Raw genomic sequence first — 121,896 nt, forward strand, 5'->3', positions numbered from 1 at the left:
AACCCATCCAGAAAAATATTTTGATTGCATGTCTTGTACCCCTCTTAAGCCCTTCAAATGCTCTTTTAAAAAAGTCTGTTCTTAACATAGGGCACACCCGCAGGGGTGGGCAAGCGCCAGTGTGTGTACAGTACAGATAAGGCATACAGAGTTAAAACTTCCTTTCCCTTCTCAGGGAAAGATGTCTCGCATGAAAAATCTTTATTCATGTTGCCTGAAAGGTAGAAAGAAAGAAGGACAATGCAACAAATTTGCCCTTTTCAAGGGAAGAGGAGTGTAATTTGTAGGATTTACAGAGTTGTTCTGTTGCTAAAACAGAGTCCTCTTTTTTTTTTTTTTTTTTTTTTTTTTTTTTTTTTTTTTTTCCAGTGCATAGCAAGGGCTGGCTAGAGGTATCCCATTGAACACTCTGGTGGGTGGAGCTTTGCTTCAAAGATGCACATGCAATATAAACACAATTATTGATCCACGTAAGACAGTGCAAGATTCCCAGCTGTCTCCTCCCAAATGCCTCTAACTCTGCCTTGAAGATGAAAAACAGGCAGGCTTAGTTTTTCTTCCATAACGCTGCAATGGCACCATAAAAGGAGATGAAAGATTTATTCCATTTATGCTGCCAGGGACGTGTAGAAAGAGTCTGCACTTTACTGATCACTAGTCTCGGAGTGTCTGTATGTCCACTCTTCCAGTAGTATAAATTTGACATGAATCAAGCTAGGAATACAGTAATGTTTCTGCTGAATTAACAAGGGCATTTGACAAAGTGTTTATGTCAGATTTGTCAGTGCTAGGCTGAAGACAAACAATCCCCTATCTACTGTGATCCAGCATGAAACTTGCTGTTACAAAGTTAACCTTTTTTTTTGAACAAGTGGGGACTGAAGGATGCATTTATCTTGGACTGTTGGCACCCAGCAACGGTTTTCACCTCCCTGATCCTGCAGCGGACACCTAAACTCAAATGTTACATGGTCAAGCCACTGTCAGAGAAGAATCAAAACTTTAGAGACTAAGAAGCCAATCCCAAACATTTGAGAGTAGAGAAGTTTCAAGGGGAATTAAAGTACTTTTTTTTTTTTTTTTTTTTTTCCAGCAAGGCAAGGTCACTGTTGCTCAAAGCTTTTAAAAATAAGATTGAGCTCTTCTGTTCTAACAAAAAGGACAGGGTGGCCTGGGTTATCCAGGTGAATACAAATCTGTCTTTAAGAGGAATACCAGCCATGCAATGTCCCTCAGTTTCTATTTCCCTCTCACTGATCCCCAGAGGCTTTATTCTGTGAGCAGTTTGAAAGGATATGGAGTTCACTTAGGCACATCTCAGGCAAAAGCATCGGAATTATCTGGATTAGCATACATCAGTCCTAGCAGAGGAGACAGACAGTAGTTTGTTGCTGCTAGTCTCCTTCCTTTTTGGTATTACACAAGCTCTTTTAATTCCTTCACACACCATCAGTTCTCATTTTGCTCAGGCTGAGGCTAAATATGACAGAAAGAAGAACTGAAGTTTAGGAGGGATTTTTGCTTATTTTTAGTCATCATACAGTATCCTAACAAAATCTTTCAGCTTTTGCCATGCCCCACTTTGCCTTCATATTGGCATTTCTTTAACTCCCTTTCCAGCAGGGACTGGAAAAAACTTTTTAGTAGTAGTATGTGCTTCTTTAATACCAAACATACACAAGCAAAAGAAAAGGAAACTTCAGCCACCTAGAAAACTAAAGAAACTCCCCAGCAGCAACAAAAATACCCGTCTTTTGCTTACTGCAAAATTGTAGTACAAGCAGTCTGAAGAAACAAAGTCGAGGCAAGGCCTCAAATAAATCTGATGCTTCAATAGAAACTTTATTGCTTGTTGGAGCTGTTATAGGTCTTGTTACCCCAGCCTAGAGTCTCTGCCTGCCAGCACACCCCCACAGCATACGTACACATTTGCTTCACACTGCTGGAATGAGAGTTCTGAAGAACAGCAAGAACAACCTCACTACAAATCTTCCAGCCCCTGCCATCCTCCCGCACAGAGGCAGGTTACAGTGGTCCGGCAGGTGACATTTAATGGCAGAGAGCAGTGCATGGTGGATGTCCACAAAGCCATCTTCCAGGATCTGATATGCAATGATTTGGGATTTTAAAGAATCACAGTTGCACTCTGCATATACTCTTCCGCATTTTGTCCCATAAAATCTAAAGCATGTGCTAATAAGTGCAGTACTGAAGACAGTAGGCAATACTCAATCAAAGGAGATCTGTAAGCGTGATTAGAAGCAGGATAATTTGACAACACGGTGCAGGCTGAAGAGGGAGAAGTTTTCCCTTCATCACTCCAGTCCAAACTCCAGGCTGGAGCACCCATCAGTATAACTAACTCCTTCCAACAAAAGTCTTCAAGGAAGAAGAGGATCAGTTAAGATACAATGTCTTGCCTCATAGATAAATGGTCACATTCTCCATGTTTACAGCGCTTTGAAAAAGGCAGGTCAGACACTGCAAAGCCAACAACACCCTAGGATTTGTTTTTAAATCCCATAGGATTACGTGAAATTCAGTCAGTAAATCTGAATCTTGCATTCTGTGCAGCTCTGCTCCCTCCTGCTGGGCGTGTGTGCTTATCCTTTTGCCTTAGAACCAGTGGAAACCAAACTGCAGAAGATCCTAATATTCATTTAAACAAACAGTGCTTCATCAGTGCTGTTTGCATATTCACTTGCTCAAAGTTAAATGCATGTTTCTAGATAATTGTTGTTACTTTGGACTTAATTATTTCAAAATTCATGAACTTTAATTTCTTCAGGGGGTTAATTACTGCTGTCTAAAAGTTAAATGCATGTTTCTAGATAATTGTTGTTACTTTGGACTTAATTATTTCAAAATTCATGAACTTTAATTTCTTCAGGGGGTTAATTACTGCTGTCTAAATATCTGATCAAATTGGATGGACTTGTGAGTCACAGGGGACTGAGAATCCAGGCACCTATGCTGTGGTTTGAACTCGGTCATTAGAGCATTCAGAGTTTTGAGCTCAGGTTCTTAGAAAATACTTTTAACAGAGTGATTTCATTTAAGAAGAGAGGTCAAAGTCAGCCACCCAATTTTCAGAAATGCTGAAAACTGGAAACCTCCAATGATTTCCTCAACATTTGTTCCAAACTCCAGATCAGTGGGAACCAGGCTGATCACCTTTGTCTAAATTCAATTAGAGAGAAAAATACCACTAATGATAGATGCCCCTTTGAGTAAACTGGGCTGCATTTTTTCTGGCTGTAAGTGAATGTAAAAGACACACCTGCAGAGGTGCTGCAAGGATGCTCTAGTGTTGGCAGAGTGCTTGGAAATGGTTAAAGGCAAACAAAAGCAATATAGATGTGATGCTGAGCAGAGGAGGGAAGGTTGCCAGGATGTGCATAGCCTTATTACACAGCCCTGTTTTCCTACGGCACTAACCAAAGGGGACAACAGCTCATCTGGCTGCGCCCCTGCTCCTAGGCAGCTTTAGGCTTTAATTTAGAAATTAAAAAGCAGGCAAATGCATGGCCTTCTTTAGATTGTGGTAGAAATATTCCCTATACCATATTTTCTCCTATTTTATTTAATACATTACAAGCATTATATTTTCATCTGTATACTTAGCTTAGTATTCCTCTTCAGGAAGAGGTTACATACCTATAGCAGCCCTTGTTAAAAAAAACACCAGTGGAATGAACTGTAATGACCAGAAAAATGACGCAATACTGCCTTACATGTTGCAGGAGACACAAATAAAATCAAAGCAAGGCAAAACCACATAAAAGCAAGAGACAAGGGTGTTATTGATCTCTTGAAAAAATAGAGCAAGCCAGGGAAGAAAAAAGCCTCCTTGGCCACTGGGTGTCAGCCGGGAGTTACACGTTGTACAGCTGAAATGTAAAGGCAGACAACTCATACCGAGACATCTGTTCTATACCACATAAAACAGTGTAGCTCTGCTAATACTAGCAGGGCTGTGCTGAATTACACCATTTGAAGATAAAGACATGTCCTTAAACTCACTGGCTACACTGACGACATGGAAGGAGCTCCTGTGCAGTGATAATATATTTGTGATAATAACATTGGTCAGTGTAGGCAATTTGTGACATCTTGATTATCCATCCAGTGCTGCAACAGCTTCCTGCACTGCCATGAAAGCCAGCGAACACGATTTTGAGATCTTGACAGAAGCCATTATCCACCATCCAGACCAGACCTTTGCGAGCCAAAGGGAACCACCCCCAGACTCCCAAGTGAGCGCTCACAGACCCACCCTGTGCTATGCCTCGCCTACCAGCAGCACCTCTGCTACCACAGACTGACAGAACCAGCTTCTTCCAAGCTGTGAGTTCCAAAAAAAGTTGCGTAAAGGACTAGATGATAAAACAAGGAAACCTACTGATACCACTTCCCCCATCATTTACATATACAAATTCCAGTCACACACCAAGGGCATCAGTTGGTGCTTAATTAACCATTGAAGTGCTGTATGCAATTTAACCAGCATTTTTTATTGTATGTATGCATGTATATATAATGTATTATGCATGTATATATAATGTATGCTGTATGCAATTAAAACTTTACTTCTTATCTCTTTTGCACAAAGAATACAGCACACCCAGTCTCTCCAAGAGTCGTTAGGTCTTTCACACAAAACCCTATAGTATTCATAATATTTTTATTTCTAACATTTTTAGTGAGGGAGGAACAGACAGACATTTCAGTGCCTGTGGACAATTCCAGTCCTGTGTCTCACATGAGCTTCCTTTTATGGAGCTGCTTTTCTCAGAGTGTTGATGCTGCTATTACCACCAGATCATGAACAGACACATTTGTGAGACAGACACACGAAGAGGACTAGCCCTGAAGAAAGTCAGTGTTACAGCATGGTGTTTCACTTTGTCAGCAGCAACCTCCATCTCAGAGCGCTCTAAGCTTCATCTGATGCCTCATTCCTTGGCTTTTTCCCAAGCTTTCCTGGGCCTTCTGTCAGCCTGAATCCACAGCTACATAGAATCTGATCTCTTCCTCCATTCCCCCTCCTTTCCCTCTGCTAGCTTCAGGCCAAAGATACTTTCCTGAGGTACAGCCTTTTTCTTTTCTAACCTCTACATATTTGTTTATCTCAGGGCCAGTCAGAGACAAATGGAAGAAATCAATCTGCTTTTCATCTTTAGGCAGACACAGGTCAAAAGCTAGTGACAAGTGACGAGATACTTCATCTGGCTGTGGCAGGAGTCCTAGCCATACCTCAGGTCTAAGGCTGGCCCTAAGTACTTTTCCAAAATTTCTCAAAAACAGCATATCAGTCCCCAGAAAGGAAGCTTTTCTTCTACCCTTCCTATTTTTACATCCTCCCACTCACTTTAACATACCAAAGAAGAATCCACACACTAGTCTCATCCCCTTCCTTAGGGCAGTACAGCAATCAAATACTGACCTATTGCATAACCCCAGGGTTTGGGCAATTCAAGCTTCATAACTATAAACATTTTTGCTTCAGAGCATCCATATAACACTTCAAAATCACCAGACCCTACTTGTTCACCTAGCACAACCCTGCACTTAGACACCAACTCACAGTACTGAAGGGCCAGATCACCCAGATATGTAGACCAGGAGGTGGCAGCTCCTCCCATTTTCACAGTGACCCCAAAAGCAGCACCTGTCCTCACATCCTGCCCACCCAGGGCTGGTGCACGTGCCAGCCCTCAGTTTGGGAAGCATCACAACAACCTCAGCAAAGCCTCTCATACACCTCTCTGACATTGTGCTTTATTTTTGTTCATGGTAGGAAGCCTGATTCCCTGACATGGATCTTCTGCCTATGCAGTAAGGAGCTGTATTACTACTCTCCTTTCAGACTAAGAGGTAACTGAAAGACTCACACCTGCACTCCCAACTTCTCTTGAGTTTAGGTGTGGAAGCCCAAAATATCCATTTACTAAACAACTGATCATGCTCCTGTCTAGCCCTAGGGAAGCTTTAACTTCCAAGGGATCTCCACTTGAGGTTTGATCAGGATTTGACATCAGGACCAAGGAGGTACCATTTGTCCATGTCTCTCTCTGTATTACTCACATTAGAGGAGATGGAGCTGGTGTACTTGCTGAGCATAGCCAGGTGTGGGAGGGAGAACACTCCCAAAATTTTAATCATCAACGCAGCAAAGTGCCCGACTAATTTGTAATGCCAATGTTTCCACTTCTGTCAAAAGTCTATCGTCATGCTGTTTGTCATTTTCTCTTGAAACTTACCCTGCTGGTCTTCCTGATCTTTCCTCAGATTGATTGTTTTTGCTAAGAATATTTTAAAGACAAAATTAACTCTTTAGGCAATGAAGAACAGCTTGAAAGCCTGACTAAAGTGCACTTGCATCCCACGTCAGAAAGCTGACCTGGTCCCTCTGCACTTGATGCAACACCTGAAGCTGTTCTGCTAAGCAGCAGTTACACTCAGAGAACAGGTGTGTTACAACCTGAGGGGATTTGAGAGGGAAGGCCAGAAGCCTCTGCTTCTGGGATCTCTACTTTAGCTCCTGTTGGTATGGGGGTGGTGGTGCTTTGACTGGACAATGCTTTTGAGCTGTCCTGTTCAGGTTTTAGAGCTTCTGGTGCTGTTTGTAGAAGGAGACAAAAAATACAAATGTAGTTGAAGTTAAATTTGCCAGCAAGTTTTCTTGGAAGGAGGAGGGTTTAGGCTCTAGTGGCTGAAATGAGTTTGCTAAGGATGGTAAAAGGGGGAAGCCCGTTTCATAGGCACAGACACTGCTTCATGTTTCTTGTGACTGAAAAAATACGAGGGATGAAACCTGGTGTGGCTTGTCACTTTAACATTTGTGAAGCTACTGCAGGTTTTTTAAAGTCTTCAAACTCAGATGTTGCCTACGTAGGAAACAAAGATATCTCGGCGTGGTGCTGTGTGACTGCTGTAAGCAAAACGACTTCTACGATCATACCTAAAGCTGCTGTGGTATGTTTAGTACAGTCGGTGCACGAATGATGTGCTTAAAATCAGACTCCCGTCAGCTTGAGTTTTCGCCACAAGGTGGCATTCTCTGAGCTTTTTTTTGCTAAGGGAAAAGTAAAACTTCCCATCCTTAATAATAACAATAATAATTAAGGAATGAAAAAAACCCTCAAACCCTCCCTGTATTTTCTGGAGTCTGTGACAAAGCAAGATTTGTTAGAAGGCTGCTCCTGCTCTTGCAAAACAATGGTGCTGCTTTCAGAGAGCTGCAAGTAAGACTGAGGGTCAAGTCCCTTTAAAAAAAAAAAAAGTGAAATACAGTATTGTGCATCTTGAAATCTGAAACCAAGAAACAGAAGTGCAAGGGAAACAAGGGGGAAAGTCTTGCAATTCCTGAGGACAACTGTTACAAGTGGAGTTTTAAGGAATAAAATATACACATATACATTTAAAGGTCATTGAATGGCTTTTGTGGAGAAACCTGTGAAATAAAGGAGCCTTGGAAGAAGAGATTTCTTTTTCTCCTCCTCTGTGGATATAATGGCCATTGCAAAGCAAAGCATCTTGAGATTTGGCTTCAAATGTCTCTTCCTAGCAACTTTTATGCTAGCCTGTGATGGACAAGGTGGAAAGAGAGAGAATGGTGGTCCTGCCTGTTACGGAGGATTTGATTTGTATTTCATTCTAGACAAGTAAGTCAGATCTACTCTGTTCTTTCTCGAAGAAATCTTTCTCTAGGTATGAACCGGAATAGCATATACTGATACCAAGGAGGTTTTCTTTGGATTTTGGTTTTGTAGAAGTCCCTGTGTCCCAAGGGACCTGCAAAACTCCTTACTACTCTGGGTTTGTTTTCGTTGTGGTAACTTTTTTGGTAGGTCTAGTATATAATCCCATTGTGCTGTGTAAATCGAATTGTTGTAAGTTTTGCTGTGGCTGATATAGAAGCTTTATTGTGTACTTGACCCTGCAATTTCTTAAAAGAGTGGTTGGGAGAAGGGCAGCACCCTGATCACCTCTGATTTCCCTGTGAACCATGAAGGTTGAGGCACTCATGAAAGCAGGGGTTGGAGAGTTATTATTAAAGGCATTAATTCTGTAGCTGAAAACGTGGAGGAAATGCTCGCCTGCCTGGAGGTCTGCTTCTGTTACCGCTTGCTCCTTAGCTCTGTATGTTCCAGAGCAAAAACTTGCAGGTAAAGACCCAGCTCTGAGAGGTGGCTACTCCGTTTGAAAGGGTCTGATTTTAGCCCTTGTGATGGAAAAGGACTAGAGTGCTCATTTAAGGAGAGCTTTGTTTTCTCTACACTGAGTCACACTTTCTTTGTTTCCTGTTAATCAAATGCATATTTTGACTGTTTATACTGAAGATGACTACCTATCTCACTTTTTTCATCACTAATTGTGATAGTGTCATCTTCTTGGCACTGGTAAGTTTGCTTCTTTGCAGGCCTTCAGGTTGTAGATGGAGCAATGTGAAACAGATATGTGCTGAGCTTTGGAAAGTTTCATATTGAAGCAATACAACAATTTACGCAAAAGTATTAAAAAGTACTAGCTAAAATGATTCTCCCAATTTTCTTGATTAAAAACAGTTATTTTGAACCAAAGGTTTGGAAATACTGGAGAATATGCATGCCAGAGCCATGGTACTGACATTATTAACCATAAATTTCAGAGACAGGAAAGTATTTGCAAGTTGCCAAAAGTGCTCACACATGAAGATTTCTGACTGATCCTCTTGAGTGTTTTGCAGTAGCTCCTACATTCCGCTAGTATAAATTACTTGGAATTACATAACACTTTATTACAAAATACTGGGTAAAATGTAAGACTGAGACATTGGCTCCTTTAGTGTGCCAGTTGTCCTAACACTCCAAGGGAAAGGTATTTTTTTTTCTTTTACTTTATTCAGTGGAAAAATATACCTGTCTAGGGCATTTTGTTGCTTTGGCTGTTCAGTTATTAGTTGGAATACTTCTATTGCTACATGTAAAAGAAGAAAACCCACCCAAAACCAATGGAGCATGATTTGTACTGCAGACAGCTTTTACAAACTGTATTTCTCTGAAAGCTGAAGCAGGATTGAAGGTTTTCTCAAATCTGACGGTTGTGTGTGTTATACCTCTGAGCTAACATGATTTTAACAGCCACTTATTTCAAGTTCTGTGCTGTCCTGTTAGTCAGAAGCATGACTTTCTAGCCTTGCTCAAGAGATTATGAATTTAGGTGGAAATGAGGCTTGGCACAAACTTTCAAGTAGGCAGGCTTACCTTGGTGTATGTATCAAGGTATTCAACAAAAAGTCCTGCTTTGACAGTTGCAGGATTCCTATTTCAGGGATTTTTCTAGTGCAGAAAAGAACTGGATCTGATGTAAAAATTTCCTTGCTCACCAGTGGAATTTGGAGGAGAGTTATGGTGTTTAAGCTACTAGTGTGTACAGTATACTGTGGACCTGATTGTTTAGCCTTACTTTGATGAAAGGCTTACTGTGGTCGAGTAGGTTATCCCATATCCTTTGGCTTTAAAACTTTCTTTTATTCCTTAGAGGCTAAGATGAAGGTCTAAAAAAACGTGTGTCTTATTTAGCCTGGGTTTTCTACCTTCTAATTGTCCAGAGAATGTTTTCAAAAATGCTGCTTGCAGTCCTGAATGTGGAGAGAGGCCTCCAGGCAAACTATGGAACAGATATGGAATAGATTCAGGTTTGCAATAGCTCTAAAAATGATCAAAATTATTAAAAGTGATAAAGAAAACTGAAGGAGAAGACATGTAGATTCTTAAAAATGAAATATTAATTTCAGTGGTGGAAGAAAGCCATTAAAATATTAAGCAACCTACTTTCTGGTATCAAAGGAGTAATATAAAAAACAATAAACACGGCCCTGGCAGTCACTAGTGCTAGAGCCCTCTACTGACCCTTTTGCCTCAGTGCCTGGTTGGATTCAGTGACTTTGTCCATTTAGCGCCCTGGATGCGTGCATCTTGTCGGACGTGTTCCAACTGCTGCACTGTGCTCTGTCCTGTCACAGACCTGGTTCCTGAAGCGCGCTCTGCCCACAGGAAACCCCTTCAACATGAACACGTAGCCCACTGAGGAAGGGGCACGTGTTAGAGGCTGTTCTCCTGGAGTGATGCTTTAGCTCCCTGCAACATTCTCCTTTAGAAGACTCCTGCAAACTTGCTGTGTGAACTGTTGAAGGGAAACCAGGCTTCCGCCAGCTGTCTGCAGACAACTGGAGATGTGACGCCCTGCAGATGGCATGCTGAGAGGACCTCAAGCAAATCTCCCATTTCTGCAGGTCAAGAAAGAAAAGAAAAGCCAGTATTCAGCCATTAAGAAATAATCCTGTTATGCTACGCAGCTTTGATGTGCATGTAACAAACAGAACAAAAGCTTGAATGGTACCAGATATGTTTGCTAGGGTGTGATAGCATCTTTAATCTCTGTGCGTGCACTTGCGTGTCTTTTATCACTTCCAAGAGTTCTCACCAGCTTAGGTAGCACTAGAGAAGGCCTTTCATGCTGTGACCATTGGACCTCGGGCAAGAAGAGTAATGCTCCCAAAGTGATGCAAAGACATCCCAGAGGACTGCGGTTTGAGTTGGGCAAACTCCTTGCCAAGTAAAACTGAAGTTGTCTCGCTGTTGTTGTTGCAGTGCCCCAACTTTGGAGGAAACAATGGTTTGTCAGCTCTCTGGAGAATCATTGTTTGACATGCAGCAAACTTAAAAGGATAAAAATAGTACCACACACAGAAAACACCTAACTTGAAATTCTGAGCTGCCTGACAACAGGTTCACTGAAGGAATTGTATTCATGTGAATTAAGACTGGATTAATCCACTTTTCTTGTGCTTTGATAGCAAAACAAAACAAATCAAAAAAAGGTGGAGAGGGCTAAAACTCAAGCTGTATGTTATTTAGAGTATAGTAGTATGCTATTTGCGTTTAGGTTATATGCAGAATCTAGTCATACAGGATGCTGAGCATCTCAAAGTGGAGGTCATACCAAGATGAGCCTAGTGTTGTGGAAGCGAAGGCCAGTTTGTCTTGGGAGAATTGCTGAGAGAGCTGGTCCTAGATGGCCTGTCCTTCTGTGTTACTGTGGTGCTGAGGGGTTTCATGGGCTGAGGCTTCCATAGACTGAATGGTACCAAAACATGGCAGAAGATGGTGCCACAGAATTTACAGCCTGAGTATAAGATTCAGGGCCTTCATTAAGAAGGCAGAATGAGGAAGCGGTGAGATGTTGATAAAAAAAGCCAACATTTGCTTTTGCTGACACTGTCCAGTTATTCTAAATATGTCATCCAGGTGACAAATTAATGAAGACTATGACCCAGCCCCTACCTGACATGGTATCTACTGCTGTAGTATGTAAATACCTCCCATGAGCACAGCTGGAATATTTAAAGGCAGCTCACAGATTAATTTATTTGCAGGTAGGGAGAAAGGAATAACGATGAGTAAGTCTTCTCAGTAATCTTTTGTTACATCCTCTGTAGGTTAAAGGTGTTATTTCCTATGCTGTTGCCTGTTGTGTGCAAATAGTAGGCATTTTATACCCATGTGCAGAAAACACACAAGGAACCATACATGCGTGAAAGAAAACTTGGCTTTAAAAGATCCTTGGCAAAATGAAGCAAGTAATCCAAGCTGTTTCCTGTGATCCCTTCGTTATTCAGCGAGACAGCTGATCTATTTTTAACCAGATGTCTTGAAGTGAAGCTCCTGCTCTAGAGAGGCTAATAGTTGCTTCTCTGAATCTAGCTTTAGTAGCTGTAGTTACCATGACTTAAACAGGACTAAGTCCAGATCTACACTCAGAGTGTAGAAGAATATAGGGGGCAGAGTGGGATGGAAAGCAGGCAGACACTGCATTGCCAGGCAGGGAGACTGACCTACGTGAACCGCTTCTTCCTTGGGAAATGTGAGCCCTAACCACAGGACCCTTACAGAGCTGAGTAATAATCTAGCTGCTCCAATCTGAGGAAATACAAGCCTTTAGTAGGCAATGTAAAATAGAGTGCCTGCAGAAATAGGTTCAAAACAATCTCTGATCTTCATTGGCTTAGTCAGTGATTCCTTGATTGTTTTTCTGGAATCACAGGCCTGAATCCAGATCCAGAGAAACGTATGCATTTGGTTTGGATGGCAGGGAGCTGCAAGTATACGGAGGCGTAGTTTTTATTTTGGCATGAGGGTTGAGGGATGCTAGCAAGGTAGGGTGGAGAAATTTGTGCATTCTTGTATCTTTTTACTTGTTGCCTGAAGGAATGTAATTAACTCCTAAGTCCACTGTAGGCATGTAGGCATGCAATTGCAATGAGCTAAGTTAGCATGTGAAATCCTTACCTGTCCAGACCTGTGTACATGGGTTTTTTTAGCCAGTGGTGAATCTAAGGTTAACTATTCCTTGGTAAAAGGGATGGGTGGGAGCTGTCTTACATCCAGGATTAAGTGTGTGCCTGCAGCATTCTGCGCTTCATCTACTGCTCAATGTAAATTCAGACCATGGTTACTTGTTTATTCATTGGTTTTATAAATATCCTCTGCCAATCAGGGAGAGAAGAATGTTCTTGGACTAAGATTGGACTTAGAATCTCTGAACTGGACTTCTGTAGACCCTGTAACCTCAAACATTTGACAGTATCTCTGGGGAACTCTCTTATGTGAAGTGTGGTAAAAGATAGTAACATTTCCTCAAAGAATTGCATCATCTCTGTAACATCTTTGTGTTATGTAGTATTTTCAGAATTCCTCCTGAAGTATTTGCAAAGACAAAGGATACTTTTTGGCTCATTTGTGTTATTTTTTAAAGAGCTCAATAAAAAGATGCTGCAAAACTTTTTGGGTCAATGCCACGTCTGGCAGCTATGAGACTTCTTGACATTAGTCCAAAACTGTGGAAGTTTAAGGATAATTTGGATTGACATCAGTCGTTGAATCAGGTGTCTACTTCTGTCAGCTGCAGTGCATGTAACTGATGTGAAGTCTTTGTATAAGAGTTTGTGGGCTTGATTCTGTTTTCTTCCAGTTTGTGAACTAAATAAAATCACGGGTGTTTTGGGAAGGTGCAGTGACAGAAATGGAAATAAGGAGTCTAAAAAGTGCAGGACAGACAAACTGTAAGAAGGTTTGAGTTGCTGCAGCTTTGGGTTATGGTGCATCTTGTCACAGTGAGCAGGAGAAAAGTACTTGCGGGAGGGTGGGTTTAGCCAGAGTGCGGCTCTCTGTGGCTGGAGAACTGTGTGGAGTGTCTCTTACCCTTACATTTAGTTTAGATGTAGAAAATATCATCACATTTGACCACAGAATGTATCATTCCCTTGTTAAAGGCATGATGTTTACTTAATCTTAATTTCCATTTATTAGACTTTTCTCCAGCAAGAGAATTTGGCATCCTCACGATGAGCTTTTTCTTAAACTGCAAGTTTGTAGCATCAACCAACCATTCAGCTGCAAAGTGGTGGCTCGCTGATCATCTTGTTTGTCTTTGGGAATGTGAAGAGATAAGGATTTTAAATTTGGCTTTTATTGCCTTACAGTTAGGCTTTAGAAATGCTTGTCCTGCTCAGAGTATTGGCCTGCTTTATGAGATGCTTTACAAGTGACAAGTGGCTTTTACTGCAGGGCTTCCAAGTAACACAGCTGAAAGCTGTGGAGTTGAAAACTGTAAGCTAATGCTGGTTTTTCAAACCTTCCATTGACTGCAAAAGGTTAGTTTTATTGGTTTTGTCCATTTTATGCCAAGTGAAGACTGTAGGAAATCTGAAGTGTGCTTCAGAAGATGTATTTTATGTATTGGAGGAGTACTTTTTTCTAAATGCAGACCCTGGGCATTTATAGCCACTGGCAGCTGGGCTTGAGTAGATGGAGACTTTAGCTGCAAGTAGGCTGCAAGTTGTCTAGCTGCAGAGGAAAGCTTGCTGCGCTAGAAGGAACAATGTATGGTCAGCAAAAGTGTGAGCCTTCATTTTGGGACCCTTTTATAGCTTGCTTTGGTAGAGATGAGAATAAATGGATTGTAGAGTATTCCAATTGCCCTACTTCAGTGAAAGCAGAAAGCATCCTTTTGTGGGATAGAAAGGGTTTGTTTTTATGATTGTAGCAATGGTAAGAAGTCTCCTTAAAATAGGTGTTTAACATTAACAAGCTCTTGAACTTCAGGTTGTTCCTTTTGTACATTCATAGATGTGTAGGAAGGTTTCACAGAAAAAAAGCTGTAACTTCAGATGCTTGGAGGCTTGTTCCAGAGGGCATAAAGATGGGACTGTTGGCGGGAGAACAGAGTGAGAATGATGAAGGGGAGGTGGTGCAGCAGGAGCTGAAGTCATGCTTTGTGAAGAATTAAACGGCACTGCATACCTGAAAAAACTGCCCAAACAATTTAAAACTGGTGGAACAGCAGTTGCAAAGGCAAACACTTATGCAGGATGTGCTATTGACTTATTGACTAGCACATCATTGAATTGAGCTATTGGTTTTTCAGCTTTATTCTGGCAAATGCTGTTTTCAAAAAATGCATGACTTCTCAGAGCCATGGAAAATGACAGGAGTTTTATATGACGACCTACATACCTTATGTGCTCTGTGGCTGGATCTCATTCCCAGCTGCCTTGCTGCAATAGTAATTTTAAGTGACGATCAACTTTTCTTCAGAGGAGAAGAAATAACCATACTTTTGAAAGCTACCGTAGCTTCTAGGGCAGTGTCCTGTTGCAGGTGGGGGTTAGTTAGGGCTTTGTACTGGCAGAGGCTGAGCGCTAAGTTTTCCCTTAACATAAAGTGTAGTACGGTTGTGTTGTCTGATGGCCTGGAGGAGGTTGGTTAGGGTATATGTGTGAAGGGGTCCTGGCTTCACATGTCTGCTACTGGATGGTTGACGAGAAGTGAAACTTTAACGAGGTGTACTTTTTTTGAGAGGTGGATATATGGTCTGTAGCAACATACATTTCACTGAAGGAGGCAGTAATTTTTTTATGGTTAACAAAGCCTTGGCTTCATGTGTCTTATAGAGACTGATGCAATCATTGCTATAAAGTCAAGTGTTTCTTTTACAGCTCACCGTAAAAGGCAATAAATACTTATTTTCCAGGCCAGTTATTGGAAATTATTTGGGCTGTTTGGCATTGATGGGAGTGGAGTGCCTGTCATATTCAGGGTCTCAGAGTTATTCCATACATCTCAGAGGAATTTGCACCTGGGGCTGAGCTTGGCATGTCTACGTTCTATCAGTTTGCGGTTTGCATGCAGCGGGAGTTGTTTCTTGTTTGAAAGCAAGTACTGATGTACCTTGCCCTTCATCGGTTCTAAGACAGCGATTTTCCCACTGTCTGTGTGGTTTAATCAGTTTGTCAAGACCCTTGCTACTAGTGTTTCTTTGGCCCTCTCCAATACCTATTTGCATGAAGAACAAGTCATGATTTCAAGTCCTTGTCTGATGAAAGGAAAGAGAGCCCTGAAGCACAATTAACATTTGCTTATGATCAAGTCTCCACTGCAATCTGACCTTTAGAATCATGGACAAAACTGGGGAGCCCTTAAGGTTGTCTTTAAAGTGCATTTGGTATCAACTCCTTTGTGCAACAAGAGCTGGAGAATTCACTGTTTTTCCAGACGGTCTATATGCTTTTGTACCTGTGCAAGGGTCCTCATTGCATGTCATCTAAGGTTGTCTTTGGATATATTGGGGTCATACAGAGAAAGAATGTCTTAAGGTATCACGAAGCAAGTGGGTAAGGCCAAAGTTTTTACTGAATGGCTGCAAATAAAAACCAGGTGTGGGGAGAATTGAAGGAAACGTGTATGACCTGCACAATGTGTTTAGCATGCTTGCTGTGCTTATAGGAAGTGAAGTAATGCTCTTTGCAGCCAGGCTGGGGTTGGCGGTACCAGGTGTGCAGTGCCTGGGTGAATCTATTCATGGCTGTTCATTGGCATTCTCACGTCTAAGGTAGAACAGAGTCAGGTCTGATGCTTTTTCTTTCTGTGAAGCGAAAAAACCCCACTCTTCTCAAATGCTCATCTTTTCTTCCTCAGGCTGCAGATCACTAAAGCTTCTATTAAAACTAAAATGGTTATTTCCTTTATAAATATTTTAATTGTATTCAATGGATTAAATAAGTGATGACATATTTATTTTCTGATTCTAGGAAGGAATTTTTTCCAATATTAATATTTCAGTGTTCATAGAAGTTTTCATGCTAGGAGGGGCATTTAATGCTGAAAGATGCTGATTAACCTAATTTTTTCCTGGTTCTTAAAGCATAAAGAAGAATAATCCAGTCCTATTATAGTCCATGGTTTATTCTTCTGCAATGCAAAATTAAATTGTTTTGCTTTTAACTGGGGTGTGAATGAATTAGCCAGGACAGTTGGCATGTGGACCTAAGGGGTTTTACTTTTCATAGAATGTAGCACAGTGGTAGAGAAGTTTAATAATCTGTTCCTCCAACTGCATTTTATTCTCAAAATACACTTGAGCTAAAAGCTCTGCGTAATGGTATGGCAAGTGAGTTGGTGGATTTAATCTAAAATACTGTGCAGAGAGATGGGTTTTCACTCATACAGGATTTATTTGTTTAAGGCTGTGCTGAAGGTCTAGCATAACTGCCATATGTTATTGCCAAGTGTAGCCTCAGACACTTGCATGGAGTGTAAATTATTCCTGCTTTTCGAAGTTAAGTAGGAAATGCCATTTACAATTTAATATCTTTTTAAAGGAACAGTGTGGACAGTGAGTGTTAAACAAAAGAAAAAGGAATGACTAGCTGAGCAACGTGTAACAAAACATTAGGCTGGGAAAACTACAATAGCAGCAATTAAACTAATATCGCCTGTAATAATTGTTTCCCTAGATCAGGAAGTGTCCTGCACCATTGGAATGAAATATATCATTTTGTGGAACATTTGGCCCGCAAGTTCATAAGGTAAGAAGCGCTGCTTTGCAGATGAGCGAACGAGGAGGGGTGTGTGTGCCAGCAGCTAGGAGACACACTCTCAGTCACAGTCAAGTAGCACATGCTGCTTCCCACCAGGGGACTTGGGGGGGAGAGACTTCTTAATGCTTTTCTCAGATTATCCCATTGACTGCTTTTCCCCAGATTTCTGTCATGTAGGAGCAGATAAGCTAATAGTTTTCCTTTTTTCCTGCCTGACTTCCATGGATCAAATTGTATTTTTGTGGGGAAGGAATCCACTTGTTTCTGAGACGGCTGGCTACTGCCTGTAGTACAGGAGTTTGGGTCTGCAGGGAGAGGCCTTAGGCTGTAGCTTTCAGGCACTGAGTGACTTGAGACTGGGTGAAAAATCCCCCAGGCCCATGGGTGGAATGTGTTATGATAAACAAAATTGGCCTTCTTTCGTCTCCATGGGGGTACCAGGATGCACTTAAGCCTTTCTTGCTTTAGCAGTCCTAAGGTCATGATGCATGTGCTATTTACATATCAGAAGGAATCCTCATGGTTTGCCTTGACTGGGAAGGCCAAAGGCAAAGCGCCTTTTGCTGCTTAGTCTTGTCTTTCATCCTGTGGAGTTGTAACCGCTAGAAATGTTCAAGGCCAGGCTGGGTGGGGATTTGAGCAACCTGGTCCAGTGGAAGGTGTCCATGTCCATGGCAGGGGTTGGATCTAGATGATCTTTAAGGTCCCTTCTGACCCAGACGTCCTTTGATTCTGTGGTAATATAGATAGCAATCTCTGTGTTCGGTGTTAAGCATACGGTAAGCTCTGGTCTGGACCACCAGAATAATTTACTTTTTTTCCTCTCCTTCTCCAGCCCTCAGCTGAGGATGTCCTTCATTGTTTTTTCAACTAGAGGGACAATTCTAATGAGGTTAACAGAAGACAGGTAAGAAGAGGTTTAAAGGTGCACAGCAGCTTTTGTGTCCTTGTAGCTTTTCACCTTCCTTGCTCAATGATTTCCAGTCCACTGTGAGCAGTGTTGTGACACCTTTGTGCTTCTGAATTTGTTTGAATTGCCTGCCCATTTTCACATGTGACACTTGTTCTGCTAGAATGCGTTAAGGTCTCTTAAGGCAGAGGTTGCCTTCTTAATTTTAACTTCTAAATGTGTTTCTGCCAGCAATTAGGGTTTTGACTCAAACTGCTTTCGTTGAGGGAGTCTGCCTTCCACAGATTTTCAGGCTTTTGCTAGACAAGAGCCTTACTGCCTTTGAAACATCCTTAGGGAGTTTCTTCTGCAAACAAATAGGTGAAAGTCCCTTCCCGTAAAAATAAACTTGAAAGATGTAGGTGATATCCATACCCTTGAGGTAGAGGCGAACATGATTTCTTTGGAGGTTGGAAGGTATGTTATAGACAGACAGTGTTTAGGGTGGATTGCAAGCATGTATATTTTCTGGAAGTGCTGGTTTGATTGCCATGTTTCTGAAGCATGTTCCTGTCATATCGTCATATCCCTGTAGATCCCTAAGTTAATCCCAGTAAAATCTACGGGATGGATTTTATTTTTTTTTTACTCTGACTTCAAGGAGAGCTGGATGAGATTCTTTAATCACTCTTGCTTCCTCTGTTAACTTCATTGCCACGTGGAGCAAAAATATATGTAACACATGTGAAGACTGTATAAGTCAGCATGTGTTTTACATATTGGATGTCTATGAAATTGCATACCAGAACATACTATAGAGGAATGAATAGGAAATTGGCCGCTTTCCTAAAGAGCAATCCACATACATACCGGCCATGAAAAATGTCATTAAACCCAGCCAGCCTAAGCATCTCTTGCCACTTACTGCAGCAATAAGTATAAAGAGAATGAACCATATCTAACTTGAGGCCAGAAGAGAACCTGTTCCCTGGCTCTTTCTGTCTCCCACCCTGTGAGCACACCCCATTGCAAAGATCTCTAGTCTGTTAAGGCTCTAAGCTATGAGACTTCAGTGTTTCCCATGTGGAAATGTATTTCGTATTTATCCAGCTGTCCTAGAAATGTTGACTGGGAACAGGATATTGATATGGTACTAGTCTAAAAGCCAGCTGACTGGAGAGCTGCTGTTTTTTACTGGAGGACTGACAAACAAGGTGTAGGCTTTAGTTAACACTGGCCTTTCTTAATTGGGAAGCTGGAGCAGTGGCAAAACCTCTTCTACCTTGCCCCTGTCTCCATGTGGTGTATCAGCATCTGAATGTGAAGGTTATGGGTGCTTAATATCCCTTTTGGAAAACCTGTGCTTCTAATGGGATTGGATTGACATATTTTAAAGACTTTTATTTTATATTTCAAAATTTCAGTGCTCATGTTTGAAAAAATAGTTCTGATCACAGGAAATGGTCTTTATTTTATATTCAGCTTCAGCTTGGTATGTGCATGGGTAGCTGAATGGAGGAAATGTCTGTCCCTAGCCCACGTATGATATACAAGCTCCATGTCTCACTAGTTTGGGTTGTCAGAGGTACAGAATGAGTTCTTGAAAGTTTGATAATTCAACCTACTGGAAAAGCAGATACTCTTTTTTTTTTTTTTTTTTTTTTTTTTCCCCTGTGGGAGTTACCTCTCTGTAGACTGGATAATGTTGATGCCCTGCTGCAGTCAGCCTCACAAACATGAGATAGAGTTGTGATCACACAAACTGGATTTTCTGAGGTAGTTAAAAAATGCAGGGACAAAACTGCTTTCTGGCGTTCAGTCTTACAATGTCAGCATGGTCCTGAATTGCAGTGACTTAATCGGTTTCCCATGGAGTTTTTATAGTTTGCTCAGAGATACACCCCACACATTGCAGGGTGTTATCTTGGTATTAAAGACTCCTGACCTGTACTTGGCTTCCAGAGTTTGGTGCCTGCAGCTCAATGGAACAGCAAAGGGGCGTCCATCCCGTTTAGCCTGCAGATGATCTGTCACTGTGCCTGGGATTTCTGAAAAGATTGAAACAGATACCCTGAATTGTAGTAAACTATTGGGAAAGGCTTTAATCTTAAAGTCAGTTTGAACAGGAACTGAAGGTGTAATGTCCAAACAAACAGGAGTTGCCAGGATGGTTTGAGATTGGTTCATTTTTTGTGTGTGTTTGATTACATTTGTATGTCAAGAGAGCCTAAGTGAGGAGTGAGCCAGGTGCAAGTGGGCTGCTCTGCATCAAATGTTTGACCAGGGTTACACAGGGAATATGTATTGAGAAAGAAATGTATGGATATTGACCTGGGAGATGCTGCTGTTGTGATGCTTTCCCCAGGCTGTGGGAACACCGGCAGCCCAAGTGTTCTGTTTTCCACATCCTTAGAAAGGCATCTACCCAGACATTACTTTAGCCTATATAAACACTGGCTAAAGTCTTCCCCCCCTCTCTGTATCTAGTTCTACCATGCATCTCTTCACCTGGATATCAGCTCCTGGTAAATTTGATCTTGGATCTAACAGTGCATCTGCATTCATTTCAGGGAACAGATACGTCAGGGTCTAGAAGAGCTGCAGAAGGTCCTTCCAGGAGGTGACACATACATGCATGAAGGATTTGAAAGGGTAACTAGTTGCATGCTATAGTGCCTTTAAACTGTGTCTGGGTGCTCCTCGGGAAATGTTAAACAAATGAATCTGGTTAATAATTGTCTAGTACGAAACTGGGGCTATTTCCCTTTTATGCAATAGACACACTGAAGTGTACACAGTGTTGGATCCGGTAAAAGGGAGCTGTAAACCCTGCTACTTTTCTTTTGCCTTCAGCTTTTATGGGGGGAGCAGCTTTTGCAGCTTAGGACAAGGCAGAAGTCTCTGACATTGCATTCCCACATGGAACCATGTTCACAAAGAGTGGAAAGCTGCCCAGAGTCCTACATGGGTGCTGTAGTAGGCTTGTTAGAGTTGGGTGGGAGCTGAGACCATGGCTCTAACATGTTCTCCCTGGTAGACAAATAATGCTGCCCAAAGGTTATTGCTTGCTCTGGCCATCTCCTGTTTGTTTTACAAGCTAAGGATTTTCTCTAAACCTGAACTCCTGAACCCCTCCCACTTCTGTACTACACATGCATTTGCGAGGATTGTGGAACTGCCTGCCTATTGAAAATGCATGTGAACACACAACAAAAATTCGGGTGACCTGACAGAGATGCTGGCTCTTAACTAGGAGTCCAAAACCAAGTCCCAGAGTGTGGTGACTTCAGAAACTCTGCAGAAGTCCAAAAAACCCAAATTTAAATTCAGAACAGAAATGAAATGAGTAAGTCAAGTGTGGCCAGGGTGGCCTACTTCTTAATTTTAAATTGATGCACACTGAAGCCTTTGCCTTTCTACCCTGCAGAATATGCTTGAGCATAGATCAAATGGGAGACAGAAGCATAAGAATATCTCCCTGCAGTTTTTTTTATTTGCTATTGGAGTAGCTGATCTAGAGGTGCTGGGGAGTATTTATCAATGGACGTAGAATGTTTCTCAAGGCAGAAGGTGAGTGTGATTTTCAGATAGCATAATAGTGGGAGACTACGTTATTCTTGGCCAGTGACCTTGGGGTTGGTCTGACTGAGTTATGCTTTAGATAAGACACTGAAGAACCATAGGCAATCAGAACTGTAGGCAAGAAACTTGTTCCACGAAGCAGATATCTCTGAAAGCCAAGGTTATGTGTGGACTACAAACATGACATCCTCACTGCCATCTTCTCTTTCTTTCTGGTGCATGTGTAGATGCCCACAAAGTATTATTATTCATTTATTGCTAATAATATTTTGATTTAATTTCAGGCAAGTGAACAGATTTACTATGAAAATGTTCATGGTGAGACACTTTCTTCATCCATTGATTTTTTTTTTTTTCTCTTTCTTTTTGACTTACAACTTTCATAGATTTGAAATGCAGCTTCACTGTGGGAAAGGTGGGAGGTGGCTCCTATTCTTACAGGAATGCAATGCTCTTTGGGCTAGTTGTCCCTGAAAAGGAAAAAGAACAGGTGGAGCTTTAAGGATCCAGAGCTAGAATGAATGAGTTTCAGGCTAGAAATGAGAAGCCAGGCTGACTGAAGGTGCCTACTCTTTTATCAAAACTCTCAAGTACCTTATTTTGTTCTTTTTGCTTGAAGACTCAGGTAACCATTTCTTCTTCCTTCTGAAACGTGGGTATGTGGAGGTGCTGGTAGGTAAAAGTTTTTTCAGTGAGCAGTTACTAAATCTAGTAGTAAGTGCAGAGAATTGCAAAAATGTTTGTCCTTTCCTTCCTTGCAATTAATATAAAAGATTTCTGCATTGTAAAGCCTGAAGTAGAAATATAAACAATCTTCTTGGAAGCCAAAAAAACAGGCAACCAGATGTTTCAGTACAAAGCCAGTCCTAATGGTTTTGCAGGGCCACTTGTGAATAAAATGAAGTAGTGACCACGTCCACACAGTTTTGGGGCTCACCTGTAAAATATGACTGCAGCAGAATGGAATAGATAGCTAAAACCATTCGATTTGGGATTGATAATGCTTTTTACATGCTAGTATATGTACTACATGTAAACAGGTTGCTGTCATATGCAAGAAGCAGTGGCCAGCTGGGTCCTCAAGTCTGAATGTTGGCCTGTGTTTGTCCTTGGTCTAGTCACTAAAGAGTGCTTCTACAACCTACAGTAGATCCAAAGGCTCCTGCAGTAGCCAGTGGAGGGAGAAAGGCATCTCTGAGGTCATTTGGGCTCCTACGTTTGTACAAGAAGTGCTCACTTTTCTCCATTTCCTACAGGAAGCACCTAGGCACTTGAGTTAGGCATCTGCAACAGGAATGGCCCTGAGTGTTGTTTACTGTTTCTCAGGCACTCGACTTCCTTGTTGCATCATTACCACGTTACTTAAAATTGGGGATTTCTAAGTAGCACCAAGAAAATTAGGTGTCGGTTCTCTATTCTGTAGTAATTAAAGAAGTTACTTGTTTGGATTTTTATCTCTTTGGCAGAAACTTGTTAAAGGCACAGCTACTGGTAATGGCAGGAAAATGCCCTAGATGGCTATATAAATTTAAAGGTTGATAATTTACATGCCTTGAGATATTTAGATTTTATCTTTCTGTAACAGTGTGCAAGATGTACCTACAGAACTCCTTCAGATCTATAGCAATTCTCTTGTCAGAAATATGAGTTAATTCTATTTGGTCACTCCTGAAAAGTAGTACAAACTTGTAAACCCCAAGCTATAATCAATGCAAGGGGAAGATTGGAAGGTTTAACTATGTTGCTGAAATATGTTACATATTTTAGGCCATTTTCCTACCATATCCCAGCTGTGCTTTTTATCACAAGCTGAAAAAAAATCTCTGAATTTCTTGAATTGACAGCATTAATAAAATCGGGAAATAACTAGGAACACCTTGTTTTCTTGATGGCTGTGGTCTAATCTACTGGTCTGAAATACTGAAATAGAAGGGGCTGCCAGTTAAAAATCACTGGCACATCAGGAGAGTGGTATAAAACTGGTATTGAAGGCAGGTGTCCAAGTGTAAAAAAGTATGCAGAAATTCAAGTCTTCTGAAAAGTGGTTGGCTGGAGGGAGGTTAGGGCTTGAAGCCCATTGTTTCTGACCCTTTCAGTGTGCTGACAGGTTGCTAGTGGGTTGTTACCTAGGCTAGTTTAACAAATACAACTCAAACAAGAGACTAAAGAAGTTTGTGTATTTAGGTTACAGAACTGCAAGTGTCATCATTGCGTTGACAGATGGAGAACTCCATGAAGACCTATTTTTCTACTCTGAGAGGGAGGTAAGTGTCTTACACTTTTTTAGCCAGGGAGAAAGTGAAATGTCTGGGCTTGCTGCTTTGAAGGCAAAAGATAGGGAAAACATCTTTCCCTAGTGACAGAACTTCACTTTGGTGTTCTTAAGACATGATTCTTAAGGATAAACATTAACGGTAGCAATGCTTCTGACTCATCAAAACTAAGGCTGTTCATGGGAAAGGAGAGGGTTTTAAACTTCCAGTTAAAAAAATAGAAAAATGTGGAGGAAGGAATAGTTTACAGCTGAAAAGTTTCAGTATTTGCTGAATTGTTCTGGGAAATACCTGGATCTCACTTTGACTTTTCTTCTTTCACAAAAAGTGAAGACTGCAAAAAGAGGGTGACTGTTGTTCCTGTAATCTTCTGTCACATCAGAAAGCCTTTCAGAGGATCAAATCCAAAGTTTCCACAAATATTTCCAAGATTCAAGCATGTGTTTTCAGCACCCTTGTTAAATTAGCATATTATGCAAAATATTAGCTAAACACTAGGTTGAGCACTTGCAAGCTTTGCTGTATAGTGTTCTTGCTGACGTCCTTTTGGTAGTCACCTCTGAAGAGCTGAACCAGTTTTCACTTGTCAGTCAAACAAATTTAAGATGACCTGAGCTTGGAAGATGGTATTGTTACATGAATTTGCTGTTGACAGATTTCTTTTTTCCTCTCAATCTGTCCAAAGTGCAGCTTTAAATCCAATAACAACAAAAAGAATGGTTTTGCAGAATAAAACCAGTATTGCTACAGCACAAACAAATGTCATGAATCAAGAGTTCCGGTCCTCACTGTTCATCTTTTCTTCTGAAACAAAAAATCCACAAGAAAAACAAGTTTGTTTTTAGAGGTGAAAGAACAAGTTGAGAGGTCAGGAGTGTTATATTTGTGTTGGTTTGGGGAGAAACAGCTAGTGAGCTAGTAGAACGGAGGTCCTGAACTCAGCTTTTATGCTGTGAGTTGCTTCGGTTGTTTGGGTTTAAGTTTCTCGGTATAGAACTGGAATGATGCTTTTCTTGTAAAGCACTTTGCTATTGAACAATTTGAACTGCTACAGTCTTCTGATATAGTCTGACTTGCTACCATCTTTTCTGGGCATAGGTTTTTGGTCAAGTCTTCCTGTTGTAATGAAATATGATTAAATGACTTCATTCTTACAGAGGCAACAGAATTTAATACAGTTGCTTTTTGAATAGTCAGTGCAACTACATCTGCATGTCAATGAAATAGCCTGGAAAAATCAAACCTGTGGATGTTCCCCTTTTATTAGTTGAGATGCTGTGTAAATAGTCGGAGCAGTACAGTTCTGTAGGAGATGGAATAAAATGTCTCTTCACCTATAGGTATCATGAGTCCAGGCACACGTCTGAAACAGAAAACAGAAAAATGTTTTAGGTTACTGTTATACTGGGATATGTCCTAAATGATGAAAAGAAAATGGATTTAGTCTGTCTTACATCTGTTGGACAGACAAATGTTAGGAAGATAGAGTAGCTGGGAAGGTGAGCTAATTAGGTTTAAAAAACCCACTAAATAATGGGATTTGCTTTACTAAACAAATAGCTACCCTAGTAGCAGATAAAACCTGTTTTTGCAGAATCAGTGAGGAAAGCTTTTAAAGCTTTTTTGCGGTAAGTCCCCCCATTGCTCGTTTTACAGAGAAAGACTAAATTTATGATTAAGACTTTTCAGAAACCTGCATTCCATCACATTTGCATTCACGTCACTCTACCTTTCCTTGTTCCAGGCTAATCGGTCACGTGACCTGGGAGCAACAGTATATTGTGTTGGTGTGAAAGACTTCAATGAGACCCAGGTAAATGAGGCACTCGAGTTTACTGAGGTACTTGGCAAAGGCACACGTTGAACACAAGCACGTGCTCCTGAATCACTTTCTCAAGACTTCTCAAGTGGTCTTCCTCTCCTTGTGTTGACTGTCTAAAGTGACTGCCTGAGGTGTCTTGGTCTGGCTATTGGGTTTCAGCCCCTTTCTGTCTAAATATCCATATGTGGAGAACTGTTCCTCTGTCTGCATGCCACAGTGACTCTTGCTAATGGTGGACAAAAGCAGAGAAAAAGACACAGGAAGAGTAGCAAATCAGTCTGGCTTAAGCTGTAGGCAGAAGGAGGTTGTGGGAATTTATTTTTTTTTTGCCATAAAATTCAAGTCTTGCCATATAATGTTTCAGTTTGCGTACAGCTTTTCTTTCACGGGAAAACTATGCCATAAAAAGCAACAGCTTTATTAGTGACAGTAATATTTTACAGTGTTTTCCCATTTGATAGTCTGACTTCTAAATTTATCACATGAATGTTAATATGTCCATGAATTAGATTTCACACCAAGTGTGACAGTTGACATTATATTTTTCTAACATGAGTGAAACACTTATACGGCCCCTAAGTGGAGTGCTGAAATAGTTATTGAGTAGAACTTTTTCAGGTTTTCAGCTTTCTAACAAAGCTTCAAACACTGATTCAAAAAGGAGTCAAAACAAACTTGGTTTAAGCAATCTGCTTGGAATCAAAACCAGAGACTAGTGTAATCCAGGGTAAGTTATAGAGAAAGCAAAGAGGGAACAAAAATGGCAAAGAGACTAGATCTGGAGTAGCAAACCTCAAAGACAGCTGCTACTTGAAGCCATTTAGATGCTGAAGAAATTAACTGGAATTGGATGACTGTGTCTGAATGCCAGAATGCACTGGGAGAAGGACTATGGGGAATGGGTTGAGGAAACTGTAAACATCCTGGTTTACAGAAGCTGCTGTACCTTGGCCAACAAGCAGTAAGTTGCTTTACTACCCTTCTTGGAGCAGGCAGGGGAAAGTTGCCTGGAGTATTTCTCTGGACACAAACCAGGAGGTTGGCAGTTTGGTGTTTTGCTTGAGAAGTGGGAGTTCTGAGTGACATGAGCTGGAAAGGTGGAGCCACTGGGGTTTAGGGAGGAATGTGTGGCTAGTCTGCTGCCTCCAATTTGCAGTGCTACAGGAAACGCCAAAGAGGCCTGCTGGGTTGATGTTACCTCTGCCATGGGAGAGAATTGCTATAACAAATGTTGGCCTTGCAGCAGTAAAACTTGATTCTGCTCCAGCAGATGCATGGAGAGCTCATTACTTCTGAATTGGGCCTATATTTTTGCCTTAACCCTTAGCATGCCATAGACAAGTGAACTTGCATGTAACTCTTTGCAGATGATTTCCTGGTTCCCCTTCTCTTACTACCACCTCATGAATGGCCCTTTTCCTTGTCATGTAGACTTCCAAATGCTCTTCTGCTACCTTTTTCCTTCCAGGCAGAAAATATCTCGTGTTAGCTCCCTGTTTCTTCTTCTTGGCTCTCTAATGCCTGAGACTAGGAAAAATAGTCAAACCTCTGTCCTGACAGGAAAGGTGAATCAGACCTATATCTCCAGATGGGGTATGACTTGCATTAATCTTCTCTATATGTGAAAATATGGAATAATTTTCCTTAGTTCCCTGGTTTAAATGATGTATGTGCTGAAATGTTTTGCTGCATTAGTGGTCTGTCATGATGCTGTGGCCTATTTTGGTTGGGGAGTTGCAGTGCTGGGTGATTTACAGTCATGTGGGAGACAGTTTTTGCAATAAAGATCATTAGGCTCTGGGCATCAGTGAAAGTCATGTTCTGTCCTGTCTTCAGAGTTAAGGGAAGCCTTTTCTGATTCCTGATATAGAGCTTTCTAAAATCAGTCAGGGTAAAGAGATAAATTTTTCAGTACTTGACAAATGATAATGCACTAGCAATCCATATGGAGTACCTGGAGTATTTGTTGTTTGGTTTTTGGGTTTTTTTTACTTGCAAGTGGATGAATCTGGAGAAGTCTTAATTTTCTGCCTTCTGGCTAATTTATCTCATTCTTCGCATTTCTGTTTTATTTACTTTTACCACTCTGTCAGCTGGCTAGAATTGCCGACAGCAAAGATCATGTCTTTCCAGTGAATGACGGTTTTGAAGCCCTTCAGGGGATCATAGACTCTGTAAGTATTTTTAATCATGTGTTTGTATGTGTGCATGTTAGTCTGTGTTAACCTGTACAGTTGAAGGTTAGTTTTCCTGTGCTCCTAAATCACTTAAACATTTGGTCCAAAGAAACTGACCTTTGTACTGATATTGCTAGTTCAAGGTGGAGTTTATCAATAGGTCGCAATACAGGAAACTTTGAGCCCAAATATTATCTTTGTCTATCTTTATATATTCCCTCCTTGATGGAAAGTAACTGACTGAATGAACTAGGGACATGATGACATTTTATTAAATGGCTGCGACAGACAGGGACAGCAGAGATGTGTTGTGCACATTCTATATTAAGGATGAGGGCACTCTTTGATCCCTATCTTTCTGTTTGATTATCTTCCTTTCTGTCCTGATGGATGTGCTGCACTGCTCACCTGTTTAGACTGGGGGAAAGGATCCTACTATGTACGCCAAAATCTGCTTTCTTGCATTCGGCCTCCTGACAAATGGCCTACTGTTTTCCTCTGCAGATCTAGGTTTCCTGATTTAGATTGATCAATTCCTGGCATTTTCTCTAGGGGTTGGGTGCAACATGTAAAAGCTGGCCTGTTCCTGGGGAGCTGGGATAAGAGCTAGTAGTTCAGCTGACAGAGGGAGTGACACGGATTGATGCCTGTCCTGTGCCTTTCATACAAGTCATGTAAATGGCTCCATGATCTTTACTGGCAAATAAGGGTGCCTCATGAGGCATCTCTATTTCTAGCTCTAAAACTTGGAGCAGCCTAGTACACTGTCACCTAGGATCAACACTTCCCTTGACTGAGCAGGAAAGGCAATATATGAGAGGATGTGTGTCCCGTTTTCATTTCAGTTGTAAAATGTGCAAGTATTTGCTAAGAAACAGTATGTTTTCAGGTAGTTTTAGTTATTCTTCTGTTCTTTCTGCTTAGTTATATCTCGTAACTGTTCTAATTAGATTGCTTCCCATGGCTACAAAGAAGGATGGGAAATCCTTTTAAAAGCACATGTTTTGTTCATTTTGAATAGGCTTTTTAGTTGATAAAACACAGGAGAAATATACAACTTGAAGCTGGGGAGGGTAGGATCACCAAGGCAGGGGGTCTCAGATTTCTCTGTTTAACAGTGGTTGCACACCATTCCAACCATGTAGTATGGAGCAAAACTGTTCCCTCAGCACAGGCTCTATTTTCCCTGGTGCTCTCACATGTAGATAGAGTACAATTCCTTGCTTATTGGTTTTCCTGGCACTGCCCAAGCGTGGGGCTACGGCCTCAATTCTCTTGGACAATCAGGTGTTGCACGTCATTTAAGAAAGCAACAAAACAAAACCCCCTAGTTTGCTTCCCAGCCCTGCATTCCCTTTGCAGCTGTTTTTAATGAATTCCAGCAGCAGTTCTGACTCCCTTTCCAGTTACGCTGAACACAGTGGGACGACTTCACCCTCCAGGAACCTAGTCAAGAACTGCTTCAGCTGACTGGTGGAAGGTTGACCAGCCCTAGAAGGAGGGTCACAAGCAAGTATAATTGTACAGCAATGAATCTGTGATCTGATCACCTGCGTTTGAGTGGGTTGATTGCAATAGGCTGGGTAGAAAGGAGGTGTGTAAAAGGAATGGCAAGAAGGACATCAATCACTCCATAGAATAACAAAGAATCTGTAGGTTTGTGTTCTAGCCAGAAAATAAGCTCCCTCATTCCTTCTTTTCTTAGCCTTGCAAAGCATCTCTGTGTTCCTCGAGCAAACAGAGCAGTTGTGTTCACAGGAAAGCATTTTAATGTTGAAAGGTCCATGAGATTTGGAAGCTTCTTTCAGTTCCTATGTAGGAATAAGTACAGCAAGGATGCTCAGCCATGTGTCGAGGCGATTGGTTAGGCTACTAGCTGATGGTTGGTATGTGATATAACAGGGGAAGAAAGGATAAAATGATGAGCCTAGGGGAGATTAGTGCTTGAAATCACTCTAGAGATGTGAAGACATGGGTTTATTCTGGTCTGCAGTGATTTGGTGTGAACTGCCCTGTATTCCTGTTGAGGCAGCCTGAGCCTTCCCTCCTCCCCTTGTCCTGAGGAGTAGCTCTCTTTCACCCCTCTGTGTGTACAGAGGCAGTAGACTTAGAAGTCCCTCTGGAATGAGGAAGAGCGTGGGAGCTGGGAGTGGCTGAGCTTGAATCTGGCCTCTAGGTCTGCTGAGCAAAGACTGTCAGGATGATTGGTCTGCAGATGTTTCAGTACACCTGCCTTTCCTTTTGTGTGGGAGCCAGCAAGTTTTGACTTAGCAGCTGCAGGGAGATCTGCTCAGTGCTTTCTGAGGAGGACTCTCTTCCCCTGAACACCACCAAGCTATTCAGGCTATGCCCTGGAGGCTGTACTGAAATGAGCTGAAAATATAGTCCCATGCTGAAGTCATGCTTAAAAACACGATTCTTAAAGTGGGAGCTAAGGGTATACTGTGAACTGTAGGTTTTGGTCCTTTTGCTCCTGAGAGTTCCAATGTGACTTTTTTTAAAGCAAATCAATTCCTTTGCCTCCCTCATCGTGAAAAAGCCAATGCTAAAACTTCAGCTTCCTCCATGCTTAGTGGGGATTTTGAGTTTGTAATGAGGGAAGAATCTGGTAGAGAAACAGACATCTGATTGCTCTAAGCTGGGAAACAAATCGAGGGAACTGAATTAATTTATTAAACATGTCTTTGCTGTGAAAAAATTTCTGCAGATCATAACCTGTCAATTTAAAGCAAATGGAACAAGTCTTAGAAGGAAAACCTGAAACTCAACTTCATCTGCAGCTCGAGATGTCTTTGGTAGGAGTGCTGGAGGCAAAGAAACATGAAGCAACATGAAAATCAGGATGGGAGCCTGTCATTTCTTTGCTTTGAGTCTTTAAGAGAAACTGTCTGAAAGAGCAGTCGCTTGTAACAAGAATACTCCTTGATCCTTGCTGTGTGTTAAGCAGTGGCACGGTAGCTTGGAGCTTATCTCAAATGGAGATGTAATCATGGGTCCCTTAGAAAGGATTCTCGACTGAGCTGCAGGAAGCCTCATGAAGCAGTTGTGATGTATAAGAAATGAAGTAGTAGGAACTAGTTTGTCTCCTATCTGTATAAATTGTGCAAATGATTCATCCTTTTAAAAAGTTTAATTTCCTGCATACTCCTTTTGGGCCACCTTGCAATGGTGTCCATCTACGCTCAATATTTTTCAGGTCTTGCCTCAGCTTTTAGAACTGATGTGACAGTTTAGTGTACTCCTTCACCCCAAGAAATTCTAGCTTGGAAATACACTGTCACTGAACATTTCTGTTACACAAATGTTTTCTGGGACGAACTGCAGTGCTGGATACGTGTAGCATGGTTACTTTTGTAAGAACATGAAGTGAGCATCTAATAGACAAAGAATGAGAAATGTGGTGACGCTTTTACGTACTCGTTCTGAGCTAGCTGTTCAAACTTTGCTTGCAAATAGGTAAACTGTATATTCCCTGTTGCAGGGAGAGGGGCTGAGACCCTGTGAATGGGAGAGACATGAGAGAAAGTTACTTCTTTTCCAAGACACGTCCTGTATGTGCAAAATCTGTAATGTACACAAAACGTCTAAGTCAGCTGTCTGTCTGAGTGTAAACCTCTAGTCTGAGCTGTACGCGTACACCGCCCAGGGTTAGCAAGCCGGGCTCTGTCAGCTTCTGCGGCCAGTAAGGACGGGTGGGAATCTCCAGTGGGCAATTCAGAGCTGGAGCTTCACACAGATATTCTGAATCTGTCTTCTGTCAGAGCCACGCTTTCTGTGTAGGCCAAAGAAAGTCAACAACTCCAGTCTCTATAGTCTTGTGTAGCTACCTTACTCATCTAAAGTAGAGGATGTGAACCCCCAGCCTCAATTGTATAAAAAGTAATGAGAAAAACAAAGTGTTTCTCATTACTTTTAGTGATATATGATCAGGCTTTCTCCTTTCTTCTCCCAAATGCATCTTTAAAAATGACTTAAATGTATTTATTTTACTTAGCTCATGCAGATATTATTGGACAGGAAGCACTTCATAAATAAATTACTGTTTTGTAATTGGCAACAGACTTAGCTATTTAGTAATTCAGCAGAGTCTGATAATGAGTATCTAGCCTCAGACTGTAGGTCATTCACACTAACACAGATTAGGCAGTAACCTTCTATTAAACTTCAGCATCCTGTTTGCTAATTAGCATTCCCAAATTTGTTGGAAAAAAAAAATTATAACAAATATGCAGCTGCTGTGGTGAAGTAATCTGTCTGCATGCTTGTGGACCAGAATACCAAATGGAAGCTTCCAGCAGCTGCAGATTTTTTCTCCGCTTCTTCCCTTTGTTTCTGAAAGGGCCCGGGTGACCCGCAGGGCCTCTCCTGGCTCTTGGCCTTGAATGTGATGCCTGGCAGAAAGCTAAATTAGTCACAGGTAGTGCTAAATTCAGTACTGTCCTGACAGAGATAACTGTGACAAATGAAGCCATGGGTTGCATTTTTTATTTGGCATGTCAACAAATATTAACAAGAGATCCTCGCAGGAGCTTGCGTGAAGCTGGAGCATAATTGGAGCCCTGTAGAGTACAACAGAAGACTGATTTGGAAATCTGAGCTTGGTCATTAAGCGTGTGCTGCTAAAGACAATGGGATGCTTCCTCACCAAGGGTGAGCACTTGCTTCAAATGCTTTTCTGCGTGGATGCCAAGGCAAGCTGCCTCGAAGCCTGCAGCTAGTTACCAAGTAAACCAGCACTGTTGTAGTCCTCCTTATGAAAATGAGGATGTGGGGTCAGCTCTCCATGTATGCTGGTGGAGCGGTTTATAGGCGCTCAGCTGGGAGATTGCATCACCACTCCTGCATGTTATTTTGCTTTCCTGGGGAGCCAGACAGCAGTGAATGAAGTGCACCTACAGCCCACACAAGGCTGTGCGGTCCTCAGGAAATAAGAGAACAGATTTGATGAAATCTTCTACAATGAACATGTTGAAATTCATTTTGAATGTATTTTTATAACGAAGAATAGACATAAATGAATTCTTTTGCAATAGTTACTGCTGCCTGATTTTCACTTTAAGTTGGGGGTGGGTGCTTGGAGCATTGGAAACTTCTTATTCTAAAGCAAAATAAATGTTGCGGTTGGCACTGTAAAAAGCCATTAAGGCCAGCTTTTTATAGTCACATAAATGGATTGGATTGGACTGGAAGGGAGGGAAGGGAGCTCTGCATCATCTAATTGAGACACCTGCTATTCCACCCTCCATCTGAGCTGGCTTACAGCGTGAATGTTTGCAAATGACTGAATAGAAGTCATGAATTTCAAACTTAATCATGTGAGATTTTACTTGTTTGTTTTTTTTTTAATGAAAGTATTGTATTTTTCATGTATTTGTTCTCAGTCTTGTTTGCCTGCTTCTCTTTCACTTTATTGCTGAAAGGCAATAATAAGAAGAAATATATATTAAGATGTTTGGGGATGCTGAGGGAGCGGGGAACAGAATCTAAGGGGGTATTTGGAAAAATGTGGAAAGATTCCATTTTTCAGTGGAGAGGAAAAATACTTGGCAAAAAAAAATATCAACTCTTACTTGTGCTCATTAGCTCCAGCAGTCAATTTAAGAGGAAAAATACTGTATTTTTCAGAGAAGCAGAACCTGGAATGAGTAAGGGGGCAGGTACTAGAGGACTGACAGGAGATGGATGGATAGCTACAGATGGATACATTGGAAGAGTGTTTCTTACAGTCCTCTCTATTTTTTGTGTGTCTTCTTTCTTCTGCCTTTCAAATTCTTCTAGTGCTTTTCAGTTCTGTTCTCAGCTGTTGACTTTCTCTTTTTTCTTTTTTTTTTTTCTTTGACTTTACAGTTCCTGTATGACCTTATTCCTGCAAATCTTTCTCCTCACTTGTCAGGCTGCCAGCAGCTCAGACAGTCCTGGTTCCTTCACTCCCTTGGTGCTCTTTCAGGCTCTACCAGCCCTGCTTCTAAGTAACTTGAACTTTTGTTTTAAAGTTTTTAAGAAAGAAATTGTGGCTGTGTCTGTACCTTTTGTGATTAGGTATTTGAGGCAGAGGACCCTGATTGTGGAGAAAAAACAGATTATCTTTTTCTTACAGAATTTATTGTATTGGTTGCTGTTCTTTCCTTACAGATGTTTCAATTTAAAGTTGGGAAAATAATTTTCATGTTGGATTTGAGTCATGATGCTTGGCTGACATTTACTTGCCTCTTGGAGCTGACCTAAATTTTGATCAGTATTAGCTCGTCTAGGGGCTGCTCAGCCCAGTGCTGAACACCCACAGCTCTCGGTTGCTGCCGCTGTTCTCACAGGGGCTTACGGATACTGTCACAAGTTTGCTGACTGTGTGCAGTGAAGAATTAGAGTTGGTCTTCAGGGCAGTTGAAAGGCTGCTGCATGCAAACAACAGCTTGAGCAATTTTAACACCATATGGGAATAAACAATGTCCAGCTCTAGCATGGTCCTCGTGCCTTGCAAGCAGGCTGCCGAGCCTGATGCTGAAGCATTTGTGTAAGTCGCTGTCTACACATAAAGCGGTTAAAGGCAGTGTCAACCCTTATGAAGACATTCTGCTTAATTTAATTTGGGTTTAAGTAAAGAACAATTATCTATACATCTTGATTTGAAATCACAGTGCAACTTAGAGGATGCACTCAGGTGTGCTCTCATAGATCAGATGAAAAAGTAAGGAGTTTGAACCCCTATGCTAAGACTTGAGAAGTGATTATGTCGATTTTCCTAGGATGTTTTAATGTGGAGGTAAACAGCTTGGCTTAAACTTGTGCTGTTTTGTTTTGAGTTTTAGGCTCCAGAATAATTTTGGAGAAGGAGGTGAGGCTGCAAAGGGAGGGCAATGGCATTGCCTCACTAACCCTTCAGAGTGCGCCTTAGTGGTTACAGATCCTAATCTACACCCTAACTTGTACCATGGACAAAGCAAGCTTGTACTGACATAGCAGAGAGGTGGCTTCCATCGCCTCCCTCTGCAGAAATAGCTTGCTGTGGAAGAGCAGTGACACCTGGTTAAGATGGCGTAATTGTGACGTGAATGCAAAGTGCAATGTTAAGCGTTTACGTGAGAATAAATGCATTCTCTCTTATACTTTCAGATTTGTGTTTCTATAGGAACAAGTCTGAGATACTTCATGACATTTGGTCTGTCTTTTAGATTTTGAAGAAATCCTGTATAGAAATTTTGGCGGCAGAGCCTTCCAGTATATGTGCAGGGGGTAAGTATAAATGTAGGCTCTAGTTGTTCGTGTTGCCTAAAATACATCTTTCTGTCCATCTCTAATTGCTGGAGAGTGCAAAGGGAACCAATTAACTGGAGCTAAATCCTTTGCTTTTTTTGGTGAATTTCTTTTTCATCTCACAGTAGCTTGCACGTTTCCCACTTCTGCCTAATGATGTCAAATGGGATTTTCTTACAGAAAAAGCTTGAGTTTGACAGTTCTGCTTAACTGTTGCACTCAAACCAGTCTGTCTTTCTTGGACTGTGCCAAAATTGAAGTAGATATGCTGCAAGAATACAAACCAAATCAGGAAATAAGACTTTGTGACTAGATTTAGAGTTTTGCAAATTCATCACCTCTGAAGACTGCTGAAGGAAGTACTTCTTAAGAAACGAGCAAGGAAGTCAAAAGAGCACACTTTGATCTAAAGGCTTCTAAGAGCCTTTGAACATTTCTTAGGCATTTAGTATTGACACAGTGACTGGGACTAGAATTTAAACCTCATTCAGCTGACCTGTGTAAACTGTAGTGCGCCCCCTCTTTGTGTGCTTGTTCTAATATGATTGTGTCACCTACACTGTGGCTTTAAAGTCCTGGCAAGCATTTCTGCATTCAGCAGAACTCAGTCTTTGTTGAAGAAAACTTCAAAAAGTCTTTTTTGAAGAAAACCATTTTAGCCTCTTCCATCTGCTTCCTGTGAATTCTTCACATTTTATGAAGTGTATCCTAACTGTTAGTTGCATGTGTAACAACTCATAAAGTAGAGAGGTTGGGAGCAAAGCTGAGGTTTGTAGAGAAGGATGAGTCCGTGACAAGTCCTGCATCTTCCTTTTTCTTAAATTGGTAGTCCAAATAGGAAAACTAATTATCATTACTTCTTTGTTTTCACTTCTAAAGCAGCTGCTTTAATCATCCTTCCTGCATCTCCTGTTCCTGGAGCAACTGCCTGTATGCCTAAACATATATAGGCAGTCACCCTTTCCGAGCAGCAGGAAGACACCAGGCCAAATGCCCAATAAGAACCAGGCCTCAGTTTTGCATTCCATGCATGCCACTTACAGTAGTTCTGTTTTCTGAAGCCAGGATGGTATCATTGACATGAATTATAGTACTTAGTGATCTGTTTTTCATTTTTGCTGGCCAATTAAACAGTTCCTCTCTTTAAAAAGGCTCCAAAACAGGGCTCTTTCTACCTTAGCATGGTGGATGGTTGTTGTCATGGGTCTCTGATATAGTGAGCGATGTTCCGTGAATGTTTGGGAAAGGAAATGAAATTTTATGAAGATCCAGAGCCACTTTACAAACTTAAAGATTTTTAAAAAATGTATTTACATAGTTATACAAGTGATAAACAATGATATTTATATAATGTTGTAAGCCAGAAGATGACTTATAACCATCATTCATAACTATCTTTAACACTTTCTAATATGCTTGGCAGTTGCTTATTCATCTTATCACTCCCATTCATTGTGTCTTAATGAGAATGTGGGAGTAACGTACAGCTGTATCCAGCAGAGCCAGCTGAAAGAAATGCAGAGGGGTTTTATATAAACTGTTCATACTGGAATTTGGCCAGTACTTCACAGGAGGAGGAGAAACTTTAAACTTGAAAAATGCCAACAGTTACTTAGAAGCTCAATTCAAGGCCCCATCTCTGAGTCTGGGCAAATAGTCCATTGCTCTCAAACTGCAGCTAACTTAATCGCTTAGGACTTTGAGACTAATGCAAGTGCCATTGAATATGAAAGCTATGTACATTTGTGTCTTTTTTAAGCAATTTTTTGCAGGTATAGCTCTGATGCCTCATGTTTTCTTGTTCCTGTGCACATCCTTGAAGAGTGATGGTGCCATTTTTTTTTTGTGGTTTTGGTTTGGGTTTTTTTGTTTTTTTGTTTGGAAGGAGAGAACATGAGGGCTCCGTGTTCCCTGAGGCCACTCTTGCACTGCAGAGTGCTCCCAGACACTTGAGTCATGAATTTCAGCAGCAACACATAATTCTGAAATGTCAGTTTTTTGATGATTTGGTTTTGCATCAGTACCGACATGCAGGGTGCATACTGTATCTGGTCATTTCAGTCTCAAGCAGAGACAGGATCCCCGTGGTTAATCTGACATCATTGATATACTGTTCTTTGACTGTACTTGAACTCTCATTCCCCAGCAGTTGAGACTTCTGTGATTTCTCTTAAGTATTCATCAGCCCCCACGCTCCAGAACAGAGCTCTTCTCCCCTGTTCTTCCCAAATGCTCTTGGACAACACATAACGGGCCTGCAAGGCAGCTTCCCTGGCTAGATGTGGTGGGATGATTTGCAACTTGGCTGTAAACAAGTGGGACCTGGAAGAGAGCCCAGATTCCAGAGCAAATCTGCTTTTTTTTTTGACAAGTACAGTGTATGAGTCCTTAAGGGAGATGAAAGATGGGGACTGTAAAATGCAAAGGGAAAGATTTGAATCTGCAAAAACTAGGTTCCTTGTTTCTCCTGGGAATTTTAAAACCAGGGTGGTGTTTCTGAAGCACTGTAATTAGTCCTGTGTTGTCTTGGACGGTGAAATATTTTGTGTCCAAACCACATTCACCAGTGAAATATCAGTGGGGATTATCTGAGTGCCTCTCCTAGATAGTAACAGGAATTGTGGGGGCTGTTTCCTTCGCATGGGGAACTGCAGAGTTTGAGTCCCTATGTCTGCTGCCAGAACTTTTCTGGGACTATGGCCCTGTTTCAAAATCTGAAAGTCTGGAAATGGTGCTTGCCTTGCAAGGCAGTCTTAATGCTGGTGGCTGCAGGAAGTTCATAAACCTTTCCCAGTACTAGGCTCAAGTAGCTGGAGCAGCAAGGGATGGTAGACAGTGGTCCAAAAGACTTGGGAGGATATGATCTCATTGCTCAGCCCTGCTTGCTCAAAAAAAATGACTGCTCACTTCAGCGCTCAGGTGTAAGTGACTGTTCTTGAAGCTTTCTGCTTGCACTGCAGCTTGTGGTGACCTTGTAGAGTTATCTGGAAAAATAGCAGCAAGGAAGACTTGGGGAAATGCCCACCAACTTTGAGATCATAGCCTTTGTCCAGAGACTGGAAAGCTGGTCGGTTGATGAAATTCCCTGTCACCGTATGCACATAAGTCCAGTCAAAGACTCATGGTCATTGTACAGGCTAGTAGGGCAGGGTGTGACACAACTCGTGGCAACTGATACAATTTTGCAGTTACCTGCACTTGGGAAAGTAGCACTTGAACTTCTCCAAGTTATCTGTCACTGAAAGAATTTTTTTTTTCCTTTCCGTGGAAAGATAACCTTTGCCTTTCTTCACCCAAAACTTTCTGCCATTTAAAATGTCAAGCTGGGGAGGGGAAAGCTCAGTGTGTCTGAAGCTTAATGTTTGCACTGCAGGTCAGTTATAAAATGTTTCTGTTGCGTATTATTTGCTATTTCTAAAAACTCAAATTGAAATTGGGTAGAGATGGAATGGAAGTCCAATTATTAACAATTTTTAAACTTAAAAATTGTTAAACTGCAAATCTTAGCTCAAGGATTTCAAGTGAAAACTTTTGGCATATGTGCCTTGTCTAAATGACCGTTCTTTGCCTTGCTATTTATCAATGATCTACTGTTTCTTTTGCTACAGAGTCGTTTCAGGTTGTCGTGAGAGGAAATGGATTTCGACATGCCCGTAATGTTGACAGAGTGCTCTGCAGTTTCAGGATCAATGACACGGTTACTCTCAGTAAGCTGCTTTGATATATTTTTTTTTTCTGATTCTGCACTGACAGACTTCTGCTTGCAAAAGATTTTGGATCTTCAAATACGTTGACTGTGAAGGTAATAATAATTATGGGATGAGGAACTATTAATTTGCAGAATGGAGAAGAGGTGATTTTTCTAGAGGAAAGCTGCTGCTGGTATTGTATACTGCGACTCTGACAGCAAGTATGTGATAAGCTTGAGCAGCAGAGAGGACAAAATATAGAAGACAAGGAACTTGCCTGTAAAGAGTATTTATATGTGTCTTGCTGGGTTAAGTATGTAGTGATATGAGTTCTGTTTCTCTCCTTACCTATGTTTTGTGGTACTTAGCAGGCCTGGTCATGCATCTTAAATAAACACAATTGTTGGAAGCTGTGTTGGAGCAGTGGCGAAGGTATAGCTGTGCTTCTGTGGGTGCAGCTTGGAAAGATTTTTCCTCTACAGAGTCCACCCAGCAGAAGAACAAAAGTTAGAGAAGCAAATTGGACCCTGAGTGTCTGGCCTTTTTGTGAAGTGTACTGACAGCTGGAAGGCCTAATGATCCTCTTGTTCTCATCTGGCATGCCTGCAAACCCACATAGGAAACCAGATAGCGTAACTCATAGCTAACACCACCAGTGACAGTAGAATTCATCTTTTCTAACATGGAATCAATTTGGAAGCTGCCTGATGGTTTTGGAGGCAGTCCTGACCCTTTTGAGTAAAACCTAAATGCATTAATTAGTTTCTTACATGTGGAAGTCTAATGGCTTGATGTTGGATTTGCTCGTGCTTTGAGCATCTGTGTAATTTGCTCTTTGGAGCAGGGGAAGAGTTTGCTAAGGCTGTTTGCCATGTTGGGAATGCCACTGAGCATTCAGTGCAGGTATAGGACAGTGAGTGTATGTAATTTATCCTAAAGGGCTTTTGTACTGTTATGCTGGCTGCCTCTGTAGTAGGCAGGTTCTGGAATTGCTATCTCTTGTGTCACTAAGCAGAAAGCTTGGCTGGCTGTGGTTCGTATTTGCTTAAGCAGTTATGGTGAGTGCTGAGGACATGAAGATCAGGAGCTGGAGGGCTCAGTGTCCAGGGAGGAGCAAGTGGCATTGGAGGGGGGGAGGAGGGAAGGAGAGGGATCTGGGCTGGGTAAAAAAGCACTGGTGTGGGAGGGATATGGTGAATTAACTGTTTTGGAGGCACCTCCATGCAGCCCAGATCTAAGTGCTGGAGATGTGTGAGCAAGTGAGGGGTGGCTTTCAAACAAAGAACAGCAGAAGCAGCCACAGATTCACTTATTTTCTTTCTAAGCCCCATAAAATCGGAACCAAACCTGACGTGTGGCCGGAACTCCTTAAATCTGGATCATGGCTGTATTTAGATGTTGAACCATGTTCGGTTTCTCCCCAGAGCTCAGATCCAAAGTTTTGTTTGGATCCTATGTGTTATAAAGTCACCCATAGTTCTCCAGAGCTAGGTAGGAAACCTTCCCTTCTCTCTCCACCTGGAAGGTTCCAATGGAAATGAAATTGCTGTTCAAATATTTACAAGTTTTCTTTTCATCAAAAGTCTGAAGCCATGTGGTACAAACCCATAAGCCTCTGGGTTTGGCTGCTGGAAGCCGACAGTTTGTAGCATCCTTAGTTTGCATGTCTGCTGTCTTTTTTTCAATTAAAACATGAATATCCTGTATTAAACATAACATTTGGGTGAAAACTTCCACTTTGTGGAGGAGCTACTTTCAGTTAAGGAGAAGCATTAGTGGAGAATTTTTCAAGCAGTCATATTTTATGCCAAGAAATGCATGGATGTGTATAATGGAAGTTATAGGAGTTACAAGACCACGGCTCAGCATGACAGAAGACCGTAAAGCTGCAAGATTTAGGGGTGCCCACGTCACCCTGCTGTAGCTTGGCCTGGCCTTGTTTTAAGCCCTGAACTTCCCTTAGGCCAGATTTCCCTTTGAGAGACCTGAGCTGTTGATGATTTCTAACGGAAGATGGCTTGGGTCAGTGTGTGCACCATTTCAGATCCACCAAGGGCCAGATTTGCAGCCTGTGTAGGGCGGGGATAAGAGCTAGGTTTGGTCCTTCCTTAGTGGAAGGACATCATTACTCTACTTCCCCAAACTCCTTTCCATTTCTTCTATAAATAGCTTTCAAGAGCTGCAGCACAAAGGTCTTTGAGAGTAAGTTCTGAAAGCCTGAAAAACTTGGATCTTGGGCTTAATTTGAACGTTTTTTTGAGGAGCTTTAAAATAATCTGTGTCTTTAAGAGAAAAAAACATTGGAAGGTGTATATGAATGGAGTAAACTCTGCTACCCCGGGTTTACAAATGGGGGAACTGAAGTTACAGTACTGAAAGTAGCTGCTCCAAGTGAGCTAATCGCAGGCAAGCGGGCGGATGTCCTGACACCCAGCCTAGCACTCTTCCTATACTGGTTTGTGGGGCCTCTTCAGAAGCTAGAGATTTGGTGCAGGTCTTCTTTCTGGATTGCCTGTTCTTCATTTATTTCTGCCTTCATATCCGTCGAACAACTGCCCTTCTTATGGCCCCCTTTACACTGTGAATCCAGGACTCTGAGCCTGAATGGAAGGTGAAACAGCTACTGTTCCTGCCAGCAGCTTTGTGAGTTATGGAAGTGATACTAATGCTATCCTTTTCTCTCTTAGGTAAAGTCTTTTCAGCACTTGACTTGCTTTCCCTCCAGAGAAGACTACTCGCTCCCTTGTCATTAGCTTGAAAGTTACCTCTCTTACCTGAGGCTAGCTGTGACCTGCCAGTTGCATCCCAGTTGATTCTCAACTCAGCTTCCTAGGAGCTGGCTGGCTCTGGAGCAAGGCATTCATTCCTGGAAACATCCTAAAGTCCTCACAGAGCTAAGAATGTCATCCATCAACTTTCCACTATTCAGTGTCCTGTCTGTGGAGACACAGAAACATCCAGTGTTGCCAATGGGAGGAACTGTTTGCGAGGGTTACCTCACTCCCAGACACTGTGACCTGGTGTTGGTGGGGTGAGGAGAACAACTCCTTCTCTTCTTGTGCGCTGACTGCTTGTCTAGCTGAGTAACTTATTACGGTGTCTGTCATCATAATTTCATAGTAGCTTTCAGGAAAGATCAGTTTATCTTAGTGCAACCCATGGACTTTAATTTGAAGCTGTCTTCCTGTGTCCACAAAATGACTGTGGAAAATGAGGAGATGAGCCAAATATGTTTCCTGCCCCCCTGACCTGATGCATTCATTGTGTCCTGAATTGATGCATAGGTGAAAAGTGAGCTCATTCTCCTTGGCACTGCACCAAGACTTCTCAGTTCGTTTTGCACTAGTCTGTCTGATGCAGTGACCTGCAAGCAGAGAGGCTGCAAACAGTTTCTGAGCTCAAACCATTTCCTCACTGAGGGAACTCAACAGTTGCTCATCAGTGTTCTCAACCCCCAGTCTCTCCTGGTGGGAACTGGCACAGCTCTGTTAAGTTGCTTTATGTGAGAACGTATCTCAGTGTTTCGCTTTACTGGAGCCTGCAGCTCCAGCCTGCATTCTCAGTGTGCCTTTGGCACTTAAATGCGAACAGCTTACTGTAAGAGTTAAATAAATTAGAATTTTATGGAAACCTTATGGAGATTGGATAGTTCAGTTATTTTTGATTGCTTGAAACCTCTCGGCCTCTGATTGTATCAGGGAGGGAGAGAGGGATTTTTAAAGATAACGCTAAGCCAACAGTTCCTGAAACCTTAAATTATCCCAGATGAGATGCAGGCCAGCACAGCTAGGACTCACTGAGGTAAAGGGCATGAGCTAATAGGTTTTTATTGGGATTATTGGCAGAGAAAAGTGGCAGGTGAAGAGAGCATCAGCTCATAATGTTCATAGCTTTGGGATAAAAAAAAAGGAACATCTGTAGAAACCATGAAGAATATTTGGCTGAGCAGAACTGTAATCAGATGCATGTTCAACAGCAGGATGTTTTCTGCCAGCAACAGGACCTAGGAGAATTGGTTTCAGACTGCACAGAGTTAAAAGTAATTACGCAGTGCAGTGATTTATGACTGCTTTGTGGTGCTAAAATGTCTTTGTCTGCCCAGATTGTGCAGGATCCAGCAAAGATAGTTCTGGGCATAGAGACGAGCTTTGTCCTAGGCAATTTAAAACTGAATCAAGAGATGAAAGATCAGTGAGGAAACAGCATGCCCTGCAGCAGGGGTGGGGCTAGATCTTTTGCATTCTAGTGAATACTCTGGACACTTGGCCGAAACTGATCCTTTGGACAAACTCGCCTGATTATTTTTTTTTTTCTCCAGCACTGAGTACCAGAAGTGAGGGGAAAATGAGGCAAAGACATTGGGAGCAGGACTTTGCCAGGTACCAGTGGAGAGTGAGCTGTATAGGGAACTGTATCCCAAAACTGCCCAAGAAACGCCTTTTAAAAGTGGTCTTCTGTTTTTAAATCCCTAGCAGGTTGCTCTGTTTTCCCTGACTTTCCTTTCTCCTGGCAGCACGGTACTTTTCTGGTGATACCTTCTTTACTTTCTCACAACGTGGTCACTCAGCACAGTAATGTTTTGCTTTGCAGTTCCACACACTAATCCCCAATTTCCCCACTTGATCATGTCACTTTAACTCTCCACTGAACCTTTTCCTTTCATGTTCTTATAGTAGCTTTTCCCTCTTTCCACTATGGTAGAAGAGAACTTCCATTACTGTGTACTAACTCCATCAGGTGTTTTTGAGAGTGTGACCTTTATGAAGGACACAATGTATGCCTCTAATGTGAAAACATACACCAAGGTGAGCTTGGAATCCTGTTTTGAAGGATGACCCAAGTTGTTGCATGACAGAGAATATGAAAACAGAAGAAATGGTCACACTTCCTTCATAGGCTCTCCTAGCCTCCAACAAATTGCAGTGTAAGAACTTTTAAAATGGGATTCCTGTGCATTTACCTCCAGCAGACTTCTCTGCAACTGTCTAGGCTGAGTGTGAAGGAGCAAGCACAGGGCAGCCAGGAAACTTGGGCTGAACGAGGAGGAGAATCTCTGTGGAATGTGAAGTGCTTTACTAAGCTCACTTTTTTATACTGTCTGCTGCCGGGGAACCAAGATGGTCTCTTGCTGCGACACCAGTAGATCTGTACAAATAAGTACACTGGAGCTTATGGTAACAGCTCTGAGATTGCAGTGGAGCTGTTGCAGTGCTGGAGCAAGACGCTCCTGCCCAGGGCTGCCCCTGTCGTACCGCAGCATGTGCTGCTCTCTTGAGCCACCCGTTGTGCGCATGAGCAAATGAAGTGTGGTGCTTTGTCAAGTTCTGTTCGTAGCCTTGCAGCTATGTGTGCTTGTTGAACAGAGCTGCAGGCACAGCAGATGAACCCACCAGAGAAAAAAGCAATTCCTTCCAGATCCTTTCTCTCCATCTAGAGATTGTTATGAATGTGATATCATTGTTCTGTGCTTATCTGTTTCTTTCCCCCTGTCCCCTAACTCTGCTCTGAATGGCTTTGGCATTCAAAGCTCCCTACACAAAGCAGAGCAATTATAGTATGATCTCAATGTGGTTTTCATTACAGCATTAACAAAACATTTCTTATTTATGGGTCTTTCTCATAGGCAGTTTCTCTAGCTCAGAGAGTATTCCAGTGTCTTTCTACATTCCTATCTCCCCACAAAATGGGTTTGAAAGAAAAACTTTTCCTGCAGAGTTGTCACAAGGAGTGGCATAGGAGTCGTCGTCAGCCAGGGGGAACAGAGACTGTGCTGTGGGAGGCAGTGCAGAGAATTATGGAGGTATTTTTTCTCATCTGAGGTGACAAAGGGACGATGGAAGTACTCAGGCTCACGATGGCTCAGGGCTACCCATCAAGAGTGGGCTGAGGTGCCGACAAGAACAGCTGCCTTAGCACAGATGTTCCTGAGGGAGTCTTATGTGAGAGCAGCCAGGCTGCCACCCCCAATTTGGCTGTATTTGTCTAATAGTCCAGAGTCTTCTCTCTTGCTGAAACAGAAGACTTCTTTTGTCTCTTTAAAGCATTTTTGAAGATGTGCTTTAGTTGAATGCAAATCATAAGTACAGGGATAACAGAGGGAAATTGTTGGTCTGTGATACATGGGAAGTTTGGCAAACAGCTTTTGAAGCCTTTTCTGGACTAAAATACTGCTGATATTGCGAGTCCAACGAGCAGCAGTTGTGATATTGTGGTGGCAATTTGAAAATGTGCTTTTTAAAATGCTTCTGTAAGGGATCTTTGCAGTTACTTTTCAAAATGCCACTTGGTTCTTGGATGAACCGTTAAACCAGAGAAAAGGCCATTAATTTTTGCTTGGTTATATGGCTAAAAGAAAGTACTACTATCTGTCTTGGTCACCTTCTTTGGGGTTTTATGCCTCTCTTATTGAGGTTTGCTCTTCTGTGTTAAAACATCATGCATATATTGAGCCTTTTATTATTATGGTTGGGAAGTACTCCAAGGCTGGCTTGCCAAAAGGTTACACCCTGTTAATGGCAAAAGAAACTATTCACTAATGCTGGGAATAATAGATTTTACAGGCTACAGATAGTTATTAAAAGGTGTAGGAATGCTGGGTAGCAAATTACAGGAATTTGAGCAGTAGCAAGTACCTTGTTGAAAGGGCATCCACAGAAAACAGATGTATTTTGTGAGATGTTTGGCCCTTCTGCATTTCTGCACACTGCTCTGAAAGGCCTTATGCCTTGGGACTGCCTAGTTTTAGTTGCCTATGTGCGCTGTGTTCTGCAGGTTTTTTTATATAGTGAGAATCTTATTTGACTTGATAGAGTGATTAGAGCTGCACAGGTAAGGAGCACATTGTGCCCATTACTGTAGGCAGACTTTTTCAAAAGCGAGGCGTTGCAGAATCTCCTGAAGATGCCCAAGCTCTGCTCGTGATTGGTGTCTGAGATGTGATCAAGGCCTGGGCATCCTTGCTGTAACATTGGCAAAGGAGGCAAAGTGATTTCTTCACGGTTATGCAGCCAGCTAGCAGCTGAGCCAGGAACAGAAATCACTTCCTGGGCAGCAAAGTCAGCGACATCGAGCCGAGTGCTCCGCCTCCCGCCTTCCACAGCTCCTCCACTAGTATTGTCAGCTGAGAGGAGGCCAAACCACAAAACTCAGATTTTGGCATGAGATCTAGAGTTTGGGAGCATTCGAGCCCATCTCTTACTGCACAGGAATACAGCAAGTTTTTTCTGTAGCAGACAAGAAAAGCGGCGTTCTTTCAAATGCATCCTGCAGATACAGATGCAATAGCAGATGGGAAGTGTTGTTTTGTTTGGTTTCCCTATGTAAGTTTTCCAGGAAGGAGTCAGATGGCCAGAGTTATGCAAACCAAATGGATCGTCCTTTGTTTAGAGCAAAGGAAAATAATCACTAATTTTTGTGGTGAAACACAAACATTCTCCAAACAAAATAACCTCTCCCTATAGCCAGCCTGGCCAGCCATGAGTTCCCCCTCTTGGGACTTTGAGTCTGATAAACTTTCTAGAGAGGCATAGACTTTAATGCAAGTTGAGGGTGGGAAGGGAGAGAAAGAGAAACAAAAAAGCAAATGAGATCTAACTAAAAGGCCTTGCAAAATTAAGCCAGCTTTTGTTTTAGTGAATGCTGGCACGGAGAATTCTTTGGCCTTTGCTGCCAGTGTTAGCAAAGGAGAAAACAAGACATCGGTCTTCATTCTCTTGGCATGTTTGCGCTGAGGCGATGTCATAAATTTATGAGAGTTAATGGTATCTTCATAAATCAGGGTGAGAACAGAACTGTAGGGCCAGATTCACCGCCGCTGTGCATCTGCCTTGCTTGTGCAAAGTGGGAAATGCTGGTGGTTTGATTTGGTAACTCCATTGCAAAACTGAATGCCTGTAGATGATGCAAGCGCATCATAAATCCAGTGCCTGTGCTGCAGGCGATAGGAAGTGAGGAGTGTGCACTGTATCGCTACATTGCATGCTGTAAGTGCCTACTGTCTGCCTGCCTTTCTTTTAATGAGGAAGAAAGTATGGGGCTAGCAAAGGAATATCGCATGCTAAAAACATCTGCTGCTAACATTTAGCATAGTGGAAGTGTTCTTATGTGTTCTTGCACTGAGGCTATGGGAAAATAGCAATAATATGGTACTTTCCAGGCCAACAGGAGCAGGGATCTAGAGTGATCACAGGAGCTTGAAGACTGCTCTCAGTAGGTGAGCCATGACGCAGAAGCCAGGCCTATCTGTGAAAACCATATGGCTGGCTAAAATAATGCACTTTCAGCTGTTTGCCTGTGTCAAACAGTCCTTAACAAAGTAATTGCTGTGGGTAACCCAAAAATTCAAATGTGTAGGCATGGGGTTTGCTGGAAGCTGGAAACATGAGGAAAACTTCAGGGAAGGTTACAACTTTTCATTACTATTTTATTTTTCTTTTAATGGGGTGTAAAACCTAAACATTTCCTAACCTGCCTGAGGAAATAATTGTTTATATTGCTGCCAAAGCAAAGAAGTACACCTGTACGAAGTAGGGATTATAATGTGTGATAGGAATTACTAAAGCAATATTACTGCTTTCTAGAATTTTGAGTTCAGTGGAAACCTCTCTTTTAGGAACATCTAGGAAAGAATGCTTGACTTGGTGAGTCCTGCTTCTTCATGAGGGGACAAACTCTTTTAGTCTGTATCTCTGATCTTCATGCCTCATCCAGTGCAGAAAAATGTGCTGCGTGACCCTGCTTCTGAGTGAACGCTGCTGAGCTAACCACCGAGAGTGGGGCCAGGGTCAGTAGTGCTCTGCTGCTGTTGCTCTAATCATTGTTAGGCACCATGTGAATGAATTTATCTTGGCAGCCAAGTATGATCAAGGCTCACGGCTGATGCAGAAATTACTTCAGACAAGGTTGCCACTTTCTCTTTGGCTTGTGTCTCTTCATGGCTTTCCCTCCTTCCACTGGCACCTTAAATGGAACTGCAACTTGCACAAGTTTCCTCAAAACCAAAAGACCAGACAGTCAGAATAGTGCAGATCTTCATTAGATTGCTAAATGATTTGGTTAAACTTTTAACCTTGCTCCCTTCTGTTCCCTGCTGCTGTCAGTGATGCACTGAACACTGTAACCTTACTTCCATGTTGGCAGTGTTACGAGCACCCCAGGCAGTTAATTAAGTGCACTGTGCAGTTGTGAAGAGACTAGATGGTCAGAGACCCCAGGTTTGCTGTCTGTATTCCAAATAGCAAAGCAAGGTTGTGATAATTTGTACTCCAGTTTCAATGTGGCCCCACAGAATGAAGGTCTCCTCCACCCTGCCATGTACAGAGATAAGATTCAAGATTTGGATTGAAGATGAGATTTGAAACCGATAGGTTTGAAAGGCAAGGGGGAAAGAATCTGCCAGGAGAGGAAGGGTTTTCAAACAAAATGAAAATTTCAACTGGAAAATTTTAGTAAGCTGATAATATTGATAGCAGCTCGTTTCAGGTCTATAAGCATCTCTATAGAAGGCCCTAGAGATGGTTAAGTACAGCTGGTAGAAAGCTTCCTGATGCAGTGACGTGCTTCTGGAAGATGCTGATTCAGCAGAATCAACCCCTTCTGTGGGCATGTGTGGTTTCCAGTCCAAAAAACAAAACCCACCCAGCCTGTCTGCCTGGTTTTCTGCCAATCTGCCCAATCTCTAGTCAGCTGGCGAATGGGCTGGGAAGTTTCTTGGGATCCCCATCTGTCTGGTCACCAGAGTGATAGTGTAAAGTTCTGATTTAAGTCTACAAAAGAAGAATATTAACTAATAATGTTCCTGTTTCCCAGCGTATTGATTATTCTTCTGACTCCACTTTAAAAAGCATACTATAATTCAGGTTGGAAGTTTTAATTTAGGTTCAGTCGAATCTGCCTTGAAGTACAAAATTTCCCATAATATACAATTTTCTTAACTCAGCTATTTCCAATTATATGTAATCTGTTGCAGCTCCATCTGGTCTCCTGTATGGAGCGGCTGTGATAATTTACTGTGACCATTCAAAAAAAGCTTTGTATCTTCAGTTTTGTTGTGGCTCGGCTATGTGGCATGGTAGATTTCAACAGCACGGAGCAGCTGTAGGAACAGCGAAGGTGCTGCATGCAAGATGTGAGTAACAGGTGGTGCAGAGCCCCGAGGTGTTCAGCTCTGCAGGGGCAGGCAGTCCTCAGCCCTTTTGTAGAAACAATGGCACAACGGGCTTTGTGAAGCGACATTTCACAGTGAGAATGAGAGCTTGCTATGGCAGCCTGAACACAAGACTGTTTTCACAAGGGCTCTGCAAAGAAATGAGGAACAAGGGTGAGGTGCCACATTTCCTCATCTTTCTCAAGGCAGGTAAATGTAAGGTGTTGAATTTTAATTTTTTTTTTCCCCTGAGGTGCAGGGTATCTGCAGTTACTCTGCATTTACTCTGTAAATTCATGGGCTAAAAGCATGCCTACAGTTACCTCCGAACAACTGCTGTGCAGTAGATTTTTATCCCTCACACAGTGTTTTATCTTGTTTATGTATTGAGAGCAAGGAAAAACTTTATTTAAGTTTGGTCTTTGAGACTTGTATTACTGATCTGGTAATAAATCCCAATATTTCTTTTTTTCCAGATGAGAAGCCTTTTGTAGTGGAAGATACCTACCTACTCTGCCCAGCACCTGTGCTACGAGAAGTTGGCATGTACGTTTTCTCTACATACTCAAGTATTTACTTTGCCTGTGGGAAAATAAGTCTGCATCATCTCACTATATTCTGTTGTTGCTATAGGCCTCTAATTCTGGTGTCTCTGGTGCTTGTTGGGTTAATTGGCAGTTGTGCATTGGAGCACAAGGGAGAGAGCACCATCAGTGTGAATTAACCTGTACAAAAGGCTTTTCTGTGCATCAGGAGCCCATGTTCTAGAGGATATAATCTAGTAGAGGATTGTGGGCTAGCTGGCCTGACTTGTCTCTTGTGGGTTTTTTTCTAGGGAAGCAGCTCTTCAAGTCAGTATGAACGATGGTCTGAGCTTCATCTCTAGCTCCGTCATCATCTCCAGCACACACTGTGTAAGTTTCAATTCATGTGCCTAAAATGATTCAGTGGGATAGTGGCACTTAAACACAGATGTTTGTTATACTGGTATTAGAGCTTCCAAGTTGAGTAAGTTTGGTGTACAAAGAACCTGTTTCCCTTTTTTAAAGGTGAGCTTATGAGTTTGGTAAATACAATATTTTGTGTATCGTGTGTGCTGTAATGTGGCAAAGCTCTTGAGTCTCCAGTAAACACCTCAGACTGTATCTGCTGTAAGATGCAGACCAGAACAGGTCTAGCAGCAGCAGCCAGCGGCCTGGAGGTACCTATACTCACTGCACGGTGAACAAGAAGCAGGTCTGCTGGCTTTGTTAGCTAGCCTGTTTCCTCTCCAACAATGGTGCTGCTAATTGTGAAGAGCGTATGGCAGTTGTGATCACAACCTTTGTCTGGAAACCAGTATGGTTGCCAAAAATAACGTGGGAGATTCTCCACTGAAGTAGCTGGCTTACGGCTGGCATCTTTCGTTGCCAGCCGTGAATTGCTGCACTCAGTCTCTGGTGGAATCAGGCAAAGGATGATGAAGCCATTATAATTCATGGTATTGCTGAAGATGCTGCCTCTGTTAAGTCATGGCTGATGGGAATAGAGTATGAAATGACTTGTGCTAAAGGAGGTAGTGGAGGAATTCACCTGCAGTTCAGAGAAGTCCTTCATGCTTCAGCATTATTCATGGGAAGGCCTATCTTCCATACAGGGAATGGTTGAGGTGCTGCTTTACTACTCCTGTGTACTGACTTAAACTATTTTTTGGGAAACCAGAGTAGTCTTGCCAGAAAGACTCTGCTTTTCTCCCTACCCAGGAAAGGCACATTGTGTTTCCATACAGAATAACTGGAAGGTGAAGCTGTATAACATCAGATTACCAGAAGTGCTCTGTGGTCCCCAAGGGCTGATGCACAAGATGAAGGAAGTCTTTTATGTCACTTGGTCTTGATACTTGTTCAACAAGGGCAAGATTGTATGGAGAGACAGTTTTCAGAGCTTACATGAGGGGTTATATTCCAAAACTTACAAAGACTTCATTATGCCTTTAAAGAACGGAGTTTATTTTAATAGTTAATTTTTTAGTTCAGGTTCTCTTTGCTCACTGGCAAAAATGTATTTGCATTTTGTCAGCAAATTACAGGAATATTTTGGTATGTTTTGATCATGAGGCAAGACCTGGGAAAGAACTCTTAGAGAAAAATTATTCCTTCCTGATCTGCTTTCTTCTGGGGATACAATTATTATTTCTAGATTATAGGAGATGAAATAGCTATTCCTTTTCTATTGTCTTAATAGCTGCAAGAAAACCTTCAAAAATGCCTATGTCTGATGGCAGCACCTACTACTGTAATGCCTCCAGACTGCGAAACTGGATTTGCAGTGCCTCTAAGCAGCCAGAATTCCAATTCAGAACCTACATCCAGACCTAGAGGCAGTGCCGTTCATTGGCTGCTTTGATAATTATATTGCAGGCTTCAGTAATCGAGGAGGCTTCTTCTGGGTAAACAGACGTTTTGCCTTTGTAGTAGTGTTTGTTTTTTCCAAGTTCCTTTTAAAGATGGAACTGTTTACCGAGACTATAATCCTCTCTTTAATTAAGGTTACAAGGACTTCGGTCCTGGAAATACCCGTATACAAAATGTGCACCAAATGACTTGTTTAATTGACTTCAGACCTGCAAGTTAGGTCTGTTTGAAGATCTGCAGCTGAAATGGGACAGTCAGAAAGCTGTGGAATGAAGTGATGGTAACAAGCAGGGAAAAAATCTAGGGTTTTCTTCCCTGTGTGCAAATGAACAATCAGTGCTTTCGGTTTCCTCTCTGCACTATATTTCAGAAATTATCAGGTTTGGAAAGAGGTCTGGAGTGTTGTCTTCAAGAAGCTTCCCAGATGGCCATCAGCAGTGACTTAACGTGGCAGCCCCACACTCGCTTTGATGCAAATGCCTTGAACCCAGTCTCGTTCCACTCCAGAAATGGTATTTAATGGGAGAAGGAACAAAGCAAGTGGCTTGATGGCCTGATAAGCTTTCCATTTCTTTATTTTCCTGTGAAGCTCTACAAAAAAACCTTCCTATGCAACATGTAAAGAATCTGCAAAGATCCCATTTTCCTTATAAACAATACCTGACCTGTTCTATGAACTACCCATTTTCAAGGACTGTCTGGAGATAATCTAGGGAAGAAAATTCAAGTAAGAGCATAGCTAAAGCAGACAGCTCCAATCCCAGCAAGTAAAGACCAAAAATGAATAATCAGAAAAGTCAGTTGGACTTTGACTCCTAAGTTACAAATGTAGGTATTTGAGGACTGGAACAAATAGAACCTAGGCATTGAACTATCTCATAAGCTTTTTTTATCACCCTAGCTGGCAAAAATTTTAGTGTAGGTTTTTATGGTAAGGAAACTGGGCCAATTTCTCATAGGTTAATTGGGCAAAGCTGTTTTGTGCTAGCATAGGTGCTGACCTTTGTTAAATATCTTAAGACTCCTAGGAATGAGGCAGCTAAATGAAGGTCAGTTTTATTGAGCAGTGAAAACTCTAGAAGATAGGAAACAGATGGGTCACTTTTGGAAAGCAACAAGGGATCAAAGCCTTTGCCTTTTCTAGAGGCACATTGTGGCTTCACTGCTATAACTCAGCAAGACCGGACTCCTGTGGCTGCCAGAAGCGAGGAGGGAAGAGGACTTAGTACTCCTGTGCTCTCATTGTGGTTTCTCTCACCAATTGCCAGATGCTGAAAGTGGCATGCTGGGATTTTTTTACCTTGCCCGGTGCTGTCATTTTTGTGAGGTTAAAAGTGCTTTTCACTTTTTGCAGCTAATATGCTGCCTTCATATTTAAATACTGAATGTGTGGCAGAAAGTGTTCTGTGGGCCTGTCCCCTTTAGGAAATGTCACTGGTTTATGTCTCTGAATGTGGTAATGCACATACCTCTCTAGGATAAACTCACTCCCTCTGGGAACAGACAGAGCTTTTGCTTGAGCCCATACTGCCTAACCAAAGTGATTATTTGCACTTTTTCCACTTGAGGTGTAAAATCTGCTATAGGATTTCAAGGAGGAGAAAACATGGGAAAGTTAGGAATGAAGGCATAAGTAATGACTGACTTAATCTCCTTCTTAGTCTGAGGGACACTTAAATACATCTTACTTTCCAGCATTAAGCGATACTAGTTGTCAAATCTGTCAACAGCAAATTAGACCTCACTGAAAGCTGGTTGGGGTTTTGGGTTTTCTATTTTGTTTAAAGGAGTCAAACGTACAGCTAAAACAGCCTTAGAGCTTCTCCCTATGCTTTCAAATCTGGACACTTTGGAATCTACTTGTCTGGACTTCAGGTGTCTGTTGTGCTTTGAGGGACTTCTCGTCTTCCCTAGCTCTCTGCATCCTGAAGCGTGGCAGGCTTCAAGGTTTGCAGCCCCAAAAAAAAGTGCAAGGTTTGTCAGAAATTGAACTGCTAGGCTTCTGTCGTATTCTGCCCTTTGCTTAATCGCCTGTGCTTTCCAATATCAGAGTACAGGCATGACTGTATATCCTTTTATACCTCATTTTCCATGGGACTCAAGGAGCTGCTGGTTTAGATTCCCAAGATAAAATTGCCAGCAGTTTTTAAATTTTTTAAAGCAAGTCTCCAGGCTTTCCAGGTACGTCTCCAGGCTTTCCGGGTACTTCTCTGCAGTTCTCTCCTCTCCGTTGAAAGGTAATTGATTTTTTATTTAACAAAAGAAAACAGAAGGCGGCATGGGAGAGACTTGTAAAGATGCTTTTGTTGCAGAGGATCTTTCAGCATTTCCCTTTTAAAGTACATTTTGGGAAGACTTGTAGTCATATAAAAGTGATCTCAGCTGGATCAGGTGGAACAAAATCTCCATTTAAAAAAGGAATCAAAATTCTTCTCTGTTGGCCCAGTTACTTTCAAGCCTGAGGTATGAAGCTGTCCATAGGAGGTCTTTGGGGATTTTATTTTGTTTTTCTTCCTTGGGCTTTTCAATATGAGTTTTTAGAGGCAAGAGGGTTGATTACACAAAGGAGGCCCTTTTAAATCCCTTGTGATATGTATCAGTCCAGAATTTGCCCATCCAACAAATGAAACTCCAAATGCAAGGCTGGTCTGAGGTATAAAGAAGTATCAGTCAGAACAAAGCTTGACTCCCCGATCTCGTGCAGGGGTGGTCTTTAGTTAAAGGTGGAATTGTCATTTTCTGGAGATGGTAAAAAGCATTGACTGTGGAATTGTGTGGGACTGCTCGGTTTTCAGAGTGCAGTCTTTACCTCAAAGAATGAAAGAAAGAAAAACAGGTAGAACCAGGTTAGTAGAGGAGAATTTTTTTTTTGTTTTGGTGAATGCCGCTCCCTCTCCCACCTTCATGTTAGTTCCACGGCAATAGTGCTTTTGTGGTGGTTTGTTACCATCTTGGTTTTTCTGCTGGTTTTGGTGGCTTTCAGATATAAAGGGAAACCTGGCTGCACAATGCCAGATGCCCCCAAGATGACAAAGTATCAGAGCATGTATCTGTCTGTCAGGAGAGGAAAATAAAAGGATGCTGGGGAGAGACCAGGATATTGCACCCACTGCTTTGAGATTATAAAACAAGCCTACCCCAACTAATCACATCCCCACAGGTGGTCAGGAGCTGCTGCATGCATTCTCACAGATCCTCTCTCAGTCCCCCAGGTGGTGCAGGGCAAGAAGAGGCACGTACTTCAAGGTGGACAGAATTGGGAGGTCTGTGTCCTGCCCACCCTTGCAGGGTGCCAGCAGCAGTCTCAGAGCTGGGCTCACCAGGCAGGGGCTTGTCGTCAGTAAGGAGCTCCGTGGACAAAAAGGGGGTTTGCTTGTTGGGTGAATGCAGTGACTTCTGTTTATCTGTGCAAAATGGGCCAGACACAGGAGCTTTTGTGGTTGGGCAAAGCATTTGTTTTATTAAATTATGGCATGCAGATGAAACCCTCTAGCTTAGGGCAGAATGGTACTACAAGTAAATGTGAAGCTTGCTTGTGCCCTCTCTGTGGATGGGCAAGACTATTTTTCATTCAGAGATTTTGCTGACTGCACACCCCAGACTGAGGATTACTGAATGGCTTCTGGTAAAGCTGCTAACAGTGGCCGGGTTTATTTCAGAAGCTAGAGGGTAACACTGTGTAAATCAGGGACTGCAGACAGAAGTTTAATCCTGCGCCCCACTAACTTTACATATTACCCAGTTAAACTAAGACAGGGCTGTCCTGAGTGTAATTTAGGGTGTTATTTGACCACTGGCAGCTACTCCAACAGAACAAGAATGGCTGGAATGAGTGTTCTTAAGGTTGGGAGACAGCATGCTGTTTATATGCTTAGCTGGAGGATAAGATGCCAGCATCTCCAGTATGATAAAGCTCAGCTGGCTGGAAATATTTGATGAATTTGTCTCTTGGCTTGCTTGTCTTGCAGAGTGTTGTGCTTTAACTCCAGCCGGAACTAAGCCCTACACAGCTGCTTGCTTACTCCCCCCGCAGTGGGATGGGAGAGAGAATCGGAACGGTAGAAGTAAGAAAACTTGCAGGTTGAAATAAAGACAGTTTAATAGGTAAAGCAAAAGCTGCACACACAAGCAAATAAAACCAAGGAATTCATTCACCGCGTCCCATTGGCAGGCGGGTGTTCAGCCATCTCCAGGAGAGCAGGGCTCTGTCGCATGTAACAATGACCTGGGAAGACAAACACCATCACTCTGAATGGGTCCCCCCCAAACTTCCTCCTCCTTCCCCCAGCTTTATATGCTGAGCATGACATCGTACGGTCTCCCTTGGTCATATCCCTTCCGTCAGCTGGGGTCAGCTGTCCCAACTGTGTTCGCCCCCAACCTCTTGTGCCCCCTCCAGCCTACTCACTGGTGGGGTGGGGTGAGAAGCTGATAAGGCCTTGACACTATTAAGCACTGCTTGGCAATAATGAAAACATCTCTATATTTTCAACACTGTTTCCAGCACAAATCCGAAACACAGCCACATACTAGCTACTATGAAGAAAATTAACTTTGCCCCAACCAAAACCAGCACAGGGAGTTACTAATGTATTGCTCTGAAGTTGTTTTTTCAATATCTATACCTTTTAAATAATGTTTTTCACTGTCAAGTTCTCTGTGGGGAAAGGAATCCCTCCTTCCATGCAGAGGGCAGTGAGGCTGCGTTGTTATTGCATTACCTAAACAAAAAGGAGCAAAACCAGGCAGGGATGTCCAGGTTCCTCTGCTGCTGGCAGAAGATGCTAAATGGCAGCCCTGAATAGTGAAGGCTGCCAAGGCCACGCACCCATTAGGGGCAAGGCATCGTGAGGCATCACTTCTAAAGAAACGCCCTTAAGGCTGTGGCATTACACTGGCCCAGAGAAAAGTGGGCTCGTTCCCCTGTGTTCTTTTGGACAAGGTAATCTCTTCTCTATAGAATCCAATGTGGATTTAAAAGCCTCTCTCCAACCCTTGGAGTCAGGTGTGACTCCTTGGACTGAGATTTCAGGAGGAGATTACCCTGGCAAGCATTCTTTAGGAGACTTGTGAATGTGTCCTGGGCATCTGCTTAGCAACTGGGCCTTCTATTTCTGAGCCTCAAGGAGCTATTTTGGTTATAGGTAACGTCTAGTTATCAGAACTTGTCACTATCTGTCTCTGCTTGACTCAGATTAGACAGAGGCCCCTTCTGGGACAGATGGACACACAGACACACCCCACCGTGCTGATATTCTTTCTTATTTGGCCTTCATACTGCAGTCACACGATGGATCTGACTTACTCCAGGTGCTGCGTAACCACAGAAGACAAAGACAGACCCTGCCCCCACATCGTTAGTGTTCAAGTCCTTGCAGCAAGGCTATTGACTTCAAATGTTCAGTGCTCTTGCTGGCAGCCAGGCGTGCTCAGCTTTCCAGTGCCTGGGAAAGGCCTCATCTCCCAGCGTGGGCTGGCGGGGCTGCTCTGCAGGTGAAGGAGGTGCCTTTGCTCTCCCTGGCGGAGGTATCTGTGCAGTAGGCTGCCCGAGGTCCAAGGTACCCAGCAACTCAGTGGAGCTGTCAGAGATTGCGATAATCTTCAGAAACACATTAGGTGTGACTTTACGGTACGTGAACAGTATATTTTCATGTGCCATGAAAGACAGAATTCTTGTTGCCATGATAGGTTTCCTCTCCCTTAGCTTTTAATACTAGTTTTTTATATTTTTTTACATGTGCCTGCATTTACAAACGAGACACTAAGGCAGAAAATAAAGATTAATGTAGCCTCTAGTCCCAGTCTGGAAGTTGACGATTACGTTGCTGCAGGTGTTACTGCGTGGTCGCACACTTTCTACCTTTTATCTGTCTAGAATGTCTTAATTGGGTGGCAGATAATTAATGATGAGAGTTTAAGAAGTAGTTTCATTCTACTGAAGTCAGTGGGCCTGTGATATTTGAAAGCACCAAGAGATATAGTTTGCTAAGCGTAAAAATCCTATCTTGTAACAGCAATAATATACAGCATAGGACACAAATGCAATGGGAACTGAGCATTCTCAGCTTCCACTAGTGCTAAGACTAAAACCCAAAAGTTATTTCTTCTTCCCCAGCTGTTAGTCTGAACCTGCCACCAAGCTCATAGGCAAAGCTGCCCCACATCAGGCTTTAGTGGTATGAACACAGTGTGTGTTGCCAGCATTTACACCGTTAATGCCTTGGGAGTGTATGTTGCCGTGGATTTCCCACTGCTTGAAGGAGAATGAGCAAGTAATGGCTGGTGGAGTTGGGAAGCTTTTAGGAATGGGAGTAAATCCCTTCTTGTGTTGGAGAGTTTGAAGAAGTGAAAGAGAGAGAAAGTATTAAATACCGCTTTATGATTTTGTACACATGCTGATGTGCACAGAGCAGGTTGCACACGAAGCATTGTCAGGACACAGGAGTGTACAACAGAGAAAATAATTTACAAGGCAGCATTTAGAGGCAGGAAGTCAGTCCTGCTCTGTGGACTTGGAGGGCTGCTGCCAAGTTCTTCAGTGAAAAAAGAGAGCATCTCGGAGAGAAGCCAGGACGAGAATTAAAATAAGTCTTTGTTCATTTTCTAAAATGCTCCCAGAAGAGGAAAAACTACTAATGACCTCTTGCACTAGCAACTCTAAGACTCATAACTGGGAGGTGAAAACTGCAGGGCTGCAGTGACAGTGTAAACCAGGTCTTCCTGGGCAGTTCTCAGTTGGAAGGAGCATCGCTAGGTGATATTGCTGTGCTCCCTGTATCACCTAGTGAAACACGTGATGCTTCTTTGCAAGAAGGTGAGGCAATGGAGATACCCAAACATGGGCTGGGAGAACGTTTCTGTGGCAAGATGTTAGACTTGCCTTAGACTAGCATTGACTGAAGCTCGATTTTATTTGCTGTGTGTATCCAGTTCACAGTGGATGTCTTCCCAGGTCACACCCTGTTCATTCAGGAGGAGGGCTAGGGGAATTATGCTTCTAAAAAGGAGCGTCTTTCAGCTCAAAAGGGACATTTTGAGTCAGGGCAGCTCTGGGAAAGCAACTGCATTTGGGAGGCATATGCAGTGCCTAAGCTGGGCTTGCCCTCGTAAGCTGGGGTCCTACCCAGTGCCAGTAGGTACCGGCCCCTCCTTGCCTGACATGCTGGTGCTCCAAAATCACTTTTGGATGGAAAGGTGACAAGGTGGTTAAGCACACTGCTGGGCAGTTAGCCCTTCCACAGTCCGAGATAGGACTGTGTGATAATCTAGGGGTTTGGAAACCAGAGGAGAGCTGCTGGCTAGCAGTTGGGCCAAGCCAGTCCCTGGCTGTGGAAAAGGGGCTTCTTGAAACAATTCGTGTGGAAGTGAATGGATGCAGTGGTTTATTGCACCTGACAGTAACTTGGGGAAGAGAAACTCTTGCATAGGCAGATCAGAGAATGGGTTATCTCACAGTGAAGCAGTTGTCTTGGTGGCAACCCGTAATAAATGGCTTGGGATGACCAGTGGGGTGACAGGTGGGGAAAAGGCCTGCCATTCTGGAAAGAGACAGCCCCTCTGGTCTCACATTTCCAGTTGCGAGGGTGCAGGAGCCATTGAAATCAGTTAAAAAGGAGAATTTGGTCTCTTAACCTCAACAGGTTTTGCATTTGACAAAAGGAGGTGGGTACTGGCACAGCTTCACTACATCTAGGTACCTCGGTTTTCTTCCTGTGGCTATCCAAAAGGCTGAAGGAATTCACACCTTTGAGTTAAACAATAGTGGATGGATTTGATCTTTAAATGTGGAGAAAGAAATAGGTAGAAAATCAAGAAAGCACTGCAGGCTTGTAGTAAAAACTAATGATGCCCCTCACTGAAGGTTGGTTTGGGGTTTTTTTAATTCAAAAGGAATGTAATTCAGTGCTAAAGTAGGGTTTTTTCAATTGTGACTTTGTTCTGGGCTGCACAATTAAGGCTCTGCTAGTTATCAGTGTTCTTAAGTCAGCAGGCAATTAAAGTGCATGTGCTATTGTATCAATAGAGGCTTTATGAAACTGCAGAGTAAATTTAATGAGCACTTTCCTAGGGCCCTTGACCTGTATATTATTAGTTGAGGTATTGCTCTGTGGGAACTCCAGGGCATACGATTTCAGGTTTGTTTCTAAAAGAAATTGTTCTTACATGCTTTATGCTGCAAGTATAATAGGCAGTGAATGTTTTGGCTAATGCAGGTCACCCGAAGAGTTAAATGTGCAGAGATTATTTCACTCCAACATTGCTACACAGGCTGTTTTATAATACCCTTAAGTGTGGTAGGCATATTACAAACAGCATGTTCCTATGGTTTGGAAAGTAGGGATTTACGAAAGAGACCAATAAATTTGAGGTGGGGGCAGGATCACAGAATGGAAGTTCTGAAAAGTTTTAATTTGGAAACATCAAAATAGGTTGTGGGTATGCGACTTTTTTTCTGTGCCAATGCTGAAATTAACTAGAAAATACATGCTATAATCTCTATATGCATGTATACCTCTAACAGTAAAACTCATTTAAGTTGAAACAGAGCACTTTGAAACAGTGCATTTGAAACAAAACATTTTATTTTATTGAAATGTTTTTCCATTGAAAATGTGATTTCAATTTAAACTGAGTTTCAGAAGGAAACTTATCCCAAACACATCTTGTTGTGTGGGTTCAGGTCATGCTGGCATGCTCTGAGACTTGTCAGACTCCAGACAAACCGTTTGTAATGGCCTGTGAGGAACTTCCCCTGTTCAGCTTTGCGGGGTAGGTACATGAGCGTTAGCTCAAGGAAGGTGCTCCTGAAATTTTTTTTAAAAAAATATTTATTTATTTAAGTGCTGGTTAAATGCTACAAATCTCATAAACATGCACAGAGGCAAGACATTCCAGAGCTGTAGCATGCTGTTTTCTTTCCTGCCTTGCAAAGGAGTAAACCCAAGTCAAGCCATAAATGGTTGCTGTTTTGACAAAGTCTAATTCCACAGAATTTTGTCTGCTATTATTCCAGTTGCTATTCACCTCCTGAAATGGATTTAACATACTTCTTTTTAAGGACTGTCTTCAGGCACAAATGGAAACCAAAATAACTGCTTAAGTTTCACCTCAAAGGTTTTGTTGTTTAGCTATAAGTGATGACAAGAGATGGTTGTTTCAGAATAAAGCTCCTTGGTGCCTCCTCAGTCAAAATAGAAATATCTATAACTGAATGTGCACTGTCAGGAGGAGCACTTAAGCTGCTGGCATTATTTCATTGCAAGGGAGTGTGCAGATTGAACCTGAAAAGAGCACTCAGAGGCCTCTGCCTTCGTGCTGGCTGATTTTCAGGATTTTCAGGCTATGTGATGTCGCAGCCACAAAGCCGAGGCTTGCACACTCACCTCCAGGATGAAGTCTGAGGCCTCACAAGATGCTGTGACCTCTGCCTGTAACTGTAGGGTGGGATTATTAAGATGCTCATCTTTGGTTAGAATGCTGAAGGCTTGCAGCTAAGGAGCCCTGCTCCCTTTGATCTCTGCTGCTTCCTGCAGTGAGGCTGTTAAAATTGTGACACCTGAAGTTTGATGATTAGCAGGTAATAGCACGACCAGTAGAGATCTGAGCAGACGTTTAGTGGCACCAAGTCTTACCACTGTTTTTAGCCTTTGGTTCAGAATAGGTCTCTTGGCAGTGAAATTCAGGGGTCAGGAGCTTTTGTGTCAGAAACAGTAAAAGAATTCGGAGCATTTTACCAAACCAGATGGGATGTTCAAGGGAGCTGGAAAACCAGAGAGGAGAGCATAGGCTTTTGGACCACAGCACCTCTGAATGGGGAGGCGCCTGTCATCTGAAGACTACTGAATCCAGCACTGGTGGAGCGTATATAAAACTGAAGAGGGAAAGCTCATCAGTCTGCAGGGTTTTGTCATGTGGTTTTTGATAAGCTATCCCACCAGATCCTATTGTATTTACTGCAGGATCCAGATGCTATGCCTTACCTGTGAAGCACTAGCCAAGGACTGTACGAACTTGAATTCTACCATCAGTTTTGCCATATCTGCCTTTCAGAAAACTTGCAAACACTTCTGTTGAGCTGGAAATTTTTAAGTATTTCTTCTGAAGGAAAAGTTCAGCTTGTTTTCATAAGCATCAATCAAGTATTAGAGAATTGTTTTCCCTGACCAAAGATTTTTCCTTGTAACAGTGGGTGTAATGATTACTTCTCCTTCCCACCATGTGTTTGCCTGCTCTGTGTGGAGTGTGAACTTCTCAGGACAAGGGTTGTCTCTTGCTCTGGGTTTATACAGCATATGGTGATGCGAGCCTTCAACTGGTGTTTACACTGGGCTGAAAAGCAAATAACATAGGATGCTGCAGAAGTCTGGTTTTAAGTGTGCTCTCATCTCCTTTCAGCTCTGGAAGGAGACGAGGGAAACAGCTGCCCCTCCCAGAGGGGCAACTCATTTCACAGCACAGTAAACTTGGAAAAAAGAAGCTGAGAACACCTACACTGGTTGACCCAGACCAGGTCATTCTTGCTGGCATCCCCTGCTGAGCTTGGCTCCCACTCAAGAAGCTTCGCATAGATGCCGATCAGAGGCTAGCATTGCAGAACAGTGCATTCACTGAGTTTTCATTTCCTTTTAGAAATTAGGCCAGACTTTTCTGTTATATTAAAAGAAATTCCTGTGTGTGATAAAATAAATTATAGACATCAGTTTCTATTGCTGTGATGGGAGAGTCCCCAGGAGAGGCAGAAATAGAGAGAAATAGAGAGTGGTTCCTTCACAATAAAAGCTGCCAGAGTCTCTCTGGTGTGAAAAGGCAGGGTCATCCTTTGTCTTCCCTCCCCTATTGACTAAAGGATGTTAAAACTCTTTCTCCTTTCTCTGCCGGGAGAAAACCTCTGTCTGATTTTGGATGCCCCTTCAAAACTGTACTCAAGATTTTCATAAAGCTTTTTAAAGGCACTTCATTCTTTTCCTACTAACACCTCTGAAGGCTTTCAGCATGTTATTGCTCTTCCTGCTTGGAAAATGTAAAAAAGGACTGGGATACAGGAGCCATTCCATCTTCCCTGTCTCTGGAATGACATTAACCATGTTTCTCCTCTTTGTAAAGCACCTAAGGTTTATTTGAGTTATTATTACTGTGGAGTCACCCTGAAGCGAGACTTGGTTATATGGCTGTCTTCATGCCACCGCTCCCAGTTCTTGGTAGCAGTGCGGATGGTTCCGCACTCCGAGCCCTGAAGCAGTAATGACAGCAGCTTTCCAGCCTGCCCTGGTGGAGACATCACAGGGCTACAGGACAGCCCCAAGTCCTCTGCTGCAGTAAAGAGCTGGAAAGGCTCCCACAAGCTCTTCTGCATACACAGGGGAACGATAGGCTGCCTGTAGTCCTGACAGCAGCCAGCTGGTAGGGTGCATCACTTTTGTTTGCTAAAGCAGTGGGTGCAGAACTGAATTAAACAGAATATTTAGGGTTCTTACTTTCCAGTGAAGTATGTAGGAGTTAGGACTAAATCCTCTTACTGAACCCAGCCTTCAAGCCCTACTAGAGCCAAGCGCTTGATGCATGTATTTAATACATGTTCATCCCTCTTAGGTACAGCATGAAGTCAGCACATTTAAACACATGTTTAAGGTTAAATCCATTTACTTCTGTGGTAACAAGCATGCATGCTACCCACCTCCTGATCCCTATAAATCGACAGTGCGTTAATTTGTCAGCCAAAACACATGAGTGCATTTATTAGATGCACCTAGTACTTCATTCATCACTCCTGAACATCAGCATTCAAAGCTTCTGAGGGTCTGTGCACTTTAGGAATGTTATTCCAAGTTACCTTTCTGGAATAGCTAATGTATGCTGTAAATGCCAGTGCAGTAAAGTGAGAAACTAGGAAATAAAATCTTAAACAAAAATAGTATTGGAAAACACAAACCAGACCAAATTCAAGCACAACAAAAAATGTCCATCTGGTGCACAGTAGCATTTTTGGAAAAACTCTCAGAAACAAGCCATAGTTCCACTGAAATGTCAATGAACTCCTTTATGTTTATGAACTGGTATATGTTTGTTTCTATGTTAAAAGTATTGAGGATGCCTAAGAAGAAATAGGAGCTTAATATCACAGATTCTGTTTTAGCTTTGTCTCTCCAAATATTGTGTGCGTGCTCCCTGGGGCAGCCATCTCAGTAGGCAACAGCAAAAGAACTCTGGGGGATGAGTCATTTCCTCTGTGGCATGACCATCACTGCAGTGGCCATCGCTGTTCGCTGACTATTAAAGGAATGTGCATGCACCTAGTTTATACTAACCTTCTTCTTGATAGGATCTTCCCAGGGATTGCGTGCGTGTCTTGAAGGAGCGCGTTCCTTTGAAGGACAGCACATATCCAAATGTTTGTGGGTAGAATTAAGGAAATAGCCGCTGCTGTTTACTGGATGAGATTTTGCCATCCCTTCCCTCTTCTCTCTGGAAGTATCTGTGGTCCAGGAGGTGGGCCAGGTTGCTGCCTCATCGCAGAAGGATCCCCTCAGTCAGTCTGGCTTCTCACAGTCCGTAACAGTTCCAAGTAACTGCTGAGTGAAAGCACATGTATGTACATACACACACACCCCCCTTGCACACACATATAGCTATGTATGAGGAAATGCCTCTAATATGTTCTGCTTCAGGCTTATTGATATCTTTATATTTTATAATGTCTTTCAGAGGTTGTTTTCCATTGTTCTTTAACTGCCGGTGATACCTGTAGCGTTTTCTTGACCGTGTTGGTCTCTGGCAGGGAAAAGGAGGCTTCAAGGCCCAGCTGCCTTGCGTTCTCTACCAGCCGATCTGTTTTGAAATCTACATGGTAGAGTTTTAGCATGTCAGATGTGTAGCACCTTGAAAGGTCACATAAAGAGCCCGCTCTTTTATACGTTACTGTTTCTAGATAGATAGCAAGGCGTTTCAAAATGACTCCAGGCATTGCCTAGGTCTTCCAACAGCTGTCAAGAATAAGTTGCCGATGTTTTACACTTGGCGTTTGGCAGAGGCTCTGGCAAGTACCTTAGCTGCCTGGCTTTTCTCAGCCGTTCAGGTGTGATGGAGTTGTAGGCTGTTGATCTCACTGTGACCACAAGCACCACGGTTTTACCTTGGTGTAAGCAGTCAGGATGAATCCCTGTGGGAAAATAGCACTGATTTCAGATAACTGTGCACGGCTAGCCACACTTTGTCTCTATAGATATTTTAAATGGAAAATTCACGAGTTCAGTGTTAAAATTCTTCTTTTTTGGTCTTTAAAATGAAAGTTGTTTTCTTGGTCTGAATTGACAGCATTTGTTCAGTAAGCGTTAAACACAGCTCATTGAATTGTTCCATGGTTCACTGTTTCCATGAGCATTTGTATAGTTCTTCCAAATTTTGATTAAAAAAATAACGGAATGAAAACGAGGCATTTCAAATGCTTCAGCCCTTTTTAACCAGCTATGACTGGGAGAATGACATTCAAAATGTGAGTGGAACTTTTGCAAACTATTTTAGCAGGTGTATTTTCCTGCTTGGTTATTATTCAGCTTGGATAAGCGGCAGTATCTAACTAAGCATTGTTCTAGCTGTATAAAACCATAGCTGTTACACAGAATGATAGCTAAATTCTAGCAGAAGCTGACAAAATAAAGATAAAACAAACCAAAAGCAGAGTTCAAGCTGCTTTGGATCATTATAGTAGGATTTATTGTGTATATATGCTTTATCCTGATCTGACTTGCAAGGGTTTCCTCAAAGCCCCATTTGCAGCGGTGACAGCCCAGTCAGAGGAGATGAGGGTAGGATTTGCCGTTCCTGCTTAAGGCTCTCAGTGTGACACTTTGTAGCTATGGCTGAACCCAGAAAATCCAGTTCATATTTGTCTGGAATATTTTTATGTTTGTTCAAATACAAGAAAAGGAATGAATCCAACGAGGAATTATTTCTTTGGGGGGGTGGGGAGAGGGGTAGGGGGTGAAGTGTTCTGGTTTTGATATCTGAAGAGGGCTTGTTCCAGCAGACTTGCCTGGCAAGGCTTGCTTTAGCAAGAGGCATTACCTGAGTGAGAAATGTAAGATTTGGTAAATCAAACCCTTCTATGTCCTCTGACTTTTCGCTGCTGTGATACACAGAATACCAGCTGGCCACATCAGCAGCCTTGCAGAGAAACAGATGTGTTGGGGTAACGTAATTGCTCTTTACAGATTGTTGGGGGGTGTGTGTGTGTAAAGATGAATTCTGTTTGAAGAAAACAGCTAAAAGGCCACTTTAATTTGGTTTGTATTTTTGCAAATTGATTTTAGGATATTCTTCATGACAAAATTTTTGTTTCAGTATAGGGGAAAAAGGGGCAGACAACAGTTAGACATAAAAAGCCTTATTTCTTCTGTAATTTCATGGCAGCAAAAAGTCAGGATCACGTTTTCTAGAGTGTTGAATGTCAGCAGGTTCCATTTTGCAGATGATGGATATGACACTATGCTGTCTGTCTAGGGGAACAGCATCAAGCGTCCAGCTTTGTCTTTTCAAATGAGCTTTTATTTTGTGTTGGGGTCCAAGTTCCATTTCCAGATGTGCCTTTGGTGTATTCTTCTCCTGTGGGGACTACCCCTCTGTTGTTTCCAAGTGTTGAAGATCAGGTTGTCTTGATCCAAGTTCTCCAGAAATCCCTTCAACACCAGAAGAGAGTTTGGAAACGGCTCTCAACCTGACTTTTTTTTTTTCCATTATTCTTCCCATTATGGTATGATGGGAGATCATCTGGCCATTGGATTACAATGATTTAAGCAGGCACCCAATTTTCCCATCCTACGGGTCAGTCTGCTCTTGAATGTGTCCTTAATCTGGCATTGTGATCTTGACACTTGGATGGGGGTGGGGTGGGGGGGGGGGGTGTTAAATGTCCAGCTCTTAGATCAAGAACATCTCAAACTGGCTTAAGTCAGGACTGCCTGCTTGCTTATCTCGGAACAGGATGACGTTGCGGGGGAGCGGTATAGGGAAGCTGGCATGCCTCAGGAAGCCAAGAACATCTGGTGTGGGTTAAATCTAAACAGCAAGAAATAATGCACATTCGGTTTTGATTGCTGTATTGAGCTGGCTTGTGCAGCACTTCGCATTGTTAATCAATATCAGAGAATTGCAAATGCATTTTTAAATGGGGGAAGTACCCAGTTAGAGAGGAAAGGATCTTCTAGAGTCAATGGCTTCTGACTGCAGATTGTTGTGGTGGGGGGTGTGTGTGCGTCCAAATCTCCTTGAAAAGCTCATGGCAGAACTACCCTGACTCAGCACTGCTAAGAAGAGCAGGATGACCCGAGTCATGGGTCCATGGAGATATTGCTTCAAGTTTTCTTTTTGGAGCAAACTTTAATGCTAACATTGTGTTCAAGTTTATAGTGCAAGAGGGGAAAAGAGTTGCAAAGGAAGGGGAGTGCTTAAACTGCAATGAAACTGTGTTGTGAGCTCTTTTTTAGGTCTTTTTTTCCAGTCTTTACAGTACTCTGAGGAATATTACATTAATTTGGATCTGAAGCGAAATAAGTGGTTTGCGTAATTGTGAGGCTCAGAAAATTGAGACAAAACCTATAACTCTCTAGGAAGTGAACTGGAGGTCTCAGCCTCTTTGCAACAAGGTGGCAGGAGCAGGTGCCACATTTGGATGGATGAGGAGGGAGGAAAACTGCATTTTGTCTGACAAATAAATGGAGTATGGCAATGGCCTTTAGCACATGTGCTTGCCTGGCAGCAGGATGCACAGACTGGTACTGTGAAACGGGGAGTTTTGTATTAGTGATGCTTACATTCTCTGTGTTTCTTTTCCAGTCAGATGGGACCATCCTGGCTATCGCTTTGTTGATCCTCTTCCTCCTGCTGGCGTTGGTTCTTCTCTGGTGGTTCTGGCCTCTTTGCTGCACAGTGGTAAGTGACAGAAATCATTAGCACAAAACAGCAATTCAGTGTTGACTGAATGTATGAAATGAGTGGGAAGGAGGCAAAGTTTTCCAGTAAGAAAGAGCGTAGGACTGGTCATTGAACAAGACAGCATTTCTTCCATTGCTGGCACTGTTCTGCGCTTCTATTTCATCTGCCTGACCTTTGGATTATACCCATGAAATAGCAATGTTGCTAATGTACAGACCTTGTCAGGAGCCTTTTAGTCTTATTTATTGATCACAAAATGGAAAAGGTTTGCAGAAACATATTAGTTGCCATGCCTTTTTAGGAAGGAATGGCTTTTCTGGATTTTCTAACCCGTGTCAGTATCTCAGTGCTGGAGGGCTCCTGTAGAAGGATGAACCCAGGCTGAAGCCCTTGTTCTGCCTCAGGTACAAGGAAAAGAGATTTGTAAGTGTGCAAATTTTTGCAAGATTAACTTTTCTTCCTGGCTCGCAATTTCTGAAAAGCTCTTTGAAATATCCAAATGACAGTTTCAGATGAAGCACAACTATGCTTCACTGAGCATTATCTTTCTGCCACGCTTTTCACAAAATGTTCTTTGCAGTTAAAAAGCACAGTCACAGAGTTAATAATTAAAAAAGGCAGACAGAAATCAGGAGAAAACAGAGGAGAAGGAAGAGGTCAAGGGAGGCAAGAAGGCAATCACAGGACTTGAGACAAGCTTTTCTCTCACACGCAACCCTGGTGTTTGTCTGCAAGGATCTGTCATAGCCCTGTATGTCTCTGCTGGTCATCTCCTAGGTCTGCCTTTCCCAGTAAAGATCAGGGCAAAGGCTCATTATTGCGGAACGTACAACGAAGCTTGTGAACAGTGAAGCTCTGCTTTTGCTTTGGGTCTTGTTCATGCTGCAAATATAGAACAAGAATTAGGGATGTATAAATGTCAGCAGAATTGGAGTCTGTTTTTTGTGATTGTCTGCATGTAATGTTTCAGATGTTTCTTTCAAAACTGCCCAAACTGGCTCTAGTTTCTGTGTCACCATCATTATTCCCAATTTTAAATCACTTACCCAGTGCTGCAAATTTGCATCTTGCTGTACCAAACCTATGATCCGGTGCTGAGAGTTCTGAAGCCACAAACTGCAGGAGCAGTCACATTTGAGGATGAGTCTTTGTCTGGAGATACATTTCTCTGTCCAGAACAAGTAGGGAAGTGTTGCAGGGAAAATCTTAGTTGTCTATTTCTGTTTCTGGCTGGAAATGCTAGGGGGTAAAATGCTTCTTTTCACAGTAGTTTGGCACCTCTGTCCTGAGATGAAAACCAGAAGGGAAAGAATATTTATTTGGACTTTTCAGAACAATAAAAATCAGTTCTAAAAATGGCCAGAGGATTAGCAGGGTGGTAGGTTGCTTGGAGCAGTTATTTGTCTTAACTAGATGGCACATTCCCAGAGAAGCTGGGCTAACTTCTTTGTTGGCGCATCTGCATAGAAGTCAATGGAGATATGCCCTGTACAGATGTTTACACTGGGGTTTGGTGGAGAATTGAGGTGTTGGAGAGGAAAAGCTCTAAGTGATGCTGCCATTTTAAGGTTCTGTTACAGGAGAAAGATGAAGCTGATAGGAAAAAGGCATAAATAAAAGCAGCAGGGCATGGAGTAAAGGGAATATTGTGAGGGTAGTATGGGTCTGCTGCAGTGGGATGATATGAGGATAGTGGTCATATAACAATGTTCTTGAAGTGTGGGAAATACAGTCCCCATAAGCAAGATGGGTGCAGCAGAGATAGGGAATCGCTTGTCCACATGAAACTTTCAAAGGTTAATATTTTCCAGTCTTAAATTCTGTACTTAAAAGTTAGTTGTAGCTAATCTCTCCTCCTTTACCTCCCACATTCCCTCTTAGCAAGGTCTTCAAGTGGGGACTATCTCACTGATACTTTCCAAATGTAAGTCAAACACATTCCTTTACTTGCTGGAGAGGTTTTAGTTCAAGAGCCTGTATGAAATCTCTTCCAGCTCTCTGGGATGGCAGTCCATTATGTTTGGCAGTACATTAGCAGCTAAGATACCTGACTGTGTATTGCTTACCCAAAGATTCTGTAAAATTATAGATAAATTCACAGAGGAATACTCAGCCTGTAGGACTTAGGGTAGGGAGAAAGAGAGCATAGCAGTGCTTATTTACTAGTTTGGTAATGGCACATTAAGGAGTGCAGTGTTGTCCAAAGCACAGAGTGAGTTAAGGGCAGAGGAACTGGCTTGCACAACAGGCAAGAGAGGCAGGCAAGCAATAACCTCTAATAATCAAACCGCAGACCCAGAGACACTGCTGTGGATTCAAGCCCAGGGATGTTTCAGAGATAATTGTGTATGTGTCCAGGGGACAAAAAAAAGAAAAACAACACAACAAAACAAAACCAACACAACTCTTTCTGACCAAGTATAAATTTGTTTCTGAGTGACAAGCACATTTCTAAACACTGAAATTCCTCTTGGCATGCTTTTTAATTAAATAGGAATCATTATTATCCAGCAATTCTTCAGGAAAGACACCAAGCCAGCTTCATCCCTGGAGTAAATGGACTGAAGTCAATAGACTTACTCTGGAGATTTATCTGGAACCCAGTATCTCCTTGGCATGAACTCATAAAGAAATGCTGTTTCCAAACGTATCCAAGTTTATTGGTCTCAGAAGTATTCTGGGATGAAGTCTGGAATTTACCACTCAGTTTACAGTAGATGCAATTGTTGCTTAGTGGATCAGAACAATAATAAGGTCTTTGCTGTGCCTGACACCAACACAGGCAAAATTTCCCTTGATATCTGTGGGGGGATATTACAAAAGCATGGGAGCCAGTCCCTAACCTTTCAAAAGGTTTCAAGGATGTTTATTCAAAAACAGCAGAAACCAAAGAAAGATAATTCTGTTAAGTGGACATCCCCAGCACTGTGCACGTTAGAAGAATGATGGCAAATACAAAGACAGCTGTAATAGGACGGCCCCGCTTTTCCTAAGCAGAGAATATCTGCAAAACAGCACATGCCAGATCCTGGCCTTGTTGATGTTAGTGGGCATCTTGCTGTTGTCTTCCCGTTCCTCCTCTTTCCTGAACACAGTATAACCTGAAGGAGTCTGAGTGATCATAGTAACTGTGTGTGCAAGAGGCTCTTTAGGTGCCCAAGGGTGAAATTGTTCTGGGTAGGAGGCCAACACAAGGCTTAGGTTTAATGTTGATGTAAACCAAGTAGATTTTAATGTAGATGTAAGCCAAGTAGATAACAAGCCTCCAAAACTGTCTTAAGGAGGATTTCACAGGCATGTTGTTAGATCGGCTTGAAAATGGAGCTGATTAAAGCATTGTGGATGTATAGTGAAGGCATAATCAATACGATAGTTGGAAGGCTTGTCTGTGCTGGGGCAGTTTCCCTGTGCCAATATGCAGCACCACACTAAGCAAGTGTCCCCCACGGAGCTGAAGTGGTGGCTCCAACCAGCCTGCCCCAAGCCTTGAGCCAAACCTTAGCTAGGACTGAATCTTAGCAAGGGGTAAAATGTGGAGGGTATGAGTGGAAATATCTCTGTGGTGCGGCTGAGACTCAAAGCATTTCCCCACATGCTCGTACATCACATCTCCTTACAGCTTTATGAGTCACTTTGCCTCCCTTATGCATCAATACAGCGTGGCCTGAGTGGGGAGGGCATGAGAAGCTGGTCTGTGTTAAATGCCCACTTAGAATATACCCACCATCTTGCTCATTTTTATACTGCAGCTTTTTTAAATACAGAGGTGTGGCTGGCATATAAATGAGGTGTTGGTATTTAAGGATTTAACACCAGTTTTAACTTTAAAGCTGTTTTCTGGAAGGAAGCATGGAAGAACCCAGCAATTTGTTTGGCTCTATTTGTGCTGCAGCTGACCAGAAGTTTTGGAAACAAAGAGCTGGATGGAGAAAATACAGAAAATATATATTAAAACCACATGAAAATCAAGGCTAAACTGGAGGAAGAGGAGGGGAGGAAATGCATAGACTCTATAGCAACCTTCTGGAGTCATAAAATTACATGGTATACGTTGGCTTGATGGAGATTACTTACAAGGGCCCACGTATTCTGATTCCCACCCGCTCCCATGTGCACATAAGGCACAGTTTTTCTGCAGTTGTGATGATTTTGGGAGAATGGAACACAGGATCATGAATCATCTGAAACATTACCGAGACAAACCAAGGAAGAAAGACACAGATGTGCAGGCAGAAATTGCTTGCGGACCCCACCGTCCTTGCCCTCAGTTCAGATCTGAGCTATTGAGACAAGCGCTTACCCAGCGTAATGTGGTAGTTCCACTGAGTTTATTGGAGCTTAATGTGGTGTGTGACATAGAAGGTCTGAATTCATGCACGCTGCCGCAAACGGGCGTCTTTGTTTACAGCACAGTCAACCCAAACATTTGGAGGTAGCAATGTTACTGTAGGTTTAAAGTAGTGTAAATAACAGAAGCTGACTTTGCCATTGCTGTGCACAAAGGTCAGCAGGAGGATAAAAAGATGGTGTTATTAAGCATCCGGAGTACCCACAGCAGTTCACTGCTCCTCTTAGCCTCCTGTCAGTCAGGTCAGAATGGTTTAGATATGCATATAGTGCTCTATAACTGGCCATCTTTAAACAGCCTAGCATGGATCCTGGAAACGGCATAGCAGAGGCATTTTGCCTGGGCTAACAGCATCAGCTCTACAGCAGCACAGTGGAGCAGCGGGCTAGCAGAACTGTGTGTGTGCCAGGCACTGAACTGGGGTGCTTTGACCTGCTACTGTGACGTGTCGTTACCAAAAGGTTAAAGCCAAATTCTCCAAAGCGTCCATCAGTTCTGAGGTGTCCGAACTGGAATGTCTTCAGGGAGTTCTGTTTTTGGAAAGTGCAGAGCTTTGCCTTCTGAAAGTTAGGAAGGTAGCCATTTTCCTTTAGATGAGTGCCTAGATTTCAGATTCCTAAACCATTTTACTTGCTATGCATTCCCTTAAGGCTAGACCCAAAAGCCAATTACATTAATCTTGACCAGGTTCAGCACCCTTTGCTCCAGACCACAACAGATACTTAAGGCAAAGGAGGCACTGTTGTTCTTTGCCCTAGTCTTGCATGGGAACTAATTAACTCAGTAAAAATGACGAGTTCTTTTGCTTTTTCCCTGGCCGCCTCTCATCTCTTCTAAAGAAAGTTGGCTCAGCCCAGCTAAGGAGAAAGAGACCTTTAGGACGTAGTCTTACTTCACCAGAAAATCCACTAGCAATCAGTGAGTGAGAGCAAGGGCTTCTGCATATAGCTGAAAGTAGCTAAGATGTTTTCCTTTAGTCCAGAAAATCAATTTCATTTATATAGTCTTTCAAAGGAAGTGGGTCAGACTTGGAGCACACCCCACTGATTCTGGCCTTGTTTATCTGGGTAAGTGGAATAGCCGAGAAAAAGGAATGACCTTTGCAGATGCAGTGTTTTCTCATGCATTCCCTGGAGAGCTGCATGCCAGCCCCATTCAGTTGCGAACCGTGCCAGGGTTAATTAAATGGAGAGCTTTTCTTTCCCCTCCATGATGTCATGTCTTTCATAAGTGGATGACGTTGACATGTACTACGATCTGTATTGAATGTGGTTTGCACAGGTCAGTTTGAAGTCTTAGGTGTGAAACAGCCTTGTCTTCTAGTTTGAATGAGTTAAAATTGAGATTCCTGGATCTGCTTCCAGGCTGGCAAGAGAAGTTAACTTAAAAATATGAGTTACCTTTCCCACTGGATTTCATTTACCTCTTACTGGTATGTCTAGGATGAAGAATGTATTGTATGGCAGATGAAGAAATAGAGACATGCTCCTGCTTGTAGTAGAAACTTTGAAGTGTAGACCAAATCTGCAAGGATTTGGTGGGTACTTAAAAGCCATGGCAGATATGAAACAAATAAAAACGAAATGTTCCTTTACCCAGCTCATAACTAAACTATGAAACTCTGTCACAGGACTTAGAGGAGGTCAGAACTATAAATATGTAAGGGCGGGGGGGAGTGTCAGATCGGTCATAGTTAATGCTATGAAAAAAACCCTCTGGTTATTAGGGTAGCAAAACCCACATTCTGTATTTTCCAGAAGAGTGAAGATAAGTAAGGACAAAAAAAATGCTCAGTTAACTTCATGCTACCTTCTCAGATTTTAGTCCTAATTAGAGGCAAAATCCTTTATTTCTTATTTTGTACTGTTTTCTTGTGTAGCCTTAATTTTAAATGATGATCTGTTCCATCTTAAAGCAGATAAACTTCACTGACAAGAAACACATTGTCCCTATTTATCATATAAAACTCCAGGGACAGTTACTGAGCATGTGCTTGCTGGACACTGTAAACTGGTGGAGTTTTCTGGTCTCCCGAGATGGAAAACATGCTAGACACATTCCTGGAATAGGCAAAATTTGGATTCAACGTGTGCTTTCTTATGCCTGAATGGCTACAGAACTTTCAGGGCAACAGAAAACCAAGCCTTTCCAATGCTTTTAAACTTCTAGGAGGTCACCAATAGCATTCCTCTGTTTTTACACTGGGTTATTCATCAGAAACAGCTGATGCTGTTTCTCCATGCAACTGTGACATCAGGGTGGGTCAGCTAACAGACTTGTGTCAATCACATGCATGTTGAGATCTGTGATGAAAGGTGATAGAAAGGCAAAGCATTACTTTACTGTCCTGAATTTCACAGCTAAGTGTGTAGCAGTGCTGACAACTACTCTCAAAGTTCCTTCCCCTGCCAAGAAAAAGCCATGGCCACCTCTTCATCCCTCAGGCCTTTACTACTTGAAAACAAAAGACCACATTGTAAGGTTTTTATAACACGATGATGGTGTAGGAACCCTCAGGTATTCCTCACCTAGCAAGCAAATATAGTTGCTGAACAATCATATTTTTCTTCTTTCAAACACAGGGACAGGAGATGCAGTTGCAGCAGCAATCACAGAAATGGCTTGGGGTTATCAAAACAATTGCAGCACACATGAACAAACACTTGAGCCTTGCCAAGCTAAACTAGCCTAAGCATTTTGCTTGGCCAGGCATGCTCCCAGCTGATCGCGTTCGGCAGGTCCATGTGTGTCATCTGGCGAGGCAGAGGGAAGGCGAGAGGTGCAGCCCAGAACAAAACGTGATGGCCAGTGTGGGCTGTATGCTCACTGGGTTCCCTGTAATGGCATTTTCTTGCTTGCACTTGAGTAATTGTTTCTATGTGTGCAAAATGAGCAGGTGTAAGGCACCGCCTTTTGGCTCTGGGACCTTGTTATTCCCATGTGGCGCTTGCCTTGCTCACTTGTGTGAGATGGTGCAACGGTCCCATTTGCTTCACTGCCTGCAGTACCCCAGAGTAAGGGTCTCCTGCATATAACAGCTCTAAGTCTCCAAAAGGGAGAAGGAAAAGATTTGTACTGTTTGTAGACCAAAAACCTTTCCAGACCGGGACAGTGAGACAGAAAATACATTTTTTCATAAAGCTTGGGTTTTGAAAGCTCATACAGGCTCACAGGCAAAGACGACTAAACTCTACCCATCTGTGGACTTGTCCAAACTAACCAATCTGTGTTGCCAAATTATGGGGTGTTCAGTTGCTCTGCACTTTAAAAATTGAAAGAATCTTTATTTTTTTTCCCCTCTTGGACTGTGATAGAAAAAAACCTTGATCTGTTTATAGAAATCAATTAGTTTGCATGCACGTGTATGCATATGTTATGAGAAGGAATGCAAATGTATGAAAAACACAGCCATCTCTTCATTTCCAAGTCTGTAATCTCAAGAGTTTCTAGTGATACTGGCTGAGAAGTTGTGTTTGAATGCTTAGCTGGACCAAATATTTTGGACAGATTATCATGGTGTTTCATGCCAATGCAAATGAGAGAAACTCCACTGAAACCCATGATGTTCCACCAGCACAGGGAATTCCCCCGGAGGGAATGGGGCCACTTCCAGTAGGTATATTTTGGATCAGATATCTGAAATTTCTCAGCGTCCAATGGGTTTGGATTAAGGAGTTTGGTTCAAAAGGAGGTCTGTTGACAAGTGCCACTCCTCACGCTGGCCAAAACATACCTGAAAATGTGGCTAGAAAAGTCTTCTGTGTATTTTGGTGCACTGTACATGCTGTGTCAGTATTTATTGTGTCAGGAGACACAGAAGAGATCATGCTGTCTCTGTCTTAAGCCAAGGAGCAGCACCATGCCGGTTCCCATCGTTTCTTTTCCACTGAGCAGGACTCTGATGCAGACAACATTCCAGCCACTTTTTGTCATTTGCTTTCCACTGGGGCAAGGGCTGGCATCCCCCAGAGCTGCAAGCACAGGCTCGGAACCGCAGGGTAGGCACAGATGGATGTGGTATCAGACGCTCGCCAGCTCTTGCTAGCCAGCCTGCGCTCCTCTGGCGCATCACCCCTCCTCTGTCTTCCTGATGTGGTCAGTGGCTTTACAGCCACGGTCTGACCCGCAGTTCTGCTCTGTCGGGATGAGCGATGATGTGAGCAGGGCAGCAGGTGCACCTACCGCGCTCCTCAAGTGTCAATTCGTGCTTCCACATGAGCTTTCTGCAACTGTGTTTATAAACAAAGATTCAGTGTCAATTCCTTAAGCACAAAGATTCTTTGGCAGGGGTCCCCGGGGGCACTGCAGGCCACCACAAAAAGCCCTGCTGCCCAGGAACAGGTAGTGACAGAGCTCTACAGCCATCGTCTCTCTGGGCTGAGATACAAACAAAGGACCCGATCCAGCCCCCATCTCCCTAGCCAGAGGCACATGCTCCTCATTAATGGCCACATTGCATGACTCTGGGTTTGCAGAGGAAAATAAAAACAGTGAGCTCATCAGAGAAGGAAAAACACGAGTGAGAGGAATTGTTGTAAATATTTATATCTTCAGGGCCTTTAATGTGATTGTCATTTTCTCTTTCTGCGTTTAAGTAGCCAAGCTGCGATTGTTTGGGACTGTGATTTTATTTTTTTTAAGGGTAATTTTTAGGCCTACACATCTGCACCCCATGCCTAGGCAACGTCAACACCTAATACCCGGTCCTGAGAGGAGCTGAGGACACTCAGTGCTATCTCCACGGGCGCTCAGCACCCTGGCAGCATCTGACTCATGGCCTGGTGTGGAAAGAAAGAGCTGCCTTGTCCAGATGGATTTAAAACTACTGGAGAAAATCCATCCTTGGGGCAATCACATTGACATGACTGTTTGGATTCAATCTGTTGACTGCAATGGCTGTGTGCTGGGGTGCGTCTCGTGTAAGGGAGAGATATTTGACGTGCCTGTATGCAACTCCTTTCCCTTTGGAAAGCTCTCTGTTGCTTTTGGAGTGGAGGGCTGTGATAATAGCCAACTGCCTGCCGAGCCCTAGATGCAAACTTTTTGCATGAAATAATAGCCTCACGCCCACATAAACCTAAATTGTTTCTATGGAGAATATCCTGGACTGGTATAAAACCTCACCCTGCTTGCTTTATTAGAAACCCTAGGAGAGCCTCAAATGTATATATATATGTTTTTATATATTTTTTAAAGCTTATGAGAATGAACTATTTTAGCCTGATAATGTGAAAAGCATTTTTCATGAGAGCAATGAGGTGGCACAGCCTTCTGGAATGAAGTACGGGCGTGGGAGACAGAGGCTGGGGGTTTATTACTGCTTTGCAATGTCTCCAGGGCATTTTTACTTCACCTTCATTTTGCTTTCCAGTCATTTTTTGGTTCAGGCTATAAATTATTTGAGGCAGGATTTGTACACAGATGCAATGCAGTGACCAGTAGAAGGAGAGGCTGACTTTAGCATGGTCTTTCAGGTGAAACCATGATTGCTATCTGTTGCTTTAGAGCCAGCACTGACTGTGGCTCCTACTGGGATTAGCGGGCTGGAGAATCAAGGATATATGACTTTGAATTTGCTGGCACCTCACGTAGGGCAGGGGTCACCTAATGAGCAACATGAGTCTGGTGGTGTAATTAGGAAGTCTCTATATGGCAGGGCTTTGGGATACCTCCTGTTTCTGCTCCTACTTTCAGTGACTGTGACACCAGTAGCACACGTAGCCACCCTGTAATCACACAGTATCGTAACTGAGTTCAGAGATGTTCACACCAGCATATCCTGTTGTTCTCTCGTTGGGTTTTTTCAGGTGACATTTGAATTGTGCTAAAGAACAAAGTATGAACTTACTATTTTCTTTCTCTTTGATCCTTCTAGATCATCAAAGAGCCCCCCCCACCTCCTGCAGAAGACAGCGAGGTGAGTAATGCTGATTACCTGGTTTCTTCAATGTTTAGGACAAGATTTTGTTCAGGTTTCTCACAAGAGGTTGTGAATCTACTGCGCGGCAGTGTACAGACCACTTAAACTTTTGTGCTCAGCTCTGTAGCCTTGAAGTCAATAGTGGTTTAGCTAAACTAGGGGCTTTTCAGCTGATGTCTGCCATGTGTGTTTCACTCTGCTCCCTTTGCTTTCTACAGAGGTGGAGATGCGGTGTTTAATTAAGAGTGGCTGTAGATCCATATATACGGTATATACATATATACAGTACCATATATACACCGAGCAGGTAGGAAAGGACAGCAGAGGCAGACAATACTTCCACTTGGTCAGAACAGCACTACAGAGTTAGGCTGTGATTCACAAAAAGGATAACCCTTAAGCATATGTTTAACTTTGAAGTTAATGGAACCTAAACATATGTTTAACTGCCTTCCTGGAGTGGCACGGTAATGATTTTGATGGTTTAGCATATATAACAGCTCTTGGCAGCTGAGCGGTAACTCACGATGTTGAATCCTTGGACTACAGTTGCTGTGAGTGAGGGCAGCCCACGGTCTTTGCAGTGTGTCTGAAGGACCAGTTTCTGAGCAGATGTAAAATCCCAGTGAAATCCTCTTGACACCAGAAGAGCTGCACTAGCCAGGGAAGTTTCAATGAAGAAAAATAGTAAAACAACATTAAAACCCTCATCTTAATTCTGCTTATGCTTTTTAGATGAACCTAGCAACAAATGGTTTAAAGCTATGTCATCGTTACTTAATTAGCAGACTCCGCCCAGAAACACGCGGAGATTTTTTTTATCTGCCTCTTTCTATGTCCTTCTGTCCTTTCAGCAAGCAGTGAGTCTCTTCTTTGCTTTCACGGTTTTGCTCATGGGATTTCAGTGAAAAGTCAATGAGCTGTGTTCAGGGTGTGTTGATGTCAATGGGAGTTTTTCCATTGACTTCACTGGGGTTTGGATCAGCTCCTCTTAACTATGCAAGTACGAGCAGACTTAGATCTACACTCCACGTGATTTGGTTAGTTAGTTTGTCTTGCTTTTTGCATCTGGAGACAAATTCACTGCCTGCTTCAGCTTGCAAGTGGAAAAGCTTGCTGAAATGATCCTCTCTGTGCTCTCCATGAAGTCTGGCCCAGTGAGCGTGCTCTGCACCAAGGCAGACACCCTTAAAGCTCAGTCCTCTGCAACACTATGGAGGTGGAATCCAACCTAGCTTCTGCTTGCACTGAGCACAGAGAAATAGCTCAGGGCAGCTGGAGCCAGGGACAGTACTGGAACCTTCATCATGGTGGCACTCATCCCCTCAAAACAGGCCTGAAGCAAAACTCCAAATCTGAACATTCCTGGCCCCAAAGGAGACTTGCATTTGGACCCAGTGCCCCCCATGCCTCATCTGGCCTGTTTTCCTAAGCAGACGTTTGTTTGGGCTGTATGTAAATCCACTAGCTTTGTTAGCTTCTCTCCACTGGATTAAAAGGAAAACATTAACCTAAAGTTGCACATGCTCTGTTCTGCATCACGCGTGCCTCCAAGCCAAGGGATTCAATTGCTGAAATTAATTAAAATACATCATTCTGGAATGCTGGGTCACTGGCCAAGGACTGGAAGGGGAAATTACATCTCTGTGCTAAGAGGGAAGGCCCGCTTCACGTATAAGGAAGCCTTTTATCAAACCGGTAAGTGCTGCAAAAGCAGACTAGTTGCTGCAAAACAAACTAGTTGCAGCAGACCAGTTGTTTGCCTCAGGTTAAGTGTAATTAAGGTGGTGCAAAGATATTTCTAGGCGTGTTATATTTTCCCTCAACCCTGATTCTGACAGAGAGGAACAGTCTGTGCAGCTCTTTGAATGCGATAGTGCTCAATTCATCTGCCTGTTTGACAGCTTTCCTTCAGCAATGTATTTGCCGCTGGCTTTTTATTTTAAACTAACCTGGTCTTGTACTGTGGAGAACATGGGGCAAATCTCTCTTTTAGTAGAGAAGCAGAACGTTGACCAACTTGCTCTCAGGCTTGCTGCTCGTAGACAACAACTTTAAATGCAAACTTGTCCAGACCTTGGTTGTACCCCGAGTAGGGCACAGCACAGTGCGTGAAAAATTGCATTAACTCATACCTGTCATTTACCTGCTTCCTCGTTAATGCAAGAGATCTGTACAGTCTTTTGGCTATTATTCTTACTGTTCTGGGACCCTGGGACAGGGGTCTTTGGTTACAACCATGTTCCAACATTGCAGGGACTAATCTGATGGTGTCATTTCACATGTATTTTTCCACCAGAGCACATCCCCTAAGCTCAATACTCAGTTATCCTATAGCCATCTTCTTCAATTAGCAGCCAAAGGTTTCTTAAAAAGGAAAATATGGTTTACACTATTTTAGAGACTGTATAGCATCAGAGCAGTGCTCAAAAAGCAGTAAGGCTTGAAGCTGTGACTTGTACCATGCATTTTTGCCCAGACAGAAGAGCTTCTTGCTAGTGGAAAAACAGCAGAAGCTCTGAAAAGATGCACTGCATTGGTCCCATTTACTCTGACAGAGCCTGATCCGCAGGATGAGATTGGCAGTAGTATGATGCTTTCAGAAAAGGCTGGGTACTCCACACTTTCCACTTTGCTCAAAACAAATAGAGGATGGGGTTGATTTTTTCTTACGTGTTGCAGATAGCTTTCTCCCTTCCAGAACACCTAGCAACTGCTCATCTCCAGCAGGAGAGTGCTAATCCCTTAAGCAGCAGCATTACAGTTACAGTAAGACTTTTTTTTCTTCTCCCAAAAATCTTGGCAAAAAAAAGGACAAGAGGAATTCTTGCATCAGCAGATCTGGGAGCTGAGGCCCATATGTCTTTGCACTGCAAGGAGAATGCATTATACTGTAGCAATGAAGGGAAAGTAGCATTGCTGTCAAACCCGCCAGAGGTTTTATTGAACTCTACTTTAAAGGCCTTTTGAGACATATTGGAGACATGCTCACTGTTGGTGAAGGAAATCATTATTGGCTAGAAACTTCCAATTAATTCATTCAGAAATTGCAAATGTCGTCAACTTACCGCTGTGCTCCTCAGACAACGCAGGATGCTAGAGGAGGTTAAGCCCAGATGAAGGACAGATGGTTTTACTTACAGCCAGGAAAGATTGAGTTAATGCCAATCGGAAGAGGTGAATGCCTCCAGGAGCCAGTGAGCACCTTTCTGGCCTGTGATTAGTCATTGATGGTGGATCAAAACCACATTCTTCTACCTCCAGTGAATAGGAAGGCTTTTTCTAGCCCTGCTGGAGGAGGACACAGCTGCTGTTATTCATGTGTCTCATCACCTTCAGGCTGGCTTTATTGGAACAACTCTTACTCAACTGAGACCAGAAGCTTACCCTGAGGCTGACTATCGTTCTTATTATAGCAACCCATCTTTTTCATCAAAAAATCCCAACCTGTAGGGCTCTGCAGCTTCCAACAATTTTCCTGTTTACTACCTGACTCATGCTGGGGGTCTGCTGCTGGTGAGTCCCACAGAAAGACAAGCTGACTGTGGTCAGAGGGTGTATAAACTGCAGCCCTCCAAAGTATCCCCAAGAGGCACACTCTCCTCTTGTTGCTTCCTTGCTCTGTAAACAGAGACCAGTCAATGTTAAAATCTACTGCTGGATCTTCATTTTCTGTCATAGCAGCGCTTTCTCCCACAGAAGGGATTCAGGGACACAAATTTCCCTGAAGTCTGGTAAAACCAGGCAGAAGATCTACCAGATGACCAGAGCGTGTCCTTTCCCCGTCACTCAGCCCCGTTTTTTCTGTGCTGCTCTATCATCCAAGCTCCACAGCCACCCTGAGCATGGCACCAGAGCCAAGCCACCAACCAGCCTGTAACTGGATAATTTTTATGTCTGTTGTCATCTTACCCACATACACCAAAGCAAACACATACAACAAAGTCCTGGGGAGAAAGGATCATTCAGCAGCACAGTCATGAGATGCTGAAGGTAATTATCACTGTCATGGGAGGCCAGCATGAAAAAGAGGAATTTAACCCACTGCATGGCAGCTATTGTGAAGCCAATAGATGAAACCACCTGTTCAGCCTGAACCACTTTGATCTTTGTGAGCTAATCTCTTTCTCCCACAACTGAACATTCATGAGACTGGAGGATGGCTAAAAGGGATTCATCTGCTTGGGGAGCTGCTTGCACCCTCACTTAGTGGTGTTTATATTAATCTTTTCCAAATTGTTTTCCTTCCTCTCTCTTCCTGAAAAGCCTTGCTGGGGAGATAGCAAAATAAGCTCCAGAGAAAGGATCTGACAGGAATTTTTTGTAGACACCAGGGCAGGAAATGCATTCCATTATTCCTGAAATAAAGCCAGGTCACAGTGGTATGCCAGCTCTTTTCCTTTCCCTTTACTTCCCTTTGACAGTCAGTTGGAGAGATATGGGAGAAGGAGAAAGGTAACCTTTCAAGAGACGGGCATTTACAAGAAAAAGATTTGGGATGTTATTGGCAATAGGTGAGGCGTACGCATTACACCACGAAGGAGTGGAGTTTCATAGCCAGATTTCATGTGAAATGTCAAAGTAGGCCCAGCACAGAAAACTCAGTTAGTGTAGAGGTGGTGGAAGTTGGGTTTAGTCGCATCATAGTTGCAATGGGAGTGCTGGTGTTAATTCCGTTGACCTTAGGAGACCTTATGTCATCTTCCTGTAGCTCAGTGTCTGAGCTATAGAGTGAGAAAAGCTCAGTATCCTTTCATCTTCATCAAAGCAGGGGTTTTCTCTTAACTCTGCACGTGCAGTGCTTTGCCCTTGGAGATATAACTTCAGGCAAGATCTTGAAGAATCTGTACCATAGATAAACTAGGAGTTTCTGTCATTAATAAGACCAACAAAGGCTGGTTTTCCAAGCATTTGTGTGTCAAGAATGAGTTTGTATGTGGATTTTTGGTACCTCGTGAGAACTGAGGTCTGTCTTCAGCCTGCTCCGTAGTGGAGCACCAGTAGAACATCTTCTCTTTGATGGTCTTGTGAGCTGTGAGTGCTTTCTGAGAATAGTTTGCAGGCTTGGGCCAGTGACAGGCAAAGATACGAGAAAAACCAAAGCGATGAGTTTATGCATTTGCAATTTAGACGCCTGGCAGAGTGTAATGTAACAAGCAAAACCTTCCACAGCAGAGAGGAAATGTTTCTTGAGAACTGAGCAAGGTGTCCTCGAAGTGTAATAATGCCTCTGCATCAGGGAGGTGGCCATGCAATTTGGAAATGAGTCCAGCCTTCGGAGAAAAAGGAGGCAGTAAGGAGCCAGAAGCCTTGAGGACAGCATATTCACCTCCATGTTTCCTCAGCTGTAAAATTAGATGATAACATCTCTTACTCAGAGGAATGATTGTCCTGTCATGTCTTACAGCACTTTGTGCAGGCAGAGCTCTCTATAAATGCTGAATTCTGACAAGTTTCAGGCATTGCAGAGACAACTGTGAAAATAATTATAAGGGTGGGGAGAGGGGTAAGTTGTCCAAACTCTTTTTTTCTATCTGGCCAAATTTAGTATGAATTCTTACCCTGAGTGGTTCAGATGTCCCTAGTGGAGCCTAAATTATCCTTGTGTTACCCACAGATGAGGTTCCCTCAGGTCAGGGTCAAAGTATACAGAGCCTGGCAAGGACTCTGAGATAAACACAGATCTTTGTTGTCTGAAATCCAGCAGTTATGAATCTGGATCTCAAACTGTGAAATGTAGCTCTGTCCTGCTTCTTATTTTTTAAAAGAAACTCTAGCTCCATCTAAAGCAGATTTTGGGGGTGGAAAGATGCCAAGTTCTGTACAGTCAGTTTCCAGCATCCTTAAATGCTCTTGAATTTTCCGGGGCTGTTTTTTATACTGCTGCTGGGTCAGAGCTGAAGTTCCGTATGCAATCCTTCCTCAGGCAAAAACCCCATTGCAAAGTGTAGAAAAATATGGGCCAAACAGCGCCAGGACATGAGAATTTGGCCCTGTTTTATTGGCTCAGATCTTCTGAACAAGGCAGTGATTTAGCATGCTGGACATGGGGATTGTATACCTCTTCCTTCTCATTTTCCTGCTGTCTCCCTACCCTGACCCCCAAGTTTCCAGTTGCTTTCCTTTAGCTGCTCACGTGTGCTGGGAGCATATTTGCCAAGTGTGTAGGACATCACTGGTGGTTTGGGTTTTTCGCTTGTATTGCAAAACCTCCCATGCCCTTCAAAACATGTAAACAGACTCATCTTGAAGAAAGCTTGTGACTCCTTTGTTTTTCAAGTGTCCGCTGTTGTCTTTTTGTGCGTGTGCTGTTTCTGTTGTTGTTCTGGCAGAAACGCTCCTATCTTAGATTGAAGTGACTTGCAGGGCTTTTAAGGGCTTGTGGGGAAGATTTCCTAAACCTTGGTATTTCCTGTTGTGAGAAGGCCAGTCTGTGCTAAACTGAAGAGAGCGAAAGAGAATTGCTGAAGGAAAATATTTAGATGGCTTTGATTCCAATTTTTTAAAGAAGTCCTCATGGAAAACTTCATGCAGAGATATAAGTTCTTAGGTTGCAGCAAAGAGCCTCAGCAGCTCGAATGAGAGCAAGAGAAAGAGGTCAGCTATGAAGGAGAAGAACCTTGTATTTATGACTCAATTGTTCACTCTTCCTTTAGATCAGGACAAATTTTGCAGCTGAATTTATGTGTATTTTGAAAAACAGAAATGCTTTTGTTTGACATGAAAAGCATAGTTTGTCTTGGATTTTTTCCTCCAGTTTTTTCAGTTTTCCTACTGGGGAGTTCAAATTCAAAGTATTTTTGGCTTTTCCAGTTTTGGAAAGCTCCTAAGTTTTGGAGTTTTGCCGAATCCCTGTGAAAAATTAAAGAAAGGGGAAAAAAAAGAAAAAAAGAGGGACCATTTTCATTTCTCTCCACATTTTTCACAGGAAATACTTCACGTTTTTGATCAACTCTGCTTTTCTGCTTTGCCAGTTCACAGCCTGAACTGTAGAAATTAAAGGGAAAGGCACTATATAGGTCAGAGCATTTGTGGAGTTGTTACATAGTGCAACAAAGAATATAGAATACACTGGCTAGAACTTTAGGTAGACTCATTTCAAATAAACTTAAGGAGATTTGCTTGATTTGCTAATTTGGCTGTCCCTGAATCTCATCATGAAGGCCAGGGTCCTGAACACATTTAACTTTGTGTATGGCGCTGTGCCATGGGTTTCTGCCTGCAGTACGTAAGGGTAGAACACATTCAAATTTGTATAGGATTAAAGTCTCATTTTTCACACAGAACTTGACTTCCTCCTGGCATAAGCCTTGAAAATCTGTGAAGCCACGTGGACTTCCATGGGCAGCCTCCCTCACAGAGGCAGAAGTTCATTAGAAGAACTAATTCCATTCTTGTAACTTTTCCGTTAGGCTTTTCCATCCTATTACACTTGGCCAGCTCATCTCAAAAAACCCTCCTCTCTGTGCTGGGCATTCATGCTGGCATTGTTTCCAGCTGTGCTCCTAATCTGCCTTCACTTAAGGAGCAAATTTGACTTGCTTTCTTGTTTTTTTCCCCCATTCTGTCAAATCTGAACTACAATACGATGAATTTTCTGGGTCCCGGAGGGTTCCTCCGGCATGGGGAGCTGCGAGTCAGGGAAGACTCCCCAGAGCAGCAGCTCTTCTCTCCCTAGTCACAGGTATGAGTGAAGGGGTGGCAAAGAGGTAAGTCCCACCTTCCGTCACTCACGGCTGGTGTATCAACCAGACTTGGAGCCGAAAGACCCCGGCTCTTCAAGCTATGCTGAGTGCTATTTTGGTGGCTGCTTCTTCAATGATTTTGCAACTTGGAAACAAATTACTTCCCCGAATTTAAAGATGATGAAAGACAGTCTTCTTTAAAAAAAAATTTTAAAAAGGCAAAAATTGTGTTCTTGCTGGAGCTGGACTGTACCTTTCAAGTGGTGGTGGTGTTTATATCACGAAACATTTTCTTTTCATGAGTGTACATCCTCTGGAAAATAACCAGTGAGAGATCACAACCTCGACTGCGCTGGCTCGAGCAGGCTCAAAGGGCCACATAGCCTGTGACTGTTTATTCCTTTCCATCTCTAGCCGTGTTTCCTAACAGTGCACTCCCTCCCTTCTGTTTTGTAGGAGGAAGATGACGATGGCCTCCCAAAGAAGAAATGGCCAACAGTAGATGCCTCATATTATGGTGGACGAGGAGTTGGTGGCATCAAACGAATGGAGGTAATTAGACACCAGCTCAGGTATCGAAAGAGCTTATTTGTGAACTGAGCTGTGATATCGTCCTGCAATTTTCCCAGAAGGAAACGCAGGGGACAGGCACAAACTTCTTTAAGCTTTTTTTGTACATCTGAGCCCAGATCTTTTTTATATAGGAATATTTGAAAGCAAAACATGGATTTCTGAAGTTTGGGACCATCTTTTTCCTCTAGTAGATCCTGGCCCGTGCCTGGGATACAGGAGCAGTATTGCCACACAAATTACAAGGAAACGTTTTTGGTTTTTCTGGAAACTTTCCCCACTCACATTTCTTATAAATCACAAAGAAGTTCAAAGTCTGGTCTCTAGTCTAGAAACAAGCTTCACAGCCTGTGCATCGTCCTTCACCTTGGATTTGGACACTGGGAAAATACAGACAAGGATCTGGTTATTACAGCAGGAATGTAAGTCTCTGCAGCAGCTACTATTGTAATATGCTCTGGTGCCATCTTTTCAGGTACGCTGGGGAGAAAAGGGCTCCACAGAAGAAGGCGCTAAGTTAGAGAAAGCCAAGAATGCCAGGGTCAAGATGCCAGAACAGGAATATGAGTTCCCTGAACCCAGGAACCTTGTGAACAACATGCGCAGGCCTTCCTCTCCTCGGAAGTGGTACTCTCCAATCAAGGTAAGTCCAGACCAGCCTTGTGCTGCATAGGAGGTTTCCAGGAGATCTGAACTCATATCCAGGAGATCTTTTCACATCTAAGGCTATGATGTAGAACAGCCCACAAACCTGTGATCTCAAGATGCTGCTAAAGTAGCTGTGCATGCAGGGGTCCCCCTGAGCTTGTGCCTAGGGAGGTGCTGTAGAAAGAAGCCACATGGGGCAATGGGAATTTCCAACCAGCTTGATCAATTTTTTGGGGTTGCATTGCTTTCTTAGACCAGAATAGGACCCTGATCTTGTCTAGTAGCATAGCTAGCTTCTGTAAAGTGCTTACAGACTCGACTGCACTTCTAAGGTCAGGCCCTTTAGTCCACACTACATATTCCCTGAGATGCAGGGAATAAATAGCATCCTTTTTCCTTAGAAAGAGGGGAGAAAATAGGAAGAAAATTGCTGCTAAATGTCATGAGGGAGAGTTGTCCTCAGCAGATCAAGGGTTGCAGTGTGGCAGATGGATGCCTGCCAGCAGGCATGGGTCATAGGGCCAGGCTTGCTGCAGGGCAGTATGCTTGCCTCACAAGGAGAGAATGCCCTGCAAGAAGTGTTTGGCTGAAATAGAGTGCCTCAGATGCAGAAGGTCAAATTCACACTGATATCAGGTCACATGCAATGCATAGCTGCGCAACAGCCACCCATAAGGAACTGGGAAAACTCCCTCCCTGCCATCTGTCCCAAGGGCAGGCAGCTGTTCTTCAGTTTGCCTCCACTAATACAAATGGTTGGCAGGCACAAAACTTGCCACAGAAACAAGCAAAGCCACTGAAGACTTCACTGAAGCAAAACTCTTCGTTGCGCATGTGAATGCTTCTCGTGGATTAAGAGAAACAAACCACACAAAACAGGCATCAGCTGCGTCATCCAGTATGAGGGAGCTTCAGTGTCAGAAAGCTAATCTTTTGCATTCAGGGCAAATTAAGCTGCCATCAGGAAAGGAGGACAGCTTAACTACTGTATAACTAATGAAAAGAAAAAAAGAAAAAAAAGCCAAAACAACCACACTCCTGTTTCTCGGGCTTAACTCTTCCAGGAAATGCTAAAACCCTTCTTGTCTCTTTTTGGTCTGGGACTGTTTGTAGCAGCCCTGTAGTTATCAGTCTCAGAAAAGACTGAAAATGCCTAATTCATATCCAAGTGCAACCTTCCACCACTGGAGCTTGGACCTCATTTCGAAGACTGGAGATGCTGGTTAGGGGCTTAAAAACCCTCTACAGGCGGTTTATTTGCAAGTAGTCTGCAAAGAGGGTGTGTGTAGCACATGTAGTAAACCTTTTGGTCTACAGGGCTCACTTTATGCTGGGGAATGAGGAGGTGCCTCACTGCTGAAAAACAGAGCTTTTATTCTCCTGGTTTCTTCCTCCCCAGTAGTAGTCAGTCTAGTCAGACATATTCTATTAGCCAAGTTATTGCAATGCAAATATACTACACTGCAGTACACCCAGGTTTCCCTGTGTTGTATCTCATTACTGATCAGCTCCCAGCAGCGTCCATAGGAATTTGGGAAGTCACATGTTTTGGCTTTCCTCAGCCATTGATCTTGCAGCTGGTTCAAATCCAGTGTTGGGAATGGCAAAGATGCACAAGGGAGTAAGAGTGGTTTCCGGAGGATACGGAAATGTGAGCCTCTTTGAAAATTTGGTCCAACGCCTTCTCTCTTTTCCCCCTTAAAGATTATCATCTAATAAACATAGCCTACCAACAAGTCATTTGCAGTTGTGTTATAATGACTTCAACATGTGTTCATGAAGGTTATTCATTCCCACAGTGGAACCAGGTTAGAGAGTCAACTGTTTTCAGTTCAGAGTGGGGAATGCAATAAGCACCATCCCATATAGCTGCTCCTTTGTTCCTAAATGCATTGCATTGTCACTTTGCATCAGTGCAGAGCATTTGTAAAACACACTCATCCCATCTGGAAGACTTTCACTCCTACTGTGTGCTCATGGAAATGACCTCATCCAGCTGAGAGATGCAGCTCCGTTGCTTTTTGCATGCTGTAGTCAGAAGGGTTCACAGCACACAAAGCTGTAGTCTAACCACTGAGGAGCTGACAGAAACACTGATTTTAGCACAAAAAGCCCTGAATACATGCTCAGGCAGCTGGAATCCATGAGGGTACAACTACCTGAGATCATCAGTTGAGAGCTGAGTCCTTTCCCATAGAAAATACTGCGGAATTTCTCCCCTCTTCCTTCACCAGTTCTCACTGTTGGGTTACAGCCTCAGGAGTCTTTCAGTTAATTTTCAGAGTTTATTCTGCATGGTAGGAAATCAGTTCTGAACAGAGGAGTCAAGTTTGTTGCAGATCTGTGTCCCAGCTGGAGATTGTCCAAAGTTCAAGAGAGGCTTGGAGAAAAGACAATGAGCGTAGGGTTCAAGTTCAGTTCTGACTGACTAGAAACAGCTATTGCATTGTAACAGCAAGAATTCACTTACGGGGGGCCTGCAAATATTAGGAGTGTCTCATGGGGAATATATATTCTTAATTCCTTTATACAGTTTGAACAGTAGATAAGAGAGATACTTCTAGAGTATAAGGTTCCAGTCCAAGACCCTGTGTCCACATACTCCCATAACTTTGGGGTACTCCATATTTGGATAGTATTTAGCAGCCTGTGGACAAGAATTCACCTAATTATTAACTGCCACCACACCCCTTATTGAACTGCACCCAAAAAGACAGCGTATGCAGATGGGATAACTGAATTCAATGCTTTCCCCGTGTAGAATTATGACGACTCATCAAAAAGAGGGGATCATTTCTATGAAGCTGGGGTCCTGCTATTGCTCTCCCCGTGCAGTAAGGAATTAGCAAAACTGGCAAAACTCATCAGCACTCTTGGCAGAAGCTCTTGACCTGAGGATGTGAGCACACGAAGATGAATTTGCATGGTGTTATGCAGGGACGCTATCACAGAGCCATAACAAGCAGAGAGAGGTGAGAAGGGATAGCCTGTTAGATCATCGGGTCTGTACGCTCAGCCAGAGCAGGGCTGCTAACTTGAATCTATCCTTCACTGCTTTTTCCAGTCTGGTTTTTAAAATAACACACGGGCTTCCACCACTTCTCAGGGGGGAATATTTCACAGACTACCAGACCTCACCCATAAGAATTGTCCCCTGATACTCAGCTTAAATTTTCCCTCATCCCCATGCTCCAAGTGCACTTGGCTCTTTTGGTTAAAGCAGATGTTAAATTTCCACCCACACCACTGGACTGGTTGAAACACCTCTTTGGAAGGTAGAGAAATATGCATGTAACAAATTCTGTAAAAAAAAAAATAATCACTGGTTAAAGGAGGAGGACAAGGAATTAAATCTCAGGAGCAATGAACCAAAGTAACGTGAATCTGGCAAAGGGCCAGGAAATTCACATTTTGGGGCCAGTCATCTTGCTGGCCAACAGGCCTCCTTTTCTCCATGCAGTACAAGTGTCAGCCTTTACTTCTGCCTTGTGCCAGTTTATCTGATGGATTTTTTCTTCCCTTTTTTGTTACTCTTCCCAGAGTAACGTCTATAAGGTAGGTAGACAGCTGAAAGTGGATACATTGCTTTTTGAAATACTCCAGATTTATTTGCTACCAAATGTGGTTACTGACACTTAACAGATTGTGGTTATTACTGTTGTTGTTATTCTTATTTGCTGCTGTTACTTCTTAGCACGATGCCAACTGGATTATCCTGCTTTTAAAATATCACTTCAACAGTTTGAAAAGTCAGTGCAAATAACCCAAAGAGAATGACAAGTCTGAAAACTTCTTAAGAAACTTAAAAAATCCTCAGTTCATCTGACAGAGGGATGGGCAGCACAAAATGTAGATGCAAGTGAAGGATCATAAAGGACCGTCCTTTAGTTTTAATTTGGTTCAGGACATGCTCCCTGCTACAGCCAACCACACAGCTCTCTATGCTTTGGTTTGGTTAGCAGCTTTGCTCCTACTTCTACTTCTGCCTGTATCTACCTGTCTTACCTCATTACCTCTCCTCTCTTCCTCCTCCTCACAGCATTTATAGTACTTGTTTGACTTCAGAAAGACCACTATCGCTCTCTAAAAAACAATGCAGAAAGGACCACAACACAAGACTAAACTCACTCTTTGTCTACAAAAACTCACATGCAGGCTCTGCCTCAAGGCTGAGGTTGCAGCAGCAACTGGTGCTCTCAAAAAAAACCCACCACCACCTCAGGTGAATCCTAAGTGGAGGCTACTTAAGCATTAACTAAACTATGTGTCCCTGGCACGTTTTCTAGCCTTTGTCCCTCCTGTCTCTACAAAGCTGACATGGCACAGCTGCCTTGCTAGAGAAAGCCCCAGGGCAGGCTAGATTTCTAGGCAGCTTACAAGACTGCCTCTAACTGAGACCACCAGGTGCCAGGTCTCAGGAGCACTCTAGGCGTCAGGTCATTCACGAGACCAGGGTCGATACAGTACTGAATTAACCAGTACTTCAGGAATAGAATGTGTTTATGTTAAAGCAATGGCTGAAACTGTGCCCTCCTTCACTTGTCATCTGCCCTGATTGTTTCTTCTTTCTGGTCTTCATAGCTAGTAGGACTCAAAGCTTTATTTGCCTCCAGACCTTTTTTTTTTCAATCCAAGCAACCTTGTGCTTCAGTTCCAGGAGTTCCCAAACACATAGACACAGCCCACTCACTAGAGAGCACAGAAGTGTTTATATTTCCAAGTGAATGCATTGACATTTTCATTTCTTCAACCAACATCATCCTTTCCATGATCTACTCTCCCTCTCTTCCACCCAGATGTCTCAGGCAGACTCTGAAGCTCCATTCAGACTCCCAAAGATGGAGCTCTTGGCTTTTCCTAAGAAATCTTGGTAGGCTCTTGGAAATCAGGACTGTAGAGTAAAAAGGGCTTTTTTGTTCCATGGAAAGTTGTAATTTTCCCCTATAGTTTCCTAAAGGAGAAATGGAAGAAAAAGGTACTTATTTCTTAAGTTGTCAGAGGAGACAGGAGACCAAGAGCTTCAACCAGCTCTGATGTAGGGGGAAAGATGGACTGGGGAGACAGGGATGGCTTTCCTCTGGTCTAAGAGTCTGTGCTGTCCAACTGCAGAAGAGTCTGACAGAGGAGTTTCTGGCTTCTTCCTTTGAGAATAACACTTTCCTGGCTCTCGCCGTAGGAAGTCTTTCCCCCAGTACCCTGTGGAAACAAGATCTGTGCAGTCATTCTGTGTGTCTGTCCGTCTCCACCCATGTATCCCTCCAACTCCCAAATAAGCTTTGAACCGTTGGCTCAACACACTGATCGAGGAATATAGGTCTCAAAGACGATTACAGCCCTAGTGTTTTCTTGAAAAGGGAAGAGAAAGGCTCAGCATCCCCATGAAAGGAGCGGTAGGCATTGAGCTTTAATTAGCTACCGGTGAACCTGGGTCACAGAAGGACCTTTTAAATACCCTGGCTGCCAGGAAGGTCTCACCTTCACAAACGCTGAAGTTTACTCTCAGCCATGGAAGCCAAGCTCTCGGGAAAGCAAGCTTCCTTACTTGCTTTCTTTTCCCACCACCACTGCAATGTACAGCTTGCTTTTCCATTTCCTTAATTTTATCCCATGATAGTTACATGAGGCAATTCTGCTATCATAATTTTTTTGTAGTCTTTATTTTCAGGAAACAGGTAGGGATCATACATGAGTTTCTGAGTCCACTTAGGGGTAGCAAGGTCTTTGGGTTTGATTCTTGTCATCACAGGAACTAGTTTTATACCAAGGGACGACTTTGTACATTCTTAGAGTAGCTTGTGTCTGTCTCTGCAGATACAGTAAAGTTTACTGACTTACTGGTAGGGGTTTTGTTCATGGGGCCTGCTCTCATATCAAAGCATTTGTAGCATTTGGAACAATACTAATGGAAAGCTTAATAAACACTGCCTGTTGTTAATCCTTTCCAGACATTTTTACAAATCTCTGAGTATCATGCACTTCAAAGACCAAGGGTCAAATGAAGTTAATGTGAAGAGCGTTTGATAAATTAATTTTCAGCTTCTAAGATGTCTGTAGCCTTCCACTGAGCCAGCCAACATGCTGCCATCATGTACACCCTTCTACAGATCTCCCAGAAACTGAATCCATTTGGAAAGTGAAAGCCTGGCCTATTAAAATGGGGATACAGCAGGGGATTCTTCAGCAGCAGATGTACATTTTGGAGCAGATGATTCAGTGGGTATCTCTACATTGCAGAGCCCTGTGCTGCTCCTTCTGGCCTTGTTCAGCTCATTTGGAAAATAACCGCAGGCTTGGCATTTTGTGTCGCTGCTGAATTTCAATCAGGAATGAACACTGTGTCTGCATTGCAGAGAAGCATTGCAGGAGTGGCAGGGAGGGTCCGACCCCACATCTCAACCAACCTTTCTGTCAGCAAGAGATTTATTTCAGCGTGTTGGGTTTTCAGCAAGACTTGTCTGGGTCTGTGCGTGCGCACATGTGTGCGGTTGGGTGCGGGCAGTTGGGTATGAGACCACCCAGTGAGGTGAAGGGCTTGTCAAGACCAGTGCGGTGTGCTGAGGGTGGCGTCTGCGGGGCAGCTGACACTGAGCTCATAGGAACGGAGGACTCGGAAAGATGTGTTATTGCCTGGAAAAGATGCAAACGTTAACTGACATATGGGGTGCGACTGGGGAGCTTGCGTGAGACTCAGTAACCTGATGCTCTCCTGCTAGCCTGTAGCTGACAGGAAAGATTAAGCGGGTTGTTACGTAGCACCTAGCTGTGACTCAGCTGTCTTGGCTGCGTGGAGAGACAGGTTTTCAGTCAGTTGTCCCTAGCAGATTGTTTTGAGATATAAATCAGAATTATTCCTAATGTGTCACAGTGGTCACCTAGAGCTAGAGGCAAGCCACTCAGCCAGCCAGAGGAGGCGGCTGGATGGTGAGGAAATGCGTCGGATAAACTCACCTGATTGCTTTCTGCATTGAGTTAGCATTTTGCTAGCAATGATGTCAGGAGCTGAGTAGGTATGAGACTCTCTCTCAGCCCAGGACGTATCTAAGTCACCTATTACTTTTAGAGATTTTCAGAAGAACACGTAAAAGCTGGATGCACGGATACTGTTGTCTGTCAGACACACCTGCTTGTTGCTCATCTGAAAGCCTCTGCCTTTGCACTTGCAGCAAGTTCGGAGTTTCTGTGAGAAAAAAATACTGCTCTCCAGCATCTTGTACAAGCACAGGAAATGATTAACTAAAAAGTGTGTATGTCTAAGCTGCATTGTCCCTGCACTGCACTTAGCACAGAGCACTTGTTCTTGCACAGAAGATTAACACTGTGTTTCTTTTGATTGCAGGGGAAATTGGATGCTCTCTGGGTCTTGCTGCGGAAAGGTTACGACCGTGTATCTGTGATGCGCCCACAGCCAGGAGACAAGGTAGTGTGCCTCAAAACCATTTTCTTTTAACAGCTAGGAAAAAATAAAATATCTTTAAAGTTTCTGACTGCCTTTACATGTGGAACTGAAGGCAGGTACTCATGACAGCTTAGAAATAAAAATTCAGTCACGCCTGTCCGCTTTGTTTGCAGCCGCAGATCATGCGGTTTAACTGATGTGGTTTCAAGTACAAAAATTATCCAGGTGCAGCGAACAAAATACCCATTGAAGAGCCCAAAATAATCTTGCTCTTAGATAATAGCTGCTTTCAATTAATTACATAAGTAATTCTAATGAATAGTAAGGAATATCGTTACATCTGTTCATTCACTGAATCCTACATCTTGGAATAAAACCATGAACATACATAAATATATATATATATGTACACATACATAAATTTAAACTTCATGGGCACTTCTACAAAGCAAAGTTTGCAGAATGAGGTTTGGACTGTTGTGTGAGAGGGAAGAAGTATTTCCATATATTTCTAGTGAAAACTGGGTTCATGCCGGTTTCTATACATTAATGTGTACTTGTGTGTGGAGACAGAAGCCATTAAAGAGGATGGACTTATGTCACCTTACAGGAATGGTACCGTCTGTGGCAGCTGGGTACTATAGCTACCTCTCATCTCCAAGGTATTAGTCTCTTCCTTTTCAGTGGAATTAACCTAAGTAATTTCAGGACAGTTACCCTGAAAGATCTCTGGGGGTACCTGGCCGAGCACTGAAGCTGGCACTCATGGGTTGTGTTGAGCTCTGAGCACCCAGCAGATGCCGGGACAAGCAGCTGGGAAGGGAGCGTGAGAGCTGCACCTGGGCTTTGCAGATTTAGTGTGCGTTCAAGGTACACAACACGGGTGAATTGAAATCCCTGGGGTAGCCATAAGACATCCCCTAACTCCTTGCGGTGTAGATGGTTACACCCAGTTGCCCAGGGATATTCCCAATCCAGTTTTTCGTATCTCCAAGGGTAGAGATTCAGCACCTCCCTGAGCTCCTGTTCATATTTGCCTCATGGTGAAGAATGTCAGTTATATTAATGCCTTATGCGGTCAGTTTACATACCTCGGACATAAATCAACAAAGGAGCTTGGAGCTGCTTCAGGAATATATCTGGGCCAAAGCACAAGTAACTGTGTAGCGTTGTGAAGGCTTTTTTGGTGGGGTATCATAGGTCTGTAACGTTTGGCTTCCTGTAAGGTTTGCTATGGAATACAGGACCAATGAACTTTTGTGAATAAAAAGGTTTAAGATTTTATTCCTTCGGTGGGAAAATTGCTGAAATGTCTTCACTGAGTGTGATACCGATTTCTGGGAGAAGAGTTCGTAACATACAGATTGCTAATGCCTGGCAATTTTCCCGCAGAAGTCAGGGTGTGAAGAACGCCTGCTCTGTCAATAACTTTTTTGACTTGGCAAGCTCAGTTAATTTACAGGAAAGATGCCACTTCCATTTATGCTAGGGAAAATCCAGAGCAGTTTAATTGAAGCTGATACAGTTAACAGCGATTTATACTAGTGCAACTGACAGCAGGCTCCATTCCTTTTCGGTGATGTATCTCTTAGACATGCAGCTCTGTGTCCTGTCAGAGTAAGCAATACCACAATTCGCCCATATAGGTGTTTTATGATCCAGTCTCCAAGTAAATTAAGCTCTTTATGATTCCGTTGTGCTATAAAGAATCTCTGACTTGGGTGCAAGTATAATTTAGTGTGAAGGAGAAGCTGGCTGAAAATGCACCCATGCTTATAGCTGCTAAAATACCTGTTTCTCTGCAGCTGACTCCTGGACGACTTGCTAATGTTTGGACACTTTCCTGTGTCAATATGAAGCGCTTCTCGGACTTTCTGTGAGGGTAGATTGCTCTAAAGAATATTTGTTTTCCTTTGTGTAAACAAAACTATGATCCCGAGTGTTTGTTGTCTTTGAATAACCACGTGTGATCCTCTTGATGTTTTTAATCACTTTCAGACTTAAGCAAGCAGTTCATGTTTGTTCCTTTACAGTAGTGACATAACTACCAGGTGACGTCACCCCCAACAGTCCAGGCAAAACCAACATAAGGACACACTGTAAAACACTGAAATTACTTTAATTAGTTTATACAGCTGAAATGGCAGAATTAGGTAGGGTTTTCCCCTCCCCTATTCAGCAAAAATGTGTGTGTGGGTTGTTTCCCTACTTCAGATTTAAAGCAGGGAGAGGAATCTAGCTTTCAAGCACTGGGTTCAGCTTTGTGATTCCCGAGTCATCTCCCATCTTGTTACAGACATTGCTCATGATTTGGATGCTGGTTTTAGTCTGTCATACTTCACTTTCTCCTTTGTAGACATAGAAAGTGATTTTACCAGAGCTGGGGGTAAGGACGGCTGGCTTTACAATATTTAGAGGCTTCGGTGCAAGGGACTGGGAAGGGATAAGGCAATGTTGCTGCTAACTAAACTACCACAAACTACAACTGTGCCTTGGGAGACAGATTAGTCAAAATGAAAAGCAAAACGTTGCAAAAATAGCCGCAAAATTTGCACCTCTCAAAATAAGAAGACTCTATTTGATTGCTGCCAATCTCCCTTTATTTTTCTCTGTGCCACTGTTGTTCTATGAGAAATTTAAATGTGTGCCCAAACCTTAGGATACAACGGTGGCGTGATTCAGGCTACTTTAAGGCCAGTGGCTTCTCCCAAGTCAGCAAACATGACATATTATCTCATAAAACACGCTACTGTTCTGGTGTGGTTGGGAATCCAGTGGGAAGGTCAGTGCTGAACTGATGGGGACAGCAGCCTGGAAACATCTGCCAGCGTTGACTGCAGCTGTCAGTGCCTTCAGTGCAGACAGTCCTGAGCCAGGGTGAGCAGTTTGCTTTCCTTGCAAGAAAAAATACCAAGGAAAAGGAGCAATTCCACAGAAAACTGTTTCAAAATGAAACCTATGTCCTTAGAACAGTGTTGCAAAAGAAGAGGATTGGATGCATTGCACTGAAATGATGGGAAATTTCTACCCGTGCAAACAACTGTGTGGCCGGAATCCCCCACCCAGGAAGCCAGGGCTGGTTTTGATGAGCTTGGATCTAATCCCTGCCATTAGCTTGGAGACTTTATACCAGGACCACAATGAGAGGGCCTCTGGGTGATTTATAAACACAGCCCTTCCTCTGAAGTGGATGTTTGATAAAACAAGTTTAGTAATCTGTTCATCATTTCCTTCATCCAACCTAGGACATAGTTCTTGGCATCTCTCCGGCTTGCAACAACACTCACAGCAGCAGCATTTCAACCCTTTGCTGTCCAAAGACAGGACCACTTTTGAGGTGGGCTGTGCACTGGGTCACTTAGCAGACACAGTTAGACACCTGGTCCCATGCCAGGAACACCGCCAAGCGCCTGGGAGGTCCGACGGCTGACAGCTAGTGTGAGGAAGGTGTCTTTTGACACAGTGCTCTGAGGTACGGCATGTCACCACCTTGACCTGACGTGCAGACTGAGGCCAGCTGGCTGTATCCAACTGGCTTAGATGGTCCTAGTGCAGGAGATGTGAAGTGCAGCACTAAGGAGAACGTTCACACCCAGGAGCCTTGCACATTCACACGCAGGCACCTAGATGCTCTCCCAGCCACGTGTAGTGCTGGCAAACCCTACACCAGCTGAAGATTAGCCGGTGGGGTAGAGCTGTAAGAGCCATTTTGACAGTGGTAAGCTCAGCTAGAAATTCCTGTGGCCTCTCCATGTGATTCCAAATCGTTCCTTTGGGCCAGGCAGCGCAGACCAGGGCCACAGCAAGGACAGACTTGGTCCTCACCAAGTTGCAGAATCTTCAGTGGCAGGTCTGTGGGCTTTCATAACTGTTCACTGGCCGATTTGGATTTGATCCTGTTCTACTGGGAAGCGTACATGAAGGAGGGCTCTACCCAGCTTGTCAGCAAAGGGGCCCATCAGAGCTGGTACCGACAACTCCAAGCCTGTCGTGTGGCTTTAAAGCGGAGGCGCGGAGGCACAGGCGGTTTGACACTTCAGCCCCAGTGCACTGCTGTAAACCTTGCCTGGCCAGTTGCAGAAGATGGGAAGCTTCAGGCAGTCAGATGCAGGGCTTCGAGGTATTGCTGCACAAGGCAGGGCAGCTCCCGCTTGCCAGCTTTTTCCAGACTGCCTAACTTCATCCCGGTGCCAGACTTTCACAGGGTGCTGCCCTGTATGCTATCTGCTGCACCACAGGGGACCAGGCCACCCATCACTCCTGTCGCAGGTCCTCTGCAGGAACGCTGGGCAGTGGAGGCTGGGCACTCTGGTTTGTCTACCTGGCAGTCACACAGAGGAGTTCCAGACTAACAAGCTCCGTCTCAATCATACCGTGCAGCCACTCAGCGTAGATTTCATGACACAAGCAGAATAAATACTTCAGAGTTACTTAGCAGCACGCTAGCATGCCCATGCTGCCAGCTGCGTACGAACTGCCAGCCATAGCAGTCTTTACAGCGTGGACATGCCCTGGGAATGAGAGAACCAGTGATTAGCCAAGCATCTTACAATAACCAGCAGTCTCAAACGGAGCCACCAGATAAAAAACTCACCACGTGGTGCATTCTCAGGCTAGAGAAATATTCAAAGCCTGGCAGGCAAAATTTATGGCTAGTAAAGAGGAGCCTGAAATTTGCAGACAGAAGCCTTTGACCGTCTGATATTCCAAAAAGCTGCAAGGAGGAGTTTTGAAAGCAATTTGTACCTCGTTTCTTCTCTTTCCTGAAGCAAAGAAAGAGACAGATTTCAGCTCTTGGTGCTGTCAAATGGGCACCTTAATTCACCCACTGGTCAACATCAAAAAGTGTAGCCAGAAGAAAAATAACTGAAAGGCATCTCTGTTTGCTTTGGAGCCTGTGAAGGAGTTGGACTTAATCCCAGGGTTACATCATCTTCATATATAAGCAATCCCTTGCTGTAATCAGTTACTTTATCCGCTGCCAGCACATTAGCTGAGCTGTTCAAAAAGATTGCTTGCGTTGAACGAAACATGGATTCAGCTTCACTGTGTTGACTAATGTTACTGTTTATCTGCTGTAGCCCACACAGCCTCCTACGTACCATACCAATTGTCAAGAAAGATGTCCTCTGCCCTGAGGCTCACATTAGTCTGTAACAAGCCATTGGTTCAAGGGTCGTGACTAATAAATTTGCAATTTATATACATCGCAGTGGATCATGTGGGGACTGAAGCTGAGATTCCAGTCGTCTCTGTGACCTCAGACAAACTCTTATCCCTGCCTCTTGTCCATGCCCCAAACCCTTTAATCAAGGTTGCGATGCCATGTACTAGGACTGTTTCTTCGCTGCAAAAGGTACAGTTAAAGAAATAACTGAATAGTAAGTTCCAGATACAGGGCTAGATCTTTCTGGACATCAGAGAGCTGAGACCTCTTCAGGGAGAACTGCCAGAAAGGATGCCTGCTCGTAGCGTGGCAGCAGCCTGAGCCAGCCTTAGCCTTTCTGCTCCGTCAGAGCTATGGCTCTAGATGTTGGCAACAGCTCCTGGTCAGCAGGTTGTTACATCTGTGACACAACTGGCCACATGCCCATCTGCATTTTCAAGAAGAAACCATGAAGCAAGCTTTGGTCTGGTTTGCCGAAGGCTCTTAAAAGTGCGTCTTTTACCCCAAAGCAAAAGGAAAAGAGAGGGATGTTCAGGACCTGTTTTGAAGTGCACCCAGAGAGGCTGAGATGCACGAAAAGGTTGTGAAATTCTTTTTTTGGAGTCAGACCTGGAAATGATCTGAAGTTACCAACAGACACAGATGTTTCCAATAAGGCAAGGAAGTCAGAGTCACATGGGATTCCTGTGGTCTTCTCACATTTTCAAGAGACTAGGTTTGCATTCTTGTCAGCATTAATGAGGTTATTTTTACATTTGAAACATCATCAGATGGGGTGATGTAAAAAAACATATATTTTCCAGAAAACTTTATCGCTTTTATAACAGAGTAAGGGAATGCTTGTTTATGCAAATTGCTCACAAAACACAGGCTCCAAATAATTAGTGTCACTTCAAAGTGTCAGTTGCATTTCCTTGATAAACATTGTTCTGTCAGGGATTTATGAGAAGATTATTAAAATGTTTTTCAAGCTCAGACTTGGCCAGGACCATCTCAATCTGGGAGCAAATTATATTTTAAATTTTTATTGCATAGCATTATTGCATTTTCATGTTGTGTTTGTATAGGTGAATATAGGTGGGCATAAATATGGAGAAAAAGTGTAACAAAACTGTAATTATGTGTAAAGATGTATCCTACCTAAATTAACGATGATGCAGGGGGAGGAGCTTTTTCCAAAACTAGTATAATGTTGCAAGTTTACTGGTGAAATCACATATGCTCATATCTTGTTAGATCTCAGTGATACAGTTCTGGTACAAATTGTGGTTAGCTATGACCAAAGGATGAGGCTACAGAACGCATGAAAATGTGCCCATTAAAGTAATTGCAATTGTTCTTTTTACTATGAGAGGAAGAATGTGTGTGTGTGTGTGTGTGTGTGCGCTGACATAAAAAAATGATCTTAATACAAACAGAACAGTCAGGGTATGAAATGAGACAAATTTATAGCCAAGTTGCATGAATCTTCACTACAGAAAAGCACTGATTTTTAACAAAAGCTTACAAAACTCCCTCTGCCTTGACGATCCTGCTAATGTTTTTATATTGCACTGAAATGCCAAAACCTCAAACTAACTTGATTTCAGGCTTCGCTGTGAATGTTTCGTGCAGCCTAAGGAGTTCAGATGACCACTCTGCATTATATCAGGCTTCGTCCCAACTGACCCTTTTTTGTAAAGGGCCAGATTCTGCAAAGCAAGGACTTGCTCCTGCATGTAAAGTCCCATGGCATTTCTGGAGAATCACTGAAGCACACACCCCAGGGCTGCTGACCGAGGCTCTGCCTTTGCACAGCTGTGCAACAGGGGACAGCGAAGAGCTGTCGAACCCCCAGCCCATAATGTTCTGCAAGTCTTAAGCCTAGTAATGGATAGCTCTTTTGATTTGCATCCTGCTATTATAGTTCTGGATCTAAGATGTCTAACTGAGCTGGAAGTCTGTGGGCTATTCTCATATACGGGGAGATCTGAGGTTTGGGCACCAGACTGGGAGTCGAAACCTAGAGCTGCTCTGGTCTCTGCTGGTGACACACAGAGTGACCTTGACTGAGCTACTTCATCACCTTCCATTTCTCAGAGGCTTTTCCTGTCTTCTTGATGAGGCTAATCCAATGTCTTTTCTTTCCCAAACGGTGAAAATGAAGGCTGGAACTCAGTAATAAATTTAAAGGATTAGCAACAGTCACGGCTGTGGGCAGGGACAGTTCTGTTTGCAAGTACCTGCCTAGGTTTGCACAGTGGCCTGTGGGGTGACATGGTCACAACATGATGCTGACGGTACAGAGGCGCAGGGTTTGGGTGTTCAGGTCTGTCTGTTTTAGACCTGCGCGATGCTTAGATAGTTGAAAGCAGAAGTCCAGCAGTGTTTCTTACACGGTGTGCCAGGGTTCATTTTTCTTTTGCAGGCTGAGGTGTTACCAGAGGAAGCTCGGTGGGAACTAGGAGCTAGCTTTACCGAGTCTGTCCACATGCCGTCTCTGGCACCTGTGTCAGCAGACTTGGTCCTCAGTTCGTGGGACAGCCCTCCTGAGCACTCCTAGCTGAGTGGGCAGTCACCACTGTGGCTAAAAAATGCAGAGGAGGAAAAAAACAGCCTGAATTGCCACCACATTACAATAAAATTTCCCTCTTCTCTGTCCATTCTTATGCTTTGAAAAACCTGAATAACCTTTCGCTACTGTAATCAGGTGTTTCACAGAGGAGGTTAGCGCTGGCTGCTGTACCGTTTGAGGAATGTGAATGTCTTTTTCTGTCTGGCAAATTCGCAATCTCAGGAAACTAAGTCTCCTTTCTACAGCTTTCCCTGTCTTGTGGAGAAAGCTGTGTACTTGCAAAGACCTATCTGAGAAATAACTAGTTGTCTCTCACTTCCCACACAGTGCTGAAATAGAAAGGAATTAAATCTAAACTAAGAAAAGGACAATGCTGCCACATAGCCTGGAGCCTTGCTCCTTGTTCGTTATAGTGGTGTGTTCATATGCTCCAGGCATCAGCTTAAATCAAACCCATTGTCCCAGGTGCTGTGAAAACCAGAATCTCAGCCTTGTGAGAGGCAAAGGGCGAGAGCAAGGATAGACAGAGAAACCCTGAGACAATGTGGCAGTACTAATTTATCTGAATGTTAAACAGCGGATCTACAGCGCTAGCTGCAATAATCTGTTAGTGCAGTTCAAATGCACTTAATGCACACATTATGCACACATTATGCACACAAATGCACTTAAACCACAAGGAACAACTTTTGTTGCTGGTTTGTTCTCCCTCAGCACATCTCCCAGGTGGCTTCCCAAGAAGGAGCAGTGCAGAGTTCTAGCCAAAACTGAGTGTGTATGTGTGTGTGTGTGTGTGTGTGTGTGTGCACGCACATGTACATGTGTGTCAGAGCCTGGAGCAGGGACTGCCTCTGGTGATCAAGCCATAGGAGGGGGAGCCTGCAAAACTCTTGCTGGGTCAGAGCAACTAGTCCTTCTGGACTAGTGGGACAGGGAATCAGACTGTCCGGTGTGTCTAACTGTGCAAAATTTGCAGAATATATTTTTGTTTGCCAGAGGACAGATACCTAGGTGCAAGCAGTTAGATAATGATGTGGGTTTCTCCATCTAAGCAGTACCACCTCCTCTCTTGATACAAAGGCAGATGCTTGTGTTCCCACTGCAGTTCCTCTTTCCCTCCCATCCTCCCTAGCCCCAAGCACACAACTGCATTTTGCTCCTCTGAGAAACTATACGAAACAGGGTTTGTCCGAATTTTAGTACAGTGATAATGATCACAAGTGCTGAGCTGTACTGTAAAGTGTGATTTTAATTGAAGCAAGAATTTAGCCTACTTAAGTGTTGACTCGAGATTTCCAGAGCAGTGAGGGACTGGGCAGGCTCTCTACTCTGAGGATATCCCTGTGTGGGGCTCATGGAAAGGGCAGCCTTTGCTATAAGGAACTGAGAAAGAAGAGGGGTTCCTAGTTTGTTTTAAAGAGCAGAAGGCGAAACAAGCCAATGGAACACCATAGTTCAAAGTTTCCTCTGCATGGAGTAAGTAGCTCTGCAGCTGGGGGGTAGATGAAATTACTTGGAGTAAAACCCTTACTGGAGATGTGCATATTACATGGAGTGTAATAACACTGTTACGGGGGTGGGATTGCAGAACCAAGGAGACCAGATGCAGAAAAGTGTTTAAGTATGTAAATTCTCACAGAATGTATTACAAATTTGTTCAGTAGGTCTTTAGGTTCTTAGAAATCAGTAAAAACATAGGGCGTGAAACTCTTACGACAGAAAGAATAGGATTTTGATGCAGAGAGAATCACCTTGTGACAGATGCCTAGAAAATCCATCTCTCCCATGCATGTTTCTTGCTGAGTGAATGTTGATGTTGCATTTGTTTTGTGTTTCCTTCATGCAGCTTCCAGCAGTGGGCTGGACTTACTCTCCTTATCCTTATGGGAAGGCGAGGTCATTGTTTCCAGTGGGCTTGCAGTAAATTCCTGAAAATAAGCAGCAGCCCCAGCTGAAAAACTTGGACTGTGTCTGTGTCCATCTGTGCTGAAAACTTGTGAGGGGAACCCTAGGTCTTACATCAGCCATCGGAGGGTCATCAGAGACTTGCTAGGCATGCAAAGCCACCCAGAAACAAAAGCACTGACAGCAGATGCTTTACCTGTAGTCCAAGGCACAGAAAGGAATGACTTACACTACAGCTTAATTCCATCCTTGGCTTTCCCTGGTCAGGCCCCCATCCTGGATGTGCAAGCACATGGTACCTGCAGCACTCCAGGCAAATATCCTGCATGAAGTGCAAAAAGGGCAAACAGTGTCAGACTGAAGAGTGAGGGTGAAAGCTGTGGAGACAAAGGCACAGTGGATCTGGGAGAGGGACAGTCGGCGGAGCGGCTCACACTGTGCCCGTGTGTCACACAACAGACAGGTTGAAGCATAACATTGGTAGTGGTAGAGCCACACTTCTCTGGTCAGCCATCTCGGGTCAGCCTAACAACTGCAGAGCCCTGCTTCCCGGTGCGTTTTTGTTAATACACACCCAGATTCCAAACATGTAAGCGGCATTTCGGAAGAGCCATAAAGTGACACGGTGGTGTGTGGCAGGGCAGCAACCACCCTGTGTGGGTGGCCAGTTTAGCTCCAGCTGGCCTTATAGTGCTTTGCGTAATGCTGTTCTGCTGCCAGGGCTTCAGCTCTCCCTCTTACCTCTGCTGTGATCAGCATCCTGCCAAAATCTGCAGGTCCTGTGCTGTGTGTGCCACCCCTTGCTTGAGGCGAGTAGATATGCAAAGCCTGGAGTTTTTCAAAGAGGAGTGCAGGGCTACCAGTAACGAAGAACCCCTTCCTGCATGTCCCTACCAGCAGTAGGCACCTATACATGGTAAGTCATGGCCAACGTCCGCCCTGTGCCACCAGGGACTTACAGACCACAGGGTGTCATTTATGTCAGTGTTAGCACCAGTGATTGGTCATCAGCCGTGACGCACTTGTAATAAACTCAGCCGATAGCAGGTTCATCAGGAACTGTAAAGCCCATTAAGTATTGCTGGCGCACAGGATTACTGTTTTAAACTTAAGGCTGCGTTATTAGAGCTATATCAAAAAATACAGAAGGTATGTAGCAGTTAGCCTGGGCCTTTGCTTGGAATGTACAAATCCAGTGAAAACATCCCCAGAGCTGTAATTATTTGTTCATAGTTGGATACTGAGGAGCAAATTTTGCCGCACAATCCTCCAGTGAGGTCACTGAAAGTCATGAAATCTGTTTCATTATAGAGTAGCCAAGATGAATAGCAATGTGGATATTACTATAGTAATAATAGTAATGGAAGGGCTACGTACTGCTAATTAACTATGAAGTTCTCAAAACACACGAGCAAAACCTATCATCCTGGAAAGTCCCCTAGGTCATCTCTTATTTTGGATTAGGAATCTATATTAGAGATGAGGAAATTCAGATTTAAGGTAACTGTCTGATTTCACACCATGCTGTTTCGTAGTGTCATGAATAGAAACAAAGAACAGGAACCAGGAAATAGAATTTCAAATTCCCTGCTTTAAACACTAGACCCTTTTGCAGACCTGAGAGTAAAACCAGCCGTGTGGACTCCCAAGTCATCCCCCTACACACACCTGTAGACTGCTGCGTTGCTCCTTGCTTGGTGATTCTTCTTTCTGCAGACTCAGAAATGCACAGGCGCTAATAAGGAGCTCTTGTTTAACTCCTTATTAACTCTGAGCTAGCAGATCCCTGTTGATAGGCTGCGGAGCTTAAGAACAAAATTGTAACCTTTCCGCACATACTGTTGCAGTGTGGTTTTCCATTAATAGCCATGGAAAAGTTAACCTAAACATTAGCTGTTTTTCCTGGAACTAACAGCTTCGAAGCCAAAAGCCCAGTGATCTGCTCATCAGCTTGCAGGACTACTGCAAAGCAGACTGCTCGGTACTATAAAAGCAAAGTACAGAGCTGCTCTTGAACTGCCCGAGCTGGCTTTGGAATGCTGTTTCTGCAGCAGGGAGTAGCCAGCTCATAAAGGGGAGCATCCCAGTCATATCTCGATCCAGGGCAAAATTTCCCCCAGACAGAATTACAAGGTTGTGCCTTTGACGTTGATGGTCAGAGATCTGCCTCAGAAAGCAAGGCAAATCTAGAAAACAGGGATTGCAGGGGTGGGATTTCTCACTAAATAGTAGTAGGACAATATTCAGCGGACAGTAATTCCCATTTCCTCGAGCCATGAGCACTGCCCTAGCACAGGAGAGTTTTCCTGAGTCATGTAACATGAAAACAGCCACTGAGTTGTGTTCTTCCCATGTTTACATCGTGAAAGATCCAGTCCTGAACCGTGCCCTGTCTTCTTTGCCCAAAGGCAAAGTGCACCCAGAGAAATCCTCCCCAGCTTGCTGATTTCCGCAGGCTGCAGGATCCTGCAGGCTCTTTCTTCCTCTGCAGAGGGATGTTTACCACTGCCCTTGATTAGTTGTTCCAGTTATTGCTGCCAAAATAACGTGTTTCATTTTTCATTTGAATTTTTCTCTCTTTTCCTCATACCCAGTAGGCTTTGTTATTCAACCTCCAGATGAAAGATTACGATCCTGTATGAGGCAGCGTCTTTGATGTGTCACTCAGCATTTCTCCAAGACTAGCTACCTCTTTCCAGAAAGACAATGGGAAGAGTGACCAGATCTTCCTGGAAATGACACCCATCCCACAGCGTAAATAAGCCAAAACGAGCTCCTGCAAAAGTAATCAGGCCTGTTTGCTGACATGCACATGCCCACTCATCACTGAAAGAGCCATGCTCCTGAACTCTGGCATGAGCCAAAGATTGAGGCTATTAAGCTCATTCCCACGCTCAAATTTGGCAAGGTAGAAGCCTGTATCATCTTGTTTCACTTTTTGGAGGAGTTTGCTCTGTGTGTTTTCTTCTTAGTAGGTTCCCCAGCTGGTTCAGTCCTGCATTAGGTAGTTACAGATGCGAGGAACCAGAGGCTGGCAGAGCAATGGGTATTATCTGGGTTGTGGTAGGTCTGAAGAGCCAGGCGCAGATGAGAAGTTATGAGTAAGCTATGAGTAAGATTTCAACTGGAGGTTGAGTTAGCAGAACCAGCCTTTGTACTGTGGGGCCCCCAGATGCACAGTGCTATCTATATGCATAGGTATATGCGAGCTTTAGTCATAAGCCAGCATGACTGAGCTGATGCTCTAAATAACCTCTTACTTATTTCAAATTCTGTGAAAGATCTGTGAAAGTTCAGTATGTTTTTTTTCCTCTGTTCTTCAATGTATACTGCTTTTGGGTGGCTTGAACGGAACAGAACCATATAAATACAAACCGTTGCTTTAACTTCTGAGTAGACCAAACCATATCAAGGCATCAAAGAAAGTTAGGTAGTTTTTATCTGCTTCTTTTTTCCTTCTGAATTTAGGCAGGATGCTTGTCTGCAGTGTAGGAAACTGCCTCTGATGTAACTGGAGTTCAGCAACCATGTATAAGATTACTTGTTACTAGTTTTGATGTTTTTAACATTCTCATTTGGGGTAAATCCCACCTCCTTACTGGCCTCAGAAGGAAATGCCGTCTTGTACCACTCTATTCCCGGGAGTTAGAAAGTCAAATCTACATGGTGTGTAGTACTGAGACCTGACAGAAAACTCTGGATCTTGCTCCAGATTTTTATCACTCTGCAGAACCTCTCACAAGGTCTTTTAAGGTAAACCATAACAGTCCCTAGTTTTCAGTGCTGCCTCTGCAATAACAGACCAGGTTATTAGAACCCTGTTGGAGTGGTGACCTTATCGATGGAAGTCTTCCTTTTAACGTTGGGAGAAAATAGGTCAAGCCTCCAATTTATTATTTAATGAGTGGCCAAGGTGGCAGGAATGCCTTGGGAATGGTAGGTCTTATGAGCAACGCTGAGTTCTAGCTCTGTATTTAGCAGTGAGACACAGATGGGAATGGTTTTGTTGCGGTGATGTTTTATCACGAAATGAGACAGTTTTAATAGTTGGTTGGTGACTAACAAATACAGAGGTAGCCGTATAATTAGTGTGCTTGCTGCAGGAGGCAGTGTTTCCTGGCATTACCAAGCACGCGCAACGCAGACTGATCTCACTGAGAGGCTGGCTAACAAAACCCAGAAGCTACTTAGCAGTTTCCTAAAACTGTCTCCAGACACCCTTGTGTGATTTAAAAGGCAGCACAGCTCAGGTCTTGCAAGCAGGGATATTTCCATCTCGCAGAACTCTACCACATAGCAGAACCCACCTGGGATTTTGGGAGTTATCCTGACAGGGGTTCAGAGCAGCAAAACCCCCTGGGAACCCAAGAGCTCCCCGACCGATGCAGTTCCCAAGTGATAAAATGTCGGTGGGAAGCAGATATTGATTATTCTCACCCTGATCTTTTCCCGATATTACCTTTGTCCAGGCACAAAGGGATGCATTTTTGGAAAGAGGTTTTGTAAAGTACTTTATGCAAAGAGCACTTTCACAAGAGGGGATCCCCAGCACGTTGGCTATAGGCAAATTTTCTCTGTAGCCACAGGAGAGGCAGCATGAGCTGTCTGTGCTGTTTGGCTCTTGCAGGCTGCAGACAGGCAGTTGCCAGTTACCACCTTCCTCTCCCCGTGGGGCTCAGAGCTGCTATCACATCCACTGCGACTCTCCGCTCCGTGTTCCGCCTTCTCTGCCCACTCGTCACCCTCACAGATGTTTGTGGAAAGTTCATCTCTGAACTGGGTTCAAACCAAGCACCCAGGATCTTTGGTAGGGAGGGTTTGGCTTGCAGAATTTAGCGTTAGTTTCTCACAGCCATGTATGTGCTTTGCTTTTGAAGTAGCTACGGTTTAGTAAATCATTTCTTTTCAGACACTAGTGGTAACTCACATTTATTTAATATATTTAATGTTTGCCTATTATTCATTTGGCTCATATCTCCTACAAGTTTTTGTGCGCGCTTCGTTCAGAATAAGGTATGCAATCGTAGGGTTTGCATTTATTTTTTCCCCCTCTCTCTCTTCCTTTTTTGTATTCTTTTCTCTTTATGTTTGTATTTCTTTTTATTTCTCTCTCCTCTTTCTCGTAACGACAGGGTAAACCAGGATATTGTTTATGGAAAGTTTGAATTACTAATGACCCATACAAAACAACATTAAGGATCATATCTTTTCCAGTATCTCTTTTTAAACGCGGGAGCTCAGAAGCCAGGCCCAGTGTTTTATGATCTTTAAATGTTGATACTTTTCCAGGTATTAATTCCAGCTTGATAGGAAACCAAGGGAAACAGAAACGTTTTTCATCTTCACTTGAGAAAAATGTGCTCCATCTTCCTTTGTTAAAGAGATACCTTTTCAGGACCGTGAAGGGAATGCCACTGCTCTGGGACTGACTTCCCTTTCCTAAATCACCTTTCCGCTGTGCCGGTGTGAGCCTCACCCCGAACAGCTGGAACCACAGAATGCAGAGCTGAAATGAAACAAAGAAAAAAAGCTTCCTCCTAGTTTGAGTCCTGCTGCGATGGGAGCTGGAGGGCTGGCTGGTTAGAGAAAAAAGAAATACCGCAGGGTCTCAAGAGAAAGGTCCATCCTCCCTGCAGCTGGATTCAATGTGCTGAATCCCAGTCAGCGTCTCTGTACAGGTAGAGGTCTGGGCAGGTCATCGTGCACTGTGCTCGAAGTGACTGTCCAGTTAATATCCAGACTCAGATAAAAGCAGAAAGAGAGGCAGGAGGAGGTGGGAAGTGGCTTGGAGAAGTCTATGGAGCTCCTAGGAAAGGGCACAACTTGGCAGAGGCATCTGCTGCTCTTTGTGCCTCTGCTTACCAGATCCGTGTCCAAGATACAAATGCTCCAGCTCGTGTTCTTGAACGCTCAGCAACCACCACCCTGTGCTATGACCTCAGTAGCCTAATGTCCCCCGCACCCCACATCCCACCCTTTTCTTTCAACCCTGGCAGTGCTCCTCCACCAGCCAGATGTGAAGAACAAAAGGAAAAGCTTGGATCAAGTGTGCAACCCTACAGCACTCCAAAGAGCTCGCAGGGCGAGGCCCGTGGTCAGAGGAGACCAGCCTCCCACAGCCAAGTGCTTTGTTGTCCTAAAGGCAGTGCTCCCTGCCTCCATCCCTGACAATTAGCTGTCGAAGGTGAAAGAGCAAGGCCACTCCAAGCAGAATTCATTATGCATATGCCTGCGAGTAGTAACTCTCTAGAAAAACAACATAAAATGCGAGAGTGAATTGACCTCACTGATTTTGCTGATTCTGCTAAATTTCAGGTCTAATAATGTCTCCATATTGCTTCAATTGTCTCTTCTGAGGCACAGCTGTGACTCTCCCCCCTGAAGCGTTGTGGCTGCAGAAAGGGAAATAAAACCTAGCCAAGGCGTCCAACACAGCAGCCTTTTAATACACAGCCTGTTCCCTCCGTTCGTACACTCGGTATCTCCAACCACTGTCTCCCTGCTAGGAAGGCTAATAGAATTGGCTCCTCTCATTCTCAAAGCTGTGGTATAATATGGTTAAGGAGTTTTTTCTCCTGAGATGGCGCGTGACTTCTGTTTAAGGAGGCAAAGTAGCATTTTGTGGCAATGGGTTCACTTCCTGCCTCCTGGATGTTCTGCCACCATCTTCCACATCCACCCCATCTCGATTTGGACACCCAAAGGAGGTGATAAACCTTGGTGGGTAGCCAAGAGTGGCTGCTAACTGGTGAGCATTGAGACCCTCCTCAAATCACAGTCATGTGAAGGTCCTTATGTCTCCACTGATTGTAGAGAGATCCTGCACTCCTCTTACGTGCAGCTCCTCAGGCACTCGGTCTGGTTTTGTGTGCAGAACCCAAAGCCAAACCAGGCATTTGGGCCCATTTATTTAGAGGGTCTGTTAGCGCTCACGTCAACTTCTGTTATCTGTGGGATGAACTGCACTGTGCTGGCAATGGAGAGCCCTGTAAAAGCTTGAATGGATGGGTGATCAGCCAGCCAACTTGATCTTCAGCCAGACAGTTTTCCAGATAAAACAGTACTGAACCATGGAGTAGGTCAATGATGCTGATGTTTTATTTTTCTATTGCGATTGCATGGTACGAAGCCCAGCTGTGAATCAGGGCCCCCTTCTGGTAAGTGCAGGTGGGAAAACACATCTCTTGCCACGGATTTCAGAGAAAGCTGAGTCTTCCGCAGCTCTAGGATTACTTGTTTGTGGTCACACTCTGGCTAGCACAACCTCTGCACTTTTGTGTCTGTTATCATATTGCTAGATACAAGATGTTTAACATCCAGCTTTTTGGTTAAAGTAGCTCTCTTCATCCTGGGTCTGCTTTACATTTGTACCCAAGGCACTAGTAGAACATTTTCTGCCTCTCATGTGCTATGGCACAGTAATTTGTTTCCTGGATATCTCCTTGTCATTCTGACAGTTCTTCTCCCCCAGGAGATGTTGGCCTCTCCATCTCCTCTGAGGCAGCATAGCTGCCAAAGTCCATCTCAGTCCATCTGGACTGAAAACTCCTATCTGGCATTCTCCCCTCCCCCCATCTGCATGGGTGAGGAAATGTTGAGCAACGAAACACAAGTACTCCCTTGGTCTGTCAGGTCACGTGAAAGGAGGAGAAAGCCTGAACTGTGTGTCTGTCCTTCACACGTGGGCTGCCCTGCAGAACTGCCCCCTGCACAGCAGTAGGATGTGTTGCCAAACAAGTTGCTGTCAATTCCCTGCAGAGCAGCTGACCCAGGCGGCGAAGGAAATAGGAGGAGATAGGGAACAGCATGCCTGAGCTGAGAAAAAGGCACGCTCTAGCCTGTTTCAAGGGGACGAAGGTTTGAACTCTGAAGTTAGGCCAGCGCAATGCACGAGGGAACGGGGACGAGGTATCTGGTAAGTACAGCCACGTCTGTGCTAGCTCTGGGTCAAGGCTGGCTCTCACGTCGGTGCTCCCGTGCTCTCTGTACTCTGGTCTGCATCGGAGGGGCTTGTGCTCAGACTCCGGTCCAACTGCTTGTTCAAACCAGACAGTGTGTCCAACAAGCCCATGCTAAAGCGTAGTCATCGAGGACGGTGAAGACTTAATCACGTCTTTTGAAAAGAGCGAGCTCTCTAATTTCAAAGCAGCCCTATTACTGGAGAAAAAGAGTTATCATTAATCATGGATAATAAGCTCACGAACACAGGCTCGCTAGGTTGTAGCTGACTATGAAAACTAGTGTAAACATATTGTGGCTATACATTGGTATGACTTTCTAGCCCCTTTTTTAATGATAATAGCACTGATGATCTGTCCAAGCTGGTTTTCGTCAGTAAGAAATCAAACCTTTGCAAGTGCACAGGATGCACAAGATGTACTCTCTTATCCTTTTGGACCGTGCCTTGCGCATTGCTGTAAGTACTAGATGGCTTTTAGTCCTCAAGCCTGCCCTGGCCCCAAACCCAAAGATTTCTGAGCCTCACTGCATCTTCTTGAATGCTCTTAGGGTGGTGCTGAGTTCCATTTGGAACAGCAGTACCATAACCTCACCCCTGGAGCATCCAGACGGAGTATCTCTCCACACAAAAACAATGGCAATTTTTTGTTCTCTGGCTGAGATTCCTGGACTGCTGCTTTTTTTTCAGGTTTATTTTATTCTCAACATAAATAAAGAAAACAAAACTAGTGCAAGTAATAGTCTGAAACTACTAAAGTTGCATCGCAGGAGATGTGGCACTGGAACAAGGAAAACATTCTCATGGGGTTTTTATTCTGAGTAGAATCAGTTAATCTTGGGCTCAAACCTTCACTCACTCAGCAGGTCTGCCCCACAATATTTACTTAAAATCACAGCAAAGTGCATTAAAATGGCATTAAAGCAGACACGCCAGCCCACAAAGAACAAATAGAGCCAGGGATGCTCTGAGGTGAGAGAACAGTGTGTTTATTTCAGGCTTTCCTCTGCCTGTTGGATGGTGCCCCCCTTTTTGGCCAGCACCAGAGATGCAGGGATGCTGTGGAGGGGGCGCAGTGTTTCTGCTCAGGGGCACTGCCCACTCCAGCACTTCATTTTTTATTGGTGTTCTGTCCTGTGTGAGAGATGGAGAACGTGTCCTCACTGCTAATGGTGGCACAGTGTTCCGTCAGGTGGCACAGGCAGCCGTCAGGCTTCTCCTCCTTTTCCCCTCTGTTGTCACGCTGCAAGGACAAGCTGTAACTGCAAGAGCATTAATCCTTACAGAGGGGCATCACCATCGGCATTTTCATGACCGTTAAGTGGGTGTCTGCTCTGCCCCAGAGCCTGATTCCTCGAGGAGGGCCTGAGCTGAAGCCAGAGGTTCTTCCTGCTGACAGAAGGTCAGGGCCAAGCCAAGCAGAGAGGGCTCAGCTGCCACTGTGCTCAGAGCAGCCCCGAGGTGATCCTCTCATCTTGAACTTGATGCAGTTCAAGGCGCTTTGTTTTCCTTAAATGACCTTTGCTTGCACAAGACAGCCTGCACTCAGCTGTGGGCTGCTCTGCATACTTCATCACTTCGCCGAGGAATCCACTTTCCTCGGCTGAACGGCTAAGGCTCAGGCAGATGTTTCTTCATATCCACAGAGCACGATGATAATAATTGGCAGAGCTCATGGAGAGGAGCTGTCTGTATCTCTTTATGTCAGCCCCTTCCAGGCCAGCTCCTTTTCATCCCTGTCAAATCCTTCTCCAGCACCCTTCTGCCTTTCTACCAGCATCCCCCGTGTTTCACTTTGGGCCCCTCTTCTGCGGAGCATTTGTCCGTAGGCTGGGTGCAGCAGGGAGAAGGTACAGAGCCATGCAGAGGGTTGGCTGATGTGGTTACCCCAACAGGTCTGCTCCAGCCTGCATGGGCTCACTGCTCCATCTGGCATTTATTTCACCAGGAAAAAACATTTACTTTGGGAGAGGAAAGGAGAAAACAGAAAATAAGATCATGCTCACAAATCCAAAAACAAAGTATGGACTCAGAAACCCTCTAGTGCCTTTTTGGATGATTTCATATCTAAAAGAATTCATCCATAGTACAGTAGTGCTGATTCTGACATTTGAGTATTTACAGTGCGATCTTTCACAGGTGGAACTTAGGAGAAATAAAGAGAACAGCTCGGAGGGCAAAGGTTTTTGTTTAAAAATGTACAACAAACTGTAGCTTAGCACCGAAGAGCGAGAAAAGCAGTTTACCGGCTTCTCATGAGCACTAGAATATCAAGACATCCTAATGAAGAATGGATGAATTTCAGGAAAAATTCTAAGTAAGAAACTTAGTTAAACAAACCTTCCCTTTTGCCTGGTTGGTAAATGATTAGAAGTAGGACACAAAAGCCAAGTATTTCAAGGAGAGAGAGGCTCCAAAGGTGCAAAGTCCAGGTTTCCTGCTGTTAGAAGTTTAAGACTGGGGTCTGGGAAGAGGCATCTGTAGGGGCAGGGACCACAGGTCACGCACTGACTCAGACACCAGCTCTGAAGAATAGGAACGGCTCTTGCCAGCTCTTGTAGCTTCGGTATGACCTGAACTACTTGATGCTCTGCTTTACAGATCTCGGAGTCAGAAAATAGTATGAGAGGAATTTCATCCTCCTTCGCTACCTACAAAAGCTGTTGCAGGGTTTAACCTCTTGGTTGCTCGGCACGGGACTTGCTCTCATAACATCCGTCTCTGAGAAAGAGAGGGAACAAAGCGGTGTGCCCAGGGATGCTGAAAGTGACATCAGATGTGCACGCAGCCAGCAAAGGTGTCTCAGCTGCGATTGCCATTGCCTCAGTGAGTAACTGTGCTTTTCCACTTTTTTTCTCTTCTGTTTTAGGGCCGTTGCATCAACTTCACCAGAGTGAAGAACACAGAGGCCCCACCCAAATACCCGCTCAACAACGCATACCCTCCGTCATCTCCACCTCCGGCACCCATCTACAACCCCCCACCCCCAGCTCCCATCTATACGCCCCCTCCACCCAGCTCACCCACACCCCACACCCCATCCCCATCCTCCACGCTCCCACCCCTCCCACCACCACCCCAAGCCCCACCACCCAACCGGGCCCCACCTCCATCTCGGCCCCCACCTCGCCCAACAGTCTAGGGGGTTGGCCTTGCTCCCGTCTCTTCCACAAGCGTTCGAGAGGCTTTTTCAGCAGTACTGTATCACATCCATCTTCCTGGGGGGGTGGGGGAGGCTAGAGGAAGCCGGACCATTTTTGAAATGGGTCACAACAGAATGAACGACTTGGTAGTCGTCTTTCTCCTTTAGTTTTCTTTTATTTTTTAAATCCCTTGTGCATCAGTGCCACCAAACTATCGAAGCAAGAAAAGCCAAGAGACTGCAGAAATAAGGCAGATAACTTGAGTTCCATTTCAGCAAGGCTCTCCCCCCATTTTGTCTCCGACACTTCCCTGTGCCTTACCATGGTGATTCCAGGATACATTGGGGGAAAAAAAAGGAATGAATAGCTAGAGTAAGCTCTCCAGAAAGGCAATTCTCCCCAGGGAAGGACTGCAGAGGACTCTTCCAAGTGCAGACATCCCAGCTAGCTACCTGGAGACAGCTGCACAAACTTCATGGTACGAGACTCAAGGTATGACAGAAAGCTGATCACATCTCACATGCCAGCTGCCCAGCAAATAATGACAACAGCAGGTCTGCAGATACAGAAACCCTTGTAAACCTGAAAAGAATTGTTGACAGGCAGCTGTTCCCATGGACCGTAAACTGGAGAAGGGAAGGTATCATCTCGGAGGGTCTGGAAAGGCGAATAGGTAGGTCTCTGGTGTCTGGATTTGCGTATGTTGGTATGTGGAAGTGCAGGTGAATGAAAATGGAGTGCCACTAGGAAAACAAATTGCACGAAAAAATAAACCGGTCAGTATGTCACGAGGCTTTGACCCCATTCCCTGAGGACAAGGAATAATTGACGACAGGCCAGCCTTCAGCGCTGCCAGTGGGACAGAGGACTTCATAAAAATTGAGCAAAGGAATCTGGGAAAGGTACGGTTGACAGAAGAGTCTTTGCATTCAGTTTAGACTAATTATGTCCATCTAGTTAATGGCTCTGCAGTTTAGCAGTGTAATTTAATGCTGGTTTCCATTTTAAAAGGAAAGTTTCTGAGTATAAACAAGAGGTTAGGTGTATCAATTTCTCTAAATCCAGTCTGCTTGGGCTCCTTGTTATTGTCAGTTTGAAATGGTTACCACTGATGCATTTCTGTTTTTCCTGTAAATTGCATTCTTTTGCCCTAGAAATGTTTCCACATGGATTTGTATTTTTTGTTTTCCTTTCCTGAATAAGTAGCAGATGCCTTCCAAACTCGTAGTGAAGAAGAGCCAGTGTGCTTACTCACTCTTGTCGACTATAAACAGCATCACTTCTATTAGCAGTTGTTGACTAAGGCAAAAATCAACACACCGGACATGCAGGATGGGAATCAGTCCTCCAAGAAATGCACTGGCTGCATTTCTCCATGCTTTCTCCTCGCCTTCATGGGACCCCCACCATATTCCACAATATTGCGTATGCACATCTTTTATCTTTATAGCAAACCTTCTGAGCACCTGCCTTTGCCACACAGTGCTAGAAATAGGTGAGATCACTCAGCACTTCGTCAAACCTCTGGCTCTCTAATTTACTGTCAGGATCAGTTCTCACGACATGACTTTCTCTGGGAATTGTGAAGTCATAAGAGGCAAACCGTCTTTGTAGCTGCAGTTCTATGAATATCTAAGGGTTCTCATAACTGTGTAATTTTTTACCAGATAAAGAAATGCTTTGCCAAGTACTTACTTCAGTGCTGTCGGAAATATTAATTCTAGCTTTTCTATCAAAAAAAATATTTAAGAAAGAAAAAAAAAGAAAAAAGAAAGAAAAATTAAAAAAATGCTCAAGGAGGAAAGGGAACAGATGAAAAAGACTCAGTGGAGACTTGATCTGGGACCTTTTTGGTAAGGGCATTTGTGAATAAACCCTTACTGTGAGACTCAGAGCTGGTCTAAATGTCACCCACCAGCCTTACCCACCGCTAGGTCAGTATGTCATCTGTTAGGTGAGATAAGTACATCAGTCAGGAAGCCAAGGCTGGCTGTCCTGCGAAAAGGCTGATGAATTCACCCACAACACTGTTTTGTCTGCAGGCAGCACAGAGCAGTTCCCAATTAGGAGCAAAACCAACAGGTTTGCTACTCGCTCTTGTCAGACTGTATCAGCTACGGGCCACAGTTAGCTCAAGGAGACGACTTTGCGATTGGCAGGTGGCAGTGGGAAACCTTTAACACTGACACAAGTGTGGTTGGACTCCCTCTTGTGATGGATGGGATCTAGTTGAATAGCTGATTTGGTTTCACGATGAAAGGTGTAAAAACTGGGAATAGTGGAATACAGGATCAATAGATACTTCTCTTAACATATCCACAGTATTTCAAAAAAAGTTTGGAAAGGAAATCGATTTTCAACAATACAGCATTGAGATTTTTTTTTTTTTTTTGAGTCAGCTAACCAATAAATCTAAACCTGCTGTTGGGGAAAAAACTAAAAGCAGTGTATACTGCATGACTAAAGCTAACTTCTTGCAGATGTACATAGAAATTTTAATTCTCCACAAACTAAGGGGGAAAAAAACCCCTATAGTATTAAAGAAGCAAAATAAAACCTAGATCAGGCTATAAAAATCATAATTTTAAAATAGCCCCTATGTAATCATCCAGTCTATGAATAAAAAACAAACTCCAAATTTTTTGTTGTACATATTGTTACTGCATGCTTACCATATGTTAGATGGAAGCATTTCCTATCCATTGTGGATAAAAGAACATTTTTCAAGTTGTAGTAAATTATTATAAAGCCAATGACATTTCATGGCATGTTATCGTATCAAGCTGTGCTTGTTGTATTTTTTCTTTATGGTTGTATTGCTTTTTTTATAAATGTACAAATATTTCCTGTAGTGACGAATACCTATTTTACATAGCATTAACTGAAGCACCAGAGCTCCAGGCTACACACTCCCTTGATCCCTTGGCAAAGAGTTTTGCACGTCGTTCCAGGGTGGGAGATGGCCAGAGTGCGGTGGGTAGAGCCAAAGGAAACGGGTGTGGGGTAACTGGGTGCTGAAGCAGAGCACCCACGCTGCTGCCAGTGAGTCGGTTTTGGTGGACCCTTGCTAACGTTCTCAGAAAAATGAGAGCAGGTTTGGTGGCGGGCTTTGTGCCTGGTCTTGTCTTTAGTATCAACCTACATGTGGCTGCTAAAGTGGCTTCCCAAAAGCACCGCACATGCTTTCCAAAATCCTACTCCTTTTATGCCAGTCCCTAGAAATTCACTTAGGAACTTAACGTGTGGCAATCAAGAGTGAAAATTTGGTCCTGAATTTTAAATCAGCTTCCACTGACAATTAATGCTATGTAAATGTGGTTGAATTAGCTGGTGTACCATATATGGGTATATGGTACCCTATGTATTCTCTGTCTATAAAACTTTCCTAGAAACACATTACACAGGCTATCAATCCACACTAGCCAGTTTTTAAGTAAATGTTCATTCTAGATCAAAAGGAGTTGAGTGGCACTACATCTGCTCTGCAATTTCAAAAGACTTCAGCAGGTCTCACTGTTTACTAGTTGCACGTGCTCCTGTATAGCCTGGTCTAAACAGCAATAAACAGATGTCTGATGGCATTAAATATACAGTCGTTTCATTTGCTCTAAAGAGGTCACTTTGATTACTGCCGCTGTTTTTCATTCGTGCAAAACTTTCTGTCAGCGTGTCTTGCAGCCTTGAAGGACTAAGCAGCTGCATTTGACAAAGATTCAGATTTTTTAATTGCTAAAGTGTTACAAATTGTTGCTGGCTGTATTTTGAAGTGTTCACCCACATGAACTTTGCGGTCATCCAGATTCTCTCTCTACTCCTTGGTGTGTGAAGGCATCTTCTGTCACTGTTTATTTTGGGGAAGGGGGGGAGTGTCTGGCTTCGGAGAGCTCTGGCAAGATTTGAGGGTAACCAGGCAGTAACGTTGCGCTCTATGTGGTGCTGATGCAGCAAAGGAAAATAAACAAGCCTTCTGTTCTGATGTTGAATTACATGTTGTCAGTTCAGCCAGTGCTGTGCGATGATGTTTTACTCCCTCTGTTTGTTGCATGTGTCATTGTTAAATTCAGTCATTACTCTTGCTGACCTTGTTGTTATTATTAAAGAACTACACAAATTTGCGCTGGGCTCCACAAGATTCATTGACTAGGCAAAGTGAACAAAGCAGGAGGTAGGAGAATCTCAGTCAACAAGTTTTCTCATAAAACTGGCTTTCTCTCACCCTGGAGAACTCAAGACTCGGTGGTTTTCTTCCTGACAGCCCAGAGCACTTCTGCCTGACACAAAAGCTATTTTCATTTGGACGTGGCACAGCCTAAACCATTTCCTCCGCTGATACCCAGCACCTCGCCTTCCAAGTGCGGGATAACTTCTCATTTCACGCAGCTAACTCGGCAACCTTTAACAGAGGCATCCTTTAACCAAGCCCAACAGCTACTAGAAATAACTACAGAAATAACTAAGCATGTTGCCTCTCACATTTGCTGATAGGCCTTCTTTCTTCCTCTCGCCTTAAGTATCACTAACTCATCTGGATTTTGATATGGTTGGAATATTTTATTCCACAAAGAAGATTAATGGAGCATGAAGAAGTTCAGCCTCAGCACCCTGCCCTCTTTCAGCGAAGCATGCAAGCCTGGGATTTTTAGCCTCCCCTGAAAATGTGAGCTAGCAGTTTCCTCAGCACATCAAAGGGTGCAAGCCTAGGCTCAGTCTGGATTTTTCTTGCTGGGTTTTGTTTAAACCAGACCTGTATCTAGTAAATGCAAAGAGGGAAGCCACAGTACTCAGCAGGTCCTACTCTTTCGTTTGGACAAAAGGTGCTTTTAAAATGGAGACTATCAAAGAAAATCGCAATTGCTTTTCTCAGATAGCGACAGGTGAAGAAAAAAAAAAAAAGCAAGTTAAACCTCAGCATAGCCAAACTCAGAAGAGCTGATGCAAACCTGCAAAGCTCAGGGTCTTTCACAGCATGCATTTACACAAAAACAGCTGGATGGCTTTGCATGAAGTCCCATCACTGCACCGAGGGAAAAAAAAAAATGAGAAAAACACTGTAGTGAGACCCAGGCAGGCTTGGTCGCCCTTTCAGTCGGCTGCCAGCCCCGCTGCTTCAGGGACCTCTGGGCTCGGGGAACCGCGCTGTGCTACCCTTGCGGCAGATTTTATCACCATACACGCAGCAGGACAAAATTTCTCCAGGCAAAACATTTGTGTTGGAGCCAAGTTGCTCCAAAGCAAAGACAGAGGGACAGTAGGCCACTAAGCAGCCCTGAGCGCGTGGCCACCCCCGATGTCGGGCTGGCTCCTTGTTAGCCACCTGGCTCTTTGTTAGCCACCCATCATCCTCAACCAGCCCCACCTGGGAGCAGGTCTGGGCTCCAGAGCCTGGGCTCCGAGGGGGGAGCGGGTGGGCTGGGGCTGCATGAGGTGGTCTCGGGGTGCCGGGTGTCCCGGGAGCCAGCTCGGCTACAGCGCGGGAAGCGGGGGAAACTGGGACGGTGCCTGTGGCAACTGGAAGAAGCCAAAATGGTGAGTCCTGGCTGGGCCATTTCCAGCAATTTCTTTTTGTGTCGAGGCTGTAGGGGAGGGAGGCTCCTTTCTCCTGGGCTTTGGGCCCCTGACTGGAGGCTGTGCCGGACCAGACGGGCACCGGCGACGCCTGCCATGGTGCCCAGGCACGGCAGCGGGCGCAGAGCAGCCCCTTCCCCCAGCAGCGGTGCGTTTTGGGGGGGGGGGGGGGGGGGTGTGTGCTGCTCACGGGGCCCTCACAGATGAACCCTGCTCGTCCCTCCAAAGGCTCGTCGGGCTTTGGGCAGCTGAGGAGTTCCTCGCTTGGAAGGGAAAGGAATTTCTGCTTTTTCTAGTTCTGGCAGAGAAAGCCCCTTCTGAGTCATAGAGGTTTGGGGGGGGGGGGGGCTGATGGAAACTCCGGTGAGACTCAAAGCACCGTAGGACCCTCTTTTTCACTGTTAGCGTCGCTGGAGAGAGTAATGCTTGTTTTTAAAGAAACTGCTATAAAATAACTTGTAAAAATAACATGAGCTACAGAATAAATCATGTTGGATGCAGACCGTGGCTGAAAGTCTGTAGCACACTGCCAGAACAAACTTCTTAAGATTATTGAAATAATCTCTTAATATTTACATGCTTTCAAAGGTCCTTCCTGCTAGCAGAGGGAAGGTGAAACATCTCTGAAAGCTCCAGAGCACCAGGGAAGGTGTTTTGTTGTGCCAGTGGGTGCCTGTTGATGTTGCCCACCGTGTCCCCGGTAGGGAAGGACTGTCCCCTCCACCGAGGGGCTCTCCCAGTGGGCTGGAGCGGTGAGCTCTGCCGCGCTGCTGGCTCCTGTGACCTTACCAGCTAACCATGCTGCGGCCGCAACGGGAATTTTTCTAGTTTTTCACAGACATTAAATTGTGGGACCTTTTCCAGAGCTGGAGGAATGAATTAATAGGGATGGAGAAACTATAGCATGCGAAAATACCACAGAGAGTGGAAAACTGAACTTAGCAGATGAGGTAAGTTTCACTTGCAAGAAAGCTGGGGATTTCTATGTTCCACTTTCCATTCCCATTTAAAATCCTTCCTGGCATATCCTTGAGGCCTGCTGCTGCTGCGTGCCTCTGGGTGGGTATGTCTTTAGCTGCTTCTAGAAGATGCTTAGTGCTGATTTCTTCTTGCATGTGAGATCTTGTGGTCTCTCTGTACGTCCAGGGCTCACTAGCAGACGGCTGGGAACGGGGTGTCAGGATCCTTTTTTGAAGTATTTCTTACTCAATGGAAAGTCTCTGGGAAAAGCCAGGCAGAAATAAGAGTATGTCTGCATTCCTTAAATCTGTTCTAGGTCATGGGTGACATGTGAAATGTCAGCATCTTTGGTCTTGGGAAGGTCTGACTGCCTGTCAGGGCTGCCACAGAATATCCTATCTTGCCATTACTTACCACCTGTGTAGGCAAACCCTGAATTGTTTTAAAGAAAAGCTGGGAAAAGTCCTCTGGGAATGTGAATTTTTTTTTTTGACTCATCTTGGCTCTGCAGTGCCTGAGTTCAGATAAAAATTAAAATTTCTTTACATTGCAATTGCCCAATTCCAGGTTTGCCTCCGCTCCTGGGAAACCATAGCGGGTCCTGGCTGTGCCTTTTGCAGGACGTGTTAATAGGGGTGGTGTTTCTGGATGGTTCCTTCCCCATTCACGGCTGTGCAGTGCCTCACCCTCCCTGTTCAGAATGGCATAGCAGGCGCTCCGGTAACTACAGCAACGGCAGATGTGGAAAAAATAGTAGGAATGGATCAAAGGTATTTTTAGCTGTCTCTAATGCAGAGCAGCAGGGAGCCAAGGGAGTCAGCATAGGATATATGGGCAGTATTTCCATTGACTGCCAGAAATAAAAAGCCCGCAGGCCAGAACTTGGGAATTTCTGTTTTGACGTGATACAGTGTGAATTTCATGGTAGTTACTTTTTTGGGGGTAAGACTAGTGTTTTTCTCATGTGCGTGTGTGTGATACACTCTTGGCTTAAAGTAATAGCGATC

General features: G+C 43.5%; 1 protein-coding gene across 1 annotated transcript; it reads left to right on the forward strand.

Moving 5' to 3' along the window:
* Positions 1-7,187: 7,187 nt before the first annotated feature.
* ANTXR1 (ANTXR cell adhesion molecule 1) lies at positions 7,188-118,479 on the forward strand. Its single transcript, XM_005234225.3, has 18 exons — positions 7,188-7,667; positions 16,841-16,912; positions 17,760-17,831; positions 20,384-20,465; positions 21,680-21,713; positions 23,580-23,659; positions 25,413-25,481; positions 27,584-27,664; positions 34,837-34,897; positions 38,527-38,625; positions 49,228-49,297; positions 49,587-49,665; positions 66,973-67,068; positions 77,295-77,336; positions 85,481-85,576; positions 86,070-86,237; positions 93,579-93,659; positions 114,091-118,479. Exons 1-18 carry the CDS (start codon positions 7,516-7,518, stop codon positions 114,361-114,363), a joined length of 1,707 nt encoding a protein of 568 aa, XP_005234282.1. The 5' UTR covers positions 7,188-7,515; the 3' UTR covers positions 114,364-118,479.
* Positions 118,480-121,896: the final 3,417 nt, after the last annotated feature.

The sequence above is a fragment of the Falco peregrinus genome, chromosome 17, assembly GCF_023634155.1.
Source record: "Falco peregrinus isolate bFalPer1 chromosome 17, bFalPer1.pri, whole genome shotgun sequence".
Taxonomy (NCBI): Eukaryota; Metazoa; Chordata; class Aves; order Falconiformes; family Falconidae; genus Falco; species Falco peregrinus.

Excerpts from the sequence above, each read along its gene's own strand:
- ANTXR1 (XM_005234225.3), top strand. The coding sequence starts at position 7,516 with ATGGCCATTGCAAAGCAAAGCATCTTGAGATTTGGCTTCAAATGTCTC. Across the intron at positions 20,466-21,679 it reads TGCATGAAGGATTTGAAAGG|GCAAGTGAACAGATTTACTA; the intron begins GTAACTAGTTGC and ends ATTTAATTTCAG. Across the intron at positions 77,337-85,480 it reads CTCCTGCAGAAGACAGCGAG|GAGGAAGATGACGATGGCCT; the intron begins GTGAGTAATGCT and ends TCTGTTTTGTAG.